Genomic DNA, 142,151 nt, shown 5'->3' with positions numbered 1-142,151 from the left:
CAGATTCTTAGTTTGCTGCGACCGTTGGGGTGATCGGTGTCTTACAAGCATTTTTACCCTGGATGACAACCCCCCAAACGTACGAAAGCTGAGAGGGATGCATTGGTATTGTAAATACTGCTGTACTGTGCTGTATTCCAGAAGGTCACTACTTGTGATAAGTTTACGTGTATTCTTTTTCTATTTACCGTAGCAATTTAAGACAGAAACTTGTCAGCAGCAGATGGAAATGGAAGGACTGAGGCGTCAGGCAGAGCTGTTGCTGCAGAAGGTAACAGAGGAGAGTGACAAGCAGCAGTTCAAGACTTTCTCTCAGAGCTCAAACTAATGTGGGACAGCCTAGAAGAAAAAGTCATCAATAGACAGGTAAATAAACTTGAAGGTGGGGGCTTTCTTCATGACTTAGATTTTTGAGAAAAGCTTCTTAGTGTGTATCATGTTTGCATCAATTTACACATTTATTCCTTTTGGTTTGGAAATTACAGAGCTATAATCCAAAGGGAAATGGTGAGGGACCTGCTTCAGCACCTAGAGGTGCACAAATCTATGGGGCCAGATGGGATCCACCCAAGGGTACTGAAGGAGCTGTCGGAAGTGCTCGCCAGGCCACTTTGCATCATTTATGAGCAGTCCTGGATAACTGGGGAGGTCCCAGCTGACTGGAGGTTGGCAAATGTGACACCCATCCACAAGAAGGGCCGGAAGGAGGATCCGGGGAACTACAGGCCAGTCAGCCTGACCGCGGTGCCTGGGAAGGGCATGGAACAGATCATCCTCGGTGCCATTGCATGGCACATTCGGGAGAACAGGGTGATCAGGCCCAGTCAGCATGGGTTTGTGAAGGGCAGGTCATGCCTGTCAAACCTGATCTCCTATGATAAGGTGACCCACTTAGTGGATGAGGGAAAGGCTGTGGATGTTGTCTACCTGGATTTTTGCAAAGCTTTTGACACCGTTTCCCACAGCATTCTCCTGGAGAAACTGGCTGCTCATGGCCTGGACAGGTGTACTCTTCGCTGGGTAAAAAACTGGCTGGATGGCCGTGCCCAGAGAGTGGTGGTAAACGGAGTTAAATGGAGTTGGTGTCCGGTCACAAGTGGTGTCCCCCAGGGCTCGGTGCTGGGGCCGGTTCTCTTTAATATCTTTATCAATGATCTGGATGAGGGGATCGAATGCACCCTCAGTAAGTTTGCAGATGACACCAAAATGGGTGGGCGTGTTGATCTGCTTGAGGGTAGGTTGGCTCTGCAGAGGGATCTGGACAGGCTGGACCGATGGGCTGAGGCCAATGGTATGAGGTTCAACAAGGCCAAGTGCCAGGTCCTGCACTCGGGTCACACCAACCCCATGCAGCGCTACAGGATTGGGGCGGAGTGCCTCGAAAGTTGCCTGGCAGAAAAGGACCTGGGGGTGTTGGTGGACAGCCGGCTGAATATGGGCCAGCAGTGTGCCCAGGTGGCCAAGAAGGCCAACAGCATCCTGGCCTGTATCAGGAATAGTGTGGTGAGCCGGACTAGGGAAGTGATGGTGCCTCTGTGCTCATCACTGGTGAGGCCCCACCTCGAGTACTGCCTTCAGTTTTGGGCCCCTCACTACAAGAAGGACAGTGAGGTGTTGGAGCGTGTCCAGAGAAGGGCTACAAAGCTGGTGAGGGGTCTGGAGGACAAACCTTATGAGGAACGACTGAGGGAGCTGGGGGTGTTTAGCCTGGAGAAGAGGAGGCTGAGGGGAGACCTTATCACCCTCTACAACTCCCTGAAAGGAGGTTGTAGAGAGATGGGGGCTGACCTCTTCTCCCTGGTGACAAGTGATAGGACGAGAGGAAACGGGTTCAAGTTATGTCAGGGGAGGTTTAGATTGGATATTAGGAAACATTTTTTCACTGAAAGGGTTATTAAACATTGGAACAGGCTGCCCAGGGCGGTGGTGGATTCACCATCCCTGGAGGTGTTTAAAAAAAGTGTAGATGTGGTACTTAGGGACATGGTTTAGAAGTGGTTTTTGTCAGGGTAGGTTAATGGTTGGACTTGATGATCTTAAAGGTCCTTTCCAACCTCAGCGATTCTATGATTCTATATATAATATAATTTGAATTTTACAATTTATTGAGTTGCTTTTGTGGTTTTTAAACCCTTAGCAGTATTTTTTGCCACTTCCTCTGTCAGCAGTGCCATCTTGAATCATTATTATTTCATTTTGATTAGTTGATGATATCTTAAGTAGCGGTTGAAAACATGTTTATATGTGCAAAAGTAATATTAGCTGCTGAACTGAGCACTTTAAAAAAAAAAAAAAAAGACACAACTTAATCCTTAACTGTTTCAGTGCTCTTTCCTTAAATTATCAAGTGAAAGAGAGATTTAAAGATGCAGTGCTTTGAAGTGTATTTTGTTTTCCTACATTGAGTCATTTCACAACAAAGAAAAGGTTTTAAAGATCATGCAGCAAATTGCATTTCTATTGAAATTCTGTTGTAAGTGATAAAAAACTACTGTCGTATCTCCGACGAGAGAACCTTCCAGCTTAACTCTGCTCTGGCTACATGGGGTCTCTGAAGGTTCGGGATTTAAGCCTGGCGTGTGAGGCTTTACAGGGGAATGGCAGCCTCGGCTCTGAGTACGAAGCTGTTGCTTGTCTTGGATGACTGTTTCTCCCTGGGTTTATGATATCAGATGCACGGACGCTGCTCTGGATTGTGGTGACTAATGCTAACATAAGCCAATTCAATGGCGTTGTGAAACCATTTCCTTGTTAATTTTATTTTTACTCTAGCGCAAGCTGGAAGGTGCCTTGTTCGCCTTGGGGCAGTTCCAGTGCGCCCTGGATGAGCTGCTGACGTGGCTGACGCATACAGAAGACTTGCTGAATGAACAGAAACCTCTGGGTGGAGACCCCAGGGCTATTGAAATTGAACTTGCCAAACATGATGTGTGTAATTATGATGAGCGTTAACTGAAATGTTCCTTTGACGTTTATCTGAGTGATGAGTCTTGTAGTAAAACTTAGCACTCCGTAAATAATTCTCTAGAGATTTTCAAGATGCAGAGTATAGCTGAAATGCAGGCTTGGAATAACTAATATTTTTCCTCTTACTCCTCCATATTCTTTCCTTCCTTTGCGTGTGCCATGCAAGTGACATAGGTTTTAGCTAAACAGAGCAACTCACCCTAGTCTCCACTTTTATTCACCTTAATTTGACCCAGGGAACTTAAAAGTTATTGAACCTGCTGCTGTCCCTGAAGCAGTAACCTCCTTGATTAGTTCTGTTTAAGCCAGGTCTCAAAAAATGTATGCGGCCATCACGCATCTTTCGTTCTTGTTTCTTCCTTCTCAGAAAATAGCGATTTGCTGTTTTGAATTCTGCAGAATTTTATCCCAATTGGATCCAACTAACAAGAAGAATGGAATGCTTCTCTGAAAATCTCAGCCAACTTTAGGAAGGTGTCCATGCCCCCATCTTCTTCTCTTGTTACATACAATTTATGTATCTTACAAATACATAACCTCCTAAATCCCCTCCTTTTCTTTCAATCTGCCATTTAATTTTTGGCCTGCAGATGATGTGAGAAGTATTCAGAGTCCCTTTTGGATGTAGAGAGAATTGATTGAAATTGACGGGACACGGATAATTAAGGCATTTTCCTTGTTTGTGGTAATGCAGCTCTGCAGCTGCTGAAGCCTTTTGTGTGGTCGGTTGGAACTTGAGCAGAGAAAATACCTACGTGCCCTGTGCAACTACTGTTAGAAACAGGCCCTCAAAAAAAATAAAGTCACAAATCCAGCGTCCCCTCCATGAACCTTTTATATTCTTATCTAACGGAAGCGGTTTATTCTGAAGAAGCGTCCAGACGTCGTTTGTGGCTTCATCTGCCTTCAGTGCTGAAGGAGTTCAGCAAACACATGAATGAATCTGCCTCCTTTTTGTAAAACGGAGTTCATAGGTTAGGAAGTTCAGACAGGAGTGCATCCTGTGGTAGCCTGGAAAAACGTCCATCTCTGGAATAACTTTGGCAAGAATAGACCTTGTTCCTAGTGAGCCTCATCAGGAAGGACGGGAAAAGATGCATCTGCTTCTGTGAATATCCCTCTTGTTCGCCCTGTTAGGAAAATAAAATAACGAATAGCTTCCAGTGCTTAGCTTAGAAGAACTAAATCAAATGAGACGCGCATTTATCCATTTATGTGGATCCAGTTAGGAAGTGTGTTCAGTGAAGTCGAATGGAAAGTGAATCACCAAGTGAGGAAATTGCTTTTTTCGTTTTTAGATATGCTTACCTGTTGTACTTTATACTTACCCGTCCGTGGAACCTGCTTCCAAAATCAGGTTGTTTACCTTTCAGCTCTCTGGGAGGTCTGCAAAGATTCAATTTAACCTGTGTGGCTTCACTAGTGCAGCCACTACACAAAAAATACTTCAAGCACCACGTGGTCCTTCCTTCCCCAGCGATGGTAAAATAATACAAACAAAAAATCCCACCAGATGCAATCCGATCAGGGTATGGGCTCGTTATCTGGGACAGGAAGGAGTAGTTTGAGGAAGGTCAAGTACCCTTCGTGTGAATGTTTGTTTTGTTTGAACGGAGTGAGACTTAACCCATTTTGTCATGTTTTAACAGGAAAGCGTTCCCCAGCACCAGGCACGTATCTGTCAGCAGCCCAGGCGCAAATGGAAACCCAGAATCCACGGGCAAACCTTCTAGTCAGCAAATGGCAGCAAGTCTGGCTTCTGGCCTTGGAAAGAAGAAGAAAACTGAACGATGCTTTGGGCAGACTTGAAGAGGTCAGAAAAGGAATATATTTACTTTATGCATAATTTTGTTTACCCTGGGTTAAATGGTAAATACTGTCAACGACTTCCACATTTGTTGCATTCTGTTGTATGATGCAGCTAACTGAAAACATTGCGATACACAGGGTCCCACCCGCAGGGAGGAGCAGAGGGGACAGGTGACCCCAGACTGACCAACAGGGTATTCCATCCCATCTGCATCACGCTCAGTATAAAAGCTGAGGGATCAAAGGGGCAAAGGGGGCTCTGGCTCGTTTTTTCTTCAATGGCCGACGTCTGAGGAGGACCCTGTCTGTCCGTCTGCCTTTGATCCCGATCCGAGCACTCCTGACTCTAGTTCCGGAATTCAGCTCCTGTCCATCACCGACTCCAGTCTGGGACTTTCCCGGTGTCTGCTGCTGACGCCATCGTCATCCTGGGGGCTGGATACGGTTTTGTATATATTGTATGCTTTTTTCCTTTAATTTGTATTATTCTATTACTATTTACTATTTTCTTATTTATTATTATTTTCATCAAAGTAGTTTAGTTCTTTTTCTAAACTCGTAAATCTCCTTATCTCTTCCTCTCCTCCCTGAGGAGAGAGTGGGGGGAGGGCCATCTGTCGTTCTGATCGGCCAATCTGGCCAAAACCACGGCACATTTTTACAGAACTATTTTTACAGTCAACGCAGAGTACTACAGCTGTAGCTGAAAACATAAAACAAGTGTTTTTGCTGATCAATGTGCAAGAACATGTCCCATTGAACGGGTGACTATGTCAGTTCTCTTGAGGGAAGCGTCCCATTTATTATCGGCACATTTTTTAGTAAGACTGTGGTTAGGAATAAGATCCGTCCTGTAAGGTAGCAAGTACCTTCCCCTTCACACTGGAGTGCGTGAGTCTGTCGTGGCTGTTTCCTCAGCTGTGCCTGTTAAACGTTTCCGTGTGCTCAGGATGCAGTCATTGGTGCTTGGTTGAGGATTTCTGCTGATTTGCGGGATTGAACTTTGGTGAAAGTTTATCGTGTGGCTGTTGGTTTTCTTTCTGTTTTGAGTAGGGATGCACATCCGCTGTTATTAAAGCCATCGCCCAAGAGATTCTGCATCAGCCAAGTGACGTGTTCCCAGAGCTTCTCTGCGGGGTGCCGCTACTGGGGAGTAATTGCCCAGGCCAGCGATGGGTGGGCTGTTGGAGTTGCTGATGAACTTCTTGGAAAAAGGGACAAATTAGGAAGAGCGGAGCATTCCTGGTGCGTAGAATGGCTAGGTCCCACAGAGCACCCAAAGAGTGGCATAGAGATCAAGAAACATTATTCTGCAAGGATAAACCGTTGAAGGTTGGAGTTTTGCTGGAGCTACAAAAGAAGACCGTGTCCTTTTATTCCATCGCTGACAAAGAAACGCAGCAATTTGTTGCGCTTTGATCATAAATCACGGTGCCATGTAAAAGGGAGTGTGTTGTGTCGCTCCTGGTGTTCCTGTGCGTCGGAGGCGCTCACTTGGCAGGCGCAGCACTGCAGCCAGCGCCGTTCCATGACAGCGCTTGAAATCTGCATCGTGGCTCCCAATGGCAGAAAGCTGCGTCACCATCCCAGGGAAGCCCAGAGCAGAACTCCCGCGCAGAGGCGACAGGAGCCCACAAGCCCACTGCCTGCTGTATTTCCCACTGGGCTCTGAGGGGGGAGAGCGGAACTGGGGGCTGTGATTTGTCAAGGGGATGCCCCCTCTGTCCCTGTGACCGCCGTTCATGGCCCAAAACAAAGGGAAAAAAACCCAACAAAAAATAAGGTCAAGGGCTTTTTATTAGTTAAATAAGAAATCACTTTCTGGAGAGCAGCTGTCCCTGCCCAGCTGCCCGGCTCCTGGGTCTGTCCCGCGGGGGCCTTGGTGCGTGAGGGAGGTGGCAGTCGGACGAGTCGCTCTTGCTCTCCGCTGCCTTGTGCAGCCCGGGCTGGTGCTGTGCTGGCCCTGTCAGGCAGCAGGGGTGGCAGGAGAGAGCAGAGTGAGCTGGGGTGGGGGCAGTGGGGGGGACACGGGTGGGGAAAACCCAGCACCTCGTGGGTGCCCTGCCCTCCCCACTGCCCCTTCACACCCATGGGATCCTCTCCCCAAGCCAGCCCCGGCCGTACCCTCTTTGTCCATGAGCACGGGACTGTCCAGCTGCTCCCTGGACATGCAGCCGTCCTTTGCCAACAGGTCCACCACGTTGCACTGGGAATGAGAGAGCGGGCTGGCTGAGCCACGGGGCCGAACTCGGCATCCCTTGGCAACCCTCCCACAGCCAGCTCTCCCTGGGGAAACTGAGGCACAGATGCCCCCGCCGCCCCCGCAGAGGCTCGGCCTCAGTCGCCCCCGCCGTATCCCTACCTTTGTCATCCCTACCTTGTTGGGGAGCAGGAGCGGCTGGAGGCGCCGGGGGAGCTGGAGGCCCTGGCGGCGCTGCAGCGGGGTGGTGAGAGTGTGGCGGCCCCCGCAGCTCCGCGGCACGGTGGGGTACTTGCCCTCGGCTGGCGGCTGCCTGTGGGACGGGGTACGCGGATGCTCAGTGCCCGGCACCGTGGCAGCCCGTGCTTCAGCCTGCTACGGCAGGGAGGGGGCCAGGGGCTGCTCCCCGGTGGGGTCTGTCCCTCCCGGCTCCCCTCCGCCTGCTGCAGGAGAGCCCCCGGCCGTCCTGCTGGATCTGCTCTTTCCCCACAGCCCCCGGCAGCTGGCCGTGGCAGTGGCAGGTCCCTGCACCCCACGCCAAGGACAGCAGGAGGCAGGAGCTGGGCTGTCCCGGCTGCAGCGCTTGATTTCAGCAACTTGTTCCGGAGAAGGAACCTGACCTCCCTAAGCCCGAGGTCAGGCTGAGACCAGACACAACTCATCGCACGTGGCTTCAGCGCCCTTGAGACAGAGACTTGGGCCAGACGGGCAGCGAGGGGGGGCTGTAAAACCCCCCAGAGGCGGGGTAAGCACAGCTGACCCTCTGCAGCACAGCTCTGCTCCCCTGCCCTGCCCAGGTCCGCCCGGACCCCTGCGCCCCCACCTGGGGAAGAGCTCTCCCTCGCCGGGGCCAGGCCACCCTGCACCCCAGTGGGACAGGGATGGGTCCCCGTGTCCCCTACCTGTGGTCGTGCTGCTGTTGCTGCTCTGCCTTGAGAATGGGACGGGGGTGCTCGGCGAGGCGGGGGGACAGCGGCGGCAGGGATGGGATGGTCACGATGTGCCTGGGGAGGGCAGGAGCCGTAGATGGGCGACGGGGCAGTGCCCTGAAACCCATGGGCTTGTAGCCCACGGCACCCCCTGCTCCCCGGGGAGGGCTCTGCGTCCCCCTGCTGCCAGGCAGGGCCGCGAGGGGGCTGGGCAGGGTCAGGCCCCCCAGGCAGAGGCCCGAACCCCTGTGCCTGGCACGGCGGGGCACTGCCAGCACCCATCGTCCCCCCGTCCCGCCCACAGCGCCAGGTGCTACTCACGGGCCAGGCACCGACATGTCAAGGGGCCGGTCGCAGGACAGGCAGTGGAAATGGGTCAGCAGCGGGCTGGAGTGGGGAGAAAAGGGCTGGGTGAGCTCCTGGGGGGGGACACAGGCAGGCAGCTCGCAGGCAGCAGCGAGGTGTCCCTGAAGCCGCCGCCGTCCCCATTGCACTCACTTCTTAATGCCAGCTGCATCATCAGCCCCTGCCTGTGAGCCCTTCTGGAGCTGCTTGAGGTTGCTCTCCCAGTGCCCCTCCAGCTGCTTCTGCAGAGCCCCCAGCTCCTGGCGGTCCAGCTGTGGACAGGTGCCCCCCCTCAGCCAGCTGCCCCGGGATGGGACATGGTGGTCCCCGGCTGGGACAGCTGGCAGAGGGATCCTCGGAGGGATGCCAAGCCCTGAAGGAGCAGGTTTTGCGTGGCAGAGACGAGACACCCCTCACCTTGGAGGCCACCTCTTCACTAAGCTGTTGCTGGACCTTCTCCTGGCCCGTCTGCCGGCTCAGCACCTCCTCGAGCATCTCAGTCAGCCGCTCCATCCTTGTGTCGAACTCGCTGCGGTTGACTTTGCCAGCCAGGCTGGTTTTGTCTGCTTTCTAGCAAGAGGGAAGGGCAGGAGAGCGGTGGGGAGAGGACGAAGGTAGCCTAGGCAGGGCCAGCTCGTGTTGGGAGGAGAGGGAGAAGTGGCTACGTGGCCCTGCTTGCCCCATCACCCCCATGGGGTTGGTGCCAGCAGCCAAAGGGTCCCGTGGGGAGACAGAGGGACCTGGGGAGGGACGCGCAGCCAGTCTGGAAATCTTCCCTCCCCCCGGCAGGTGCTGCCACCAAGCACCCAAGGGACAAGGGGTGATTGTCACCCTGCCTGGGACCCCCTTGGCTGGTGCTGGGGACCCTCGAGGCCATACCACATCGAGTGCCAGCATCAGGTCATTCTTGTCCGCTTTGCCCTTCACCAGCTTCTCCAGGGACTGGAACAGAGCCTGCCAACACAGAAAGCACCCCATGATGTCACGGCAGCGTCGGAGCTGCCTCCCGGCCAGCTCAGCACCCCCCATCCATCTCCCACCCCCCTTAAAAACCTGCGGGAAAGGGACAAATCCCTGCTGGTGCCCAGGCTCTGCCTGGAGGATGCTCTGACCCCGTGGGGCTTTCAGCCACCCACCTTGGTATCTTGCTGCTGCCGCTGACTGTCACGCAGGAGGTTCCCCACGACGGAGCTGAGCTTTTCGTAGCTGCCTTGCACCTGCACAAGGGTGGCCTGGACGCGCTTCAGCACCTCCTCATCCTGCTGCCGGGAGGAAGATGACAGGGCGGTGCTGTGCAAGGGGGGACTGGCTGCCCCGTGGGGACAGAGCCAGGTTACTTGGCCAGTGGCCAAAGGCTCTCGGTGCCAGCAGGACATTTGCACCGAGGCTTTCATTTCCTTCCGTGCTGCTGACTTGTACAAGGCAATGTGGGGAGCAGCGAGGGGCTCCCCCATGTTACAGCACAGGGGAGTCCCGGCAGCCCCCTCCCAAGCCCCCCATGCCGCCATCTCCCTACCTGGCTCTGCCTCGGCAGCTGCCTCGGCACCTTGCCCACCGCCCGCCGGGACATTAGGGAGTCCACCACCTCCTGGAGCTTCTCGTAGCGCTGCAGGAGCTGCCCCACCTGCGCTCCGGTGTCCCCACAGCAGGCAGGGCATGCTGCCTGCGCCTCTGCCTGCTCCTGCCCTGCGCTCTCCATCGCCTTCAGCTTGTCCTGCTGCAGGAAGGGGAGAAGGGATCGGCTCTGAGATGGAATGGACGCAGCCAACAAGCCAAGGTGCTGTGGAGGCTCGATGGCTGCAGCCGGCCAGGGGCCGTGGCCGGGAACCCTGCCAGGACCCCCCCACCCAGCCGGCGGGCAGTGGGAGCACTCCCCCTAGACCTCACCTTAGCCTGCATCAGCTCGGCCACCTCTGTCACCAGCTGCTTCAGCGTGGCCTCGGTCATGTCCTGGTGTTCTCCCAGCTCCTTCAGCTCACGCTTTATCTTCTGGAATTCCAGCTCCTTCAGCTGCAACACCTCTTGCTTTATCTCCTGCAGTCCCAGCTCCTTCAGCTCCAACACCTCTCGCTTTAACTCCTGCAGTCCCAGCTCCTTCAGCTCCAGCACCTCTTGCTTTAACTCCTGCAGTCCCAGGTCCTTCAGCTCCAGCGCCTCTTGCTTTAACTCCTGCAGTCCCAGCTTCTTCAGCTCCAACAACTTTCGCTTTAAGTCTTCCAGTCCCAGCTCCTTAAGCTCCAACACCTCTTGCTTTGTCTCCTGCAGCATGGACCTGGCCAGCAAGATGGGCGCACAGGCAGGCTTAGCCTCATCGGGGCCACTCAGGGGGGTGTCCCTCGCGCCCCAAACTGGGATGCTCCCAGCCACTGCGCTCCCTTGCAGCCCCATGGGGTAGCAAACCCTCTCCCGTCCTTTTACCCCAGTTTCAGGGCGATCTGGTCGCTGCCATCTACTCTCCAGTCCACTCCAGCCACCCACAACTTTCCAAGGGCATCCTCCAGCTGCCTGATCTGGGAACGGCGGTGGTGGCAGAGTCAGGGCATGGCACCCCATGCTGTCCCTTTGAGCGGGGGGGGGGCCCTTTGGCTGCCCCCTCCCTCTCCAAATCCCCCCTGGCATCCCTGCAGCCCCCTCGGGCACTGCCACCGGCTCACCTTCTCCTTCACTTCCTGCAGCTCGCTGGCGAGGCTCTGCAGGGAGGACACCTGACCCCGGAGGGCGATGCTGTTGTCATCTAGAGGGACATGGTCCAAGGGGACATGCTGTCAGTGAGGGGGTCTCGCCCTTGGGGCCAGCCTCTGAGCACGATGAGCCCCCAGCCCAGGGTGTTCCCACGCTAAACACCCCACACCAGCCCCCTCAGGGTTCTTACCTCCCTCCGGGAAGAGCAGGTGCATCTGCTCACGCTCGGCGTGGTCTGACTTGGTGGCTTCCAGGTGGGCCACCTGCTCCTTTGGGTGGCCAAGCTGCCCAGACTGGCCGAGAGCCTCCACCGTCTCCATGCCAATGCCAGAGGCACTGCTGGAGGCTGAGGACCCCCAGGGCATTGCTGGCTCTTGGAAATGGGACATGCCGGGGGATCCTAGCTGCACCCCTGGGGTGGCGGTGCAGGTGCCAGGGGACCCTGGCTTCTCTCCTGGGGTGGTGGTCTTGATGCCAGGGAATGCTGCCTGCATCCCTGGGGTGGTGGTTTGGGTGCTGGAAGGTCCTGGCTGCACCCCTGGGGTGGTGCTCTGGGCGCCAGGGGACCCTGGCTGCTTTCCTGGGCCGGTGGTCTTGATGCCAGGGAACGCTGGCTGCATGCCCGGGGTGGTGATTTGGGTGCTGGGGGACCCTGGCTGCATCCTGGGGGCTGTGGCGCTGGCATCAGAAATGCTCTTCCCATCTGAAGGAGCGCCTGCCGCCTTCTCAGGGCTCACTGGTGCTCTGTGTGTCCCTGCTTGCGTCTCCTCGGAGCCAGGCTGTGTCCCGGGAGCCCCCTTGCTTGTGCTGGGCACAGGCTGTGGCCCTGGTTCCTCCGTCCCTGGCACGGAGCTTGCCCCGTGCTGGGTGTCCACGTCCGCCTGGGGGGACTCGGTGGGGGAAGAAAGGCTGCCACTGCCCTCCTGGGAAGAGGAGGCCAAGGGGAGCAGGGTTACAGGCAGCCATGCAGCGGCAAGGACAGAGCCCAGGCCCCCCCGCCATGTCCCCACTGCCTGTCTCCAAGGCACCGCCTCCCGGGGCCAAACTCAAGGACACCACGAGAGCCCCAAGGCAAAGGCTGCCCCCCCCGCACAGAGCCCCGGGGCCCACGGCCACAGCCTCCCGCAACCTCCCCAGCCCCCTTAGTGCTTTGCTGGCCTCTGGGCCGGCAGCGTCTGAGCAGTCGAGCCTGGGGAGCGGCAAACCCTCCCTGACTCCCCGGGCCACGGCAGCGAGGCCTTTTGCTCTCCAGCAAGGGCATTCGGTGCTCCAGGCCTGCTGCCCAGACCCGCTTCCCAGCCCAAGGGGCTGCGCTGGTGTTTCAGGAGCAGCAGCCCCCGGCGGGACTTGGAAACCATCTCACGGTGCCAAATGCTGGGATCTGCCCCCTCCTCCTCCCCCTTCTGCTTCGCTGCCCACCAGGCGAGCCACCCCCCAGCACCTCCCAGCCCACCATGCTGCGCACCTCCTCCGGGACTGGGCTGAGGCTCCGCATTTCCTTCAGGCTTTTCTGGGGAAGGAAGGCATCAAGGGCTCAGCCCGGCCACGTAGCTGGCAGGGACGGCCCCCTCGGGGACAGGACCCCCCAGCATCACTGCCCAGCACCCACCACCCATGGACCATGCCCCGGCACAGGAGGGATGGTCCCCCCAGGGGAGCTGGGGACACAGCTACCTCCTGTCTCAGTGCAGGATCCAGGACCCCCCGTGGCCATACTTCACCACGACACTTCTTGTGAGGGGGGCCTGGCAGCTGGCTGGCGGCGTCCTGGAGTTTCCCCTGGAGCAGGGAGAGGACAGGGACACCAGTCTGGCTGTGGGAGCGCATTTCAAAGGAGCATCCCCACATTGCCTTGGGCACAAGAGAGAGGGGCGCTGGGAAGGGCTGTGCCCGGGGGCTGTGGCTGTGTTGCCTGGGGCAGAGCTTTCTCTCCCTCCTTCCCAGCCCCCAGGTGTCTTTTTTGATGGCTCTTTGGTTCCAAAGTGCCTGAGCGTCCCTTTGGGTGATGGCCACAGTTCCTTCTAGCCCCAGCCTGAGCTGCAGGCAGCGGTGCCCGTTTGTACCCTCCCTGGGGCCGTGCTGGCGGGCAGAGGGTGGGGAGGTCTGGGTGGGGGTGGCTGAGCTGCCCTGCTGCCCTCCTTGGGACATCCTTCCCACTCTGCCCTCCTGGTGCCCTTCCTGCTGGGGGACAGGGAGGGCTGATGGCCGCGGGGCAGGGTCTGGGGTGGTGATGGGGAGAGGGGCAGGGAGGGGGCGAGGGCCCAGCTCCCTCTCGGGGCACTGGCGGCAGCTCACCAAGCCGAGTGCCTCCTGCATGGCCCGGAGCTCCTCTTCCAGGTGGGACTGCGCCTCCTTCATTGCGCCCATCTCCTGGAGGAGCTCCTCGGAGAGAGCTGTGGCCTGGCAGAAAGGGGTGGTGGGGGTGAGCCCCAGGAGAGGGTCCCTGGGGACCAGGACCATTGCCGCCGCTGTGGCCTGCCCAGAGCCGGGGGGCAGTGCCAGGCTGGCAGGGCAGCGCGGGCAGCACGTCCCATCCATCACATCTTCAAGAGCTGAGATGGGGCAGCAGCTCCCCAGAGACCCCCACCCCTGCCCCGGGGGGGCCCGTTGCACGGCCTGGCTCAGCAGGGACGCCCCCAGCCCCGCTGCCCCTGCCAGGCTCCCAGTGAGATCCCTGCAGCCCATCCAAAGGGCAAAGAGCCGCTGCAGCCCCCTCGAGCACAGCCTGGCCAGGGCAGCAGCAGCCACTGCTAACCAAGTGGCCACCATCATCTCCAGCTGCGCGGGGAACCCTCCCTGCCGCCATCTCCCGCGGTGTCCCAGCCCTGGCAGGACCTGGCCCGGCACTGCTGACGGTGGCTCTTTCCTTCAGCCCGAGCTTAGTTCTCCCCACAGGGGACGCTCTGGCGATGCATGGTCACCAGTGGCTCAGCACCATGCAGGGTGAGGCCCCTCTCCGGTTCCCACCAGTGCCGGCTTTAGCCCGTGGGCAAGCGGTGGGAGATGAGGCCCATGAGGTGCTGATGGAGCCTCTCAGCTGCCCCAGGAGTGGATGTGGCACTGGCTGAAGGTGAGGAGCGGGGAAGAGAGGGCTGGAGAGGGTGGTGGGGCCGGACCTCCAGGGTGCCGAGCCTCCATCCAAGGGAGCCAAGGGCACCAGGGACTCGCTGGGTATCGGCCCCACCAGGACCGGCTGACGGCAACGTGGGGAAGACCCAGAGCAAGCGGAGCAGCATTTCAGCCCCAGATTTTCCTCCCCAAGACTTCACCCCTTTCCTTCACTGAAGCCCCACGTGCCACCCTCAGCTCAGGCTTATACCAGCCCTTGGTCTAAGGGCAGCACAACGGCGGCTGGACCCCGGAGGATGGGGTGTCGTGCAGGGGAGCAGCCAGGGGATGGGCAAGAGCCTCTACCTTGGAGATGCCGCTCTCGTTGGCTTTGATCTTGTCCTTCATCCAGCCCACGTCGGTGGCCACGGAGGCCAGCGGGGGGCTGCTCGTGCTCTCCTGGAGCAAGTCCTTCCCAGGCAGCCACTGCCCCGGTTCCTGGGGCTGCTGCCCCCTGTCCTGGGCCCTGTCACCCTCCTTCTCCAGCACAGGGGGTGCCTCTGCAGGCTGGTCCCCCTCCCAGAGCAGGGTCAGGCTGTCCCCCTGCTTCTGGGCAGGCAGGTCCCGCAGGCCCAGGTGCCCGAGCATGGCGAGCAGCAGGCTGCGCAGCGCCATGAAGTTGACTGCCCCAGGCTCGGGCGTCCCGATGGCCTCGTCCAGCAGCTGGTACAGGCTGAGCTGTACAAGGCTGCTGCCCTGCCCAAAGCCATGGAGGCACCTGAGGGGGATGGGAACCTTTCTGCCTGAGGGGGGGCCCGGGATGGCTGGAAGGGATGGGAACTTGAAGCCTTCCTCTTCCTCTTCCTCTTCCTCTTCCTCCTCTTCTTCCTCCTCCTCCTCTGCTGGCTCCTCGCAGCAGAGTGGTCGCACCAGCGAGACGGGTGACAAGGGACAAGGCAGCGTCCCCTGTTGCTAGGCGATGCCCCGCCCCCCACAGCCACCTAACAACGGGGACGTTGCATTGTCCATTGTCACCCGTCCCACCGCCGAGTGGACGCCCTCATGGCGAAGGTGGAAGCAGACAAGAACAACCTGATGCTGGGACTCGATGTGGTGGGACCAGCCCCATGGGGGTGATGGGGCGAGCAGGGCCACGTAGACACTTCTCCCTCTCCTCCCAACACGAGAATGTTTCTTCATCTCTGTGCCATGCTGACAGCTGCTCTTTGGGACCTAGACATTCTACACACCAGGAATGCTCCGCTCTTCCTAATTTGTCCCTTTTTCCAAGACGTTCATGAGCAACTCCAACAGCCCACCCATCGCTGGCCTGGGTAATTACTTCCCAGTAGTGGCACGGTGCCATAGCTGCAGCGGCGGTTGCTGTGGCATTTCGTTCGGATTTTACCTGCTGTAAAGTATCTTTAATCAGCCTCCAGGTTGTCAAAACCTTTGTGGCAGTTGCATCCCCTTTTGTTGCAGTCTCAAATAAAGTTTCGCCCGCTTGCTCCCAACTGGATAATTGGAAAGGTGTTGTAGAATCAGCGGGAAGACCCTTGCTTTTTAGCCATGCCAGTAAAAGTTGAAAAGTTCCTTCATTGTATTGAATACCCCTTCTACTTAAAAACTATTCTAATATACATATGATTGCCTTTTTCTCTGAGGACTCTCTCGATCCCATCCTCACACGACCCCGGCTGCTCACCTTTTTCTGGTGATTATTCGTCCGGACTGCAGCTCTCCTATCCTGCTGCCTTTTTTCGTTCAGCCGGGCTGCTCCACCGGTCGTACATTCCTACGATTCAAGTCCCTCGTATGTCCCTCCAATTTCTGTCCCTGTTCGGGCACCATGTGTGGAGCATGGATTCACGGACTCTGGCGGGGTACAGACCAAAGACCTTTATTGCAACAATCTGACAGACTTTACAGCTATACACACTCTCCATGCGATAGTTGTGTCCTGCTGATAGGTTGAAGGTCGACTGCCACGCACTTCTCTACTTCTTCCGATTGGTTTCTGCTGTCTGTTCACGAGGAGCAACAACGTCATTCTCACGTCCTGTTTCTTGCTAGTTCTTACTTGTTTTTCTGTTCTCTCAAGCCCTCTCTCAACGACACAGCTTTATCTCATCAAGGTCGAACAGACCTATGCTGCTCTCTATTCCCACATCTCACCACCCTCATTGTGAAAAATTTCTTCCCTATGTCCAGTCTAAATCTACCCTCTTTCAGTGTAAAGCCATTGCCCCTTGTCCTGTCATTACTGGCCCTGGTAAAATATCTCTCTCTCTTATAATCCTGCCTCACAGATTAAAAGGCCACAGGAAGTTCTCCTGGGTGCTTTTTTGTTTCCAGGCTCAACAACTTCAACTCTCTCAGCTTCTTTTCCATCCCTTCTAGTCTTCAAGCCCTCCAATGATTTTTGGTGATCCCTCCCTTGACCCTCTCTAGCAGGTCCATGTCTTTCTTGTGCTGGGGCCCACAGAACTGGACACAGCATTTCAGATGAAGTCGTATGAGATTGGAGTAGAGAGGGGGAATCCCCTCCCTCCACCTGCTGGCCACACTTCTCTAGATGCAGCCCAGGCTATGATTGGCTTTCTGGGCTGCAAGTGCACGTTGACGGCTCTTGTCCAATGTTTCACACACCAGCATCCCCAAGTCCTTCTCTACAGGGTTGCTCTCAATCCATTCATCAGTCCGTCTGTATTGATACTGGGGATTGCCCCGACCCAGGTGCAGGACCTTGGACGTGGCCTTGTTGCACTTCCAGAGGGTCACACGTGTCCCATTTACCAGTGACCAAAACAGCTGAGAGTTCCTTTCCCAAGGTTTAGGGTCTTGACTACAGTTTTCAGCTGGCATATATCCCTTCAGATCATGAATTCCACCAGGGGCTGAACGCTGCAGCCCAGGCGGCCACCAGTCTTGGCCTCTCTAATAAGTATCTCTCAGTTGGTGACAGGACGAGGGAGCTGGGTTTGGATTTAGGCGTGAGGCATGTGGTGAGGGTTTCAGCTTTGGCGTTAGTGTTCAGGGAAGGGCTACAGATGAGAGCTGCAGGTGAGGGATTAGGGTTAGGGTCCAGGCAAAGGCTTAGGGGGAGCTGCGTCATGCCGAGTCTGAGGGGCAAGAGTGTGGAAGGCACTCAGCGTGTATGGGCCCTGGTGGTGAGCAGAGGGAAAGCTCATGTGGTGATGACCAAAAGCATCCCCATTGCAATGAGCTGGGGATTAGCACTGGGCCCCTTGGCTTGGCAGGGCACATCCAGGGGGCTACAGCACACAGGATGTCTCTGCCTCCTTTCTTTGTCACCCTGAAATCACTGCCTCTGGTTTTCTGCTCTACTCAGCCCCCAGGGAGGCACGCTTCCATTTCCTGAAGCAGCTTCATCACCCACAGCCCTCAGCAGACCCTGATGAACCTCCAAGGCTCTTTATTCCTGCCAGGGCCCTCCACACTGCGTGACTTTCCCCCGGGAGCTCGTTAACGTGAAGGAACTGTAATGAGTTTATTCTTGCATCTCAATTCACCGTATGGTTGCAAGGGGACTTTGAGGAGAGACTGTCTCCAAGGAAGAGTTTTGCTAGAGTTTGCTGGAGAAGAAAAGTTTTGTTTAACAAGCACATAATGTAACATGGGCAGGGACATCGCTAGAGACATGAGTTGGTGACAAGGCTCTGGGATGGAAATTTGGCCAAGAATAAGGCACAGTTTACTTAATCTGCCACACTCTCTCTTTAGCCAACGCACTAACTGTGCGTATATTTAGAATTTCCTATCAATCTCTCCAATGTATTTCTTTTGTGTTGATGGTTTGAGGAAGGTGGAGCTTATTGGAGGCTTGGACTTGGCATATAGTGGAGGAATGCATTGGGTTTCTTTAATTAATTGGTATCATTTTTTCCTTCTGGCTGTTCAAATTGAATAAGAATCCCTTGTCTATTTACAGCCAAGTCTGCGGGGGAATCGGGCAGGAATTGGTGCAAAGGAGCTGTGAACATTCAGCTGCAGACTCAGCGCACAAGTCTGATGTAGGAAAAGAATACAAGTCCCAGGCAGCCCCAAGAGAAACGGTGGGGAGGAGGAGGTGGGGGGGCAAGTTGTCCATACGGAATCACGGTATCACGGAATCTTCAGAGTTGGAAGGGACCTCTAGAGATCATCTAGTCCAACTCCCCTGCTAGAGCAGGGTTGCCTAAAGCACATCCCTCAGGACTGCATCCAGGCGGGTCTTGAAAATCTCCAGAGAAGGGGACTCCACAACCTCCCTGGGCAGCCTGTTCCAGTGCTCTGTCACCCTCACTGTAAAGAAGTTTTTCCGTGTATTTGAACGGAACTTCCTATGTTCTAGCTTGTGCCCATTGCCCCTTGTCCTGTCGCTGGGAACCATTGAAAAGAGCCTGGCTCCGTCCTCCTTAAACCCACCCTTTAGATACTTGTAAACATTAATCAGGTCCCCCCTCAACCTTCTCCTCTCCAGGCTAAAGAGTCCCAGCTCTTTCAGCCTTTCCTTATAAGGGAGGTGCTCCAGTCCCACAATCATCTTGGTTGCCCTTTGCTGGACTCTCTCCAGTAGTTCCCTGTCCCTCTTGAATTGGGGAGCCCAGAACTGGACACAGTACTCCAGTTGTGGCCTCACCAGTGCAGAGTAGAGGGGGAGAATGACCTCCCTCGACCTACTGGCCACAGTCTTCCCTATGCAGCCCAGGATGCCATTGGCCTTCTTGGCGACAAGGGCACACTGCTGGCTCATGGATAATTTGCTGTCTACCAGGACCCCCAGGTCCTTCTCCTCAGAGCTGCTTCCCAGCATGTCCGCCCCTAACCTATACTGGTGTTTGGCATTCTTCCTTCCCAGGTGCAGGACCCTACACTTGCTTTTGTTGAACCTCATTAGGTTCTTCTCTGCCCAGCTCTCCAGCCTGTCCAGGTCACGCTGGATGGCAGCACGGCCCTCTGGAGTGTCGGCCACCCCTCCCAGCTTGGTATCATCAGCAAACTTGCTGAGGATACACTCTGTCCCCTCATCTAGGTCATTAATGAATATATTGAACAAAGTTGGTCCAAGTATTGACCCCTGAGGAACACCACTCGTTACAGGCCTCCACCTGGACTCTGTGCCGCTGATCACAACCCTCTGGGTTCTGTCACTCAGCCAGCTCTCGATCCACCTCACTGTCACCTCGTCTAGCCCATACTTCCTCAGCTTCCTAATGAGGATGTTATGGGAGACAGTGTCAAAAGCCTTGCTAAGGTCAAGGTAGATGGCATCTACGGCTCTCCCCTCATCCAGCCAACCCGTTATAACATCATAGAAAGCTATCAGATTGGTCAGGCATGATTTGCCCTTGGTAAATCCATGCTGACCACTTCCAATAACTTCCTGTTCCTCTATGTGTTTGGAGACGACATCCAGAATGAGTCGCTCCATTACCTTCCCAGGGACAGAGGTGAGACTAACCGGCCTGTAGTTCCCTGGGTCCTCCTTCTTGCCTTTTTGGAAGATTGGAGTGACGTTAGCCTTCCTCCAGTCCTCAGGCACCTCTCCTGTTCCCCATGACTTTTCAAAGATGATGGAGAGTGGTCTAGCGATAACATCTGCCAGCTCTCTCAGCACTCGTGGATGCATCCCGTCAGGGCCCATGGATTTATGAATGTCCAGCTTGGCCAAGTGGTCTCTGACCGGGTCCTCCTCAACTAAGGGAAAATCTTCCTCTCTCCAGACCTTCCCCCTTGCCTCCAGGGTATGGGATGTGTGAGGGACGGCTTTATCAGTGAAGACCGAAGAAAAGAAGGCATTCAGTAGCTCTGCCTTCTCTGTGTCTTCCACCACTAGGGCACCCGTCTCATTCATACAGTGGGGGACCTCGAGGAGATGGCAGTTGCTACCTCTCCGGTCCTCCTTAGGAGACCCTCTGGTTCAGTATCAGTTGGAGAAAGCTGCAAGCATTTCCTCTGGAAAAAGAAAAAGACTAATGAAAAGCCCTTTCCAAATGAAAAATTACCTTTTTATTAAGTGCTTCTTGAAACCTTCCACTTTAAGTAGACTCCTGAGACCTCTCCACTGAGCTGTACCAGGCTAGAAGCCCTGAAGAAAATCATGCAAGAGCTGTGGCTCCTTAGGGCTTTCTGCACTTTAACGAGCCCCATGGGGCATTTGCTGCTGAGCCCAGGAATGCCAGATACTGAGAGGAGCTGGAACAACCTGTGCAGGAATTCAAGTCCGAAGCAAACGCCAAAGTGTCTTGGAGCATTAATTGTCCCCACTGAGGGCCATGACAGACCAAGCCTCCCCATGGATTTGTTCGAGCAGGCAACTGGAGGCTGTGATTACAGGGAGGCAAAGGCACTGTGCAGGTGGAGCTGATGCTGAGTAAAGCCGTGATGTATTTTATCCCGCCAAGCGGCCAGCCCTGGGAAGGGGGATCCTGTCCCTCACACTGGCTCAGGGCTCCTCCCGGGGCAGTGAGGTGTGGGGTAGGCAATGCCGAGTGAAGGACAACGGCACCACACCTCCCGGCCTCCCTGGGGGGTGCGAGGAACCAGTGAGGCCCCAGTTCCATGAGATTAAGGTGTCTCCTTTCAGGCCTTGGTAGCAAAGACAACAGCCACAGCCAAGGGGACAAAGACCTGCAGGCTGTGGACACCCAACCTCTTTCCTCCCCTTGCTCCCACTGGGGCATCTCCTCGCCTTTCCTGACAGCTCTTCTTCCTCCCTGCCTGTTCCTTGGAGCACCCAGCGTTGCGCTGATCCAGGCTCCCTCTGGGTGACCTCAGGAGTCACAGCACTGTCCTTCATGGGACATTTCTTTCTCCTCATGTCCAGTCTCGTTGTGAATGTTGATTTGGGATCCTGCCCAACTTTGAGGTGGCACCAATTTCAGATTTAGTAACATGGGGTTATGTTGTATGATGTTAACAATATTGATCACCTGGCAATTATCAAAATGATTTAACAAAATTTGCTATAATCAACACAGCGACTTATTGAAAGATTCAAACATGGCAAGGTTCGCCTGACACGTACGACAGTTTATACAGTTTAAAGGGGAGTTATATGTAAGACAGGGACTGTTTACCAAGGCCTGCAGTGACAGGATAAAAGGCAACAGTTCTAAACTGAAAAAGAGTAGATTTAGAATAGGCCTAAGAAAGAATTTTTTTATGAAAAGGGTTGTGAGATGATGGAGCAAGTTTTCCAGAGAAGTTGTGGGTGCCCCAAGGTATCGAGGATATCAGGCTATCAAAGCATGCATGAGGATAAGAGGATATGAAGATATCAAAGTGTGGATTTTCCAAGGATATCAAAGTGTAGGTTTTGCAAGGATTTCAAAAGTAGATTTCACGAGGCTTTTGAAGATTGGATTTCAGAGTAGATTTCACAAGGATTTCAGAGATCATCTGCTGACAAATGCAGACGAAGGAAAAGAGTGAGTCATTCACTACGATTGGATTTCTCGAGGTGACCAAGATCATTTGGTACCAGGAATGTACTACTTTTTGCAAAAAGAGAAACATCTTCATTATATAGGTTAACCTCTGTATCTGTTTGTGTGGGTGCAATTTGATTTAAAAAGCTCTCTTGTAAGCCTTGTGTTTGTGTGCGTGTGTGTGATTTGATTTTGGAAGCTCATTAGAATGATGCTGCTTTTGGTCATCAGCAGCTGAGGTTTCCCCCTGGTCATCACGAGGGCAGAAACACGCAAAGTGGCTACACACCCTTCCCCTCTGACCCAGCACTGCCCAGCTCACACTGAGACTTTGCCTGGACCCCAACCCTAATCCCTCACCTGCAGCGCTCATCTGTGGCCCTTCCCTGAACACGAATGCCAAAGCTGAAACCCTCATCAGACGCCTCACGCCTAAACCCAAAGCCAGCTCCCTAATCCTGTCCCTCAACACACTTCCATCTCCAGCCCCTCCCCTAAGTGTTACTCATGTTTCCCAGGATGCAGAAGGAGGGCAGGGATTGTGAAGTTCTGGAGGGAAAGGCCAGGGAGATGATGAGATGTTAGGGGCAGGCAAGAGGAAGATGAAGGCAAAGGTGCCATTGCTGGCGAGTAGATCGTGATGTCATTATTGCTGGAGGAAGCTGCGTGTGAGGAGCAGCGTTGTGAAGTGCTCGACATGCCTGAGAGTTTCATCAAAGAGAGAAGGGAGCATGGGATAGGTGAAGGGAGACGCGTGTGGGAGGGACAGCACTGGGTGAGGTTCCTGCTCTTGAAATGCCTTAACTCTGGCCTAAGCCTAAGCCTCTAGCCCTAACCCAACCCCCTAACCCACAAAGCTGAGCAGGACTCAGATCAATTACAAGAAGCCCTAAGAAGAATCCCAAACCTTCATTTTGAGCCTCACCATGACCCCCACCCCCACCCTGATCATGAAGCAGAAACTCTGACCAGAGTTTTTGGTTCACATGGAAGAAAACTGGTAACAGAAACCCCTAACCCAAAAGCCCTAGCGGCCTCCCTCGGAACCCCTAACCTTCCCTTGCCCTCCAAACCTCTCTCTAAACTGTTTTTCCCCCAGAGGCAGAGTGGATGCAGAGCCTGTGAGGTCCTGGAGCAGTCGCCTGACATTGGAAGACGAAATGTGAGATGATGTGTATCAGATGAGCTTGTAGGTGACAAGGTGGGTGATGGTGGGGAAGCTACTCTTATGCCAGCTGTGCCTCAGAACCTCACAGGTGAGTAAGAGGCAGGTGTCTGTGAAGGTGCCTGAAGTCAATTCTGTCTGAGAACCTCACAGGCCAGAACTGGCAAAATGACTTGGCTGTTGATTGTGAAGTCACAATCTATCTCTGCAAGGAAGAAAGGTCACATGGCTGGGTCAAGCACTGGGATAAGCTTGGCTACAGCCTTGGTCACCAGGCAGGCCAGGCAGGAGGGCAGGGCAGGGACACAAAAGGACTTTCTTTGGGTATTTTGGCCCTCTAGCAATGCTGGAAATCTCCATGGAGATCCCTCCAGTGGTAGTGGTGGGAAGGGATTCCGCTGTCATGGGGAATCTTTGGCCAGATTATCTCCAGCACCTCCAGTTTCTCTTCATGGAGTCAGAGCTTGGGCTTTCTCCTCCTCTTGTTACCTTGGACTTTGCTGGGAAACCCTCTCAGTATTGCTGCAGTCTCCACAGAGTGCCCTTCCTGGAGAGCGAACAGCCGAGCCTGAACTGGGGGCCATCTAGAGCCCTAACGCCCCCCCGGGAGAAGGAGTTAACATTAAGGGGAACAGGCCATTCACCACGAACCACAATAAGGTCACCTGCCTAGAGGATGAAGGGAAGGTGGTGGATGTAGTTTTGCTGGATTTTAGTAAAGGTTTTGACAGTGTCCCTCAAAGTATCCTTCCGGACAAGTTGTCCAACTTGGAGATGAGCAGGTGGAGGGTGCGGTGGGTGAAGAACTGGCTGAACGGTAGGGCTCGACCCATGCGTAGAGCTGCAGAGTAAGAAATCAAGGGCTGCGTGAGCCTCACAGGAGGGCAGGAGATGCTCTCTTCTGGAAGGGTCATTTGTGCTATTGGCGATAGAGCCACGCAAGGCTGCCTCGGTCAGACACGCTCATCCGTTGTTCGTGTCACGTTAAACTGTACCAACATAGACATCTGCAGTGCAGTGACAGGACACAGGCCTTCTAACCTTCCCATGAACCTCCAACCTGAGCTTTCTCTCTGCACCCCCTTTGGAGGTGAATCTGAGCACAGAGCATGAGCCATTGGAGTTTGACCACTCAAGACCGTCTCCACCTTGGAGCTAATACGGGGCACAGCCAAGGTGGAGGCCCAGGGAGGAGGTGTTGCGGAGCAGCCTTTTCTGTTGCTGCAAACTAACCTTGGTAGCTCTCTGCTGCACCCTCTCCAGCAGTTCCCTGTCCTTCTTGATCTGGGAAGTCCAGAACTGGGCACAGTGCTCCAGGTGCGGCCTCACCAAGGCAGAGTAGAGGGGGAGGATGACCTCCCTCCACCTGCTGGCCACACTCTTCTTGATGCACCCCAGGATGCCATTGGCCTTCTTGGCCACAAGTTCCCATTGCTGGCTCATGGTCATCCTGTTGTCCACCAGGACTCCCAGGTCTCTTTCCACCGAGCTGCTCTCCAGCAGGTCAGCCCCCAACCTGTCCTGGTGCACGGGGTTCTTCCTCCCCAGGTACAGAACGCGACAATTGCCCTGTTTGAATGTCATAAGGCTCCACTCCTCACTGGGAGCACAGGGGGAGTCAGGTGGTTGCACTGGGAGCACTGGGACCGTACTGGGAGGACAGGGGGAGTCAGGGGTCATACTGGGAGCACTGGGACAGCACTGGGAGCACTGGGGTAGTCAGGGAGTCATACTGGGAGCACTGGGAGCGCACTGGGAGCACTGGGGTAGTCAGGGAGTCATACTGGGAGCACTGGGAAAGCACTGGGAGCACTGGGGGGAGTCAGGGGGTCATACTGGGAGCACTGGGACAGCACTGGGAGGACTGGTTGGAGTCAGGAGGTCATACTGGGAGCACTGGGAGTGCACTGGGAGTACTGGGGGGAACCAGGGAGTCATACTGGGAGCACTGGAATAGCACTGGGAGCACTGTGGGGAGTCAGGGGGTCATACTGGGAGCACTGGGAGGGAACTGGGAGCACTGGGGGGAGTCAGGAGGGCATACTGGGAGCACTGGGACTGCACTGGGAGCTCTGGGGGGAGTCACGGGTTCATACTGGGAGCACTGGGACCACACTGGGAACGGTCTATGCTGGTCCATACTGGGATCAGTGGTTCATACTGGGGTCACTGGCCCGTACTGGGATGCCTGGTGCGCACTGGCCCGTACTCTATCTCCCATTATCCCCTCGCCGGAAGTGGGTCCGGTTTCCGGCTTGAGTGGTGGTTGCCCCACCGCCTGCTGGCATCATGGCGCAGCTGGGGTTGCCGGGGGAGGAGGCGCAGGTCGGGTGGGACGGGGACACCCTGGGGACACACCTTAAAGCCCTGGTCCTCGTCCTGTCACTGCAGGCCTTGGTACACAGTCTCTCCTCGACTGTCCCATGAGCCTCCTTTTTATGTTGGATCCCTGCAATAAGGTCTCCCTGGAGCCTTCCCTTCTCTGTGCTGAACACCCCCAACTCTCTCAGCTTTTCTCCATGAGAGGTGTTCCAGCTTTCACAGCATGTTTGTGGCCCTCCTCTACACACACGCTAACAGGTCCGTGTCTGTCCTGTGCTTGGCACCCCTGAGCTGGACGCTGTTCTCCAGCTGGGGTCTCACCACAGCAGCGTAGAGGAGGAGAATCCCCTCCCTCCACCTGCTGGCCACGCTTCTTCTCATGCAGCCCAGGATGTGCTTGGCTTTCTGGGCTGCCAGCGCACGTGTCCAGCTCATGGTCAGTTACTCCAGCCCCAGCATCCTCACGCCCTTCTCTGCAGGGCTGCTCTCAATCCCTTCGTCAACACCCTCCATGAGTCTCCTGCACTGCTCACAGCTTCATGGGATGCTCTTCCAGCAGCTGCCAGGGTGACTGGAGTCCCCCAGTAGATCTCAGCCTCTGAGTGTGGTGCTGCCTGGAGGTGAAGTAAGAACGCTTCGTCAAAAGGCTCCTCTTGCTCGGGTGGCCTGTAGCAAACCCCAGCCGTGAGGATTCCAGCTGCACAAGGGTGCTCAGCTCCTCCTCTTTGTTCCCCAGGCTGCGTGCGTTGGTACAGAGGCACTTCAGCTGGGCCACTGACCATGACAACTTCTTTAGAGAAACACACCCCAAATCCTATGAAGCATTTCACAGCCGTTTCCCTGTGGGTTCCGAACACACCAGCAGCCCCTGGCCCTTCTCTCTTCCTAAAAACTCCATCCCTTTCCCGGTCAATCCAGTCTGACATGCAACTGGCCTCTTTTACACCGTGTTCTGCCTCCCCCCTCTTGGTTCCTCCCTGCTCCCCCTTCCGCTGCGTGTCCCTCAGGGCTTTGCACAGTTCTATTCATTCCCGCATCCCTCCCAGACCAGGCTCCCTCTGACTCACAACGTTCTCATTTCAAACGGCCACTTGATCTTCCTGGAGGTGCCACCTGGACTTTCTTGATGGCCCACCAATTCCTGTGACTGGCAAAAGTTCTTTCTTGCCATGGACTCCATGGTTCTTTTCTCAAGTTTGTGGCTCAGTGCACTCTGCTTCTGCTTTCCCCTTTTTTCTCCCCGTTTCCCCATTAACAAGGTCCCCGCGCAGATGACCTTGCTGGAATAAACACTCCCCCTCTCACACGCCTCCATCCCTCAGCGTGACTGACCACCTTTGGTTCCCATCGCTGCCTCCCTGAGCCTTTGCCCTCAGGTTTGGGGCCCTGCACCTCCTTCTTGATGGCCACTCGGCCTGGCAGCTGCCCCGCCCACCAGCCTCCGGCGGAAGTCCCGCCCCCTCTCCTCTACCAGGCCTCTGCTCTCTTCTGATTGGCTGCCAGCACCGGCCACCCCGGCTGGGTAGACCCGGAAGTGCATGGGACCTGGAAGGCCCTTCCCTACACGCACGGGGGCCGCCATTGTGGTTTGTCCGCCATTTTATGCCGAGATGCCGCCATTCCCTGGCAGGGAGCTGCCATTTGGTTAAAGATCACACAGCTCCGTGATTGGCTAACAGCCATTTCCTGACACCGTCACACCCGCGTGTTCTCAGGCAGCCCCTGGGATGGGCCGCCTGCCTCGTTTGGATATAAAAATAGAATATTTATAGACAATATAATCATATATTGTATATATCTATGAAAGGAAGTGTATAATTCTAGTCATGAATTTAGGTTTTTTAATAATACACACATTATTTTTATATATATACTTATGTATATATGTATAGATTTCTACATAGGTAAACATTAATAAACATATAGAAATTAAATTAATAATCTTTGTTTCTAAAGTTTGCATAACTATAAATTTGAATTGGAGCTATAATTTTGAATTGAATAAATCCTTCTTCAATAAGATTTAGTGTAGTGAAGAATTAGAGTTTAAATGTGAACGGAAGCAGAAGGCAAAGGCCGGGTGGGGGTCCCCCACTTTACCAGGCTGCAGAACAAGCCCTGACAGGGTGGGCTGGGGGGAATTCAAGAGGGCGGAGGGGTGCCCGAAAGGTGGTGGGGCACGGACACGCTGGAACATGCCCAGGGGCTACGGCCCCCTTCTAGGAGGGGTGAGCAAGTGACGGAGAGGGGGGTCAGTACTGGCTTGGGTCCCCCCAAAAGACGAGCACGCAGCAAATAGGTTGGTATGTGCTTGTGAGGAGCTGCTGCCTGAGTAGCCAACAGGCCAAGAGGAGGCTTCTGGTCTGTGTAGGAGCTTGTGAGGAGTCGTATCTCAGAGGTGAGCAGACAGCAAGCAGGGGGAGATGTGGGGGTCAGGTCTCTGGTGCCTGAGTAGCTGATAGAGCAGGAGCAAGGCCAGGGCTCCTGTAGGGGCTGGTGAGGTCACTGGTGCTGGTGTAGCTGATAGGAGACACGTGGCTCGGGCTTGTCCTTGTGATGTCTCTCTTGGCTGAATAGCTGATAAGGCAGGCCCAGGTGCACAGCTCGTGTAGGTGCCTGTGAGGTCACTGCAGCCTGAGTCCCTCACTGGCAAGTACGTGGCAAACGGGCAGATACGCACTTGTGAGGTCCCGCTGAGCTGACAGGCCATGAGCTGACCCACGGCTCGTGTAGGTTTGGTGAGATCCTTCATGTCCGGACACCTGACGGGCCAGGAGCAGGCCCACGCCCTGTGTCTGTGCTTATGAGGTCGCTCACGCCTGAGTAGCCAGTGGGCCAGGAACAGGCCTAGGGATTGTGTAGGTGCCTGGAGGTCACTGGTGCCTGCACAGACGACAGGCCAGGAGCTGTCATCTGGCTTGTGGATGTCTCTGCGATGTCACTGGTGCCTGAGGAGCCCAGGAGAAACATGTCTTGTGTTGGGTGTTTTGAGGTCCCCGGTGCCTGAGAAGCGGGCAGGCCAGGACTAAGCCCCCATCTTGTGTAGGTGTTTGCAAGGTCACCTGTGACCGCTCAGCTGACAGGCCAGGAAGAGGCCCATGGGTTGTGTAGGAGCTGGTGAAGTCACTGCTGCCCGCGTACCTGGTAGGGCAGGAGCAGGAACATGGGTGGTGTAGGGTGTTGTGGTGTCGCAGGTGCCCAAGTAGATGACAGGTTGGGAGCCAAGCAGTAGTTTATGTAGGTGTTTGTGAGGTCATTGGTGTCTGAATACCTGATAGGCCAGGAGCAGGAACGTGGCTTGTGAATGTCGCTCTTGTGATTTCAGCGCTGCCTGTGTAGCTTTTGGGCAAGGAGCAGGCATATGGCTTGTGTGGCTGCTTCTGATGCCATTACAATAATACTTGGACCCCACCCCAATATGGCTTTTTGGAAGAACCATCGTCATCAGAAGCCTGTACACAACACACACACACGTGTGACAGCGGGACTCCTGAGCACGCAGCAGCAGCAGCAGGAGGGTGTGAGGTCATGGTCACTGTAACCCCTGAGCACACGGTGGTGGCAGCAGGAGGGACGTGAGGTCACTGTCGGTACCACTCATGAGCACACGGCAGCAGAAGTAGGAGAGTGTGAGGTCACCATCAGTATAACCAATGAACACACAGCTTTGGCAGTAGGAAGGGTGTGAGGTCACGTCACTGATGTCACCCCGTGCCCGTGGGGCTCGGTGCAGAGCGGCCGTGTGCATGACAGGGACATGACAGTGGATGGGAGCTGCCCGTCCCCGTGTCTGTGAGGCCGAAGGAGCAGCCCCTGCGGCCCTGTCTGGAGCAGTCGGGGTGCGGGTGGCTCGGGGGCACCCCAGGGATGTTCCTGGGCACGGCGCCAGGAGGAAACCACAGACTTCCTGCCCGGGCGCTGCGAGGGGAGCGGGGGGAGCGCGGCGAGGCCACGTGGGCTGTGGTTTGTGCACCTGCAGGCTCCAGCTCCCGCTCCGCCCGCGGGGAATAACGGCCCCTGGGTGACACACTGAGAGTCAGGGACACGTCTGAGCCTCTGGGCTGTCTGTCTGCTGCCAGGGCAGGGACATGATCCAGCTCCGGCTCCTGCGAGGGACTCACTGTGGGGGTCTGCAGGGATGGACGGACAAGCCAACACTCCTGGGATGGAGCCCTTGCCCTGGATGAAGACCTCTCCCAGCTGCTGCTCCCAGCACAGTGAGGTCCGTAGCAGGGGCAGGGGCTGTTTCCTCCCCATCCTGACACAGACCCTGGTGCAGTCCCCGCTCCATGGTCACCACAGCTTGGGGGCAGCTGGACACTTGCCTCATGGCTTCTTGGATGAGCCCAGCGCAGGAGATGCTCAGTGCTTCCAGGCCCACAGCAGGGTGCAAGGGGTGACCGACCCAATTCCCCTGCACACCCAGCTTGTCCCATGATGATCCGCCACCACAGCGACCATGACACCGGCAGCGGGACATATATGTCCCTCATATATGGTCATGAACGGCGCTGGAGAAGTTCATTGGCGGGCTGGGCTGTGTCGGAGGGGAGATAGCTCCCGATAACGTCTAAAAAGGTGCTGCTGCTTCGATTGGCTCCTTCCGCAGCTGGGTCGGCATCTGCAGAGATATATCACCCTCCCATCATCGACGTCCCCCTGAGTCCCCAGGAGCTGTGACAGGGAGTGGGGAAGAGCAGGGCTGTGCCAGCAGGGCAGGAGGCTCAGGATGGGAATGGAGGGACTCCTGTCCCCTCGGGTGCTGTGGCTGCTCCTCTGGGTGCAGCTCTGCAGAGGTAAGTGCCGGCTCCCTTTTCCCACAGCCCAGGGCCATCGGGTACCAGTGGGGTCATCAAGAGCCCTTTGGGAAGAGGGTTTCTTTCCAAGTGTGGCTGAGATAAGGGTCAGAAGGAGCTCAGGTCTATGGACCCTGTGCCTTTGCCTGTGTCCATCTGGGTGGGAGGGGGTGTCTCCATGATGCTGTTAAGGGGTGCTGGGCTGGGGAGGAGCAGGTGCCCTGCGCACGGCCTGGCGATACAGGTTTTGGGTGGGCATGGGCAGGGGCCCTTTGAGGTGGGAGGAGGTGCTGAGGGCTGTGGGACAGAAAATGGCCGGGCAGGTCTGGAGTTAGCACCCCCAGCCTGCACAGCCCATGGGGAGTGGGGGGACACACACACATCCCCAGGGAGAGCTTGGAGGGGAGAGGGCTCCCATCCTGGTGCCTGTGACAGGCAGGGGGGACCCCAGACCTGCACTCTGGGACTCGGCGCTCTCCTGACCAGTCCCATCTCGGTGGTTGAAGGGGCTGCGGAGGTGAGGCTGGAGAATGGCGGTGGACGCTGTGCTGGGAGAGTGGAGGTGAAACACCAGGGCCAGTGGGGGACCGTGTGTGATGACTCCTGGGACACGAATGATGCTGCAGTGGTTTGTAAGCAGCTGGGCTGTGGGTCTGCTCATGAAGCTCCTAAGTACGGACATTTTGGGCCAGGATCTGGCTGCATTTGGATGGATGATGTTGAGTGTCACGGCACAGAGTCGGCCCTGTCTGACTGTAGACACAATGGATGGGGTCAAAGCGACTGTAATCATGGTGAGGATGCTGGAGTGACATGCTCAGGTAAGGAGCCAATCTCTTCCCCACCTTTGGGACTGGGACAGGAGAAGGGACCTGGCTGTGCCCTCAGGGAGCAATGAACGGCTGCCAGGGCAGGGTCCTGTGTTGCTGGTCACGCTGCCAAGCTGGGACTGTCATTGCCGGTGTCCCTGGTCCCTGAGGAAAGACCAGTGGGCTTCACCCACCACTGGGCCCCAAGATGGTTCATCCCACCCTCAGTTGGTGCCTGGGGCTGGGAGATGAATCCCCCTTTCTTTCTGAATCCCCCATCTTTCTTGTCCAATTCAGCCAGCACCTGTCTGGCAGTGCTGAGGGCTAGGTTCCCCTGTGCCAGAGGCACCGAGAGCTGCTCACGTGGCCACCCACAGCCCCAGAGAAGGGTGCAGAGTGGCCAGTGGCTTTTGGGTTGTGCCTCCTGGCAGACACAAGTCCCTCAACCAAAGCAAAGGGGTCGCTCCAAGGGAAAAAGCCCTGTCCTTGGGCAGAGGAGCAGGGTGTCCCTGGTATATCTGTGCCATCAGCACCCATTGGGAGCTGCTGGGAGGGTCGTGGGGCTCTTTGCCTGTGGCCACCTTGCAGGCCAGGTGGGACATGGGTATGTAACTGCCAGAGGGCTGTGGGAACTCACAGGGTTCTTTGGTTACTCCAGGATTTGTCCGGCTGGTTGGAGGGGACAATCCCTGCTCAGGACGAGTGGAGATCCATGATAGGAACAAGTGGAAAACTGTCTGTGACTCCGCCTTTGGTCCCAAAGCTGCCAACGTGGTCTGCAGAGAGTTGCAGTGTGGCACAGCCCTGTCTGTCCCCGGGGCAGTTCACTTTGGAGAAGGGGCTGGTCCCATGTGGGACAGAGAGCTGCAGTGTGTGGGGAATGAATCCCTTCTCAGCTCCTGCCCCACGGGGTCCCCCAGCGAGCAGCCCTGCACCCACGCGAATGCTGCCGGTGTCACCTGCACACGTAAGGACTCAGGGCAGGGTGTTAGCACCGGGGGTGTGCCGATGATGGGGGAGCAGGGATGGGACTGTGCTGTGATGGATGTGAGGACAGAAGGGGTGATCACAGAACCATAGAATGGTTTGGGTTGGAAGGGACCTTTCAATGTCATCTAGTCCAACTTGCCTGCAACCAGCAGGGACCTCTTCAACTAGATCAGGTTGCTCAGAGCCCCATTAGACCTGACCTTGAATGTTTGTCTGCAGCCCTAAAATGGTGCAGAAGGAGGAGAAAGGCAGGGTGTCCGTTTGCCCTCTACTCCACCACCCAAGGGAGAAAAGCACAAGTCTGCCCTGTCTCATCCTTCTCTGTCCCGAGTTCACAGGGTTCAGGCTGGTGAACGGCAGCATGGCGTGTGAGGGGAGGGTGGAGGTCCATGTGCAGGGTACCTGGGGCACCCTCTGTGCCTCCCGCTGGGACCTCTTGGACGCCCACGTTCTCTGCCGTCACCTCAACTGCGGGTTTGCTGAGTCCATTCCTAAAGGAGAGCATTTTGGGAGAGGAAGCGGCCCTGTCTGGAGAGACTCCTTCCACTGTGACGGGACTGAAGCCCACCTGGGAGAGTGCCCAGTGACTGCCCTGGGGGCCTCGCCGTGCTCCCATGAGAACGACGCTGCTGTCATATGCTCAGGTGAGTGCAGGAAAACACTCGGTTACTCTGTTTTCCTCTTAAATGCTCCCAAAGCAGGGGACCCTGTGGCAGTGCAAGGCTCTGGCTCAGAAGGTCCCCACAGAGGGCTGGCGGCAGGCAGGCGAGCTCCAAGGCCCTCCTGCAAGGGTGCCAGAGCCTGGAGACATGCTGCAGGCTGCCGGGCTCCCTGATGCCGCCAAGGGCTGGGGCATGGCTGCTCTCCCCAGGCCCAGCTCGCTTCGCATCCCTGCGGCTGGTGGGTGGAGGAAGCCCGTGCGACGGGCGAGTGGAGATCTTCCAGCACGGGACGTGGGGCAGAGTCCTGGATGAGCAGTGGGACGTGCAGGAGGCCAGCGTGGTGTGCCGGCAGCTGCAGTGCGGAGAGGCAGAGGCAGCCTACAACCCCCCGAAGGCTCAGAGAGGGACGGGTCCCGTGGGGCTGCGCGGGGTGCGGTGTGCAGGGCACGAGGCCAACCTGACCCTCTGCAACACCTCCCTGCCTGAGAGTGCGCTGGAAGCAGGGATTGCCGAGGACATGGGGGTGGTTTGCTGGGGTGAGTGGTGCTGCACGGCCCCCCCAGGCTCTGGGCTGGGTGGGCAGCCAGCCCTTGACGGCAGCCGGGGTTTCCTCCTGCTACAGGGAGCCGTCAGGTGCGGCTGGTGAACGGGCCTGGGCGCTGCGCGGGGAGAGTGGAGATCTACTACCAGGGCAGCTGGGGGAGCGTCTGCGATGACGGCTGGGACCTGTCTGATGCTGCCGTTGTTTGCCGCCAGCTGGGCTGCAGAGGGGCGCTGGAGGCGGTTGGCTCCGCTCGCTTCGGGGAAGGCTCCGCTCAGATCTGGCTGGAGAGCGTGAACTGCTCCGGGGCCGAAGCTGCTGTCTGGGACTGCCCGGCAGGGTCCTGGGGGCAGCACGACTGCGGGCACAAAGAGGACGCAGGAGTCGTCTGCTCAGGTGTGTGCCGGGAGCTGTGGTGGGAGCCCAGTGCCCAGGCAGGCCGGGACGAGGGGAGAGCCGGACACGGCCGAGGCTGTTCCTGGCCAGCTCTGAGCCCCTGACAAAGGCCATCGTGGGGACACCCATGCACAGGTGCCCTCAGTCCCACCGGGGGTCCCTGGGGAGCTCTGCTGTCCCTGACGGGCAGCAGGGAGGGCAGGGGTGTCTGTCCATCAGGGACATTTCTCTGTCCGTGGGTGCAAGGGGGACTTGCTGGACGTGCCTTTGCCTGTCTGAGGGCCTGGCGGGTGCAGGGGTGTCCCTGCTCCCCCAGCCCCAGCCCAGCCTGTTCCCCCTCGCTGCCTTTCCTCCCAGAGTTCATGGCCCTGAGGCTGGAGAACGGCACCAACTGCTCCGGGCGCCTGCAGGTTTTCTACAATGGGACGTGGGGGAGCGTTTGCTCCAACTCCATGACTCCTGAAACTGTGTCGCTGGCATGCAAGGAGCTGGGCTGCGGGGACAGAGGGTCCCTGGAAACACAACGGCCCTACGGCAGGCTGTCTGGCACGGCCTGGCTGGATCGTGTGGAGTGTGGGGAGAGAAACAGCTCCTTCTGGCAGTGTCCCTCCGCTCCCTGGCACCCGCAGTCATGCGATGACCTGCGAGAGGAGACCCACATCACCTGCAAGGGTAATTCTGAGCTAGCCGGGCACCAGCATCCCCTGCGTTCCTGCTCCTGGCTGGGCATGGTCAAATTCCTGGGCCTGCAGGGGCCTTTCGTTTCCAAGCCAGACGCTGCTGCTGCTGGTACCAAAAATGGGACTTCCTCTCCCGGAGCCCCACACATTCACCAGCGGTTGCCAGCCGGGCTCCCAGCTTCGCCTGGTTGAGGCAGAGGTTTCTCGAGGCAAGGTCCCAGAAGGGAACAGCCAGGGCTCTGAGGAGTGTCCCTTCCATGGACACCCTCCTGCTGCTCTGTGACCCAGGGTCCCTTTGGGGCTGAGCAGTCAGGGTCCCCCACGTTGCCGAGTGTGTGTCCCCCGAAGGACCAGGGTTCAGCTGCTGCCATGGGTGGGTGGCACGAGCTGAGCTGAGCCCCGCTCTCTGCTGCACGGCCTCCTGCAGCAGCCCCTTCACCACAGCGTTTCCCTCTGCAGGGAGTCAGGCAGAAACGCCCCCGGCCCCAATGGCTGCGTGCCCCAGCACCCCGAGCTGCACAGGTAGCTGCTCCTCTGCATGCCCCTCTCGCCTGGCAGGGCTCTGCCTGCTGTCCCGCGGCCCTGGGAGCTCTCTGCCTTCTCCAGACAGGGAGAAGATTCGTGCCGTGGGAGGGGAGAAGGGGTGCTCCGGCCGAGTGGAGGTGTGGCACCGCGGCTCCTGGGGGACGGTGTGTGACGACTCTTGGGACATGCGGGATGCCGAGGTGGCATGCAGGCAGCTGGGCTGTGGCCCTGCGGTGTCTGCCCTGGCCGAGGCTGCATTTGGGGAGGGGAGCGGCCCCATCTGGCTGGAGCAGGTGGAGTGCCGGGGGACAGAGCCATCTCTGCAGGACTGCTGGGCCCGGCCTGGGGACAGCGGTGCCTGCCGCCATAAGGAGGACGCGGCCGTGATCTGCTCAGGTGAGCGGCAGGGCTGGGACACCTCACAGGGAGCCCTGCGCTCCTTCCTGGCCATGCTCACCAGTCGTGCAGGAGGGGCGATTTGGGTGGGATGTGGCAGGGATGTCTGCACATGCACACGTGCGCACACACACACACACACGGTGTGTCAGAGAGGAGGCTCCCTGGTACCTGCACCCCCACCCTCTCAGCCCAGCTCTCCTTCTCCTCCTCTGCAGATGCACCCAGGACGGCAGCACCAACCCCTCCAGCAGGTAACCCGTCCTCCCCACCAGCACTGGGTCTTCTTGGGGCCAGGCTGTGACCCACAGCCGGGGGGAAGGGGCTCCTTGCTGGGCTGTGAAACTCCCAGGAGGAGGCACCGGGGTAGCGGTGGGGCGGGAGGCTGGGGAGGGCTGTCATTCACCCAGCCAGGTGGGAGCTTCCCCATCCCTCATCCCCTGAAACCCGGTATGTAATGGGGGTCAGGACTGGGGTGTGCCGGCCCCTCACCTCTCCCAGGCCTGGTGCTGCCCTTTCTGTGTTCCTGCCATGCAGATCCCACGCAGGGCCGTCTGACCGGCAGCGGGAGAGTCTCATTGCCCGTCATCATGTGCATCATCCTGGGAGCCCTTCTCTGCCTACTCCTGGCCCTCCTGGCCGGGCAAGTGCGAAGCTCCAGGGCTGGGCGCAGAGGTGGGTCCCTTCCCAGGGGAAGATGCCTGCTGGCAAGGCCAGGGGTGCCGTGGGGTGTCAGTGAGTGGGAGAGGCAGAGCTGGGGGGACAAGAGTGTGTGCTCTCTGCGGGATCCCATCCCCTCTCTGACCATCCCTGGGCCAGCCCTGCCTCTGTCCACAGGCTCTGAGAGAGCTCAGGAGCCCTTCCCTGAGGCTGTGTACGAGGAGATCGGTTCCAGCCCAGCATGGCAGAAGCAGGCAAGGTTCAGCGGCTCAGGTTGGTGTGCGTCCCTCGTTGAGGACACATCTACAGTGCTCTTTCCCCTGGCTGCCACCCAGGGTTGAGCCCTGCAGCCCCCTAACCCATGGTTCGTGGGGTTGTGGGGCTGTTGGATCTGTGTGGGGAGCACCCATGTCCTGGGCCCAGGAGAGAAGCTTTCTCCCCACCTGCTCTGCGCGTCCCATTTGGGGACAGCCCCTCTCTGCCTGCCCCTGCACCCTGGGGGACACCTGAGGGGTGAGGGAAGGGGCTGTCCCAGGGCAGCTCTGGCAGGCCCTTGGAGATGGGCTTTGTCCCAGGGCAGCAGGGTGAGTCCTGAGCCCTCGTCCCCGTGCAGCCGTGGCTCTGTGGGTCCCACGTCCCCAGCAGCACTGAGCACAAGCTGGGTCAGCACAGCGCACTCCCCTGACGCCCGCTGGGCCTCTCTCCAGGCTCCTATTCAGAGGGGTCCCTGAGCAAGCTGCAGCCCTACCCCGGGGACAGCGAGGAGGAGGATGGTCCGGGGTCAGCACCAGGTAATGGGGGGCAGGAAGGGGTGGATCTCCCCTCCCTGCAGACATGTGATGGACAGCAGTGTCACTGAGCGTCACCGTCAGAGCTCGGAGGACATGTGGTATCTCCTGTGGGGCTGCAAACACCAATGTCGGAGCCTCATCCCCTGCGCATCCTCCCATCCTCTGCTCTGCAGAACGCATCTTCTCACTGTCACCAGCTCTCCTCTCCTTTCAGACGTCCCTGTCCTGCCTGGAGGTGACTCAGCTGATGGCTATGATGATGCCAGGGAGGTTTCTGACCCTGGGGAGGATCCTTCCCCTTGGCAGGAAGACTGGGAAATGCCCAGGGTGGCAGAGGAAGGATCTGGACCCACGGATACCCCTGGAGGTGAGAGGGAAAGAAAGTGCTGCTGGTTCCTGGGGTGGCATCCCTGGTGATGGATGAATCACTGTCACACTGAGAGCCCAATGTGCTGGGGTGGGGGAACCTGCCCCAGGAGTTTTTCTTTGGGGGCACCATGGGTGGGAGAGGGAGCTGAACGTCTCAGGACTGGTGAGGAGAAGGGAGGAAGGTGATGTACAGCCCAGGAGAGGCACCCCATGGGGTGAACATGCAATGGCCTTCCTTGCTGTGGTCCCCGGAGCTGAGGGGGATGGCTGGTCCCTGTCCCCAGAGAGCACGGGCTATGACGATGCTGAAGAGGTGTCTGTGGCACATCCCCCTGAGGACACAGAGGCTGTGACACCGGAGCTCAGTGCACAACGGTCCCTGAGCCCCGGGCCAGGAGAGCCCATCCCTGCAGTGCAGCTGGGGGCAGCCAGGAGGGAGGAGAGGTCTGTGCAGCTGGGAGAGCCGTGAGCACCAGGGAACCCTCTCCCTTTTCCCACGGGCAGCAGAATCTGCCAGGGGTTTCCTCGATTTTGAGTCCCCTGTTTTTACACACAGGCCCCCATATTGGTTCTTATTAAAAGCCTTTGAGCCAGAGCTGTGCTTGCCTGCCCAGGTGCTTTAGTGTCTCCCCGAGGGTGGCTGGAGGAAACCAGAGCCCAAAGACATGGCGGTGGGGAAGGGGCATGTCTCAGGTGGGTGTGTGGTGCAGGGCAGTGAGCTGAGCTCAGGTCCAGCACAGCTCCAAAGAGGCAGCGCACACAGCCCTCCTCACCCCACAGCCAGACCCTGGCTGGGCAGGGCAGGCCCACAGTGCCTGCAGAGGACCAGAGGCTCCAGCTCCAGCCTTTCCATCATTTATCAACAATCTTGGTCAACAGGGGAGGTACCAGATGACTGGAGGGTGGCTAATGTGACGCCCATCTACAAGAAGGGTCAGAAGGAGGATCTGGGGAACTACAGGCCTGTCAGCCTGACCTCGGTACCAGGAAAGATCATGGAGAGGATCACCTTGAGTGAGCTCTCACGGCAAGCGCAGGGCAGCCAAGGGATCAGGGCCAGCCAGCAGGGGTTTAGGAAGAGGAGGTCCTGCTTAACAAACCTGATCTCTTTCTATGACCATGTGACCCTCCTTCTGGATGCGGGGAAGGCTGTGGACGTTGTCTATCTGGAGTTTGGCAAGGCCTTTGACACCGTCCCCCACAGCATTCTCCTGGAGAAGCTGGTGAATCATGGCATAGACAAGTGTACTCTTCGTTGGGTAAGAACCTGTCTGGATGGCCGTGCCCAGAGAGTTGTGATTAATGGGGTGAAATCCTCTTGGCGGCCGGTCACCAGTGGTGTCCCTCAGGGCTCAGTTTTGGGGGCAGTTTTGTTTAATATCTTTATCAATGATGTGGATGAGGGGATTGAGTGCACCCTCAGTAAGTTTGCAGATGACACCAAACTAGGTGGGAGAGTTGATCTGCTTGAGGGTAGGAAAGCTCTCCAGAGGGACCTGGACAGGCTGGATTGACGGGCCAAGGCCAACTGTATGAGGTTTAATAAGGCCAAGTGCCGGGTCCTGCATTTCGGTCACAACAACCCCAAGCAACGCTACAGGCTTGGGGCAGAGTGGCTGGAAAGCTGCCCATCAGAAAAGGACCTGGGGGTGCTGGTGGACGGCCAGCTTCACATGAGCCAGCAGTGTGCCCAGGTGGCCAAGAAGGCCAACAGCATTCTGGCTTGTATCAGGAATGGCGTGGCCAGCAGGAGCAGGGAAGTGATGGTGCCTCTGTACTGGGCACTGGTGAGGCCTCACCTCGAGTACTGTGTTCAGTTCTGGAGGGACATTGAGGTGCTGGAGCATGTCCAGAGGAGAGCTACCAGGCTGGTGAGGGGTCTGGAGACCAGGGCATATGAGGAGAGGCTGAGGGAGCTGGGCATGTTTAGCTTGGAGAAGAGGAGGCTGAGGGGAAACCTCATTGCCCTCTACAACTCCCTGAAAGGAGGCTGGAGAGAGATGGGTGTTGGCCTCTTCTCCCAGGTGAATAATGACAGGACCAGAGGAAATGGTTGGAAGTTGCGGCAGGGGACGTTTAGGTTAGATATTAGGAAGAATGACTTTACTGAAAGAGTGGTCAGGCACTGGAACAGCCTGCCCAGGGAGGGGGTTGAGTCACCATCCCTAGAGGTATTTAAGGAACGTCTAGATTTGGCACTTCAGAGCATTCTCTGAATGACAGAGATTTCAGGTTGTTGGGGTTTTTTGTGGTTTTTTTTGTTTTTTGTGTGTGTGTGTGTGTGTTTGGACTCGATAATCTCAAAGGTCCTTTCCAACCATGAAGATTCTCTTATTCTATGATTCTATGATTCCCTGAGGCTGGGCATTCAGGGAAGAAGCCCCTTGGAGATGCTGGGGATGGAAGCCAGGATCTCCCACATGCAAAGTGGGCGCTCTGCCACTGAGCTACACCCTCTAGAGCCTTCCCAGCAGGAGACACTCTCCTCCCATGAGGGGTCTGTGACAGGCACAGCCCCGTTGTCCCCTGGGTGCCCAGGGACCCTCTGCAGCAAACAGCACTTGATCCATCCTGAGATGGGGGAAGTGCGGACTGCCTCTCCCCTGGGGCCTGATCCTGGCACAGGGCTGCACTGCAGAGCACTGCCCCTCCAGCGTCTCTGAAGAGCGATGGGGCAGAAGGAGGCTCTGGCTGCAGGTGCTGCTCCCACGCTCTGGCCCCCTCCAGGGCCAACGGAGAGGAGAAAACTCCTGAGCCTCCTCTGCCCCCCAGGGCAAGGGCAACCCCCCTGTGTGCCACATCTGTGCGCAGCGGCACAGGAGGAGAAGTACAACAGGGTGAGGGACATGCCCTCCCTGGGGTGAGGTGCCCCCAGGCTCTGATGGCACCCCAGGGTGTGCGATGGGGCAACATGGGGGCAGAAAGCTCACACGCCCTCATCCATGTAGCGGGCCTCCTCCTGCACCCCTCTGCCCCGCAGCATTCCTGGAGGTGGGGTGAAGGGCAGGTGTCCATCTCCATGGGGCTGATGCCCAGAGAGGAGCATATTGGTGTGTTACCAGTCATTGGAGCAGGGGGGCAAAGGGGGACAAGAAATTATGCTCAGGACAGCGTGTGACTAAACAATACCGATGGCCATGCACTCCGGTGGGTGATCCTCAGCGTGGCTTTGTCAGCTGTCCTGGGCACATCAGAGGTCTCACTGCAACACCCCCCCAGGGGAAGGATGCTGCCATTCAGGCCACAGCTCCAGGGAGTGCCTCTCCCTGGGACTATGGGTCCAGTGGCCTCTGCTCTGGGAACTCAAGACAAGGTGCAGGAGGCGCCTGAGGAGGGGAACAGACTCTGCACCCTTAAGCATGACAAAGAGGAGAGGAATTGGGTCGTGCAGAGACCCCGCAGAGGACACATCCCGATCCTGTGGAGCAGGGAAGGGGGCACAGCTGGAGACCACCCCAAAGCAGCCCTGAGTGGAGAGTCCTGCCCAGGGGGAGGCTGGGGACTTGTGGGGCTGGAGGAAGGCTCCTTCTAAGCCGCAGATGTGCAGGTCCAGGGCAGGGACAGTGCTCTGGCAAGAGGTGAAGGAGCAAGCAGGGCTGGGGCAGGCTGGAAGGCGGCAGACGGGCTCTGCAAAAAGCAGAGGGAGAAAAATCACTGCTGAAGCTCAGGGCTGAACCAGGCACCTTTAGATCTTCAGTCTAACGCTCTCCCAGCTGAGCTCCTTCAGCCCTGCCCCAGCAGCCCTTGTCCCTGGGCCACCCCTGCCGGGCCCCAGGCTGACACAGAGGAGGAGTGCTCCTCAGGGAGGTTCCCAGGGAAAAGCTGTGCCCAGCCCTGGACAGAGGGGACCGGGCCCCTCCCTGCCTCAAGGCCAGGTGGGCTCCAGCTTTGGTGGAGGCCACGTTACGCTGGGCGTGCCAAGATGTGTGTGGGCCTCCTACAAAGGGGACAGGAGTGAAGGTAAGTGGGCAGGCCAGGCATGTGCAACTGCAAAGGCTGAGGGCCAAAGAAGCATAGGACCGATGGAAGACCTTATCACCTGGAAAGCCTCCTCCCACACCTTTTTTCCCTTGCTGAACTTTGCTGCTTCCTTCCCAGCTCCTCTCCCTCCTTCCCCCTGAGCAGTGCAGGGCGATGGGGAATGGGGGTCCTGGGCAGCCCATAACAGTTCCTCTCTGCTGCCCCTTCCTTCTACCACTTTTCCCATGGGGTCCCTCTTACAGGCTACAGTCTTTCGAGATAAACCTGCTACAGCATGGGCTCTCCTCAAGCTGAAATTCTTTCAGGAAATGTCCAGCCTGTCCAGTGTTGGGTTCTCCACCAAGTGCAGGGATTACCTCCTCCGCTGTGCTCCTCTCCTTAGGCTGCAGGGAAATACCTGCTCTACTGTGGTATTCTCCACAGGCTGCAGGAGACCATCTGCTCTGGCACCCGGAGCACCTCCTCTCCCTCCTTCTTCACTCACCCTGGCGTTTTCAGGGCTGTTTCTCACACTGTTTTTCCCTCACTCCTCTCCTACTCAAGCATTTGTGTCCTTTCTTAAATACACTCTCACAGAGGTTCCACCATCCTCGTTGACGGGCTCAGTTTTGGCCAGCGGTGGGTTTCTTTTGGAGCTGTCTAGAACCAGCTCTGTCTGGCACGGAAGCAGCCCCTGGTCTCTTCTCACAGAGGCCCATGCCTTCAGCCCCACGACTACCAAACCCTGGAGACAGACACCAATTCCACAAGCCCTGGCTCTGCACCACAAACACTCTGGTGTGAGTCCTCACCCCGCATCTGCACACGGTACAAGCCGTACTCCGAGGATTTTTCCTCCTGGGCACTTTCCAGCCCAGCCCAGCTCCCTCCAAGCTCTGCCACCTCCCCTGCCCTCTCTCCATCCCAGCCCAGTCTGCGCTGGCCCAACAGCAGAGCCTGCCCCAGGGTGCTGCAGAGCTCTGGGCACTCACTCCACAGCCACAGCCCCTCTGAAGGGCACTGTAGCTGCTGGGGGGCAGAGGAGGGTCAGCCCCAGAGAGGGGGGGCATTTGGGCACAAGGCAAAGGCAGTCAGTGGGCCCCTGTGTCCTCCTCCCCAGGATGTTCTGAGGGGTCTGCAGCCCCTCTGTGCCATCCCCTCTCCCCAGCCCAGTACAAGAGCCCTGGCCCTGGGGACCCTCAGGCAGCTCCTGCCGCCCCAGTGACAGAGTGGCACTGGGACAGCCTGCCCCAGGCTGCTGCAGCCAGAAAGGTCTTCTCATCTCCCGTTTATTCAGCCCTGCTGCTGATGGGTCTCAGGAAAAGAAGTGTTAGCTGGTTCATGTATTTTATTTAAACACACAGAGAGACTGACTCTTCATTTACACAAATGCTTTGTGTCACAGATGAGATGTGAAAAGTTAAGGAGGAGGGGAGGAATAGTGAATGCTTGTCACACCAGATGCTGTGAATCCTTTGCAGAGGAAGGTACACAGTCTATGGCTGCTGAAAAATGTCAAATCAGTTTCCTCAGGGCATCCTTGATCTCCTGGTTCCTCATGCTGTAGATGAGGGGGTTCACTGCTGGAGGCACCACCGAGTACAGAAATGACACCACTAGATTCAGGAATGAAGAGGAGACAGAGGGGGGCTTCAGGTAGGAAAACACCCCAGTGGTGATAAAGAGGGAAACCACAGCCAGGTGAGGGAGGCACGTGGAAAAGGCTTTCTGTCTTCCCTGCTGTGAGGGCATCCTCAGCACAGCCCTGAAGATCAACACATAGGACACCACAATGAAAACAAAACACGCAAAGGCAAAAAAGGTACTAAAAGAAAGAAGCCCAACTTCCCTGAGGTAGTCTGAGTCTGAGCAGGAGAGCTTGAGGATCTGGGGGATTTCACAGAAGAACTGGTCCACAGCATTTCCTTGGCAGAGAGATGTTGAAAATGTATTGGCAGTGTGCAGCAGAGCAGTAAGAAAGCCACTGCCCCAGGCAGCTGCTGCCATGTGGACACAAGCTCTGCTGCCCAGGAGGGACCCATAGTGCAGGGGTTTGCAGATGGCAACGTAGCGGTCGTAGGCCATGACTGTGAGAAGATAAAACTCTGCTGTCATCAAGGTGACAAACAGGAAGACCTGTGCAACACATCCCGAGAAGGAGATGGCCCTGGTGTCCCAGAGGGAGTTGGCCATGGCTTTGGGCAGAGTGGTGGAGATGGCACCCAGGTCGAGGAGGGCGAGGTTGAGGAGGAAGAAGTACATGGGGGTGTGGAGGCGGTGGTCACAGGCTACGGCAGTGATGATGAGGCCATTGCCCAGGAGGGCAGCCAGGTAGATGCCCAGGAAGAGCCAGAAGTGCAAGAGCTGCAGCTCCCGCGTGTCTGCGAATGCCAGGAGGAGGAAGTGGGTGATGGAGCTGCCGTTGGACATCGCATCCCTTTGTTCCCGAGGTACTGCCAAAGGAGGAAAGCCCACTCACAAGTCAGGACAGCTCTGAGCAAATCTCTTCCCATCGCCTGCCCTTCCAAACCCCAGCTGCGGAAACACACTTTGCCCGTGTCCTTTGTTCCGGGAGCTTTCTGCATTGCCCTTGTTGGAGCTCTCATTGTTGCTGGCCAAGTGTGCCGTGAGGAGCAGAGCTCTGCTTGTGGGCTCCCAAGGAGTCATCCCTGCTCCACAGCCGCGGGGATTGGGGAAAGGGGTTACAGCTTCTGCCATTCACTAGTTACCTCATCTGTGATCCACTCGTAACACACAGGAGCTGCTCAGCATATTCCTGCAGGAAAACCTCAAGGAGACTCCTGGTTGTCCTCAAACTGCAGTGACATGAGCAGAGCCAGCTCACTCCTCAGCCTTGTTGTGGGGGGAAAGACCACGCAGCTCTTGACTCACTGCCCCCCAACTCCCTGCAGAGGGACAGGGAGAAGAGGGAGAAAAAGGAATAAAAATCTCATGGGTTGAGATACAGACAGTTTGATAGACCAGTAACGGGAAAGAAACTAACAATCATTTTAAAAGAATATAGGAAACCAGGAGTGATGCAGTACAATTCCTTACCCCCCGATGCCCATCCCGAGCAGCGAACACGGATTCCTGCTGCCCGGCCAACCCCCATTTCTGTACTGAGCAAGACCAGCCCAAGGCATTTTATTGACCTCTCTGGTGGTTTTGGTGTTGAGCTCATGAAGCTCAGACACAGGGGAAGCTGATGAAACCTCTCCAGAAGTCAACGTCAGATGCAAACTCCAAAGTTTCTTGGAGCGTTAATGGGTCCCACTGAGGGACATTAGTGCCAAATGCTCCTGGGGGCTCGTTCGAGGGAAAACTGGAGGCAGTGAGGGCAGGTAGGCAAAGGCAATGGAGAGGTGTCTCTGATGCTGGCTAATGCTGAATGTGTGAGAGGAAGGCAAAGGGCCAAGCCCTGGCCTCCAGCCCCTGGGAAGGGAGATCCTGCCCCACACGCACAGCTCAGGGCTCTTCCTGGGGCATTGTGATGGGAGGACGTGCAATGCCAAGGGCAGAAAGACAGAATGACGGCTCCCGGGTGGGGAAGAGGAGGCGCTAAGGCCCTAGTGCTGTAAGGATGACGTGTCTTCTGGTAGCCTTGGTGGCACAGACAACAGCCACAGCCAGGAGGAGAAAGACATAAGCAGTGTTGGGGGCTTTCAGCCTTGCCAACTCCCTTGATCATCTCCACCACAGGCGGTGCTATGGTGTCCCACATCTGCTCCTCTTCCCCTGCAGGCTGCAGACATCCCCCCTGCTTCCCCATCTTGCTCTCCCCTCAGCATCTCACTGCCTTTACTCATCTCTGTCCATCGTCCTTGGCTGGTCCTGAAACACAACACCTTGGGCTGATCCCGACTCCCTCTGGGTGATCTGTTGCTGCACAGCACTGCCCTTGCAGTGGCATTTCTTTCTCCTGGTGTCCAGTCTCCACCTCCCAAGCTGCCCTTTCTTGCATTTTTTCTTTCTCCTGCTGTTTTCCGCCAAAGAAAAGATCCATTGTCTCTGAAACAACCTTTCAACCAGTTTCAGGCCATTCCAATAGTGCCCAGAGCCTCCCTGCCACTGGGCCAGAGAAGCCCAGGTCCCTCAGACTCTCCACCAAGCACACGTGCACTGGGCCCTAGAGCCCATCGTGGCAGACCTCCTCTGGACACTCTCCAGGTCCTCTCCACTTCTCCAAAATGGGGAGCCGCACACTGGGACACAGCTGTGTGCGTTGGGCCACAGCAGTGCTGAGTCAAAGGGGAAGGTGACTCAAGTTGCCTGGGGGGCACACGCTCCTCCTCCTGCAGCCCCGTAGGCAGCCGGCCTTGTTCATAGTGAGCGTGCACCACTGGCTCATGAGGCGTCCCTCAGGGTGCCCAGCCCCGTCTCCGCAGGGTCACTGCTCAGCACATCAGGTCCCAGCCTGTCCTGCTGCATTGGGGCTATTCTTCCCCGGGATGCAGATCTGGACACTTCTCCTTCAAAGACTTCAAGATGTTTCTGTTGGCCAAATCCCAGCGTTTCTCCAGCTGCCCCTGGATTCAAGCTCCATTTGGTCAGCTGTTAATGTTTGTGTGCAGATGGTCACCCTGATGCTTGTTCCCCAGGGCTCGGTATTGGGGCCAGTTCACTTTAAGATCTTTATCAATGATCTGGACGAGGGGATCGAGTGCACCCTCAGTAATTTCGCAGATGACACCAAGTTGGGTGGGAGTGTCGATCTGCTTGAGGGTAGGAACACATTGCAGAGGGATCTGGAGAAGCTGGATTGATGGGCCAAGACCAATGGTGTGAGGTTCAACAAGGCCAAGTACCGGGTCCTGCACTTGGGTCACACCAACCCCATGCAGCGTTACAAGCCTGGGGAGGAGTGGCTGGAGAGCTGCCCTGCAGGAAAGGACCTGGGGGTGTTGGTTGACTGCCGGCTGAATATGAGCCAGCAGTGTGCCCAGGTGGCCAAGGCGGCCAACAGCATCCTGGCCTGTATCAGGAACAGTGTGGTGAGCAGGAGTAGGGAAGTGATTGTCCCCCTGTACTCGGCACTGGTGAGGCCCCACCTGGAGTACTGTGTCCAGTTTTGGGCCCCTCACCACAAAAAAAGACATTGAGGTGCTGGAGCAGGTCCAGAGAAGGGCAAAGGAGGTGGTGAGGGATTTCGAGGATAAATTTTATGAGGAGTGGCTGAGGGATCTGGGATTGTTTAGCCTGGAGAAATGGAGGCTGAGGATATTTGGAAAAATTTTTTACACTGAAGCGGTTATTAAGCATTGGAATAGGCTGCCCAGAAAGTGGTTGACGCACGACCTCTGGAGCTATTTAAAAAATGGGCAGACATAGTGCTTAGAGCTATTATTTAGTGATGGTTTTTGTCAGAGTTAGGTTGATGGCTGGACTAGGTGATCTGAAAGGTCCCTCCTGTTGCGTGAAAAGGGGCAAAGCGGTTTTGGCAGAAGATAAACCCCCTTGCGTTCTAACACTCCTCACCGAGGTGGGGGACCAGGTGCGGCTGGGTTTAAATTCGGAGTGATGCCCAATCCAGCACTATCAATCCAATCGCGTTTAATATGTATTAAACTGTTATGATTTGGATACACTGATAGTGGACTGCACCTTCAGTCTAGTCGTGCTCCTGAACTAGCACGGCCACTCTTGAGTGTTTGGTCGCGTTCAGTGAGAAACCAAAACGACCAGCTACTGAGACAGTGCTGTTTATTTAAACAACAGGTATATAGGATTGCCGGTGATAAATACACTGTCTGCAAAGCATGTGCAAATAACGATATTGTTAAATATACAAAAGGCACAATGAAGTTATATACAATACAGCTTGGCTATAAATGTAGGAGAGAGATTCTCTACAGAGATTTCTAAGTTCCCCGAGGAAACACTCGGTATGATCTAAGTCTTACCCAAAGGCGTCCCTATGGCGGGGAAGAAAGGCTCAGCCAGTCGACTGGTCCCGGAAGTTAGTGATGGAATTCTCCTGACTTGTTCGCGATGGTGTCTTCCCCGATATCCCCCCTCTCTCGGGCTATTTTTATAGTATTTATTTTATCTTCAAAGTGGAGTTTGAGTGACTTTAGTCATAAATACTTCATGATTGGTGTACTCAAGGAGGAGTGGTTGCACCTTGGGGGCGGGTAGCCTCTGGGATGGAGGTGTGTTTTGGTACATTGTAATGAGCAAAGTTCGCACAAAGGACAAAATTTCATCAAAATTTGATGAAACGTTGGCTCAGGTAGTGAGTAGGCCACTTATCTGTTTCGTAGTAAGCAAGTAGGCAGGTTGTCTGTTCCGTAGTACTATCTCGTTCCCATATCTGCTATTCGTCACAAGGCAAGGCCACGGAACAATAATATAAGACGGGCAGACATAGTGCTTAGAGATATGGTGTAGTGATGGCTTTTGTCAGAGGTAGGTTGATGGTTGGACTAGGTGATCTGAAAGGTCCCTCCCAAGCAAGACAATTCTATGATTCTATTAACGTTTCGTTCCCTTTTCCACTCTTCTTCCACTCTCAAGTTCTTCTCTTGGATCATCCTCATCTCCTCCCATACAAAGAGCCAACTCTTTTTGACCGTTTCCTTGTTGGCCATTCCCTTGGTGTTTCTGAGATGGTGACAGTGGCACTTTCCACCTTCCTCATGACATCCATGACACTAGTAACCCCTTTTCTTACCTCTGCTGTCCTACAGCTACTCAAGGTGTCTTGTTAGAGGAACCACGACTCAGCATGAGCCATCTGCACATGCAATTTAAATGCTGATGTTCTGGAGCTTCAGTGCACAGGGACCTTGAGACACCTGGGGACGTGGCCAACAGAAACCTCCTCAATTTTTTCTAGGAGAAAGGGCAAAGTAGGAGAGGACCAGGTGAGGAGTGAGTCTGAGGAGAGGGGCCTGGGCACTTTGAGGGATGCCATATGAGCCTCTGGTAAAGGCTGAGCACCATTAAGGCCAGTTGCATATGGGGTGGTGTTAGTAGGACTGTGGCCATCCAAAGAAGGGGAGTTATTGTCCCCCTCAACTCAGCACTGGTGTGGCCACATCTGCCCTCATAGTATCCCAGAATGGTTTGGGTTTGAAGGGACCTTGAAAGGTCATCTAGTCCAATCCCTGTTTTTTAGGGACATCTGTGATCAGGATGCTGAAAGCCCCGCCCTACCTGACCCTGAACACCGCCAACGATGGGGAATCCACAACTTTTCTGGGCAACATTTTCCAGTGTCTCACCACCCTCATTAGTGAAAAATTTGTTCCCTTATGTCCAGTCTAAATCTGCCCTCTTTCAGTGTAAAGCCATTGCCCCTTGTCCTGTCATTACTGGCCCTGGTAAAATATATCTCTCTCTCTCTCTACAAGCCTCCCTCATACACTGAAAGGATATAAGAAGGTCTCCTTGGAACTTTTTTGTTTCCAGGCTCAACAACATCAACTCTCTCAGTTTCTCTTCCTAGGAGAGGTCTTCCAGCCCTCCAATGATTGTTGGTGATCCATCTCTAGACCCGTTCTAACAGCTTTAGGCGTGAGGCATGCGGTGAGGGTTTCAGCTTTGGCGTTGATGTTCAGGGAAGGGCTACAGATGAGAGCTGCAGGTGAGGGATTAGGGTTAGGGTCCAGGCAAAGGCTTAGGGGGAGCTGCGTCGTGCCGAGTCTGAGGGGCAAGAGTGTGGAAGGCACTCAGCGTGTATGGGCCCTGGTGGTGAGCAGAGGGAAAGCTCATGTGGTGATGACCAAAAACATCCCCATTGCAATGAGCTGGGGATTAGCACTGGGCCCCTTGGCTTGGCAGGGCACATCCAGGGGGCTACAGCACACAGGATGTCTCTGCCTCCTTTCTTTGTCACCCTGAAATCACTGCCTCTGGTTTTCTGCTCTACTCAGCCCCCAGGGAGGCACGCTTCCATTTCCTGAAGCAGCTTCGTCACCCACAGCCCTCAGCAGACCCTGCTGAACCTCCAAGGCTCTTTATTCCTGCCAGGGCCCTCCACACTGCGTGACTTTCCCCTGGGAGCTTGTTAACGTGAAGGAACTGTAATGAGTTTATTCTTGCATCTCAATTCACCGTATGGTTGCAAGGGGACTTTGAGGAGAGACTGTCTCCAAGGAAGAGTTTTGCTAGAGTTTGCTGGAGAAGAAAAGTTTTGTTTAACAAGCACATAATGTAACATGGGCAGGGACATCGCTAGAGACATGAGTTGGTGACAAGGCTCTGGGATGGAAATTTGGCCAAGAATAAGGCAAAGTTTACTTAATCTGCCACACTGTCTCTTTAGCCAACTCACTAACTGTGTGTATATTTAGAATTTCCTATCAATCTCTCCAACGTATTTCTTTTATGTTGATGGTTTGAGGAAGGTGGAGCTTATTGGAGGCTTGGACTTGGCATATAGTGGAGGAAAGCATTGGGTTTCTTTAATTAATTGGTATCATTTTGTCCTTCTGGCTGTTCAAATTGAATAAGAATCCCTTGTCTATTTACAGCCAAGTCTGCGGGGGAATCGGGCAGGAATTGGTGCAAAGGAGCTGTGAACATTCAGCTGCAGACTCAGCGCACAAGTCTGATATAGGAAAAGAATGCAAGTCCCAGGCAGCCCCAAGAGAAACGGTGGGGAGGAGGAGGTGGGGGGGAAACGTTGTCCATACAGTGGGGGACCTCGAGGAGATGGCAGTTGCTACCTCTCCGGTCCTCCTCAGGAGACCCTCTGGTTCAGTATCAGTTGGAGAAAGCTGCAAGCATTTCCTCTGGAAAAAGAAAAAGACTAATGAAAAGCCCTTTCCAAATGAAAAATTACCTTTTTATTAAGTGCTTCTTGAAACCTTCCACTTTAAGTAGACTCCTGAGACCTCTCCACTGAGCTGTGCCAGGTTAGAAGCCCTGAAGAAAATCATGGCAGAGCTGTGGCTCCTTAGGGCTTTCTGCACTGTAACGAGCCTGTCCTGGTTCTGGTGGGGATAGGGTTAACTTTTCCTGGTATTCCATGCCATGTGAGCCACGCCCACCCTGAGCTGCCGGGGGAGGGGGCAGGAAGTTGCTGCTTAAAAGCCGGCTGGGGCAGCCCGGGTCCGGCAGGCGAGCGGCGAGCGGCGGGGGAGCGGCAGTTCCGTAATCGCGTTTGTATATTCCCCTATCCGTGTTGTTGTTGTTGTTGTTGTTGTTGTTGTTGTTGTTGTTGTTGTTGTTGTTGTTGTTTGCCTGTTCCCTTTGCTGTTCTATTAAACTGCCTTTGTCTCAACCCAAGAGTCTTGCCTTTTCTTACGATTCTTCCTGTGTTTGGAAGGCACGAGCGAGCGGCACGTGGTTCTTTGTTGCCGTCTGAGGCTAAACCACGACAGTCCTTTTTGGCGCCCAACGTGGGGCTCGAAGGGTTGAGATAACGACAGAATCCAACTAGGACGTGGAAAAAACGGTTTTGGTTTTTTTTTTTTATGCATTTATTTTATTAGGTAAATAGTCACTGGTCATCATGTTGCTTGGTTTGTTCTCATGGCTGTGTTACATAAATTCCTATATGGCTTATGTACTCCCTGCGATGCTGTTTACCATGTCTGGAACAGGGATGAGGATTATCATTCTGCTGTCCTGTGCGATATCTGTTTATGATATGATAACATCACTGTTCAGACGGCTATTTTGGGGTGTTTATGTGGTTTTGCTGTCCTGTCCGTACATTGGACACCGTCTCTCAGAATTTGTTAATAATTTCCCCAGCCCTTTTGCCTCCCTTTTCCCCTTCGGGTCAGGTATGACAGCTTTTGAGAATTTTGAATATCCTTGGGATACTCAAACTAGCGTGTTCCTAGTGCTATGTCTCCTAAATACGTTCCAGGTCTTGTTTAGGGTTAAGCGACTATTTAAGACTACCACCCGGAGATCTGCTCCGAGGCTGGATAGTCAGGGGTGGCATGGCATGTGGGAGAGCATGGGCAGGTACCTAGAGAACTACTCACCTCCAATGGTCTGGGACTTCACCCCTGAACAATTACAGGACCCTGATAAAGTGGTAGAATATTTGAAGGGAAAATGCTGTGGCTATTCTAGAGAGGCACAACTCACCGCGCTGTGCTGGGCCCTGGCCAGTATCTACCAGGCACTGCTCAGAACTATGCAGCACCCTCAAGGGGAAGAGATGGAAACCAGACCTGCAGCCCCTGCGGCTGCTGCAGCCCCTGCGGCGGCCCCTGCTGCGGCCCCTGCGGCGGCCCCTGCGGCTGCTGCAATCCTTGCGACAGACACTGCGGCTACTGCAATCCTTGCGACAGACACTGCGGCTACTGCAACCCCCGTGATAGCCACTGCCACTGAACCAGGGAACCAACCCATGCCAGTATCAGTTGCCCCCATACAGAAGAAGAAGTACACAAAGAAATCAGTTCGCTTAGTAAGAGATGATGATGAACCAGGGCCATCACGAGAGCAGGAGGAAGAGGCAGAACCAGAGATAATTACTCGATCCCTATCCTTGAGTGAGCTGCGGGATATGCGAAAAGATTTTAGCCGACTTTCAGGCGAGCACATTGTCACCTGGCTGCTCCGGTGCTGGGATAACGGGGCCAGTAGCCTGGAATTAGAGGGCAGGGAGGCCAGGCAGCTGGGATCCCTGTCTAGGGAAGGCGGCATTGACAAGGCGATCGGGAAAAAGACCCAAGCCCTCAGCCTCTGGAAACGACTCCTGTTAGGCGTGAGGGAGAGGTACCCCTTCAGCGAGGATGTTGTATGTCAGCCAAGCAAGTGGACTACCATGGAAAGAGGTATCCAGTACCTGAGAGAATTAGCCGTGCGGGAGATGATTTATTATGACTTGGACAATGCAGACTTACCCACAGACCCTGATGAGGTGCGATGCACAAGGCCCATGTGGCGGAAGTTTGTACGGAGCGCACCATCGTCATATGCCAACTCCCTGGCAGTAATGGAATGGAAAGGTGAAGAGGGACCAACGGTGGATGAGGTAGCTGGCCGGCTCCGGCGATACGAAGAAAGTCTCTCTTCCCCCCTTGTCTCAGCTGTGGAGAAACTGTCGCGGAAGGTCCAGCAACTTGAAGAGAATATGTCCTACTCCCCACCTGCACGGGCCAGCATCTCAGCTATTAGAAGCAGGCATTTCCCCACTCAAGAGAGAGAGTACAGAGGGTACACACCACGAGGCACCCTGTGGTTCTACCTGCAGGACCACGGAGAGGACATGAGGAAGTGGGACGGACAACCTACTTCGATCCTGCGGACACGGGTACAGGAGTTGCAAGGAAGGACAACCACAAAAGGGGATCCCTCCAGGAAAAGTGCCGCCCCAGTTTCCAGTGGGCCGTTCCCCAGACAAAGCAGAAGGCCTGATCTTGCTTCTGATCCTCTTGAAGGAACTTCCAAGTCATTTATGCAAGAAGTGAGTAATGGATACTATGACCAGTATTAGGGGGGCCCTGCCTCCGGCCAGGTGGAGGAAAGGGACAACCGGGTTTATTGGACGGTGTGGATTCGATGGCCTGGCACATCAGACCCACAGGAGTATAAGGCTCTAGTGGACACGGGTGCGCAGTGTACTTTAATACCATCAAGCTATAGAGGGGCAGAACCCATTTGTATTTCTGGGGTGACAGGGGGATCCCAAGAGTTGACTGTACTGGAGGCAGAAGTGAGCCTAACTGGGAATGAGTGGCAAAAGCATCCCATTGTGACTGGCCCAGAGGCTCCATGCATCCTTGGTATAGATTACCTCAGGAGAGGGTATTTTAAGGACCCAAAAGGGTACCGCTGGGCCTTTGGCATAGCTGCTTTGGAGACAGAGGAAGTTAAACAGTTGTCTGCCTTGCCTGGTCTCTCGGAGGATTCTTCTGTTGTGGGGTTGTTGAGGGTCAAAGAACAACAGGTGCCGATTGCTACCACAACGGTGCATCGGTGGCAGTATCGCACTAACCGAGACTCTCTGATTCCCATCCATGAGCTGATTCGTCAACTAGAGGTTCAAGGAGTGATCAGCAAGACTCGCTCACCCTTTAACAGTCCCATATGGCCGGTGCGAAAATCTAATGGAGAGTGGAGGCTAACTGTAGACTATCGTGGTCTGAATGAAGTCACGCCACCGCTGAGTGCTGCTGTGCCGGACATGCTAGAACTCCAGTACGAACTGGAGTCCAAGGCAGCCAAGTGGTATGCCACGATTGATATAGCGAATGCATTCTTCTCAATCCCTTTGGCAGCAGAGTGCAGGCCACAGTTTGCTTTCACTTGGAGGGGCATCCAATACACCTGGAATCGACTGCCCCAGGGGTGGAAACACAGCCCCACCATTTGCCATGGACTGATCCAGACTGCACTGGAACAGGGTGAAGCTCCAGAACATCTGCAGTACATTGATGACATCATTGTATGGGGAAACACAGCAGAAGAAGTTTTTGAGAAAGGGAGTAAAATAGTCCAAATCCTTCTGAACGCTGGTTTTGCTATAAAGCAAAGTAAGGTCAAGGGACCTGCGCAGGAGATCCAGTTTTTAGGAATAAAATGGCAAGATGGACGCCGTCAGATTCCAATGGATGTGATCAACAAAATAGCAGCTATGTCTCCACCAACTAGTAAAAAGGAAACACAGGCTTTCTTAGGTATTGTGGGTTTTTGGAGAATGCATATCCCAGATTACAGTCAAATTGTAAGCCCTCTGTATCAAGTAACCCGGAAGAAGAATGATTTTAAATGGGGTCCTGAGCAACGACAAGCTTTTGAACAAATCAAACAGGAAATAGTCCATGCAGTGGCCCTGGGGCCAGTCCGGGCAGGACAAGATGTTAAAAATGTGCTCTACACCGCAGCCGGGGAGAACGGCCCTACCTGGAGCCTCTGGCAGAAAGCACCAGGGGAGACTCGAGGTCGACCCCTAGGGTTTTGGAGTCGTGGATACAGAGGATCCGAAGCCCGCTACACTCCAACAGAAAAAGAGATATTGGCAGCATATGAAGGGGTTCGAGCTGCTTCGGAAGTAGTTGGTACAGAAGCACAGCTCCTCTTAGCACCTCGACTGCCGGTGCTGGGTTGGATGTTCAAAGAAAGGGTCCCCACCACACATCATGCAACCGATGCTACGTGGAGTAAGTGGATTGCACTGATCACGCAGCGAACTCGAATGGGAAACCCCAGTCGCCCAGGAATTCTGGAAGTGATCATGGACTGGCCAGAAGGCAAGGATTTCGGAATGTCACCAGAGGAGGAGGTGACGCGTGCAGAAGAGGCCCCACCATATAATAAACTGCCAGAAGATGAGAAGAAATATGCCCTGTTCACTGATGGGTCCTGCCGTATTGTGGGAAAGCATCGAAAGTGGAAGGCTGCTGTGTGGAGTCCTACACGACGGGTTGCAGAAGCCAGTGAGGGACAGGGTGAATCGAGCCAGTTTGCAGAGGTGAAGGCTATTCAGCTGGCTTTGGACATTGCCGAGCGAGAAAAATGGCCAGTACTTTATCTCTACACTGACTCATGGATGGTGGCAAATGCTCTGTGGGGGTGGTTACAGCAGCGGAAGCAGGGCAACTGGCAGCGCAGAGGCAAACCCATCTGGGCTGCTGACCTATGGCAAGATATTGCTGCCCGGATAGAGAATCTGGTTGTGAAAGTACGCCACGTAGATGCCCACGTACCAAAGAATCTGGCCACGGAGGAACATCAGAACAACCAGCAGGTGGATCGGGCCGCTAGGATTGAAGTGGCTCAGGTGGATCTGGACTGGCAACATAAGGGTGAACTATTCATAGCTCGGTGGGCCCATGACTCCTCAGGCCATCAAGGGAGAGATGCGACATATAGATGGGCTCGTGACCGAGGGGTGGACTTGACCATGGACACTATTGCACAGGTCATCCATGAATGTGAGACATGCGCTGCGATCAAACAAGCCAAGCGTTTGAAGCCTCTTTGGTATGGAGGGCGATGGCTGAAATACAAATACGGGGAGGCCTGGCAGATTGATTATATCACGCTGCCACAAACTCGTCAAGGCAAGCGCTATGTGCTCACAGTGGTGAAAGCAACCACTGGATGGCTGGAAACATACCCTGTGCCCCATGCCACTGCCCGGAACACTATCCTGGGCCTTGAAAAGCAAGTCCTGTGGCGACATGGTACCCCAGAGAGAATTGAGTCGGACAATGGGACTCATTTCCAAAACAGCCTCGTAGACACCTGGGCCAAAGAGCATGGTATCGAGTGGGTGTATCACATCCCCTATCACGCACCAGCCTCTGGGAAGATAGAACGATACAATGGACTGTTAAAAACTACACTGAGAGCAATGGGTGGTGGGACTTTCAAACACTGGGATACGCATTTAGCAAAAGCTACCTGGCTAGTTAACACCAGGGGATCTAACAATCGGGCTGGCCCTGCCCAATCAAAATTTCCACGTACTGTAGAAGGGGATAAAGTCCCCGTAGTGCACATGAAGAATATGCTAGGGAAGACAGTCTGGGTTAGTCCTGCCTCAGGCAAAGGCAAACCCATCCGTGGGATTGCTTTTGCCCAAGGACCTGGGTGCACTTGGTGGGTGATGCGGAAGGATGGGGAAGTCCGATGTGTACCTCATGGAGATCTGATTTTGGGCGAGAATAGCCAATGAATCAGATTGTGTGCTGTTAATTGCTAAGTAACACTGTCACTGTATGTCCTCATTGCTATAATTGCTATCAGTTGTACTACAAGTAAGGCATAGGGATGATGGGATAAGAACTGATCTCAGCAGCCGGCGCCCAGGAGTTTCCTCAAGATCTACATCTTCAGCCTACAGACTGCGTGCATGAGCCACACCAGGTGCACCAGTCACAAGCTCCGAAAAAATACAACATGCAACAGACCAGCACCACCCAGCATCTCACCTGCCCTGAGAGACTGTTCTAACAGATGGAGCCCAAAGCCGTGGATTAAAAGAACTCAACGGACACTTTGGAGGGATGACCCATAAACTAAGGGTATTATATGTGTGTGTATATATATATATATATAACAGGGGAAAGTGGTGGCAATTCATTGGAACCTGCTGGGCATGGCATAGATGGTATGGAATAAGGGGTGGATAATGTCCTGGTTCTGGTGGGGATAGGGTTAACTTTTCCTGGTATTCCATGCCATGTGAGCCACGCCCACCCTGAGCTGCCGGGGGAGGGGGCAGGAAGTTGCTGCTTAAAAGCCGGCTGGGGCAGCCCGGGTCCGGCAGGCGAGCGCCAGCGGCGGGGGAGCGGCGGTTCCGTAATCGCGTTTGTATATTCCCCTATCCGTGTTGTTGTTGTTGTTGTTTGCCTGTTCCCTTTGCTGTTCTATTAAACTGCCTTTGTCTCAACCCAAGAGTCTTGCCTTTTCTTACGATTCTTCCTGTGTTTGGAAGGCACGAGCGAGCGGCACGTGGTTCTTTGTTGCCGTCTGAGGCTAAACCACGACAGAGCCCCATGGGGCATTTGCTGCTGAGCCCAGGAATGCCAGATACTGAGAGGAGCTGGAACAACCTGTGCAGGAATTCAAGTCCGAAGCAAACGCCAAAGTGTCTTGGAGCATTAATTGTCCCCACTGAGGGCCATGACAGACCAAGCCTCCCCATGGATTTGTTCGAGCAGGCAACTGGAGGCTGTGATTACAGGGAGGCAAAGGCACTGTGCAGGTGGAGCTGATGCTGAGTAAAGCCGTGATGTATTTTATCCCGCCAAGCGGCCAGCCCCGGGAAGGGGGATCCTGTCCCTCACACTGGCTCAGGGCTCCTCCCGGGGCAGTGAGGTGTGGGGTAGGCAATGCCGAGTGAAGGACAACGGCACCACACCTCCCGGCCTCCCTGGGGGGTGCAAGGAAGCAGTGAGGCCCCGGTTCCATGAGATTAAGGTGTCTCCTTTCAGGCCTTGGTAGCAAAGACAACAGCCACAGCCAAGGGGACAAAGACCTGCAGGCTGTGGACACCCAACCTCTTTCCTCCCCTTGCTCCCACTGGGGCATCTCCTCGCCTTTCCTGACAGCTCTTCTTCCTCCCTGCCTGTTCCTTGGAGCACCCAGCATTGCGCTGATCCAGGCTCCCTCTGGGTGACCTCAGGAGTCACAGCACTGTCCTTCATGGGACATTTCTTTCTCCTCATGTCCAGTCTCGTTGTGAATGTGGATTTGGGATCCTGCCCAACTTTGAGGTGGCACCAATTTCAGATTTAGTAACACGGGGTTATGTTGTATGATGTTAACAATATTGATCACCTGGCAATTATCAAAATGATTTAACAAAATTTGCTATAACCACCACAGCGACTTATTGAAAGATTCAAACATGGCAAGGTTCGCCTGACACGTACGACAGTTTATACAGTTTAAAGGGGAGTTATATGTAAGACAGGGACTGTTTACCAAGGCCTGCAGTGACAGCATAAAAGGCAACAGTTCTAAACTGAAAAAGAGTAGATTTAGAATAGGCCTAAGGAAGAATTTTTTTATGAAAAGGGTTGTGAGATGATGGAACAAGTTTTCCAGGGAAGTTGTAGGTGCCCCAAGGTATCGAGGATATCAGGCTATCAAAGCATGCATGAGGATAAGAGGATATGAAGATATCAAAGTGTGGATTTTCCAAGGATATCAAAGTGTAGGTTTTGCAAGGATTTCAAAAGTAGATTTCACGAGGCTTTTGAAGATTGGATTTCAGAGTAGATTTCACAAGGATTTCAGAGATCATCTGCTGACAAATGCAGACGAAGGAAAAGAGTGAGTCATTCACTACGATTGGATTTCTCGAGGTGACCAAGATCATTTGGTACCAGGAATGTACTACTTTTTGCAAAAAGAGAAACATCTTCATTATATAGGTTAACCTCTGTATCTGTTTGTGTGGGTGCAATTTGATTTAAAAAGCTCTCTTGTAAGCCTTGTGTTTGTGTGCGTGTGTGTGATTTGATTTTGGAAGCTCATTAGAATGATGCTGCTTTTGGTCATCAGCAGCTGAGGTTTCCCCCTGGTCATCACGAGGGCAGAAACACGCAAAGTGGCTACACACCCTTCCCCTCTGACCCAGCACTGCCCACCTCACACTGAGACTTTGCCTGGACCCCAACCCTAATCCCTCACCTGCAGCGCTCATCTGTGGCCCTTCCTTGAACACGAATGCCAAAGCTGAAACCCTCATCAGACGCCTCACGCCTAAACCCAAAGCCAGCTCCCTAATCCTGTCCCTCAACACACTTCCATCTCCAGCCCCTCCCCTAAGTGTTACTCATGTTTCCCAGGATGCAGAAGGAGGGCAGGGATTGTGAAGTTCTGGAGGGAAAGGCCAGGGAGATGATGAGATGTTAGGGGCAGGCAAGAGGAAGATGAAGGCAAAGGTGCCATTGCTGGCGAGTAGATCGTGATGCCATTATTGCTGGAGGAAGCTGCGTGTGAGGAGCAGCGTTGTGAAGTGCTCGACATGCCTGAGAGTTTCATCAAAGAGAGAAGGGAGCATGGGATAGGTGAAGGGAGAAGCGTGTGGGAGGGACAGCACTTGGTGAGGTTCCTGCTCTTGAAATGCCTTAACTCTGGCCTAACCCTAAGCCTCTAGCCCTAACCCAACCCCCTAACCCACAAAGCTGAGCAGGACTCAGATCAATTACAAGAAGCCCTAAGAAGAATCCCAAACCTTCATTTTGAGCCTCACCATGACCCCCACCCCCACCCTGATCATGAAGCAGAAACTCTGACCAGAGTTTTTGGTTCGCATGGAAGAAAACTGGTAACAGAAACCCCTAACCCAAAAGCCCTAGCGGCCTCCCTCAGAACCCCTAACCTTCCCTTGCCCTCCAAACCTCTCTCTAAGCTGTTTTTCCCCCAGAGGCAGAGTGAATGCAGAGCCTGTGAGGTCCTGGAGCAGTCGCCTGACATTGGAAGACGAAATGTGAGATGACGTGTATCAGATCAGCTTGTGGGTGACAAGGTGGGTGATGGTGGGGAAGCTACTCTTATGTCAGCTGTGCCTCAGAACCTCACAGGTGAGTAAGAGGCAGGTGTCTGTGAAGGTGCCTGAAGTCAATTCTGTCTGAGAACCTCAGAGGCCAGAACTGGGAAAATGACTTGGCTGTTGATTGTGAAGTCACAATCTATCTCTGCAAGGAAGAAAGGTCCCATGGCTGGGTCAAGCACTGGGATAAGCTTGGCTACAGCCTTGGTCACCAGGCAGGCCAGGCAGGAGGGCAGGGCAGGGACACAAAAGGACTTTCTTTGGGTATTTTGGCCCTCTAGCAATGCTGGAAATCTCCCTGGAGATCCCTCCAGTGGTAGTGGTGGGAAGGGATTCCGCTGTCATGGGGAATCTTTGGCCAGATTATCTCCAGCACCTCCAGTTTCTCTTCATGGAGTCAGAGCTTGGGCTTTCTCCTCCTCTTGTTACCTTGGACTTTGCTGGGAAACCCTCTCAGTATTGCTGCAGTCTCCACAGAGTGCCCTTCCTGGAGAGTGAACAGCCGAGCCTGAACTGGGGGCCATCTAGAGCCCTAACGCCCCCCTGGGAGAAGGAGTTAACATTAAGGGGAACAGGCCATTCACCACGAACCACAATAAGGTCACCTGCCTAGTGGATGAAGGGAAGGTGGTGGATGTAGTTTTGCTGGATTTTAGTAAAGGTTTTGACAGTGTCCCTCAAAGTATCCTTCCGGACAAGTTGTCCAACTTGGAGATGAGCAGGTGGAGGGTGCGGTGGGTGAAGAACTGCTGAACGGTAGGGCTCGACCCATGCGTAGAGTTGCAGAGTAAGAAATCAAGGGCTGCGTGAGCCTCACAGGAGGGCAGGAGATGCTCTCTTCTGGAAGGGTCATTTGTGCTATTGGCGATAGAGCCACGCAAGGCTGCCTCGGTCAGACACTCATCCGTTGTTCGTGTCACGTTAAACTGTACAAACATAGACATCTGCAGTGCAGTGACAGGACACAGGCCTTCTAACCTTCCCATGAACCTCCAACCTGAGCTTTCTCTCTGCACCCCCTTTGGAGGTGAACCTGAGGACAGAGCACGAGCCATTGGACTTTGACCACTCAAGACCGTCTCCACCTTGGAGCTAATACGGGGCACAGCCAAGGTGGAGGCCCAGGGAGGAGGTGTTGCGGAGCAGCCTTTTCTGTTGCTGCAAACTAACCTTGGTAGCTCTCTGCTGCACCCTCTCCAGCAGTTCCCTGTCCTTCTTGATCTGGGAAGCCCAGAACTGGACACAGTGCTCCAGGTGCGGCCTCAGCAGTGCAGAGTAGAGGGGAAGGATGACCTCCCTCCACCTGCTAGTCACACTCTTCTTGATGCACCCCAGGATGCTATTGGCCTTTTTGGCCACAAGGTCCCATTGCTGGCTCATGGTCATCCTGTTGTCCACCAGGACTCCCAGGTCTCTTTCCACAGAGCTGCTCTCCAGCAGGTCAGCCCCCAACCTGTCCTGGTGCACGGGGTTATTCCTCCCCAGGTGCAGCACCCTACATTTGCCATGGTTGAATTTCATGAGGCTCCTCTCTGCCCAACTCTCCAGCCTGCCTAGGTCTCTCTGGATCGTGGCACAGCCTTCTGGTGTGTCAGCCACCCCCCCCAGGTTTGTGTCATCAGCAAACTTGCTGAGGGTGCACTTTGTCCCTTCATCCAGGTCGCTGATGAAGATATTGAAGAGGACTGGACCCAGCACTGACCCCTGGGGAGCACCACTCCTCACTGATTTCCAACTAGACTCTGTGCCCCTAATCACAACCCTCCGAGCTCTGTCTTTCAACCAGTTTTCAATCCACCCCACTGTCTACTCATCTAACCCACATTTCCTAAGCTTCCCTCTGAGGATGCTGTGGGAGACGGTGTCGAAAGCCTCGCTGAAGTCAAGGTAGACACCATCCACTGCCCTCCTCTCATCTATCCATCCAGTCACGCCATCATAGAAGGCTATCGGGTTAGTCACGCAGGATTTCCCCTTGGTGAATCCGTGTTGACTACTGCCCATAGCATTCTTTTCCTCCACATGCCTTGAGATGATGCCCACAACGAGCTGTTCCATCATCTTTCCAGGGATGGAGGTGAAGCTGACCGGCCTGTAGTTCCCCGGCTCCTCCTGCTTGCCTTTTTTGAAGACTGGAGGATCGTTGGCTTTCCTCCAGTCCTCAGGCACCTCGCCTGTTCTCCAGGACCTTTCAAAGATAATGGAGAGCAGCCCAGCAATGACGTCTACCAGCTCGCTCAGCACTCTCGCGTGCATCCCATCGGGGCCCATGGACTTGTGAATATCTGATTGATCTAATTGATCCCTCACTCGATCCTCCTCAACCCAAGGGAAGTCTTCTTCTTTCCCTGTTACTTCCACCAATGCCTGGGACTCCTGAGGGCTGAGCCGAGCAGTAAAGACCAAAGCAAAGAAGGCATTCAGTAACTCTGCCTTCTCCGCATCTGCTGTCCCCATGGCTCCTGTCTCATTCAACAGTGGGCCCACAACTTCTCTGCTCTTCCTTTTGCTTCCAATATACTCGTAGAAGCCCTTCCTGTTGAGCTTGACATCCCTGGCCAGGTTTAATTCCAAGGTGGCCTTGGCTTTCCTTGTTTCATCCCTGCACGCTCTGGCAGCATTTCTGTAATCCTCCCAAGGGGTCAGTCCCTTCTTCCACGTATTGTAGACTTCCTTCTTCCACTTGAGCTTTTTCAGAAGCTCCCTGCTCAACCATGCAGGTCTCCTGTGTCCCTTGGCCGATTTCTTTCTCTTCGGGATGCACCGATCCTGAGCTTGGAGGAAGTGGTCTTTGAATACCAACCAGCTCTCTTGAGCCCCTTTGCCTTCCAGAGCCCCAGCCCACGGGATCTCTCCAAGCAGTTTCTTGAAGAGGTCAAAGTTAGCCCTCCTGAAATCCAAGGTTGTAATTTTACTTCTTGTTGTTTTGTGCGTAGTACCCATGATCCTGAACTCCATCATTTCATGATCACTACAGCCTAGGGTGCCCCCAACCTTAATGTCCCCCACCAGTCCCTCTGTGTTTGTCAGTACCAGGTCCAGGAGTGCTCCTCTCCTTGTTGGCTCCTGCACCACCTGTGTCAAGAAGTTGTCATCAAGTGAGATGACAACTAGTGAGAGCCCGATGCATTCCAAATGCTCTCTCCCATGGAGTGCAACTCCACCACCACGCCTCGCTGGCCTGTCTTTCCGGGAAAGGACGTAGCCACCCATGACAGCATTCCAGTAACGCAAGCTGTCCCACCACGTCTCAGCGACTGCAATGAGATCGTGGCCCTGCGACCACGCACAGACCTCCAGCTCTTCCTGCTCATTGCCACGCCGCGTGCACTGGTGTATCACCATTTCAGAGAGGGAGTCGTGTGTGTAGTTGTGACCCTTGAGATGTGCTGTGCCTTCTGGCTACCAGAAATACTGGCACACTGGCCCACGAGTGCTGAGCAACTGCCCCCAACCTGTCCTGGTGCACGGGGTTATTCCTCCCCAGGTGCAGAACCCGACAATTGCCCTGTTTGAATGTCATAAGGTTCCACTCCTCACTGGGAGCACAGGGGGAGTCAGGGGGTTGCTCTGGGAGCACTGGGACCGTACTGGGAGGACTGGGGGGAGTCAGGGAGTCATACTGGGAGCACAGGAACAGCACTGGGAGCACTGGGGGGAGTCAGTGGTCATACTGGGAGCACTGGGACAGCACTGGGAGCACTGGGGGGAGTCAGGGGGTCATACTGGGAGCACTGGGACCACAGTGGGAGCACTGGGGTTAGTCAGGGAGTCATACTGGGAGCACTGGGACCACACTGGGAGCACTGGGGGGAGTCAGGGGGTCATACTGCGAGCACTGGGACCCCACTGGGAGCACTGGGGGGAGTCAGGGGGTCCTAGTGGGAGCACTGGGACCGCACTGGGAGCACTGGGGGGAGTCAGGGGGTCATACTGGGAGCACTGGGATTGCACTGGGAGCACTGGGGGGAGTCAGGGGGTTGCACTGGGAGCACTAGGACCACACTGGGAGCACTGGGGGGAGTCAGGGAGTGATACTGGGAGCACTGGGAGGGCACTGGGACCACTTGGGGGAACGAGGGAGTCATACTGGGAGCACTGGGACACCACTGGGAGCACTGGTTGGAGTCAGGAGGTCATAGTGGGAGCACTGGGAGTGCACTGAGAGTACTGGGGGGAACCAGGGAGTCATACTGTGAGCATTGGGACCGCACTGGGAGCACTGGGGAGAGTCAGGGAGTCATACTGGGAGCACTGGGACCGCAGTCGGAGCACTGGTGGGAGTCAGGGGGTCATACTGGGAGCACTGGGACCGCAGTGGGAGCTCTGCGGGGAATCATGGAGTCATACTGGGAGCACTGGGACAGCACTGGGAGCACTGGGGGGAGTCAGGGAGTCATACTGGGAGCACTGGGACCGCACTCGGAGCACTGGTGGGAGTCAGGGGGTCATACTGGGAGCACTGGGACCGCACTGGGAGCTCTGCGGGGAATCATGGAGTCATACTGGGAGCACTGGGACCGCACTGGGAGCACTGGGGGGAGTCAGGGAGTCATACTGCGAGCACTGGGAGGGCACTGGGAGCACTGGGGGGAATCAGGGAGTCATACTGGGAGCACTGGGACCGCACTGGGAGCACTGGGGGGAGTCAGGGAGTCATACTGGGAGCACTGGGACCACATGGGGAGCACAGGGGGAATCAGGGGGTTGCACTGGGAGCACTGGTGTGAGTCAGGGGGTCATACTGGGAGCACTGGGACTGCATTGGGCGCACTGGGGGGAATCAGGGAGTCATACTGGGAGCACTGGGACCGCACTGGGAGCACTGGGGGGAGTCAGGGAGTCATCCTGGGAGCACGGGGACCGCACTGGGAGCACTGGGGGGAATCAGGGAGTCGTACTGGGAACACTGGGACCGCACTGGGAGTACTGGGGGGAACCAGGGAGTCATACTGGGAGCACTGGGACAGCACTGGGAGCACCGGTGGGAGTCAGGGGGTCATACTGGGAGCACTGGGACCGCACTGGGAGCACTGGTGGGAGTCAGGGGGTCATACTGGGAGCACTGGGACCGCACTGGGAGCACTGGGGGGAGTCAGGGGGTCATACTGGGAGCACTGGGACAGTACTGGGAGCACTGGTGGGAGTCAGGGAGTCATACTTGGAGCACTGGGACGACACTGGGAGCACTGGGGGGAACCACGGAGTCATACTGGGAGCACTGGGAGCACTGGGGGGAGTCAGGGAGACATACTGGGAGCACTGGGACCATGCTGGGAGCTCTAGGGGGAATCAGGGGTTCATACTGGGAGCACTGGGAGGACACTGGGAGCACTGGTTGAACTCAGGGGGTCGTACTGGGAGCACTGGGACCGCACTGGGAGCACAGGGGTGCGTCAGGGGTTCATACTGGGAGCACTGGGATAGCACTGGGAGCACTGGGGGGAATCAGGGAGTCATACTGGGAGCACTGGAATTAAAATGGGAGCAGTGGGGGGAATCAGGGGATCATACTGCGAGCACTGGGAGGGCACTGGGAGCTCTGCGGGGAATCAGGGAGTCATACTGGGAGCACTGGGACCGCACTGGGAGCAGTGGGGGAATCAGGAAGTCATACTGGGACCACTGGGACCGCACTGGGAGCACTGGGGGGAGTCAGGGAGTCATACTGGGAGCACTGGGACCGCACTGGGAGTACTGGGGGGAGTCAGGGGGTCATACTGGGAGCACTGGGACCGCACTAGAAGCACTGGGGGGAGTCAGGGAGTGATACTGGGAGCACTGGGACTAAACTGGGAGCACTGCGAGGAGTCACGGGTTCATACTGGGAGCACTGGGAGCGCACTGGGAACGGGCCATGCTGGTCCATACTGGGATCACTGGTCCATACTGGGGTCACTGGCCCGTACTGGGATGGTTGGTGCGCACTGGCCCGTACTCCATCTCCCATCATCCCCTGCGCCGGAAGTGGGTCCGGTTTCCGGCTTGAGTGGTCGTTGCCCCACCGCCCGCTGGAATCATGGCGGAGATGGGCTTGCCGGGGGAGGAGGCGCAGGTCGGGTGGGACGGGGACACCCTGGGGACACACCTTAAAGCCCTGGTCCTCGTCCTCTCACTGCAGGCCTTGGTACACAGTCTCTCCTCGACTGTCCCATGAGCCTCCTTTTTGTGTTGGATCCCTGCAATAAGGTCTCCCTGGAGCCTTCCCTTCTCCGTGCTGAACACCCCCAACTCTCTCAGCTTTTCTCCGTGAGAGGTGTTCCAGCTTTCACAGCATGTTTGTGGCCCTCCTCTACACGCACGCTAACAGGTCCGTATCTGTCTTGTGCTTGGCACCCCTGAGCTGGACGCTGTTCTCCAGCTGGGGTCTCACCACAGCAGCGTAGAGGAGGAGAATCCCCTCCCTCCACCTGCTGGCCACGCTTCTTCTCATGCAGCCCAGGATGCGCTTGGCTTTCTGGGCTGCCAGCGCACGTGTCCAGCTCATGTTCAGTTACTCCAGCCCCAGCATCCTCACGCCCTTCTCTGCAGGGCTGCCCTCAATCCCTTCGTCAACACCCTCCATGAGTCTCCTGCACTGCTCACAGCTTCATGGGATGCTCTTCCAGCAGCTGCCAGGGTGACTGGAGTCCCCCAGTAGATCTCAGCCTCTGAGTGTGGTGCTGCCTGGAGGTGAAGTAAGAACGCTTCGTCAAAAGGCTCCTCTTGCTCGGGTGGCCTGTAGCAAACCCCAGCCGTGAGGATTCCAGCTGCACAAGGGTGCTCAGCTCCTCCTCTTTGTTCCCCAGGCTGCGTGCGTTGGTACAGAGGCACTTCAGCTGGGCCACCGACCATGGCAACTTCTTTAGAGGAACACAGCCCCTGGGATTGGCTGCCTGCCTCCTTTGGCCCAGAAGTGCTTGGGTATAAAACTATAAGATTGGTAGGCAATATATACACCTAGAGGAATGTATCTATGAAAGGAAGTGTATAATTCTATTAATGAATTTATTTATTCATTTATAAATAGATACACTACTTATATATATATATCTATATATGTATATACATTTTGATCTAGGTCAATGTTCATACAGCTATAGAAATTAAATTAATAATTTTGAATTGAAAATTTTGAATGTTTCTAAATTTGAATTGTTTTTAATTGGATAAATCCTTCTTCAATAAGATTTAGTGTAGTGAAGAATTAGAGTTTAAATGTGAACGGAAGCAGAAGGAAAAGGCCGGGTGGGGGTCCCCCACTTTACCAGGCTGCAGAACAAGCCCTGACAGGGTGGGCTGGGGGGAATTCAAGAGGGCGGAGGGGTGCCCGAAAGGTGGTGGGGCACGGACACGCTGGAACATGCCCAGGGGCTACGGCCCCCTTCTAGGAGGGGTGAGCAAGTGACGGAGAGGGGGGTCAGTACTGGCTTGGGTCCCCCCAAAAGACGAGCAGGCAGCAAATAGGTTGGTCTGTGCTTGTGAGGAGCTGCTGCCTGAGTAGCCAACAGGCCAAGAGGAGGCTTCTGGTCTGTGTAGGAGCTTGTGAGGAGTCGTATCTCAGAGGTGAGCAGACAGCAAGCAGGGGGAGATGTGGGGGTCAGGTCTCTGGTGCCTGAGTAGCTGATACAGCAGGAGCAAGGCCAGGGCTCCTGTAGGGGCTGGTGAGGTCCCTGGTGCTGGTGTAGCTGATAGGAGACACGTGGCTCGGGCTTGTCCTTGTGATGTCTCTCTTGGCTGAGTAGCTGATAAGGCAGGCCCAGGTGCACAGCTCGTGTAGGTGCCTGGAGGTCACTGGTGCCTGCACAGACGAGAGGCCAGGAGCTGTCACCTGGCTTGTGGATGTCTCTGCGATGTCACTGGTGCCTGAGGAGCCCAGGAGAAACATGTCTTGTGTTGGGTGTTTTGAGGTCTGTCGTGGTTTAGCCTCAGATGGCAACAAAGAACCACGTGCCGCTCGCTCGCGCCTTCCTAATACAGGAAGAATCGGAAGAAAAGGCAAGACTCTTGGGTTGAGACAAAGGCAGTTTAACAGAACAGCAAAGGGAACAGGCAAACAACAACAATAACACGGATAGGGGAATATACGAACACGATTACGGGACCGCCGCTCCCCGCCGCTCACCAACCGGACCCAGGACGCCCCAGCCCACTCCAAGCAGAGATGTCCTGCCCCCTCCCCGGCAGCTCAGGGTGGGCATGGCTCACATGGCATGGAATACCTGTGTCCTGGGGAGAATTAACCGTGTCAGTTCTTATCCCATCATCCCTGTGCCTTACTTGTAGTACAACTGATAGCAATTATAGCAATGAGGACATACAGTGACAGTGTTACTTAGCAATTAACAGCACACAATCTGATTCATTGGCTATTCTCGCCCAAAATCAGATCCCCATGAGGTACACATCGGACTTCCCCATCCTTCCGCATCACCCACCAAGTGCACCCAGGTCCTTGGGCAAAAGCAATCCCACGGATGGGTTTGCCTTTGCCTGAGGCAGGACTAACCCAGACTGTCTTCCCTAGCATATTCTTCATGTGCACTACGGGGACTTTATCCCCTTCTACAGTACGTGGAAGTGTTGATTGGGCAGGGCCAGCCCGATTGTTAGATCCCCTGGTGTTAACTAGCCAGGTAGCTTTTGCTAAATGTGTATCCCAGTGTTTTAAAGCCCCACCACCCATTGCTCTCAGTGTAGTTTTTAACAGCCCATTGTATCGTTCCATCTTCCCAGGGGCTGGTGCGTGACAGGGGATGTGATACACCCACTCGATACCATGCTCTTTGGCCCAGGTGTCTATGAGGCTGTTTCGGAAATGAGTCCCGTTGTCTGACTCAATTCTCTCTGGGGTACCATGTCGCCACAGGACTTGCTTTTCAAGGCCCAGGATAGTGTTCCGGGCAGTGGCATGGGGCACAGGGTATGTTTCCAGCCATCCAGTGGTTGCTTTCACCACTGTGAGCACATGGCGCTTGCCTTGACGGGTTTGTGGCAGTGTGATATAATCAATCTGCCAGGCCTCCCCAGATTTGTATTTCAGCCATCGCCCTCCATTCCAAAGAGGCTTCAAATGCTTGGCTTGCTTGATTGCAGCGCATGTCTCACATTCATGGATGACCTGTGCAATAGTGTCCACGGTCAAGTCCACCCCTCGGTCACGAGCCCATCTATATGTCACATGTCTTCCTTGATGGCCTGAGGAGTCATGGGCCCACCGAGCTATGAATAGTTCACCCCTATGTTGCCAGTCCAGATCCAGCTGAGCCACTTCAATCCTAGCAGCCCGATCCACCTGCTGCTTGTTCTGATGTTCCTCCGTGGTCCCATTCTTCGGTACGTGGGCATCTACGTGGCGTACTTTCACAACCAGATTCTCTATCCGGGCAGCAATATTTTGCCATAGGTCAGCAGCCCAGATGGGTTTGCCTCTGCACTGCCAGTTGCCCTGCTTCCGCTGCTGTAGCCACCCCCAGAGAGCATTTGCCACCATCCATGAGTCAGTGTAGAGATAAAGTACTGGCCATTTTTCTCGCTCGGCAATGTCCAAAGCCAGCTGAATGGCTTTCACCTCTGCAAACTGGCTCGACTCACCTTGTCCTTCACTGGCCTCTGCAACTTGTCGTGTAGGACTCCACACAGCAGCCTTCCACTTTCCATGCTTTCCCACAATCTGGCAGGACCCATCAGTGAACAGGGCATCTTTCTTCCCATTTTCTGGCAGTTTATTATATGGTGGGGCCTCTTCCGCACGCGTCACCTCCTCCCCTGGTGACATTCCGAAATCCTTACCTTCTGGCCAGTCCATGATCACTTCCAGAATTCCTGGGTGACTGGGGTTTCCCATTCAAGTTCGCTGTGTGACCAGTGCAATCCACTTACTCCATGTGGCATCAGTTGCATGATGTGTGGTGGGGACCCTTTCTTTGAACATCCAGCCCAGCACCGGCAGTCGAGGTGCTGGGAGGAGCTGTGCTTTTGCAAAAGAAAAACAAATCTTTTTCCCCATCAGGGCAGACAAACATTGCAGCAGGTTGCCCAGAGGGGCAGTACTGCCTTCATCCTTTAATATTTTTAATTCCTTTCTGGATAAATTCCTTAGCAACCTGGCCTGCTCCCATGGCTCATCCTGTTGTGCGCAGCAGCTACAAGCAGAGACCTCCTGAGGTGCCTAAATGCTGAATAATGCTGATTTCTTCCCCTCTCTCTCTCCCCTTGATGATGGTGGGGGAAGCGCTTGGGTTCCCTGTGACCATGGAAGTGAATGAGATGCCAGTACAGTCAGATCAACGGCCGCTTCCTTGTCCTGCTGCAGGCAGTGTTGCTCAGATGCAGGGCTGCCCCACAGGCACCCCCTAACAGCCCTCATCCTATCCATTGCTTCACCTTTCGCTCCCTTTTCCACTCTTTTCCCCCTCTCGAGTTCTTCTCTTGGACCATCCTCATCCCCTCCAATACAAACAGCCAAGTCCTTTCACTGCTTCCTTTCTTTGTCCTTCCCATGGTGTTTCTGAGATGGTGACAGTGACACTTTCCACCTTTGACATGACTTGATTACACCAGGAACCCCTTTTCTTACCTCTGCTGTCCTACAGCTACTCAAGTTGGGAGAGGAACCAGGACTCAGGATGAACCATAAATAATGAACCTTAAATACTGACGTGCTGAAGCTTCAGTGCACAGGGACCTTGAGACACCTGGGGACGTGGCCAACAGAAGCTTCTTCAAGTTTTTCAAGGAGAAGGGGCAAAGTGGGACAGGACCAGGTGAGGAGTGAGTCTGAGGAGAGGGGCCTGGGCATTTTGAGGGATGCCATATGAGCCTCTGGTAAAGGCTCAGCACCATTAAGGCCAGCTGCATATGGGGTGGTGTTAGAAGGACCGAGGCCACCCAGACAAGGGCAGTTATCGTCCCCCTTGACTCAGCACTGGTGTGGCCACATCTGCTCTCATAGTTTCCCAGAATGGTTTGAGTTTGAAGGGACCTTGAAAGATCATCTAGTCCAACCCCTTCTTTTCAGGGAAGTCTTCCACAAGATCAGGATGCTCAAAGCTCTGTCCAACCTGTCCTTTGTCACTTCCAGTGATGGGACACCCACAGCTTCTTGGAGCAACCTTTTCCAGTGTCTCACCTCCCTCACTGTGAAACATTTCTTCCTTATATCCAATACAAATCTTCCCTCATTCAGTTTAAAACCATTGCCCCTTGTCCTGGCATTACTGATCCTGGTAAAATGTCAATCTCCCTTCCTTTTAAGCCTTCTTTAGGTATGGAAAGGCCACAGGAAGATTTCCTCTGAGCTTTTTGTTTCCAGGCTGAATAACCCCAACTCTCAGCCTTTCTTCATAGGTGATTTTTGGTGATCCTTCTCTTGACCCTCTTCTACAGGTCTTTCTTGTGCTGCAGAAGAACTGGACGTCGTCTTGCAGGTGAAGTAGCATAGGATCACCGTAGAGAGGGAGAATCCCCTTCCTTTACGCTTCTTTTGATGCCGCCCAGGGTATGATTGGATTTTCAAGCACACGTTGCCAGCTCATGTCCATTTGCTCACACACCAGTATCCCCAAGTCCTTCTTCACAGGGCTGCTCTCAATCCATTCATCCCCCAGTCCATCTTGATACTGGGGATTGCCCCGACCCAGGTGCAGAACTTTGCACTTGGCCTTGATGAAATTCCAGAGGTTCACATGTGTCCCGTTTACCAGTTACTAAAAATCCTGAAGGTTTCCTTCCCAAGGTTTAGATTCTTGGCTATACTTTTCACCTGGCATATATCCTTTCAGGTCATGAATTCCACCAGGGCATGAACACTGCAGCCCAGGTTGCCACCAATCGTGGTCTTGCCATAAGTTGCTTTGAGTAGGTGAGCAACAGGTCTCATAATGCTTCTTTCTCTGGTCTTTCTTTTCTTTCACATGACCTGTGTGGAGAGGCCGAGGGTCATGGACCTCTCTAGCCTGGTGATGTCAGTTCATGACAGTAAAAGAGTAGTCTGAAAGTAGCAGTTTCAGGTGGTTTCAAGGTGATTTCAGAGATGACAGAGCTTTCCTTGGCATTGGGAAACCACCTGAGAAAGGAAAACCATCACAAAGTGCAGCTTGGGAAGTCGAGATTGACCATAAGGAGAAGGAAATGTCCCTTGAAGGGCAGTGCTGTGGTAGAAAGTGTCACCCTGAGGAGCCTGGATGTGTGACTGAAACATGGCTGATAACTCACTGAAGGTTTAGCTGCTTCTCCACTGGGCTTTGCACAGCATCAAGGCCGCCTTCCTGTTTCTCAGTTTGCCTTGGACTGCCGTGTGCCGTTAGGGACCAAGCAGACCAAAGGGAGAAGTCATGCCCTATAATGCCATGCTCAGTAATGAAGTTGGGAGGTAGTCTTTGCAAGGTTGCTGTTGCTCAAAGATTGGCTGGGCATTGGGCTGCTTGTGGGAGGTGGTGACTGATTGCCTTTGCATCATTGTGTTAGGTTTTTCTTTTCTTCTTCCCTCTTCTTCCTTCATTTATTAAACTCTTTATCTCAACCCACGAGTTTGTCTTGCTTTGGCTCTCAGGATTCTCTCCTGTGTCCTTGTGTGCTGGGGCTGGAGTGAGCGAGTGGCTGGTGTGTGCTTAGTTGCTGTCCAGGGTCACCCACCACAACCCTCTTGAACAATAAAGTCTGTGGCTGAAGCTCTTGTCACTCAGACAAGATCAGTCTGCTGATCACCTTACACCTGTAGTGATGGTAACAGGAGCAGCCAGGGGGTGGGCTTGTGAGGGGCAATGGGATTATCAGTACATCACCTCCTGCACCCATCAGGTGGAAAGGTTCTTCAGCATCTTCCCACCATGCTTTCTCCTGGGCTAGAGAAGAGGAGCTCAGTGATAGAGGGTGAGTCCCCTGCAGGGGCAGAAACTGGCACTGGCCCTTCCTGCGTTTCCTGAGGTTCTTGCCGACACATGCTCTCCTCCTCCTTGAACCCCTTCCCTGGTCACAAAGGACTGGAGAGCTTTTCAGTGAAGACTCAGGCAAAGAAGCCTTTGAGTCCCTCAGCCGCACCTGTGTCTGCTCTTATGAAATCCCCCTCCCCATTCTGCAGCCGCCCTGCATTTTCCATGTTCAGCCTTGGTCTCTCATGAGTGACCAAAGCTCCTCTTCTTGCTCTTCACTCTTCTTACAGCCACCAACTCCAGGCGAGCTTTGCTGTTCCCTAAAGCATACCTCCACAACAAAGGCAATTTATAAATTCCTTCTGTGTAACCTGTCCTTGCTGTCACCTCTGAGCAGCTGCTTCATGGTCCCTCTCAATGACCTGTCCCTACCCCAGGAGCCCAATGCACGGCCCCACAGCCCTGCTGTGAAGGCACACCACACAGTAGTGTGCATTCAGGGGTGGGTAAAAGCCCCCCAGCACCATCACCTGGGCAGTCGTCTTTGTCCCACCTCGCCATGAGCATCATATTTTGGAAGCTCACCCAGCACCCGACCCCTCCCGAGTGCCAGCCATGTCCCACATGGGGCTGTGCAGACAGCCCTGCTCCAGGTCTGGGCCAGGAGAGAGCCCGGGCAGGGCTGGACGTTCCCCTGATCCAGGTACTGAGCCCAGCAGGAGGATGAAGATGGCGTCGCAGTCGCACTCACCCGTAAACCTGGGGTGAGCAACCAGTGCTGGAAACGGTCGGTGAGACAGACCGGTGGGTAAGAAAGGCTGTCCATGCCACCAGGGGCACAGACCAGCCTCCTCTCTCCTGCACCTGCCTGGCTTTAATGCTTTCCACAAGCCCTGGCTCTGCACCACAAACACTCTGGTGTGAGTCCTCACCCCGCATGGGCACACGGTACAAGCCGTACTCCGAGGATTTTCCCTCCTGGGCACTTTCCAGCCCAGCCCAGCTCCCTCCAAGCTCTGCCACCTCCCCTGCCCTCTCTCCATCCCAGCCCAGTCTGCGCTGGCCCAACAGCAGAGCCTGCCCCAGGGTGCTGCAGAGCTCTGGGCACTCACTCCACAGCCACAGCCCCTCTGAAGGGCACCGCAGCTGCTGGGGGGCAGAGGAGGGTCAGCCCCAGAGAGGGGGGGCATTTGGGCACAAGGCAAAGGCAGTCAGTGGGCCCCTGTGTCCTCCTCCCCAGGATGTTCTGAGGGGTCTGCAGCCCCTCTGTGCCATCCCCTCTCCCCAGCCCAGTACAAGAGCCCTGGCCCTGGGGACCCTCAGGCAGCTCCTGCCGCCCCAGTGACAGAGTGGCACTGGGACAGCCTGCCCCAGGCTGCTGCAGCCAGAAAGGTCTTCTCATCTCCCGTTTATTCAGCCCTGCTGCTGATGGGTCTCAGAAAAAGAAGTGTTAGCCGGTTTGTGTATTTTATTTGAACACACAGAGAGACTGACTCTTCATTTACACAACTTTTTTCTGTCATGCAAGAAAGGTGGATACTTAATGAGGAGGGGATGAATAAGGAAAGCTTGACTTGTCACACCAGGTGCTGGGAATCCTTTGCAGAGGAAGGTACACAGTCTATGGCTGCTGAAAAATGTTCAATCAGTTTCCTCAGGGCATCCTTGATCTCCTGGTTCCTCATGCTGTAGATGAGGGGGTTCACTGCTGGAGGCACCACCGAGTACAGAAATGACACCACTAGATTCAGGAATGAAGAGGAGACGGATGGGGGCTTCAGGTTGGAAAACACCCCAGTGGTGATAAACAGGGAAACCACAGCCAGGTGAGGGAGGCACGTGGAAAAGGCTTTGTGCTGTCCCTGCTGTGAGGGGACCCTCATCACAGCCCTGAAGATCAACACATAGGACACCACAATGAAAACAAAGCACAAAAAAGCAAGAAAGATACTAAAAGAAAGAAGGCCAATTTCTCTGAGGTAGTCTGATTGTGAGCAGGAGAGCTTGAGGATCTGGGGGATTTCACAGAAGAACTGGTCTAGGCCATTGCCTTGGCAGAGAGGTATTGAAAATGTATTAGCTGTGTGCAGCAGACCACGGAGAAAGCCACTGCCCCAGGCAGCTGCTGCCATGTGGATACTAGCTCTGCTGCCCAGGAGGGACCCATAGTGCAGGGGTTTGCAGATGGCAACATACCGGTCGTAGGCCATGACTGTCAGAAGATAAAACTCTGCTGTCATCAAGGTGACAAACAGGAAGACCTGTGCAACACATCCCGAGAAGGAGATGGCCCTGGTGTCCCAGAAGGAGTTGGCCATGGCTTTGGGCAGAGTGGTGGAGATGGCACCCAGGTCGAGGAGGGCGAGGTTGAGGAGGAAGAAGTACATGGGGGTGTGGAGGCGGTGGTCACAGGCTACGGCAGTGATGATGAGGCCATTGCCCAGGAGGGCAGCCAGGTAGATGCCCAGGAAGAGCCAGAAGTGCAAGAGCTGCAGCTCCCGCGTGTCTGCGAATGCCAGGAGGAGGAAGTGGGTGATGGAGCTGCCGTTGGACATCGCATCCCTTTGTTCCCGAGGTACTGCCAAAGGAGGAAAGCACACTCACAAGTCAGGACAGCTCTGAGCAAATCTCTTCCCATCGCCTGCCCTTCCAAACCCAAGCCCCGGAAACACCCTTTGCCTGTGTCCTTTTTTGCGGGAGCTTTCTGCATTGCCCTTGTTGGAGCTCTCATTGTTGCTGGCCAAGTGTGCCGTGAGGAGCAGAGCTCTGCTTGTGGGCTCCCAAGGAGTCATCCCTGCTCCACAGCAGCGGGGATTGGGGAAAGGGGTTACAGCTTCTGCCATTCACTAGTTACCTCATCTGTAATCCACTTGTAACGCAGAGGAGCTGCTCAGCATATTCCTGCAGGAAAACCTCAAGGAAACTCCTGGTTGTCCTCAAACTGCAGTGACGTGAGCAGAGCCAGCTCACTCCTCAGCCTTGTTGTGGGGGGAAAGACCACGCAGCTCTTCACTCACTCCCCCCACACTCACTGCAGAGGGATAGGTAGAAGAGGGAGAAAAAGGAATAAACATCTCATGGGTTGAGATACAGACAGTTTGATAGACTAGTAACGGGAAAGAAACTAACAATCATTGTAAAAGAATATAGGAAACCAGGAGTGATGCAGTACAATTGCTTACCCCCCGATGCCCATCCCGAGCAGCAAACACGGATTCCTGCCGCCCGGCCAACCCCCATTTCTGTACTGAGCAGGACCAGCCCAAGGCATTTTATTGACCTCTCTGGTGGTTTTGGTGTTGAGCCCATGAAGCTCAGACACAGGGGAGGCTGATGAAACCTCTCCAGAAGTCAACGTCAGATGTAATTTTGAAAGTTTCTTGGAGCGTTAATGGGTCCCACTGAGGGCCATTACTGCCAAAGGCTCCTGGGGGCTCGTTCGAGGGAAAACTGGAGGCAGTGAGGGCAGGTACGCAAAGGCAATGGAGAGGTGTCTCTGACGCTGGCTAATGCTGAATGCGTGAGAGGAAGGCAAAGGGCCAAGCCCTGGCCTCCAGCCCCTGGGAAGGGAGATCCTGCCCCACAAGCACAGCTCAGGGCTCTTCCTGGGGCATTGTGATGGGAGGACGTGCAATGCCAAGGGCAGAAAGACAGAATGACGGCTCCCGGGTGGGGAAGAGGAGGCGCTAAGGCCCTAGTGCTGTAAGGATGAGGTGTCTTCTGGTAGCCTTGGTGGCACCGACAACAGCCACAGCCAAGAGGAGAAAGACATAAGCAGTGTTGGGGGCTTTCAGCCTTGCCAACTCCCTTGATCGTCTCCACCACAGGCTGTGGCTGGAGAGCTGCCCTGCAGAAAATTACCTGGGGGTGTTGGTCAACTGCCGGCTGAATATGAGCCAGCAGTGTGCCCAGGTGGCCAAGAAGGCCAACAGCATCCTGGCCTGTATCAGGAACAGTGTGGTGAGCAGGAGTAGGGAAGTGACTGTCCCCCTGGACTCAGCACTGGTCAGGCCCCACATGGAGTACTGTGTCCAGTTTTGGGCCCCTCACCACAAAAAAAGACATTGAGGTGCTGGAGCGGGTCCAGGGAAGGGCAAAGGAGCTGGTGAGGGATTTGGAGGATAAATCTTATGAGGAGTGGCTGAGGGAGCTGGGATTGTTTAGCCTGGAGAAATGGAGGCTGAGGATATTTGGAAAAAATTTTACACTGAAGCAGTTAATAAGCATTGGAACAGGCTGCCCAGAAAGTGGTTGAGGCACCACCTCTGGAGGTATTTAAAAAACGGGCAGACATAGTGCTTAGAGCTATGGTTTAGTGATGGTTTTTGTCAGAGTTAGGTTGGTGGCTGGACTAGGTGATCTGAAAGGTCCCTCCTGTTGCGTGAAAAGGGGCCAAGCGGTTTTGGCAGAAGATAAACCCCCTTGCGTTCTAACACTCCTCACCGAGGTGGGGGACCAGGTGCGGCTGGGTTTAAATTCGGAGTGATGCCCAATCCAGCACTATCAGTCCAATCGCGTTTAATATGTATTAAACTGTTTCGGTTTGGACACACTGATAGTGGGCTGCACATTCAGTCTAGTCATGCTCCTGAACCAGCACAGCCACTCTCCAGTCTTTGGTCGCATTCAGTGAGAAAGCGAAACGACCAGCTACTGAAACAGCGCAGTTTAGTTAAACAACAGGTATATAGGATTGACGGTGATAAATACACTGTCTGCAAAGCATGTGCAAATAACGATATTGTTAAATATACAAAAGGCACATGAAGTTATATACAATACAGCCTGGCTATAAATGTAGGAGAGAGATTATCTAGAGAGATTTCTAAGTTTCCCGAGGAAGCACTCGGTATGATCTAAGTCTTACCCAAAGGCGTCCCTATGGCGGGGAAGAAAGGCTCAGCCAATCGACTGGTCCCGGAAGTTAGTGATGGAATTCTCCTGACTTGTTCGCAATGGTGTCTTCCCCGATATCCCCCCTCTCTCGGGCTATTTTTATAGTATTTATTTTATCTTCAAAGTGGAGTTTGAGTGACTTTAGTCATAAATTCTTTTATTATGATTGGTGTACTCAAGGAGGAGTGGTCGCACCTTGGGGGCGGGTAGCCTCTGGGATGGAGGTGTGTTTTGGTACGTTGTAATGAGCAAAGTTCGCACAAAGGACAAAATTTCATCAAAATTTGATGAAATGTTGGCTCAGGTAGCGAGTAGGCCAATCGTCTGTTTCGTAGTAAGCAAGTAGGCATCTTATCTGTTCCGTAGTACTATCTCGTTCCCATATCTGCTATTCGTCACAAGGCAAGGCCACGGAACAATAATATAAGACGGGCAGACATAGTGCTTAGAGATATGGTGTAGTGATGGCTTTTGTCAGAGGTAGGTTGATGGTTGGACTAGGTGATCTGAAAGGTCCCTCCCAACCAAGGCAATTCTATGATTCTATTAACGTTTCGTTCCCTTTTCCACTCTTCTTTCACTCTCAAGTTCTTCTCTTGGATCATCCTCATCTCCTCCCATACAAAGAGCCAACTCTTTTTCACCGTTTCCTTGTTGGCCCTTCCCTTGGTGTTTCTGAGATGGTGACAGTGGCACTTCCCACCTTCATCATGACGTCCATGAGACTAGTAACCCCTTTTCTTACCTCTGCTGTCCTACAGCTACTCAAGTTGTCTTAGAGGAACCATGACACATAAAATTTAAATGCTGATGTTCTGGACTTCGGTTCACAGGGACTTTGAGACACCTGGGGATGTGGCCAACAGAAACCTCCTCAAGCTTTTCAAGAAGGGGCAAAGTGGGACAGGACCAGGTGAGGAGTGAGTCTGAGGAGAGGGGCCTGGGCATTTTGAGGGATGCCATATGAGCCTCTGGTAAAGGCTCAGTACCATTAAGGCCAGCTGCATATGGGGTGGTGTTAGAAGGACCGTGGCCACCCAGACAAGGGCAGTTATTGTCCCCCTTGACTCAGCACTGGTGTGGCCACATCTGCCCTCATAGTATCCCAGAATGGTTTGGGTTTGAAGGGACCTTGAAAGATCATCTAGTCCAATCCCTGTTTTTTAGGGACATCTGCGACTCGATCAGGATGCTCAAAGCCCCGCCCTACCTGACCTGAACACCTCCAATGATGGGGAATCCACAACTTCTCTGGGCAACCTTTTCCAGTGTCTCACCACCCTCATTGTGAAAAATTTCTTCCCTATGTCCAGTCTCAATCAACCCTCTTTCAGTGTAAAGCCATTGCCCCTTGTCCTGTCGTTACTGGCCCTGCAAAAATATCTCTCTCTCTCTCTGTTATAAGCCTCCCTCATGCATTGAAAGGCTGAAAGAAAGTCTCCTTGGAACTTTTTTGTTTCCATGTTCAACAACTTCAACTCTTTCAGTTTCTCTTCCTCGGAGAGATCTTCCGTCCCTCCAATGATTCTTGGTGATCCATCTCTTGACCCGCTCTAACAGATTTGGATGTGAGGCATGTGGTGAGGGTTTTAGCTTTGGTGTTAGTGTTCGGGGAAGGGCTACAGATGAGAGCTGCAGGTGAGGGATTAGGGTTAGGGTCCAGGCAAAGGCTTAGGGGGAGCTGCGTCGTGCCGAGTCTGAGGGGCAAGAGTGTGGAAGGCACTCAGCGTGTATGGGCCCTGGTGGTGAGCAGAGGGAAAGCTCATGTGGTGATGACCAAAAGCATCCCCATTGCAATGAGCTGGGGATTAGCACTGGGCCCCTTGGCTTGGCAGGGCACATCCAGGGGGCTACAGCACACAGGATGTCTCTGCCTCCTTTCTTTGTCACCCTGAAATCACTGCCTCTGGTTTTCTGCTCCAATCAGCCCCCAGGGAGGCATGCTTCCATTTCCTGAAGCAGCTTCATCACCCACAGCCCTCAGCAGACCCTGCTGAACCTCCAAGGCTCTTTATTCCTGCCAGGGCCCTCCACACTGCGTGACTTTCCCCTGGGAGCTCGTTAACGTGAAGGAACTGTAATGAGTTTATTCTTGCATCTCAATTCACCGTATGGTTGCAAGGGGACTCTGAGGAGAGACTGTCTCCAAGGAAGAGTTTTGCTAGAGTTTGCTGGAGAAGAAAAGTTTTGTTTAACAAGCACATAATGTCACATGGGCAGGGACATCGCTAGAGACATGAGTTGGTGACAAGGCTCTGGGATGGAAAGTTGGCCAAGAATAAGGCAAAGTTTACTTAATCTGCCACACTCTCTCTTTAGCCAACGCACTAACTGTGCGTATATTTAGAATTTCCTATCAATCTCTCCAACATATTTCTTTTATGTTGATGGTTTGAGGAAGGTGGACCTTATTGGAGGCTTGGACTTGGCATATAGTGGAGGAAAGCACTGGGTTTCTTTAATTAATTGTTATCATTTTGTCCTTCTGGCTGTTCAAATTGAATAAGAATCCCTTGTCTATTTACAGCCAAGTCTGCGGGGGAATCGGGCAGGAATTGGTGCAAAGGAGCTGTGAACATGCAGCTGCAGACTCAGCGCACAAGTCTGATGTAGGAAAGGAATGCAAGTCCCAGGCAGCCCCAAGAGAAACGGTGGGGAGGAGGAGGTGGGGGGGCAAGTTGTCTGTACAGTGGGGGACCTCGAGGAGATGGCAGTTGCTACCTCTCCGGTCCTCCTTAGGAGACCCTCTGGTTCAGTATCAGTTGGAGAAAGCTGCAAGCATTTCCTCTGGAAAAAGAAAAAGACTAATGAAAAGCCCTTTCCAAATGAAAAATTACCTTTTTATTAAGTGCTTCTTGAAACCTTCCACTTTAAGTAGACTCCTGAGACCTCTCCACTGAGCTGTACCAGGCTAGAAGCCCTGAAGAAAATCATGGCAGAGCTGTGGCTCCTTAGGGCTTTCTGCACTTTAACGAGCCCCATGGGGCATTTGCTGCTGAGCCCAGGAATGCCAGATACTGAGAGGAGCTTGAACAACCTGTGCAGGAATTCAAGTCCGAAGCAAACGCCAAAGTGTCTTGGAGCATTAATTGTCCCCACTGAGGGCCATGACAGACCAAGCCTCCCCATGGATTTGTTCGAGCAGGCAACTGGAGGCTGTGATTACAGGGAGGCAAAGGCACTGTGCAGGTGGAGCTGATGCTGAGTAAAGCCGTGATGTATTTTATCCCGCCAAGCGGCCAGCCCTGGGAAGGGGGATCCTGTCCCTCACACTGGCTCAGGGCTCCTCCCGGGGCAGTGAGGTGTGGGGTAGGCAATGCCGAGTGAAGGACAACGGCACCACAGCTCCCGGCCTCCCTGGGGGGTGCGAGGAAGCGGTGAGGCCCCGGTTCCATGAGATTAAGGTGTCTCCTTTCAGGCCTTGGTAGCAAAGACAACAGCCACAGCCAAGGGGACAAAGACCTGCAGGCTGTGGACACCCAACCTCTTTCCTCCCCTTGCTCCCACTGGGGCATCTCCTCGCCTTTCCTGACAGCTCTTCTTCTTCCCTGCCTTGTCCTTGGAGCACCCAGCGTTGCGCTGATCCAGGCTCCCTCTGGGTGACCTCAGCAGTCACAGCACTGTCCTTCATGGGACATTTCTTTCTCCTCATGTCCAGTTTCATTGTGAATGTTGATTTGGGATCCTGCCCAACTTTGACGTGACAGCAATTTCAGGTTTATTAACACAGGGTTAAGTTGTATGATGTTAACATTAATCACCTGGCAATTATCAAAATGATTTAACAAAATTTGCTATAACCACCACAGCGACTTATTTAAGCATTCAAAAATGGCAAGGTTCACCTGAGACATACGATAGTTTATACAGTTTAAAGGGGAGTTATATGTAAGACAGGGACTGTTTACCAAGGCCTGCAGTGACAGGATAAAAGGCAACAGTTCTAAACAGAAAAAGAGTAGATTTAGAATAGGCCCAAGGAAGAATTTTTTTATGAAAAGGGTTGTGAGATGGTGGAACAAGTTTTCCAGAGAAGTTGTGGGTGCCCCAAGGTATCGAGGATATCAGGCTATCAAAGCATGCATGAGGATAAGAGGATATGAAGATATCAAAGTGTGGATTTTCCAAGGATATCAAAGTGTAAGTTTTGCGAGGATTTCAAAAGTAGATTTCACGAGGCTTTTGAAGATTGGATTTCAGAGTAGATTTCACAAGGATTTCAGAGATCATCTGCTGACAAATGCAGACGAAGGAAAAGAGTGAGTCATTCACTACGATTGGATTTCTCGAGGTGACCAAGATCATTTGGTACCAGGAATGTACTACTTTTTGCAAAAAGAGAAACATCTTCATTATATAGGTTAACCTCTGTATCTGTTTGTGTGGGTGCAATTCAATTTAAAAAGCTCTCTTGTAAGCCTTGTGTTTGTGTGCGCGTGTGTGATTGGATTTTGGAAGCTCATTAGAATGATGGTGCTTTTGGTCATCAGCAGCTGAGGTTTCCCCCTGGTCATCACGAGGGCAGAAACACGCAAAGTGGCTACACACCCTTCCCCTCTGACCCAGCACTGCCCAGCTCACACTGAGACTTTGCCTGGACCCCAACCCTAATCCCTCACCTGCAGCTCTCATCTGTGGCCCTTCCCTGAACATGAATGCCAAAGCTGAAACCCTCATCAGATGCCTCACGCCTAAACCCAAAGCCAGCTCCCTAATCCTCTCCCTCAACCCCCTTTCACCTCCAACCCCTCCCCTAAGTGTTACTCATGTTTCCCAGGATGCAGAAGGAGGGCAGGGATTGTGAAGTTCTGGAGGGAAAGGCCAGGGAGATGATGAGATGTTAGGGGCAGGCAAGAGGAAGATGAAGGCAAAGGTGCCATTGCTGGCAAGATCGTGATGTCATTATTGCTGGAGGAAGCTGCGTGTGAGGAGCAGCGTTGTGAAGTGCTCGACATGCCTGAGAGTTTCATCAAAGAGAGAAGGGAGCATGGGATAGGTGAAGGGAGAAGCGTGTGGGAGGGACAGCACTTGGTGAGGTTCCTGCTCTTGAAATGCCTTAACTCTGGCCTAACCCTAAGCCTCTAGCCCTAACCCAACCCCCTAACCCACAAAGCTGAGCAGGACTCAGATCAATTACAAGAAGCCCTAAGAAGAATCCCAAACCTTCATTTTGAGCCTCACCATGACCCCCACCCCCACCCTGATCATGAAGCAGAAACTCTGACCAGAGTTTTTGGTTCACATGGAAGAAAACTGGTAACAGAAACCCCTAACCCAAAAGCCCTAGCGGCCTCCCTCGGAACCCCTAACCTTCCCTTGCCCTCCAAACCTCTCTCTAAGCTGTTTTTCCCCCAGAGGCAGAGTGAATGCAGAGCCTGTGAGGTCCTGGAGCAGTCGCCTGACATTGGAAGACGAAATGTGAGATGACGTGTATCAGATCAGCTTGTAGGTGACAAGGTGGGTGATGGTGGGGAAGCTACTCTTATGCCAGCTGTGCCTCAGAACCTCACAGGTGAGTAAGAGGCAGGTGTCTGTGAAGGTGCCTGAAGTCAATTCTGTCTGAGAACCTCACAGGCCAGAAGTAGGAAAATGGCTTGGCTGCTGATTGTGGTTTGGCACGCGGTTGGACTAGATGATCTCGGAAGGACCCTTCCAACCCCTTCCATTCTGTCATCTGTCTCTGCAGGTGATAGGCAAGAGAAGTCTCATGGCTGGGTCAAGCACTGGGATAAGCTTGGCCTCAGCCTCGGTGACCAGGCAGGCCAGCCAGGAGGGCAGGGCATGGGCACAAAAGGACTTTCTTTGGGTATTTTGGCCCTCTAGCAATGCGGGAAATCTCCATCGAGATCCCTCCAGTGGTAGTGGTGGGAAGGGATTCCGCTGTCATGGGGAATCTTTGGCCAGATTATCTCCAGCACCTCCAGTTTCTCTTCATGGAGTCAGAGCTTGGGCTTTCTCCTCCTCTTCTTATCTTGGACTTTGCTGGGAAACTCTCTCAGTATTGCTGCAGTCTCCGCAGAGTGCCCTTCCTGGAGAGCGAACAGCCGAGCCTGAACTGGGGGCCATCTAGAGCCCTAACGCCCGCCTGGGAGAAGGAGTTAACATTAAGGGGAACAGGCCATTCACCACGAACCACAATAAGGTCACTTGCCTAGTGGATGAAGGGAAGGTGGTGGATGTAGTTTTGCTGGATTTTAGTAAAGGTTTTGACAGTGTCCCTCAAAGTATCCTTCCGGACAAGTTGCCCAACTTGGAGATGAGCAGGTGGAGGGTGCGGTGGGTGAAGAACTGGCTGAACGGTAGGGCTCGACCCATGCGTAGAGCTGCAGAGTAAGAAATCAAGGGCTGCGTGAGCCTCACAGGAGGGCAGGAGATGCTCTCTTCTGGAAGGGTCATTTGTGCTATTGGCGATAGAGCCACGCAAGGCTGCCTCCGTCAGACACACTCATCCGTTGTTCGTGTCACGTTAAACTGTACCAACATAGACATCTGCAATGCAGTGACAGGACACAGGCCTTCTAACCTTCCCATGAACCTCCAACCTGAGCTTTCTCTCTGCACCCCCTTTGGAGGTGAACCTGAGGACAGAGCATGAGCCATTGGACTTTGACCACTCAAGACCGTCTCCACCTTGGAGCTAATACGGGGCACAGCCAAGGTGGAGGCCCAGGGAGGAGGTGTTGCGGAGCAGCCTTTTCTGTTGCTGCAAACTAACCTTGGTAGCTCTCTGCTGCACCCTTTCCAGCAGTTCCCTGTCCTTCTTGAACCGGGGATCCCAGAACTGGACACAGTGCTCCAGGTGCGGCCTCACCAAGGCAGAGTAGAGGGGGAGGATGACCTCCCTCCACCTGCTGGCCACACTCTTCTTGATGCACCCCAGGATGCCATTGGCCTTCTTGGCCACAAGGTCCCATTGCTGGCTCATGGTCATCCTGTTGTCCACCAGGACTCCCAGGTCTCTTTCCACCGAGCTGCTCTCCAGCAGGTCAGCCCCCAACCTGTCCTGGTGCACGGGGTTAGTCCTCCCCAGGTGCAGCACCCTACATTTCCTGTGGTTGAATTTCATGAGGCTCCTCTCTGCCCAACTCTCCAGCCTGCCCAGGTCTCTCTGGATGGCGGCACAGCCTTCTGGTGTGTCAACCACCCCCCCAAGCTTTGTGTCATCAGCAAACTTGCTGAGGGTGCACTTTGTCCCTTCATCCAGGTCGCTGATGAAGATATTGAAGAGGACTGGACCCAGCACTGACCCCTGGGGAACACCACTCCTCACGGACCTCCAACTAGACTCTGTGCCCCTAATCACCACCCTCTGAGCTCTGTCTTTCAACCAGTTTTCAATCCACCTTACTGTCCACTCATCTAACCCACATTACCTAAGCTTCCCTATGAGGATGCTGTGGGAGACGGTGTCGAAAGCCTCGCTGAAGTCAAGGTAGACACCATCCACTGCCCTCCTCTCATCTATCCATCCAGTCACGCCATCACAGAAGGCTATCGGGTTAGTCGCACAGGATTTCCCCTTGGTGAATCCGTGTTGACTACTGCCCATAGCATTCTTTTCCTCCACATGCCTTGAGATGACGCCCACAACGAGCTGTTCCATCATCTTTCCAGGGATGGAGGTGAGGCTGACCAGCCTGTAGTTCCCTGGCTCCTCCTGCTTGCCTTTTTTGAAGACTGGAGGATCGTTGGCTTTCCTCCAGTCATCAGGCACCTCGCCTGTTCTCCAGGACCTTTCAAAGATGATGGAGAGCGGCCCAGCAATGACATCCACCAGCTCCCTCAGCACTCTCGCGTGCATCCCATCGGGGCCCATGGACTTGTGAATATCTGATTGATCTAATTGATCCCTCACTCGATCCTCCTCAACCCAAGGGAAGTCTTCTTCTTTCCCTGTTACTTCCACCAATGCCTGGGACTCCTGAGGGCTGGGCCGAGCAGTAAAGACCGAAGCAAAGAAGGCATTCAGTAACTCCACCTTCTCCGCATCCGCTGTCCCCATGGCTCCTGTCTCATTCAACACTGGGCCCACAAATTCTCTGCTCTTCCTTTTGCTTCCAATATACCCGTAGAAGCCCTTCCTGTTGAGCTTGACATCCCTGGCCAGGTTTAATTCCAAGGCGGCCTTGGCTTTCCTTGTTTCACCCCTGCACGCTCTGGCAGCATTCCTGTAAGCCTCCCAAGGGGTCAGTCCCTTCTTCCACGTATTGTAGACTGCCTTCTTCCACTTGAGCTTTTTCAGAAGCTCCCTGCTCAACCATGCAGGTCTCCTGTGTCCCTTGGCCGATTTCTTTCTCTTCGGGATGCACCGATCCTGAGCTTGGAGGAAGTGGTCTTTGAAGACCAACCAGCTCTCTTGAGCCCCTTTGCCTTCCAGAGCCCCAGCCCACGGGATCTCTCCAAGCAGTTTGGGTAGCCATGATCCTGAACTCCATCATTTCATGATCACTACAACCTAGGGTGCCTCCAACCTTAATGTCCCCCACCAGTCCCTCTGTGTTTGTCAGTACCAGGTCCAGGAGTGCTCCTCTCCTTGTTGGCTCCTGCACCACCTGTGTCAAGAAGTTGTCATCAATGCACTGGAGGAGCCTCCTGGACTGTGCGTGCCTGGCTGCGTGGTCTGCCCAGCAGATATCGGGGTGATCGAAGTCCCCCATGAGAAACAAGGCCTGCGATTGCGAGGCTACCTTCAGCTGTCTGTAGAAAGTCTCATCAGCTTCCCCATCCTGATCAGGTGGCCTGTGATAAACACCCACAACTGTGTCCCTCATGTTGGCCTGCCCCTTAATCCTCACCCATAAGCTCTCGACCCTCTCGTCATCTGCCCCTAGTGAGAGCCCGATGCATTCCAAATGCTCTCTCCCATGGAGTGCAACTCCACCACCACGCCTCGCTGGCCTGTCTTTCCGGGAAAGGACGTAGCCACCCATGACAGCATTCCAGTCACGCGAGCTGTCCCACCACGTCTCAGTGACTGCAATGAGATCGTGGCCCTGCGACCGCGCACAGATCTCCAGCTCTTCCTGCTCATTCCCCACGCCGCGTGCACTGGTGTCTCAGCATTTCAGAGAGGGAGTCGTGTGTGTAGTTGTGACCCTTGAGATGTGCTGTGCCTCCCGGCTACCAGAAATACTGGCACACTGGCCCATGAGCGCTGAGCAACTGCGCCCTGGCAGCTCCCCAGCAAGCCCAAGACCGTCCCCAGCCCCCTTCAAATCCAGTTCAAAGCCTCTCACTGAGCGCTGAGAACTCAGAGAGTTACCAGGGATTCAGGGAGTCATACTGGGAGCACTGGGACCACACTTGGAGCACTGGGGGGAAGCAGGGAGTCATACTGGGAGCACTGGGATAGCACTGGGAGCACTGGGGGGAGGTAGGGAATCATACTGGGAGCACTGGGACTAAACTGGGAGCACTGGGGGGAAGTATGGAGTCATACTGGGAGAACAGGGACGGCACTGGGAGGACTGGGGGGAGTCAGGGATTCATACTGGGAACACTGGGAGCGCAATGGGAGCACTGGGGGGAGTCAGGGAGTCATACTGGGAGTACTGGAACCGCACTGGGAGGACTGGGCGGACTCAGGGAGTCATAATGGGAGCACTGGGACAGCACTGGGAGCACTGGGGGGAGTCAGGGTGTTATACTGGGAGCACTGGGACCGCACTGGGAGCACTGGGTGCAGTCAGGGAGTTATACTGGGAGCACTGGGACCGCACTGGGAGCACTGGGGGCAACCAGGGAGTCATACTGGGAGCACTGGGAATGCACTGGGAGCACTGGGAGATTCAGGGAGTCATACTGGGAGCACTGGGAGCGAACTGGGAGCACTGGGGGCAGTGAGGAAGTCATACTGGGAGCACTGGGACAGCACTGGGAGCACTGGGGGGAGTCAGGGAGTGATACTGGGAGCACTGGGACAGCACTGGGAGCACTGGGGGGAACCAGGGAGTCATACTGGGAGCACTGGGAGGGCACTGGGAGCACTGGTTCGAGTCAGGGAGTCATATTGGGAGCACTTGGAGCACACTGGGAGCACTGGTTGGAGTCAAGGAGTCATACTGGGAGCACTGGGACTGCACTGGGAGCACTGGGGGGAGTCAGGGAGTCATACTGGGAGCACTGGGACCGCACTGGAAGCACTGGCGGCAGTGAGGAAGTCATACTGGGAGCACTGGGATAGCACTGGGAGCACTGGGGGAGTCAGGGAGTCATACTGGGAGCTCTGGGACCGCACTGGGTGCACTGGGAGCATTCAGGGAGTCATACTGGGAGCACTGGGATAGCACTGAGAGCACTGGGGGGAGGTAGGGAGTCATACTGGGAGCACTGGGACCGCACTGGGAGCACTGGGGGGAAGTACGGAGTCATACTGGGAGAACAGGGACAGCACTGGGAGGACTGGGGGGAGTCAGGGATTCATACTGGGAACACTGGGAGCGCAATGGGAGCACTGGGGGGAGTCAGGAGGGCATACTGAGAGCACTGGGCCTGCACTGGGAGCACTGGGGGGAGTCAGGGGGTCTTACTGGGAGCACTGGGAGGGAACTGGGAGCACTGGGAGGAACCAGGGAGTAATACTGGGAGCACTGGGACCGCACTGGGAGCACTGGTTGGAGTCAGGGAGTCATATTGGGAGCACTTGGAGCGCACTGGGAGCACTGGTTGGAGTCAAGGAGTCATACTGGGAGCACTGGGACCGCACTGGGAGTACTGGGGGGAGTCAGGGAGTCATACTGGGAGCACTGGGACCGCACTGGGAGCACTGGGGGGAGTCAGGGAGTGATACTGGGAGCACTGGGACAGCACTGGGAGCACTGGGGGGAAGCAGGGAGTCATACTGGGAGCCCTGGGATAGCACTGAGAGCACTGGGGGGAGGTAGGGAGTCATACTGGGAGCACTGGGAGCGCACTGGGAGCACTGGGGGGAGTCAGGGGGTCATACTGGGACCACTGGGACTGCACTGGGAGCACTGGGGGAGTCAGGAAGTCATACTGGGAGCACTGGGTCCGCAATGGGAGCACTGGGGGGGGTCAGCGTGTTATACTGGGAGCACTGGGACCGCACTGGGAGCACTGGGTGCAGTCAGGGAGTTATATTGGGAGCACTGGTACCGCACTGGCAGTACTGGGGGGAACCAGGGAGTCATACTGGGAGCACTGGGACTGCGCTGGGAGCACTAGGGAGAGTGAGGGAATCATACTGTGAGCACTGGGACCACACTGGGACCGCACTGGGAGCACTGGGGAGAGTCAGGAGGTCATACTGGGAGCACTGGGACCGCACTGGGAGCACAGGGGGGAGTCAGGGAGTCAGACTGGGAGCACTGGGACCGCACTGAGTACACTGGGGGGACTCAGGGAGTCAGACTGGGAGCACTGGGACCGCACTGGGAGCACTGGGTGCAGTCAGAGGTTCATACTGGGAGCACTGTGACCGCACTGGTAGCACTTGGGGGAGTCAAGGGGTCATACTGGGAGCACTGGGACCTGACTGGGAGCACTGGGGGGACTCAGAGGGTCATACTGGGAGCACTGGGACCGCAATGGGAGCACTGGGGGGAGTCAGGGCGTCATACTGGGAGCAGTGGGACCACAGTGGGAGTACTGGGGGGAATCAGGGAGCCATACTGGGAGCACTGGGACTGCACTGGGAGCACTGGTGGGAGTGAGGGAGTCATACTGGGAGCACTGGGACTGCGCTGGGAGCACTAGGGAGAGTGAGGGAATCATACTGGGAGCACTGGGACCGCACTGGGACCGCACTGGGAGCACTGGGGGGAGTTAGGGGATCATACTGGGAGCACTGGGACAGCACTGGGAGCACTGGGGGGAGTCAGGGGGTCATACTGGGAGCACTGGGACCGCACTGGGAGCACTGGGGGGAGTCAGGGGGTCATACTGGAAGCATTGGGACCGCACTGGGAGCACTGGGGGGAGTCAGGGGTTCTTACAGGGATCACTGGTACCGTACTGGGAGCACTGAGCTGAGTCAGGAGGTCATACTGGGAGCACTGGGATCGCACTGGGAGCACTGGGCGGTGTCAGGAGGTCATACTGGGAGCACTGGGACCGCACTGGGAGCACTGGGGGGAGTCAGGGGGTCTTACAGGGATCACTGGTACCGTACTGGGAGCACTGAGCTGAGTCAGGAGGTCATACTGGGAGCACTGGGATCGCACTGGGAGCACTGGGCGGTGTCAGGAGGTCATACTGGGAGCACTGGGACCGCACTGGGAGCACTGGGGGGAGTCAGGGGGTCATACTGGGAGCACTGGGACTGCACTGGGAGCACCCGGGGGAACCAGGGAGTCATACTGGAAGCAGTGAGACAGCACTGGGAGCAACTGGGTGGAAGCAGGGAGTCATACTGGGAGCTCTGGGAGCGCACTGGGAGCACTGGCGTCCGTCAGGAACTTTTACTGGGAGCACTGGGACCGCCCTGGGAGCACTGGGGGGAGTCAGCGGGTCATATTGGGAGCACTGGGAGTGCACTGGGAGCACTGGGGGGAGTCAGGGGTTCATACTGGGAGCAGTGCGACCGCACTGGCCGCACTGGCGGGAACCTGAGAGTCATACTGGGAGCACTGGGACCGCACTGGTGTGATAAAGGATTTAATCGCAAAGAGGATTCCAATTAGAATTTATAATTTATTAAAGGAACAAAGGCAAGCAAACAGCGCTGGGTGTGCCGGGGGTCTCTGCCCAACCAAGACACACACCTTACAGACCCCATTTTTGGTTTCTTTCTCCTATACTAATACATATTCATAACTGCCTCTAAAATGGTTGGCCCTTGCCAAAAATGGGTGTATCCCCCCCCTTACAGGTCACTATGCAGATAACAACAGGACCGGTTTAAGTTGGTATTCTAGAATGTTCGCCAGGTGGCTCCTGCAAAACACTGACACAACAGACACACCGTCTCGTCTGCGATAGACACACCGTCTCGTCTGCGGCCATACAGACAGAACAGTCAAAGGTCACACTTCACCCTGTGGCCCTAACGCTGTTCCACACTGACACGAATCAGTTCAGCACATTTCACAAGAGGTGTTCCAGCTTTCACAGCATTTTTGTGACCCTCCTCTACACGCACGCTAACAGGTCCGTGTCTGTCTTGTGCTTGGCACCCCTGAGCTGGACGCTGTTCTGCAGCTGGGGTCTCACCACAGCAGCGTAGAGGAGGAGAATCCCCTCCCTCCACCTGCTGGCCACGCTTCTTCTCATGCAGCCCAGGATGCGCTTGGCTTTCTGGGCTGCCAGCGCACGTGTCCAGCTCATGTTCAGTTACTCCAGCCCCAGCATCCTCACGCCCTTCTCTGCAGGGCTGCTCTCAATCCCTTCGTCAACACCCTCCATGAGTCTCCTGCACTGCTCACAGCTTCATGGGATGCTCTTCCAGCAGCTGCCAGGGTGACTGGAGTCCCCCAGTAGATCTCAGCCTCTGAGTGTGGTGCTTCCTGGAGGTGAAGTAAGAACGCTTCGTCAAAAGGCTCCTCTTGCTCGGGTGGCCTGTAGCAAACCCCAGCCGTGAGGATTCCAGCTGCACAAGGGTGCTCAGCTCCTCCTCTTTGTTCCCCAGGCTGCGTGCGTTGGTACAGAGGCACTTCAGCTGGGCCACCGACCATGGCAACTTCTTTAGAGGAACACAGCCCCTGGGATTGGCTGCCTGCCTCCTTTGGCCCAGAAGTGCTTGGATATAAAACTATAAGATTGGTAGGCAATATATACACCTAGAGGAATGTATCTATGAAAGGAAGTGTATAATTCTATTAATGAATTTATTTATTCATTTATAAGTAGATACACTACTTATATATACATATCTATATATGTATATACATTTTGATCTAGGTCAACATTCATACAGCTATAGAAATTAAATTAATAATTCTGAATTGAAAATTTTGAATATTTGTAAATTTGAATTGTCATTTTGAATTGGATAAATCCTTCTTCAGTAAGATTTAGTGTAGTGAAGATTTAGAGTTTAAATGTGAACGGAAGCAGAAGGAAAAGGCCGGGTGGGGGTCCCCCACTTTACCAGGCTGCAGAACAAGCCCTGACAGGGTGGGCTGGGGGGAATTCAAGAGGGCGGAGGGGTGCCCGAAAGGTGGTGGGGCACGGACACGCTGGAACATGCCCAGGGGCTACGGCCCCCTTCTAGGAGGGGTGAGCAAGTGACGGAGAGGGGGGTCAGTACTGGCTTGGGTCCCCCCAAAAGACGAGCACGCAGCAAATAGGTTGGTCTGTGCTTGTGAGGAGCTGCTGCCTGAGTAGCCAACAGGCCAAGAGGAGGCTTCTGGTCTGTGCAGGAGCTTGTGAGGAGTCGTATCTCAGAGGTGTCACTCTGACATTTCATCAGAGAACGGTGATAGATGTTTAGAAATTACTGCTAGAGAACATTGGGAAAACCCTTTCCGAGAAGGGGAAAAGGGTACTAGGCTAAGAGTTAGCAAAGCTCATGGACAGAGCTTTAAGCCGAAAGTTAAGGGGGAAGGGGATGAAACCAGGCCTGCTGGTAATGAACCTGAGTGTCAAGGGCCAAAGATGGGGGTGAAATCAGTAGCCCAGGTTAAGTGCATCTACACTAATGCACGTAGCATGGGCAACAAACAGGATGATCTAGAAGCCATTGTGCGGCAGGACAACTACGACATAGTCGCCATCACGGAAACGTGGTGGGATGATGGTCATGACTGGAATGCTGCAATGAGTGGCTATAAGCTCTTCAGAAGGAATAGGCAAGGAAGGAGGGGGGTGGGGTGTGGCTCTGTACATTAGGGAGCTGTTTGACTCTATAGAGATAGACTCCAGTGATGAAGAAGTTGAGTGTTTATGGGTAAGGGTGAAAGGGAAGGCTAACAAAGGTGATTTTGTGCTGAGAGTCTGCTGTAGACCACCCAACCAGGATGAGCAGGTTGATGAGGTATTCTATAAGCGGCTGGCTGCAGTCTCGCAAACGCCAGCCCTTGTTCTAGTTGGGGACTTCAACTTACCAGGCATCTGCTGGAAATATAACACAGCAGAGAGCAGGCAGGCTAGGAGGTTCCTCGAGTGTATGGAGGATAACTTCCTGACACAAATGGTTGGTGAGCCTACCAGGGGAAGTGCCTTGCTAGACCTGCTGTTCACAAACAAAGAAGGGCTAGTGGGGGACGTGGAGGTCGGAGGCCGTCTTGGGCTTAGTGACCATAAAATGGTTAAGTTTTCCATCCATAGTGAGGTAAGGAAGGGGGTTAACAAAACCTCCATCTTGGACTTCCGGTGGGCAGACTTTAGCCTGTTCAGAACCCTGGTTGGGAGAGTCCCGTGGGAGGTAGTCCTGAGAGACAAAGGAGCCCAGGAAGGCTGGACGCTCTTCAAGAGGGAAATCCTAAAGGCCCAGGAGCAGGCTGTCCCCATGAGGCACACAATTAAAGGGCGGGGAAAATGGCCGGCCTGGATGGACAAAGAGCTCTTGATGGGACTTAAGGAAAAAAGGAAGGTTTACCACCTTTGGAAGAGGGGACAGGCAACTCAGGAGGAGTACAGAGATCGTGTTAGGTCATACAGAGAAAAAATCAGGAAGGCAAAAGCCCAGCTGGAACTCAACCTGGCAATTAACATAAGGGACAACAAAAAAAGTTTCTAGAAATACATCAACAAAAAGAGAGTGACAGAGAATGTCCATCCCTTACTGGATGCGGGGGGAAACCTTGCAACCAAGGACGAGGAGAAGGCTGAGATACTTAATGCCTTCTTTGCCTCTGTCTTTAATAGTCAGACCAGCTATCCCCAGGGTGTTCAGCTTCTTGGGCTGGAAGATAAGAATGGAGAACAGAACAACTCCCCTGTAATCCAGGAGGAAGTAGTTAATGATTTGCTTATGCACCTGGACACGCATAAGTCTAAGGGCCGGACGGGATTCACCCAAAGGTTCTCAGGGAGCTGGCAGGAAAGCTCACCAAGCCTCTCTCCATTATCTATCAACAATCCTGGTCAACAGGAGAGGTGCCAGATGACTGGAGGGTGGCCAATGTGACGCCCATCTACAAGAAGGGCCGGAAGGAGGATCCCGGAAACTACAGGCCTGTCAGCCTGACCTCGGTACCGGGAAAGATCATGGAGAGGATCATCCTGAGTGAGCTCTCAAGGCAAGTGCAGGGCAGCCAAGGGATCAGGGCCAGCCAGCATGGGTTTATGAAGGGGAGGTCCTGCCTGACCAACTTGATCTCTTTCTATGACCATGTGACCCACTTTCTTGATGAGGGGAAGGCTGTGGATGTTGTCTACCTGGACTTTGGTAAGGCCTTCGACACCGTCCCCCACGGCATTATCCTGGAGAAACTGGAGAATCATGGCATAGACAAGTGTACTCTCCGCTGGATAAAAAACTGGCTGGATGGCCGTGCCCAGCGAGTTGTGATTAATGGAGCAAAATCTGGTTGGCGGCCGGTCATCAGTGGTGTCCCCCAGGGCTCAGTTTTGGGGCCAGTCTTGTTCAACATCTTTATTGATGATCTAGACAAGGGGATTGAATGCACCCTCAGTAAGTTTGCAGATGACACCAAACTAGGTGGGAGTGTTGATCTGCTTGAGGGTAGGAAGGCTTTACAGAGGGATCTAGACAGGTTGGATCAATGGGCCAAGGCCAACGGGATGAGGTTTAATAAGGCCAAGTGTCGGGTCCTGCATTTTGGTCACAACAACCCCGGGCAACGCTACAGGCTTGGGGCTGAGTGGCTCGAAAGCTGCCCGGCAGAAAAGGACCTGGGAGTGTTAGTGGACAGCCGGCTTCACATGAGCCAGCAGTGTGCCCAGGTGGCCAAGAAGGCCAATGGCATCCTGGCTTGTATCAGGAATAGCGTGGCCAGCAGGAGTAGGGAAGTCATCGTGCCTCTGTACTCGGCACTGGTGAGGCCTCACCTCGAGTGCTGTGTTCAGTTTTGGGCCCCTCACTACAGGAAAGACATTGAAGTGCTGGAGCGTGTCCAGAGGAGAGCCACCAAGCTGGTGAGGGGTCTGGAGAACAAGTCCTATGAAGAGAGGCTGAGGGAGCTGGGCATGTTTAGCTTGGAGAAGAGGAGGCTGAGGGGAGACCTCATTGCCCTCTACAACTACCTGAAAGGAAACTGTAGAGAGGCAGGGGTTGGCCTCTTCTCCCAAGGGAATAACGACAGGACCAGAGGAAATGGTATGAAGCTGCGGCAAGGGAGATTTAGATTAGATATTAGGAAGAATTTCTTTACTGAAAGAGTGGTCAGGCACTGGAACAACCTGCCCAGGGAGGTGGTGGAGTCACCATCCCTGGAGGTATTTAAGAAACGTGTAGACATGGCTCTTCAGGGCATGCTCTAGTGCCCAAGATTATTGTTTGTGGTGGGGTGTTGTCTGTGGGGTTGTGGGTGAGTAGTAGTGGGTGTGGAGTTTAGTAGGTGGGTGCTTTTTTTTTTTTTTTTTTTTTTTCTGTGGTTGGACTCGATGATCTCAGAGGTCCCTTCCAAACACTAAGATTCTGTGATTCTGTGATTCTGTGAGCAGACAGCAAGCAGGGGGAGATGTGGGGGTCAGGTCTCTGGTGCCTGAGTAGCTGATAGATACAGGAGCAAGGCCAGGGCTCCTGTAGGGGCTGGTGAGGTCACTGGTGCTGGTGTAGCTGATAGGAGACACATGGCTCGGGCTTGTCCTTGTGATGTCACTCTTGGCTGAGGAGCTGATAAGGCAGGCCCAGGTGCACAGCTCGTGGAGGTGCCTGTGAGGTCACTGGTGCCTGCGCAGACGACAGGCCAGGAGCTGTCACCTGGCTTGTGGATGTCTCTGCGATGTCACTGCTGCCTGAGGAGCCCAGGAGAAACATGTCTTGTGCTGGGTGTTTTGAGGTCCCAGGTGCCTGAGAAGCTGGCAGGCCAGGACTAAGCCCCCATCTTGTGTAGGTGTTTGCAAGGTCACCTGTGACCGCTGAGCTGACAGGCCAGGAAGAGGCCCATGGGTTGTGTAGGAGCTGGTGAAGTCACTGCTGCCCGCGTACCTGGTAGGGCAGGAGCAGGAACATGGGTGGTGTAGGGTGTTGTGGTGTCAAGGGTGCCCGAGTAGATGACAGGTTGGGAGCCAAGCAGTAGTTTATGTAGGTGTTTGTGAGGTCATTGGTGTCTGAATACCTGATAGGCCAGGAGCAGGAACGTGGCTTGTGAATGTCGCTCTTGTGATTTCACCGCTGCCTGTGTAGCTTTTGGGCAAGGAGCAGGCATATGGCTTGTGTGGCCGCTTCTGATGCCATTACAATAATACTTGGACCCCACCCCAATATGTCTTTTTGGAAGAACCATCGTCATCAGAAGCCTGTACGCAACATGCACGTGCATGTGTGACAGCGGGACTCCTGAGCACGCAGCAGCAGCAGCAGGAGGGTGTGAGGTCATGGTCACTGTAACCCCTGAGCACACGGTGGTGGCAGCAGGAGGGACGTGAGGTCACTGTCGGTACCACTCACGAGCACACGGCAGCAGAAGTAGGAGAATGTGAGGTCACCGTCAGTATAACCCACGAACACACAGCTTTGGCAGTAGGAAGGACGTGAGGTCACGTCACCGATGTCACCCCGTGCCCGTGGGGCTTGGTGCAGAGCGGCCGTGTGCATGACAGGGGCATGACGGGGGACGGGAGCTGCCCGTCCCCGTGTCTGCGAGGCCGAAGGAGCAGCCCCTGCGGCCCTGGCTGGAGCAGTCGGGGTGGGGGTGGCTCGGGGGCACCCCAGGGATGTGCCTGGGCACGGCGCCAGGAGGAAACCACAGACTTCCTGCCCGGGCGCTGCGGGGGGAGCGGGGGGAGCGCGGCGAGGCCACGTGGGCTGTGGTTTGTGCACCTGCAGGCTCCAGCTCCCGCTCCGCCCGCGGGGAATAACGGCCCCTGGGTGACACACTGAGAGTCAGGGACACGTTTGAGCCTCCGGGCTGTCTGTCTGCTGCCAGGGCAGGGACATGATCCAGCTCCGGCTCCTGCGAGGGACTCACTGTGGGGGTCTGCAGGGAGGCACGGACAAGCCAACACTCCCGGGACGGAGCCCTTGCCCTGGATGAAGACCTCTCCCAGCTGCTGCTCCCAGCACAGTGAGGTCCGTGGCAGGGGCAGGGGCTGTTTCCTCCCCATCCTGACACAGACCCTGGTGCAGTCCCCGCTCCATGGTCACCGCAGCTTGGGGGCAGCTGGACACTTGCCTCATGGCTTCTTGGATGAGCCCGGCGCAGGAGATGCTCAGTGCTTCCAGGCCCACAGCAGGGTGCAAGGGGTGACTAACCAAATTCCCCTGCACACCCAGCTTGTCCCATGATGATCCGCCACCACAGCGACCATGACGCCGGCAGCGGGACATATATGTCCCTCATATATGGTCATGAACGGCGCTGGAGAAGTTCATTGGCGGGCTGGGCTGTGTCGGAGGGGAGATAGCTCCCGATAACGTCTAAAAAGGTGCTGCTGCTTCGATTGGCTCCTTCCGCAGCTGGGTCGGCATCTGCAGAGATATATCACCCTCCCATCATCGACGTCCCCGTGAGTCCCCAGGGGCTGTGACAGGGAGTGGGGAAGAGCAGGGCTGTGCCAGCAGGGCAGGAGGCTCAGGATGGGAATGGAGGGACTCCTGTCCCCTCGGGTGCTGTGGCTGCTCCTCTGGGTGCAGCTCTGCAGAGGTAAGTGCTGGCTCCCTTTTCCCACAGCCCAGGGCCATCGGGTACCAGTGGGGTCATCAAGAGCCCTTTGGGAAGAGGGTTTCTTTCCAAGTGCCGCTGAGATGAGGGTCAGAAGGAGCTCAAGTCCATGGACCCTGTGCCTTTGCCTGTGTCCACCTGGCTGGGAGAGGGTGTCTCCACTTCCAGAGCTCCAGTATTTCGGGCAGCCTCTGCCTGGCTGCATTTAAAGACAACCCATCCTGGGGTACCCTTTTGGGATGACTTGTTCCCCAGTACTGTGCCCCGGAGGCTGGCTGTGGCTCCAGGCTTCAGGGGAGCCCTGACACCGTGAAGGCAGTTTGTGCCCCACAGAGAGAGGGGGACTGGACTGTCTGCACCCACAGGTGGTAGAGAAGTTCCCTTCTCAGGGGCCGCCACCAAGCACAGGGGCTGGGCTCCCACCAGGGCCCAGGAGGGGACATGAGTTGGGGGGATCCTTGGGATCATGTTGGTGTTCTCCGAGGACACAGAAAGGCCTAGGGGAGTGTGAGCTTGGGTGGTGCCAGGGCAGGTGGTCGGCGGGGAAGGTGTGGGGCTGGGGGCATGGGGCTGTTATGGGGTGTTGGGCTGGGGAGGAGCGGGTTCCCTGTGCAGGGCCTGGGGGCACAATGAGTGGGTGGTCATGGGAGGGGGCCATGGGAGTGGGAGGAGGTTCCCAGGGCTGTGTTATGGTGAATAGCCCATCCCAGAAGGGCCGGAGTACTGCACCCCTAGCCTTCACAGGCTGTGGGGAGAGCAGGGACCCCCACACTGGCCAAGGGACAGCCTGGAGGGGTGAGGACTCCCACCCTCCCACCGTGGTGCTTCTGACTCAGCCTGGGCAGGGGGGGCCTTCTAGACCTGCACTCGGGCTCGGTGCTCTCCTGAGCGGTCCCATGTCGATGTTTGAAGGGGCTGCAGAGGTGAGGCTGGAGGATGGCGGCGGACGCTGTGCTGGGAGAGTGGAGGTGAAACACCAGGGCCAGTGGGGGACTGTGTGTGGCATCAGCTGGGACACGAATGATGCTGCAGTGGTTTGTAAGCAGCTGCGCTGTGGGTCTGCTGTTAAAGCTCATGCTGTAGCACACTTTGGGCCAGGATCTGGCCCCATTTGGATGGCTGGTGTTGAGTGTCATGGCACCGAGTCAGCCCTGTCTGATTGCACAAACAGAGAAGATTTTCGACAATACTGTGACCACAGTCTGGATGCTGGAGTGACGTGTTCAGGTACGGTGCCAGCCTGTTCCCCACCTTTGTGACCAGGACGGGGGAAGGGACCTGGCTGTGCCCTCAAGGAAACAAGGAGTTACACAAGGAGAAGGGCCTGGTGTGGCTGGTCACACTGCTGAGCTGGGACTGTCATGGCTGGTTTCCCTGGTCCCTGAGGAAAAAACAGTGGGAACCCGCCACTGCCTGACCCCTGATGTGTCTCAGCCCACCCTCCGTCAGTGCCTGGGGCTGGGAGATGGTGCCCTCGTGCAAAAGGAACTTAGAGCAGCTCATGTGGCCACCCACAACCCTGGGCCCAAGGAGGTCAGGGACTTTTGGGTTGTGTCCCCTGGCAGACATGAGTCCCCCAAAGCAGAGGGGCTGCTCAGAGGGCAGGGGCCCTGGGCTTGGGCAGAAGAGCTGGGTGGCTCATGGCGACCTCATTCCCCTTCCAGAGTCACCCCATGAGAGCGAGCCCACAGGGAAACACCCCTGTGCAGGCAGCGCTGACCTGCTGCCCAGCCTCTCCTGCCTACCCCAGCCCCTGCCTGCCCTGTGCCAAGGGCACTTGCCAGCACTTTCTGGCTCTCCTTGCCCTGGGAGCTCGTGTCAGCCCAGGGCTGCTCCTCTGCCCCCTCTCCTGCCCTCTACCCAGCTGGGGGCCAGGGATGTGCACCCCTGGCAGTGTTCTCTGGCCCTGGCTGAGGACCCTCCCCAGGCAGGTGCTGGAGCTGGGGGCTGGTGGAGACAGCGACTGGAGGTACAGCTGCACCACATCTGCTCCCTCTGACATGTCCCATCTAACAGCAGTGCCCCAATGGGCTCCATTTCTGGTGGCTCCAAGGGGTTCCTCAGCCTGGCTCTCAGCTTGGTGGGGCAGAGCAGGCTGCAGCAGCCAGCAGAACCTCAGCCCATCTCCTTGGGCTGAAGCGCTGCAGTGCCTGGGGCCAGTGCCAGGTAGCCCAGGGTCTCCAGGAGGGCAGCAGTTTTTCTAAGCACTTCCTGTGGCTGTGGGTTTGGGAGAAAAGCCAGCCCACGAGTGCTGTGATGATGTTGGGGGAGCAGCAGGGGGTCCATGGTGTGTTTGTGCCATCAGCACCCATTGGGAGCTGCTGGGAGGGCCTGTGGCCACCTTGCAGGCCAGGTGGGACATGGGTATGTAACTGCCAGAGGGCTGTGGGAACTCACAGGGTTCTTTGGTTACTCCAGGATTTGTCCGGCTGGTTGGAGGGGACAACCCCTGCTCAGGACGAGTGGAGATCTGTGATAGGAACGAGTGGAAAACTGTCTGTGACTCCGACTTTGGTCCCAAAGCTGCCGACGTGGTCTGCAGAGAGTTGCAGTGTGGCACAGCCCTGTCTGTCCCCGGGGCAGCTCACTTTGGAGAAGGGGCTGGTCCCATGTGGGACAGAGAGCTGCAGTGTGTGGGGAATGAATCCCTTCTCAGCTCCTGCCCCACGGGGTCCCCCAGGGAGCAGCCCTGCACCCACACGAATGCTGCCGGTGTCACCTGCACACGTAAGGACTCAGGGCAGGGTGTTACCACCGGGGGTGTGCCGATGATGGGGGAGCAGGGACGGGACTGTGCTGTGCTGGGTGTGAGGACAGAAGGGGTGATCACAGAACCATAGGATGGTCTGGGTTGGAAGGGACCTTTCAATGTCATCTAGTCCAACTTGCCTGCAACCAGCAGGGACCTCTTCAACTAGATCAGGTTGCTCAGAGCCCCGATAGACCTGACCTTGAATGTTTGCCTGCAGCCCTAAAATGGTGCAGAAGGAGGAGAAAGGCAGGATGTCCATTTGCCCTCTACTCCACCACCCAAGGGAGAAAAGCACAAGTCTGCCCTGTCTCATCCTTCTCTGTCCAGAGTTCACAGGGTTCAGACTGGTGAACGGCAGCACGGCATGTGAGGGGAGGGTGGAGGTCCATGTGCAGGGGACCTGGGGCACCCTCTGTGCCTCCCGCTGGGACCTCTTGGACGCCCACATTCTCTGCCGTCACCTCAACTGCGGGTTTGCTGAGTCCATTCCTAAAGGAGGGCATTTTGGGAGAGGAACCGGCCCTGTCTGGAGAGACTCCTTCCACTGTGACGGGACTGAAGCCCACCTGGGAGAGTGCCCAGTGACTGCCCTGGGGGCCTTGCCGTGCTCCCATGAGAACGACGCTGCTGTCATATGCTCAGGTGAGTGCAGGAAAACACTCGGTTACTCTGTTTTCCTCTTAAATGCTCCCAAAGCAGGGGACCCTGTGGCAGTGCAAGGCTCTGGCTCAGAAGGTCCCCACAGAGGGCTGGCGGCAGGCAGGCGAGCTCCAAGGCCTTCCTGCAAGGGTGCCAGAGCCTGGAGATGTACTGCAGGCTGCCGGGCTCCCCGATGCCGCCAAGGGCTGGGGCATGGCTGCTCTCCCCAGGCCCAGCTCGCTTCGCATCCCTGCGGCTGGTGGGTGGAGGAAGCTCGTGCAACGGGCGAGTGGAGATCTTCCAGCATGGGACGTGGGGCAGAGTCCTGGATGAGCAGTGGGAGGTGCAGGAGGCCAGCGTGGTGTGCCGGCAGCTGCAGTGTGGAGAGGCAGAGGCAGCTTACAACCCCCCGAAGGCTCAGAGAGGGACGGGTCCCGTGGGGCTGCGCGGGGTGCGGTGTGCAGGGCACGAGGCCAACCTGACCCTCTGCAACACCTCCCTGCCTGAGAGTGCGCTGGAAGCAGGGATTGCCGAGGACGTGGGGGTCGTTTGCTGGGGTGAGTGGCGCTGCACGGCCCCCCCAGGCTCTGGGCTGGGTGGGCAGCCAGCCCTTGACGGCAGCTGGGGTTTCCTCCTGCTACAGGGAGCCGTCAGGTGCGGCTGGTGAACGGGCCTGGGCGCTGCGCGGGGAGAGTGGAGATCTACTACCAGGGCAGCTGGGGGAGCGTCTGCGATGACGGCTGGGACCTGTCTGATGCTGCCGTCGTTTGCCGCCAGCTGGGCTGCGGAGGGGCGCTGGAGGCGGTTGGCTCCGCTCGGTTCGGGGAAGGCTCCGCTCAGATCTGGCTGGAGAGCGTGAACTGCTCCGGGGCCGAAGCTGCTCTCTGGGACTGCCCGGCAGGGTCCTGGGGGCAGCACGACTGCGGGCACAAAGAGGACGCAGGAGTCGTCTGCTCAGGTGTGTGCCGGGAGCTGTGGTGGGAGCCCAGTGCCCAGGCAGGCCGGGACGAGGGGAGAGCCGGCAACGGCCGAGGCTGTTCCTGGCCAGCTCTGAGCCCCTGACAAAAGCCACCGTGGGGACACCCATGCACAGGTGCCCTCAGTCCCACCGGGGGTCCCTGGGGAGCTCTGCTGTCCCTGACGGGCAGCAGGGAGGGCAGGGGTGTCTGTCCATCAGGGACATTTCTCTGTCCGTGGGTGCAAGGGGGACTGGGGGACTTGCTGGACGTGCCTTTGCCTGTCTGAGGGCCTGGCGGGTGCAGGGGTGTCCCTGCTCCCCCAGCCCCAGCCCAGCCTGTTCCCCCTCGCTGCCTTTCCTCCCAGAGTTCATGGCCCTGAGGCTGGAGAACGGCACCAACTGCTCCAGGCGCCTGCAGGTTTTCTACAATGGGACGTGGGGGAGCATTTGCTCCAACTCCGTGACTCCTGAAACTGTGTCGCTGGCATGCAAGGAGCTGGGCTGCGGGGACAGAGGGTCCCTGGAAACACAACGGCCCTACGGCAGGCTGTCTGGCACGGCCTGGCTGGATCGTGTGGAGTGTGGGGAGAGAAACAGCTCCTTCTGGCAGTGTCCCTCCGCTCCCTGGCACCCGCAGTCATGCGACGACCTGCGAGAGGAGACCCACATCACCTGCAAGGGTAATTCTGAGCTAGCCGGGCACCAGCATCCCCTGCGTTCCTGCTCCTGGCTGGGCATGGACAAATTCCTGGGCCTGCGGGGGCCTTTCGTTTCCAAGGCAGACGCTGCTGCTGCTGGTACCAAAAATGGGACTTCCTCTCCTGGAGCCCCACACATTCACCAGCGGGTGCCAGCCGGGCTCCCAGCTTCGCCTGGTTGAGGCAGAGGTTTCTCGAGGCAAGGTCCCAGAAGGGAACAGCCAGGGCTCCGAGGAGTGTCCCTTCCATGGACACCCTCCTGCTGCTCTGTGACCCAGGGTCCCTTTGGGGCTGAGCAGTCAGGGTCCCCCACGTTGCCGAGTGTGTGTCCCCCGAAGGACCGGGGTTCAGCTGCTGCCATGGGTGGGTGGCACGAGCTGAGCTGAGCCCCGCTCTCTGCTGCACGCCCCCCTGCAGCAGCCCCTTCACCACAGCGTTTCCCTCTGCAGGGAGTCAGCCAGAAACGCCCCCGGCCCCAATGGCTGCGTGCCCCAGCACCCCGAGCTGCACAGGTAGCTGCTCCTCTGCATGCCCCTCTCGCCTGGCAGGGCTCTGCCTGCTGTCCCGCGGCCCTGGGAGCTCTCTGCCTTCTCCAGACAGGGAGAAGATTCGTGCCGTGGGAGGGGAGAAGGGGTGCTCCGGCTGAGTGGAGGTGTGGCACCGCGGCTCCTGGGGGACGGTGTGTGATGACTCTTGGGACATGCGGGATGCCGAGGTGGCATGCAGTGGCCCTGTGGTGTCTGCCCTGGCCGAGGCTGCATTTGGGGAGGGGAGCGGCCCCATCTGGCTGGAGCAGGTGGAGTGCTGGGGGACAGAGCCATCTCTGCAGGACTGCTGGGCCCGGCCTGGGGACAGCGGTGCCTGCCGCCATAAGGAGGACGCGGCCGTGAACTGCTCAGGTGAGCGGCAGGGCTGGGACACCTCACAGGGAGCCCTTTTCCCCATTGGCTGCCATCATGGCTCCAGAGCTCCTGAGAGCAAGGCCATCCCTGCAGAGCAGGAGAGCCTTTTGCCGAGTGGGCAGCAGCTTCTGTGGGGCTGGGTGTCCTCCAGCTTCTGCCCGCAGGGCCCTGCAGCCCCCAGGGGCATCTCCCGGGCTGCCGGCTCTGTCCCTGCTCTGGGCCCTGCGCTCCTTCCTGGCCATGCTCACCAGTCGTGCAGGAGGGGCGATTTGGGTGGGATGTGGCAGGGATGTCTGCACATGCACACGTGCGCGCACACACACACACACACGGTGTGTCAGAGAGGAGGCTCCCTGGTACCTGCACCCCCACCCTCTCAGCCCAGCTCTCCTTCTCCTCCTCTGCAGATGCACCCAGGACGGCAGCACCAACCCCTCCAGCAGGTAACCCGTCCTCCCCACCAGCGCTGGGTCTTCTTGGGGCCAGGCTGTGACCCACAGCCGGGGGGAAGGGGCTCCTTGCTGGGCTGTGAAACTCCCAGGAGGAGGCAGCGGGGTAGCGGTGGGGCGGGAGGCTGGGGAGGGCTGTCATTCACCCAGCCAGGTGGGAGCTTCCCCATCCCTCATCCCCTGAAACCCGGTATGTAATGGGGGTCAGGACTGGGGTGTGCCGGCCCCGCACCTCTCCCAGGCCTGGTGCTGCCCTTTCTGTGTTCCTGCCATGCAGATCCCACGTGGGGCCGTCTGACCGGCAGCGGGAGAGTCTCATTGCCCGTCATCATGTGCATCATCCTGGGAGCCCTTCTCTGCCTGCTCCTGGCCCTCCTGGCCGGGCAAGTGCGAAGCGCCAGGGCTGGGCGCAGAGGTGGGTCCCTTCCCAGGGGAAGATGCCTGCTGGCAAGGCCAGGGGTGCCGTGGGCTGTCAGTGAGTGGGAGAGGCAGAGCTGGGGGGACAAGAGTGTGTGCTCTCTGCGGGATCCCATCCCCTCTCTGACCATCCCTGGGCCAGCCCTGCCTCTGTCCACAGGCTCTGAGAGAGCTCAGGAGCCCTTCCCTGAGGCCGTGTACGAGGAGATCGGTTCCAGCCCAGCATGGCAGAAGCAGGCAAGGTTCAGCGGCTCAGGTTGGTGTGCGTCCCTCGTTGAGGACACATCTACAGTGCTCTTTCCCCTGACTGCCACGCAGGGTTGACCCCTGCAGCCCCCTAACCCATGGTTCGTGCGGTTGTGGGGCTGTTGGATCTGTGTGGGGAGCACCCATGTCCTGGGCCCAGGAGAGAAGCTTTCTCCCCACCTGCTCTGCGCGTCCCATTTGGGGACAGCCCCTCTCTGCCTGCCCCTGCACCCTGGGGGACACCTGAGGGGTGAGGGAAGGGGCTGTCCCAGGGCAGCTCTGGCAGGCCCTTGGAGATGGGCTTTGTCCCAGGGCAGCAGGGTGAGTCCTGAGCCCTCGTCCCCGTGCAGCCGTGGCTCTGTGGGTCCCACGTCCCCAGCAGCACTGAGCACAAGCTGGGTCAGCAGAGCGCACTCCCCTGACACCCAGTGGGCCTCTCTCCAGGCTCCTATTCAGAGGGGTCCCTGAGCAAGCTGCAGCCCTACCCCGGGGACAGCGAGGAGGAGGATGGTCCATGGCCAGCACCAGGTAATGGGGGGCAGGAAGGGGTGGATGTCTCCTCCCTGCAGACATGTGATGGACAGCAGTGTCACTGAGCGTCACCGTCAGAGCTCGGAGGACATGTGGTATCTCCTGTGGGGCTGCAAACACCAATGTCGGAGCCTCATCCCCTGCGCATCCTCCCATCCTCTGCTCTGCAGAACGCATCTTCTCACTGTCACCATCTCTCCTCTCCTTTCAGACGTCCCTGTCCTGCCTGGAGGTGACTCAGCTGATGGCTATGATGATGCCAGGGAGGTTTCTGACCCTGGGGAGGATCCTTCCCCTTGGCAGGAAGACTGGGAAATGCCCAGGGTGGCAGAGGAAGGATCTGGACCCACGGATACCCCTGGAGGTGAGAGGGAAAGAAAGTGCTGCTGGTTCCTGGGGTGGCATCCCTGGTGATGGATGATTCGATGCCACACTGAGAGCCCAATGTGCTGGGGTGGGGGAACCTGCCCCAGGAGTTTTTCTTTGGGGGCACCATGGGTGGGAGAGGGAGCTGAACGTCTCAGGACTGGTGAGGAGAAGGGAGGAAGGTGATGTACAGCCCAGGAGAGGCACCCCATGGGGTGAACATGCAATGGCCTTCCTTGCTGTGGTCCCCGGAGCTGAGGGGGATGGCTGGTCCCTGTCCCCAGAGAGCACGGGCTATGACGATGCCGAAGAGGTGTCTGTGGCACATCCCCCTGAGGACACAGAGGCTGCGACACCGGAGCTCAGTGCACAACAGTCCCTGAGCCCCGGGCCAGGAGAGCAGTGCAGCTGGGGGCAGCCAGGAGGGAGGAGAGGTCTGTGCAGCTGGGAGAGCCGTGAGCACCAGGGAACCCTCTCCCTTTTCCCACGGGCAGCAGAATCTGCCAGGGGTTTCCTCGATTTTGAGTCCCCTGTTTTTACACACAGGCCCCCATATTGGTTCTTATTAAAAGCCTTTGAGCCAGAGCTGTGCTTGCCTGCCCAGGTGCTTTAGTGTCTCCCCGAGGGTGGCTGGAGGAAACCAGAGCCCAAAGACATGGCGGTGGGGAAGGGGCATGTCTCAGGTGGGTGTGTGGTGCAGGGCAGTGAGCTGAGCTCAGGTCCAGCACAGCTCCAAAGAGGCAGCGCACACAGCCCTCCTCACCCCACAGCCAGACCCTGGCTGGGCAGGGCAGGCCCACAGTGCCTGCAGAGGACCAGAGGCTCCAGCTCCAGCCTTTCCATCATTTATCAACAATCTTGGTCAACAGGGGAGGTACCAGATGACTGGAGGGTGGCTAATGTGACGCCCATCTACAAGAAGGGTCAGAAGGAGGATCTGGGGAACTACAGGCCTGTCAGCCTGACCTCGGTACCAGGAAAGATCATGGAGAGGATCACCTTGCGTGAGCTCTCACGGCAAGCGCAGGGCAGCCAAGGGATCAGGGCCAGCCAGCAGGGGTTTAGGAAGAGGAGGTCCTGCTTAACAAACCTGATCTCTTTCTATGACCATGTGACCCTCCTTCTGGATGCGGGGAAGGCTGTGGACGTTGTCTATCTGGAGTTTGGCAAGGCCTTTGACACCGTCCCCCACAGCATTCTCCTGGAGAAGCTGGTGAATCATGGCATAGACAAGTGTACTCTTCATTGGGTAAGAACCTGTCTGGATGGCCGTGCCCAGAGAGTTGTGATTAATGGGGTGAAATCCTCTTGGCGGCCGGTCACCAGTGGTGTCCCTCGGGGCTCAGTTTTGGGGGCAGTTTTGTTTAATATCTTTATCAATGATGTGGATGAGGGGATTGAGTGCACCCTCAGTAAGTTTGCAGATGACACCAAACTACGTGGGAGAGTTGATCTGCTTGAGGGTAGGAAAGCTCTCCAGAGGGACCTGGACAGGCTGGATTGACGGGCCAAGGCCAACTGTGTGAGGTTTAATAAGGCCAAGTGCCGGGTCCTGCATTTCGGTCACAACAACCCCAAGCAACGCTACAGGCTTGGGGCAGAGTGGCTGGAAAGCTGCCCATCAGAAAAGGACCTGGGGTGCTGGTGGACGGCCAGCTTCACATGAGCCAGCAGTGTGCCCAGGTGGCCAAGAAGGCCAACAGCATTCTGGCTTGTATCAGGAATGGCGTGGCCAGCAGGAGCAGGGAAGTGATGGTGCCTCTGTACTGGGCACTGGTGAGGCCTCACCTCGAGTGCTGTGTTCAGTTCTGGAGGGACATTGAGGTGCTGGAGCATGTCCAGAGGAGAGCTACCAGGCTGGTGAGGGGTCTGGAGACCAGGGCATATGAGGAGAGGCTGAGGGAGCTGGGCATGTTTAGCTTGGAGAAGAGGAGGCTGAGGGGAAACCTCATTGCCCTCTACAACTCCCTGAAAGGAGGCTGGAGAGAGATGGGTGTTGGCCTCTTCTCCCAGGGGAATAATGACAGGACCAGAGGAAATGGTTGGAAGTTGCGGCAGGGGACGTTTAGGTTAGATATTAGGAAGAATGACTTTACTGAAAGAGTGGTCAGGCACTGGAACAGCCTGCCCAGGGAGGGGGTTGAGTCACCATCCCTAGAGGTATTTAAGGAACGTCTAGATTTGGCACTTCAGAGCATTCTCTGAATGACAGAGATTTCAGGTTGTTGGGGTTTTTTGTGGTTTTTTTTGTTTTTTGTGTGTGTGTGTGTGTGTTTGGACTCGATAATCTCAAAGGTCCTTTCCAACCATGAAGATTCTCTTATTCTATGATTCTATGATTCCCTGAGGCTGGGCATTCAGGGAAGAAGCCCCTTGGAGATGCTGGGGATGGAAGCCAGGATCTCCCACATGCAAAGTGGGCGCTCTGCCACTGAGGTACACCCTCTAGAGCCTTCCCAGCAGGAGACACTCTCCTCCCATGAGGGGTCTGTGACAGGCACAGCCCCGTTGTCCCCTGGGTGCCCAGGGACCCTCTGCAGCAAACAGCACTTGATCCATCCTGAGATGGGGGAAGTGCGGACTGCCTCTCCCCTGGGGCCTGATCCTGGCACAGGGCTGCACTGCAGAGCACTGCCCCTCCAGCGTCTCTGAAGAGCGATGGGGCAGAAGGAGGCTCTGGCTGCAGGTGCTGCTCCCACGCTCTGGCCCCCTCCAGGGCCAATGGAGAGGAGAACACTCCTGAGCCTCCTCTGCCCCCCAGGGCAAGGGCAACCCCCCTGTGTGCCACATCTGTGCGCAGCGGCACAGGAGGAGAAGTACAACAGGGTGAGGGACATGCCCTCCCTGGGGTGAGGTGCCCCCAGGCTCTGATGGCACCCCAGGGTGTGCGATGAGGCAACATGGGGGCAGAAAGCTCACACGCTTTCATCAATGTAGCGGGCCTCCTCCTGCACCCCTCTGCCCCGCAGCATCCCTGGAGGTGGGGTGAAGGGCAGGTGTCCATCTCCATGGGGCTGATGCCCAGAGAGGAGCATATTGGTGTGTTACCAGTCATTGGAGCAGGGGGGCAAAGGGGGCCAAGAAATTATGCTCAGGACAGCGTGTGACTAAACAATACCGATGGCCATGCACTCCGGTGGGTGATCCTCAGCGTGGCTTTGTCAGCTGTCCTGGGCACATCAGAGGTCTCACTGCAACACCCCCCCGGGGGAAGGATGCTGCCATTCAGGCCGCAGCTCCAGGGAGTGCCTCTCCCTGGGACTATGGGTCCAGTGGCCTCTGCTCTGGGAACTCAAGACAAGGTGCAGGAGGCGCCTGAGGAGGGGAACAGACTCTGCACCCTTGAGCATGACAAAGAGGAGAGGAATTGGGTCGTGCAGAGACCCCGCAGAGGACACATCCCGATCCTGTGGAGCAGGGAAGGGGGCACAGCTGGAGACCACCCCAAAGCAGCCCTGAGTGGAGAGTCCTGCCCAGGGGGAGGCTGGGGACTTGTGGGGCTGGAGGAAGGCTCCTTCTAAGCCGCAGATGTGCAGGTCCAGGGCAGGGACAGTGCTCTGGCAAGAGGTGAAGGAGCAAGCAGGGCTGGGGCAGGCTGGAAGGCGGCAGATGGTCTCTGCAAAAAGCAGAGGGAGAAAAATCACTGCTGAAGCTCAGGGCTGAACCAGGCACCTTTAGATCTTCAGTCTAACGCTCTCCCAGCTGAGCTCCTTCAGCCCTGCCCCAGCAGCCCTTGTCCCTGGGCCACCCCTGCCGGGCCCCAGGCTGACACAGAGGAGGAGTGCTCCTCAGGGAGGTTCCCAGGGAAAAGCTGTGCCCAGCCCAGGACAGAGGGGACCGGGCCCCTCCCTGCCTCCAAGGCCAGGTGGGCTCCAGCTTTGGTGGAGGCCACGTTACGCTGGGCGTGCCAAGATGTGTGTGGGCCTCCTACAAAGGGGACAGGAGTGAAGGTAAGTGGGCAGGCCAGGCATGTGCAGCTGCAAAGGCTGAGGGTCAAAGAAGCATAGGACCGATGGAAGACCTTATCACCTGGAAAGCCTCCTCCCGCACATTTTTTCCCTTGCTGAACTTTGCTGCTTCCTTCCCAGCTCCTCTCCCTCCTTCCCCCTGAGCAGTGCAGGGCGATGGGGAATGGGGGTCCTGGGCAGCCCATAACAGTTCCTCTCTGCTGCCCCTTCCTTCTACCACTTTTCCCATGGGGTCCCTCTTACAGGCTACAGTCTTTCGAGATAAACCTGCTACAGCATGGGCTCTCCTCAAGCTGAAATTCTTTCAGGAAATGTCCAGCCTCTCCAGTGTTGGGTCCTCCACCAAGTGCAGGGATTACCTCCTCCGCTGTGCTCCTCTCCTTAGGCTGCAGGGAAATACCTGCTCTACTGTGGTATTCTCCACAGGCTGCAGGAGACCATCTGCTCTGGCACCCGGAGCACCTCCTCTCCCTCCTCCTTCACTCACCCTGGTGTTTTCAGGGCTGTTTCTCACACTGTTTTTCCCTCACTCCTCTCCTACTCGAGCACTTGTGTCCTTTCTTAAATACACTCTCACAGAGGTTCCACCATCCTCGTTGACGGGCTTAGTTTTGGCCAGCGGTGGGTTTCTTTTGGAGCCGTCTAGAACCAGCTCTGTCTGGCACGGAAGCAGCCCCTGGTCTCTTCTCACAGAGGCCCATGCCTTCAGCCCCACGACTACCAAACCCTGGAGACAGACACCAATTCCACAAGCCCTGGCCCTGCACCACAAACACTCTGGTGTGAGTCCTCCCCCCGCATGGTCACACGGTACAAGCTGCACTCCGACGATTTTCCCTCCTGGGCACTTTCCAGCCCAGCCCAGCTCCCTCCAAGCTCTGCCACCTCCCCTGCCCTCTCTCCATCCCAGCCCAGTCTGCGCTGGCCCAACAGCAGAGCCTGCCCCAGGGTGCTGCAGAGCTCTGGGCACTCACTCCACAGCCACAGCCCCCCTGAAGGGCACCGCAGCTGCTGGGGGGCAGAGGAGGGTCAGCCCCAGAGACGGGGGGCATTTGGGCACAAGGCAAAGGCAGTCAGTGGGCCCCTGTGTCCTCCTCCCCAGGATGTTCTGAGGGGTCTGCAGCCCCTCTGTGCCATCCCCTCTCCCCAGCCCAGTACAAGAGCCCTGGCCCTGGGGACCCTCAGGCAGCTCCTGCCGCCCCAGTGACAGAGTGGCACTGGGACAGCCTGCCCCAGGCTGCTGCAGCCAGAAAGGTCTTCTCATCTCCCGTTTATTCAGCCCTGCTGCTGATGGGTCTCAGGAAAAGAAGTGTTAGCTGGTTCATGTATTTTATTTAAACACACAGAGAGACTGACTCTTCATTTACACAAATGCTTTGTGTCACAGATGAGATGTGAAAAGTTAAGGAGGAGGGGAGGAATAGTGAATGCTTGTCACACCAGATGCTGTGAATCCTTTGCAGAGGAAGGCACACAGTCTATGGCTGCTGAAAAATGTCAAATCAGTTTCCTCAGGGCATCCTTGATCTCCTGGTTCCTCATGCTGTAGATGAGGGGGTTCACTGCTGGAGGCACCACCGAGTACAGAAATGACACCACTAGATTCAGGAATGAAGAGGAGACAGAGGGGGGCTTCAGGTAGGAAAACACCCCAGTGGTGATAAAGAGGGAAACCACAGCCAGGTGAGGGAGGCACGTGGAAAAGGCTTTCTGTCTTCCCTGCTGTGAGGGCATCCTCAGCACAGCCCTGAAGATCAACACATAGGACACCACAATGAAAACAAAACACGCAAAGGCAAAAAAGGTACTAAAAGACAGAAGCCCAACTTCCCTGAGGTAGTCTGAGTCTGAGCAGGAGAGCTTGAGGATCTGGGGGATTTCACAGAAGAACTGGTCCACAGCATTTCCTTGGCAGAGAGATATTGAAAATGTATTGGCAGTGTGCAGCAGAGCAGTAAGAAAGCCACTGCCCCAGGCAGCTGCTGCCATGTGGACACAAGCTCTGCTGCCCAGGAGGGACCCATAGTGCAGGGGTTTGCAGATGGCAACGTAGCGGTCATAGGCCATGACTGTGAGAAGATAAAACTCTGCTGTCATCAAGGTGACAAACAGGAAGACCTGTGCAACACATCCCGAGAAGGAGATGGCCCTGGTGTCCCAGAGGGAGTTGGCCATGGCTTTGGGCAGAGTGGTGGAGATGCAGCCCAGGTCGAGGAGGGCGAGGTTGAGGAGGAAGAAGTACATGGGGGTGTGGAGGCGGTGGTCACAGGCTACGGCAGTGATGATGAGGCCATTGCCCAGGAGGGCAGCCAGGTAGATGCCCAGGAAGAGCCAGAAGTGCAAGAGCTGCAGCTCCCGCGTGTCTGCGAATGCCAGGAGGAGGAAGTGGGTGATGGAGCTGCCGTTGGACATCGCATCCCTTTGTTCCCGAGGTACTGCCAAAGGAGGAAAGCACACTCACAAGTCAGGACAGCTCTGAGCAAATCTCTTCCCATCGCCTGCCCTTCCAAACCCAAGCCCCGGAAACACAATTTGCCTGTGTCCTTTTTTCCAGGAACTTTCTGCATTGCCCTTGTTGGAGCTCTCATTGTTGCTGGCCAAGTGTGCCGTGAGGAGCAGAGCTCTGCTTGTGGGCTCCCAAGGAGTCATCCCTGCTCCACAGCAGCGGGGATTGGGGAAAGGGGTTACAGCTTCTGCCATTCACTAGTTACCTCATCTGTAATCCACTTGTAACGCAGAGGAGCTGCTCAGCATATTCCTGCAGGAAAACCTCAAGGAAGCTCCTGGTTGTCCTCAAACTGCAGTGACATGAGCAGAGCCAGCTCACTCCTCAGCCTTGTCGGGGGGGGAAAGACCACGCAGCTCTTCACTCAGTCCCCCCACACTCACTGCAGAGGGATAGGGATAAGAGGGAGAAAAAGGAATAAAAATCTCATGGGTTGAGATACAGACAGTTTGATAGACCAGTAACGGGAAAGAAACTAACAATCATTGTAAAAGAATATAGGAAACCAGGAGTGATGCAGTACAATTGCTTACCCCCCGATGCCCATCCCGAGCAGCAGACACGGATTCCTGCCGCCCGGCCAACCCCCATTTCTGTACTGAGCAGGACCAGCCCGAGGCATTTTATTGACCTCTCTGGTGGTTTTGGTGCTGAGCCCATGAAGCTCAGACACAGGGGAAGCTGATGAAACCTCTCCAGAAGTCAACGTCAGATGCAAACTCCAAAGTTTCTTGGAGTGTTAATGGGTCTCACTGAGGGCCATTACTGCCAAAGGCTCCTGGGGGCTCGTTCGAGGGAAAACTGGAGGCAGTGAGGGCAGGTAGGCAAAGGCAATGGAGAGGTGTCTCTGACGCTGGCTAATGCTGAATGTGTGAGAGGAAGGCAAAGGGCCAAGCCCTGGCCTCCAGCCCCTGGGAAGGGAGATCCTGCCCCACAAGCACAGCTCAGGGCTCTTGCTGGGGCATTGTGATGGGAGGACGTGCAATGCCAAGGGCAGAAAGGCAGAATGACGGCTCCCGGGTGGGGAAGAGGAGGCGCTAAGGCCCTAGTGCTGTAAGGATAAGGTGTCTTCTGGTAGCCTTGGTGGCACAGACAACAGCCACAGCCAAGAGGAGAAAGACATAAGCACTGTTGGGGGCTTTCAGCCTTGCCAACTCCCTTGATCATCTCCACCACAGGCGGTGCTATGGTGTCCCACATCTGCTCCTCTTCCCCTGCAGGCTGCAGACATCCCCCCTGCTTCCCCATCTTGCTCTCCCCTCAGCATCTCACTGCCTTTACTCATCTCTCTCCATCGTCCTTGGCTGGTCCTGAAACACAACACCTTGGGCTGATCCCGACTCCCTCTGGGTGATCTGTTGCAGCACAGCGCTGCCCTTGCAGTGGCATTTCTTTCTCCTGGTGTCCAGTCTCCACCTCCCAAGCTGCCCTTTCTTGCATTTTTTCTTTCTCCTGCTGTTTTCCGCCAAAGAAAAGATCCATTGTCTCTGAAACAACCTTTCAACCAGTTTCAGGCCATTCCAATAGTGCCCAGAGCCTCCCTGCCACTGGGCCAGAGAAGCCCAGGTCCCTCAGCCTCTCCACCAAGCACACGTGCACTGGGCCCTAAAGGCCATCGTGGCAGACCTCCTCTGGACACTCTCCAGGTCCTCTCCACTTCTCCAAAATGGGGAGCCGCACACTGGGACACAGCTGTGTGCGTTGGGCCACAGCAGTGCTGAGTCAAAGGGGAAGGTGACTCAAGTTGCCTGGGGGGCACACGCTCCTCCTCCTGCAGCCCCGTAGGCAGCCGGCCTTGTTCATAGTGAGCGTGCACCACTGGCTCATGAGGCGTCCCTCAGGGTGCCCAGCCCCGTCTCCGCAGGGTCACTGCTCAGCACATCAGGTCCCAGCCTGTCCTGCTGCATTGGGGTTATTCTTCCCCGGGATGCAGATCTGGACACTTCTCCTTCAAAGACTTCAAGATGTTTCTGTTGGCCAAATCCCAGCGTTTCTCCAGCTGTCCCTGGACTCAGGCTCCATTTGGTCAGCTGTTAATGTTTGTGTGCAGATGGTCACCCTGATGCTTGTTCCCCAGGGCTCGGTATTGGGGCCAGTTCAGTTTAAGATCTTTATCAATGATCTGAACGAGGGGATCGAGTGCACCCTCAGTAAGTTTGCAGATGACACCAAGTTGTGTGGGAGTGTCGATCTGCTTAAGGGTAGGAACACATTGCAGAGGGATCTGGTGAAGCTGGATTGATGGGCCAAGACCAATGGTGTGAGGTTCAACAAGGCCAAGTACCGGGTCCTGCACTTGGGTCACACCAACCCCATGCAGCGTTACAAGCCTGGGGAGGAGTGGCTGGAGAGCTGCCCTGCAGGAAAGGACCTGGGGGTGTTGGTTGACTGCCGGCTGAATATGAGCCAGCAGTGTGCCCAGGTGGCCAAGGCGGCCAACAGCATCCTGGCCTGTATCAGGAACAGTGTGGTGAGCAGGAGTAGGGAAGTGATTGTCCCCCTGTACTCGGCACTGGTGAGGCCCCACCTGGAGTACTGTGTCCAGTTTTGGGCCCCTCACCACAAAAAAAGACATTGAGGTGCTGGAGCAGGTCCAGAGAAGGGCAAAGGAGGTGGTGAGGGATTTCGAGGATAAATTTTATGAGGAGTGGCTGAGGGAGCTGGGATTGTTTAGCCTGGAGAAATGGAGGCTGAGGATACTTGGAAAAATTTTTTACACTGAAGCGGTTATTAAGCATTGGAACAGGCTGCCCAGAAAATGGTTGACGCACGACCTCTGGAGCTATTTAAAAAATGGGCAGACATAGTGCTTAGAGCTATTATTTAGTGATGGTTTTTGTCAGAGTTAGGTTGATGGCTGGACTAGGTGATCTGAAAGGTCCCTCCTGTTGCGTGAAAAGGGGCAAAGCGGTTTTGGCAGAAGATAAACCCCCTTGCGTTCTAACACTCCTCACCGAGGTGGGGGACCAGGTGCGGCTGGGTTTAAATTCGGAGTGATGCCCAATCCAGCACTATCAATCCAATCGCGTTTAATATGTATTAAAATGTTACAATTTGGATACACTGATAGTGGACTGCACCTTCAGTCTAGTCGTGCTCCTGAACTAGCACGGCCACTCTTGAGTGTTTGGTCGCGTTCAGTGAGAAAGCGAAACGACCAGCTACTGAAACAGCGCAGTTTAGTTAAACAACAGGTATATAGGATTGACGGTGATAAATACACTGTCTGCAAAGCATGTGCAAATAACGATATTGTTAAATATACAAAAGGCACAATGAAGTTATATACAATACAGCTTGGCTATAAATGTAGGAGAGAGATTCTCTAGAGAGATTTCTAAGTTCCCCGAGGAAACACTCGGTATGATCTAAGTCTTACCCACAGGCGTCCCTATGGTGGGGAAGAAAGGCTCAGCCAGTCGACTGGTCCCGGAAGTTAGTGATGGAATTCTCCTGACTTGTTCGCGATGGTGTCTTCCCCGATATCCCCCGTCTCTCGGGCTATTTTTATAGTATTTATTTTATCTTCAAAGTGGAGTTTGAGTGACTTTAGTCATAAATACTTCATGATTGGTGTACTCAAGGAGGAGTGGTTGCACCTTGGGGGCGGGTAGCCTCTGGGATGGAGGTGTGTTTCGGTACGTTGTAATGAGCAAAGTTCGCACAAAGGACAAAATTTCATCAAAATTTGATGAAACGTTGGCTCAGGTAGTGAGTAGGCCACTTATCTGTTTCGTAGTAAGCAAGTAGGCAGGTTGTCTGTTCCGTAGTACTATCTCGTTCCCATATCTGCTATTCGTCACAAGGCAAGGCCACAGAACAATAATATAAGACGGGCAGACATAGTGCTTAGAGATATGGTGTAGTGATGGCTTTTGTCAGAGGTAGGTTGATGGTTGGACTAGGTGATCTGAAAGGTCCCTCCCAAGCAAGACAATTCTATGATTCTATTCAGCTTTCATGCCCTTTTCCACTCTTCTTCCACTCTCAAGTTCTTCTCTTGGATCATCCTCATCTCCTCCCATACAAAGAGCCAACTCTTTTTGACCGTTTCCTTGTTGGCCATTCCCTTGGTGTTTCTGAGATGGTGACAGTGGCACTTTCCACCTTCCTCATGACATCCATGACACTAGTAACCCCTTTTCTTACCTCTGCTGTCCTACAGCTACTCAAGGTGTCTTGTTAGAGGAACCACGACTCAGCATGAGCCATCTGCACATGCAATTTAAATGCTGATGTTCTGGAGCTTCAGTGCACAGGGACCTTGAGACACCTGGGGACGTGGCCAACAGAAACCTCCTCAATTTTTTCTAGGAGAAAGGGCAAAGTAGGAGAGGACCAGGTGAGGAGTGAGTCTGAGGAGAGGGGCCTGGGCACTTTGAGGGATGCCATATGAGCCTCTGGTAAAGGCTCAGCACCATTAAGGCCAGTTGCATATGGGGTGGTGCTAGTAGGACTGTGGCCATCCAAAGAAGGGGAGTTATTGTCCCCCTCAACTCAGCACTGGTGTGGCCACATCTGCCCTCATAGTATCCCAGAATGGTTTTGGTTTGAAGGGACCTTGAAAGGTCATCTAGTCCAATCCCTGTTTTTTAGGGACATCTGTGATCAGGATGCTGAAAGCCCCGCCCTACCTGACCCTGAACACCGCCAACGATGGGGAATCCACAACTTTTCTGGGCAACATTTTCCAGTGTCTCACCACCCTCATTAGTGAAAAATTTCTTCCCTTATGTCCAGTCTAAATCTGCCCTCTTTCAGTGTAAAGCCATTGCCCCTTGTCCTGTCATTACTGGCCCTGGTAAAATCTCTCTCTCTCTCTCTCTCTTATAAGCCTCCCTCATGCATTGAAAGGCTGAAAGAAAGTCTCCTTGGAGCTTTTTTGTTTCCAGGCTCAACAACTTCAACTCTCTCAGCTTTTCTTCCTAGGAGAGGTCTTCCGGCCCTCCAATGATTGTTGGTGATCCATCTCTTGACCCGCTCTAACAGCTTTAGGCGTGAGGCATGTGGTGAGGGTTTCAGCTTTGGCGTTAGTGTTCAGGGAAGGGCTACAGATGAGAGCTGCAGGTGAGGGATTAGGGTTAGGGTCCAGGCAAAGGCTTAGGGGGAGCTGCGTCGTGCCGAGTCTGAGGGGCAAGAGTGTGGAAGGCACTCAGCGTGTATGGGCCCTGGTGGTGAGCAGAGGGAAAGCTCATGTGGTGATGACCAAAAGCATCCCCATTGCAATGAGCTGGGGATTAGCACTGGGCCCCTTGGCTTGGCAGGGCACATCCAGGGGGCTACAGCACACAGGATGTCTCTCCCTCCTTTCTTTGTCACCCTGAAATCACTGCCTCTGGTTCTCTGCTCTACTCAGCCCCCAGGGAGGCACGCTTCCATTTCCTGAAGCAGCTTCATCACCCACAGCCCTCAGCAGACCCTGCTGAACCTCCAAGGCTCTTTATTCCTGCCAGGGCCCTCCACACTGCGTGACTTTCCCCTGGGAGCTTGTAAACGTGAAGGAACTGTAATGAGTTTATTCTTGCATCTCAATTCACCGTATGGTTGCAAGGGGACTTTGAGGAGAGACTGTCTCCAAGGAAGAGTTTTGCTAGAGTTTGCTGGAGAAGAAAAGTTTTGTTTAACAAGCACATAATGTAACATGGGCAGGGACATCACTAGAGACATGAGTTGGTGACAAGGCTCTGGGATGGAAATTTGGCCAAGAATAAGGCACAGTTTACTTAATCTGCCACACTGTCTCTTTAGCCAACTCACTAACTGTGCGTATATTTAGAATTTCCTATCAATCTCTCCAACATATTTCTTTTATGTTGATGGATTGAGGAAGGTGGAGCTTATTGGAGGCTTGGACTTGGCATATAGTGGAGGAATGCATTGGGTTTCTTTAATTAATTGGTATCATTTTGTCCTTCTGGCTGTTCAAATTGAATAAGAATCCCTTGTCTATTTACAGCCAAGTCTGCGGGGGAATCGGGCAGGAATTGGTGCAAAGGAGCTGTGAACATTCAGCTGCAGACTCAGCGCACAAGTCTGATGTAGGAAAAGAATGCAAGTCCCAGGCAGCCCCAAGAGAAACGGTGGGGAGGAGGAGGCGGGGCGGCAAGTTGTCCATACAGTGGGGGAACTCGAGGAGATGGCAGTTGCTACCTCTCCGGTCCTCCTTAGGAGACCCTCTGGTTCAGTATCAGTTGGAGAAAGCTGCAAGCATTTCCTCTGGAAAAAGAAAAAGACTAATGAAAAGCCCTTTCCAAATGAAAAATTACCTCTTTATTAAGTGCTTCTTGAAACCTTCCACTTTAAGTAGACTCCTGAGACCTCTCCACTGAGCTGTACCAGGCTAGAAGCCCTGAAGAAAATCATGGCAGAGCTGTGGCTCCTTAGGGCTTTCTGCACTTTAACGAGCCCCATGGGGCATTTGCTGCTGAGCCCAGGAATGCCAGATACTGAGAGGAGCTTGAACAACCTGTGCAGGAATTCAAGTCCGAAGCAAACGCCAAAGTGTCTTGGAGCATTAATTGTCCCCACTGAGGGCCATGACAGACCAAGCCTCCCCATGGATTTGTTCGAGCAGGCAACTGGAGGCTGTGATTACAGGGAGGTCAAGGCACTGTGCAGGTGGAGCTGATGCTGAGTAAAGCCGTGATGTATTTTATCCCGCCAAGCGGCCAGCCCTGGGAAGGGGGATCCTGTCCCTCACACTGGCTCAGGGCTCCTCCCGGGGCAGTGAGGTGTAGGGTAGGCAATGCCGAGTGAAGGACAACGGCACCACACCTCCCGGCCTCCCTGGGGGGTGCGAGGAAGCAGTGAGGCCCCGGTTCCATGAGATTAAGGTGTCTCCTTTCAGGCCTTGGTAGCAAAGACAACAGCCACAGCCAAGGGGACAAAGACCTGCAGGCTGTGGACACCCAACCTCTTTCCTCCCCTTGCTCCCACTGGGGCATCTCCTCGCCTTTCCTGACAGCTCTTCTTCCTCCCTGCCTGTTCCTTGTGTGAAGTGTGCTGAACTGATTCGTGTCAGTGTGGAACAGCGTTAGGGCCACAGGGTGAAGTGTGACCTTTGATTGTTTTGTCTGTATGGCCGCAGACGAGACGGTGTGTCTATCGCAGACGAGACGGTGTGTCTGTCGTGTCTGTGTTTTGCAGGAGCCACCTGGCGAACATTCTAGAATACCAACTTAAACCGGTCCCGTTGTTATCTGCATAGTGACCTGTAAGGGGGGGGATACACCCATTTTTGGCAAGGGCCAACCACTTTAGAGGCAGTTATGAATATGTATTAGAATAGGAGATATAAACCAAAAATGGGGTCTGTAAGGTGTGTGTCTTGGTTGGGCAGAGACCCCCGGCACACCCAGCGCTGTTTACTTGCCTTTGTTCCTTTAATAAATTATAAATTCTAATTGGAATCCTGTTTGCGATTAAATTATTTATCACACTTGGAACACCCAGCGTTGCGCTGATCCAGGCTCCCTCTGGGTGACCTCAGGAGTCACGGCACTGTTCTTCATGGGACATTTCTTTCTCCTCATGTCCAGTCTCGTTGTGAATGTTGATTTGGGATCCTGCCCAACTTTGAGGTGGCACCAATTTCAGATTTAATAACACGGGGTTATGTTGCATGATGTTAACAATATTGATCATCTGGCAATTATCAAAATGATTTAACAAAATTTGCTATAACCACCACAGCGACTTATTGAAAGATTCAAACATGGCAAGGGTCGCCTGACACGTACGACAGTTTATACAGTTTAAAGGGGAGTTATGTGTAAGACAGGGACTGTTTACCAAGGCCTGTAGTGACAGAACAGGAGACAACAGTTCTAAACTGAAAAAGAGTTGATTTAGAATAGGCCTAAGGAAGAATTTTTTTATGAAAAGGCTTGTGAGATGATGGAACAAGTTTTCCAGAGAAGTTGTAGGTGCCCCAAGGTATCGAGGATATCAGGCTATCAAAGCATGCATGAGGATAAGAGGATATGAAGATATCAAAGTGTGGATTTTCCAAGGATATCAAAGTGTAGGTTTTGCGAGGATTTCAAAAGTAGATTTCACGAGGCTTTTGAAGATTGGATTTCAGAGTAGATTTCACAAGGATTTCAGAGATCATCTGCTGACAAATACAGACGAAGGAAAAGAGTGAGTCATTCACTACTATTGGATTTCTCGAGGTGACCAGGATTGTTTGGTACCAGGAATGTACTACTTTTTGCAAAAAGAGAAACATCTTCATTATATAGGTTAACCTCTGTATCTGTTTGTGTGGGTGCAATTCAATTTAAAAAGCTCTCTTGTAAGCCTTGTGTTTGTGTGCGTGTGTGTGATTTGATTTTTGGAAGCTCATTAGAATGATGATGCCTTTGGTCATCAGCAGCTGAGGTTTCCCCCTGGTCATCACGAGGGCAGAAACACGCAAAGTGGCTACACACCCTTCCCCTCTGACCCAGCACTGCCCAGCTCACACTGAGACTTTGCCTGGACCCCAACCCTAATCCCTCACCTGCAGCGCTCATCTGTGGCCTTTCCCTGAACACGAATGCCAAAGCTGAAACCCTCATCAGATGCCTCACGCCTAAACCCAAAGCCAGCTCCCTAATCCTGTCCCTCAACACACTTCCATCTCCAGCCCCTCCCCTAAGTGTTACTCATGTTTCCCAGTATGCAGAAGGAGGGCAGGGATTGTGAAGTTCTGGAGGGAAAGGCCAGGGAGATGATGAGATGTTAGGGGCAGGCAAGAGGAAGATGAAGGCAAAGGTGCCATTGCTGGCGAGTAGATCGTGATGCCATTATTGCTGGAGGAAGCTGCGTGTGAGGAGCAGCGTTGTGAAGTGCTCGACATGCCTGAGAGTTTCATCAAAGAGAGAAGGGAGCATGGGATAGGTGAAGGGAGAAGTGTGTGGGAGGGACAGCACTTGGTGAGGTTCCTGCTCTTGAAATGCCTTAACTCTGGCCTAAGCCTAAGCCTCTAACCCTAACCCAACCCCTTAACCCACAAAGCTGAGCAGGACTCAGATCAATTACAAGAAGCCCTAAGAAGAATCCCAAACCTTCATTTTGAGCCTCACCATGACCCCCAGCCCCACCCTGATCATGAAGCAGAAACTCTGACCAGAGTTTTTGGTTCACATGGAAGAAAACTGGTAACAGAAACCCCTAAACAAAAGCCCTAGCGGCCTCCCTCGGAACCCCTAACCTTCCCTTGCCCTCCAAACCTCTCTCTAAGCTGTTTTTCCCCCAGAGGCAGAGTGAATGCAGAGCCTGTGAGGTCCTGGAGCAGTCGCCTGACATTGGAAGACGAAATGTGAGATGACGTGTATCAGATCAGCTTGTGGGTGACAAGGTGGGTGATGGTGGGGAAGCTACTCTTATGTCAGCTGTGCCTCAGAACCTCACAGGTGAGTAAGAGGCAGGTGTCTGTGAAGGTGCCTGAAGTCAATTCTGTCTGAGAACCTCACAGGCCAGAACTGGGAAAATGGCTTGGCTGCTGATTGTGGTTTGGCACGGGGTTGGATTAGATGATCTCGGAAGGACCCTTCCAACCCCTTCCATTCTGTCATCTGTCTCTGCTGGTGATAGGCAAGAGAAGTCTCATGGCTGGGTCAAGCACTGGGATAAGCTTGGCTACAGCCTTGGTCACCAGGCAGGCCAGGCAGGAGGGCAGGGCAGGGACACAAAAGGACTTTCTTTGGGTATTTTGGCCCTCTAGCAATGCTGGAAATCTCCCTGGAGATCCCTCCAGTGGTAGTGGTGGGAAGGGATTCCGCTGTCATGGGGAATCTTTGGCCAGATTATCTCCAGCACCTCCAGTTTCTCTTCATGGAGTCAGAGCTTGGGCTTTCTCCTCCTCTTGTTATCTTGGACTTTGCTGGGAAACCCTCTCAGTATTGCTGCAGTCTCCACAGAGTGCCCTTCCTGGAGAGTGAACAGCCGAGCCTGAACTGGGGGCCATCTAGAGCCCTAACGCCCACCTGGGAGAGGGAGTTAACATTAAGGGGAACAGGCCATTCACCACGAACCACAATAAGGTCACCTGCCTAGTGGATGAAGGGAAGGTGGTGGATGTAGTTTTGCTGGATTTTAGTAAAGGTTTTGATAGTGTCCCTCAAAGTATCCTTCCGGACAAGTTGCCCAACTTGGAGATGAGCAGGTGGAGGGTGCGGTGGGTGAAGAACTGGCTGAACGGTAGGGCTCAACCCATGCGTAGAGCTGCAGAGTAAGAAATCAAGGGCTGCATGAGCCTCACAGGAGGGCAGGAGGTGCTCTCTTCTGGAAGGGTCATTTGTGCTATTGGCGATAGAGGCAAGGCTGCCTTGGTCAGACACACTCATCTGTTGTTCATGTCACGTTAAACTGTACCAACATAGACATCTGCAGTGCAGTGACAGGACACAGGCCTTCTAACCTTCCCATGAACCTCCAACCTGAGCTTTCTCTCTGCACCCCCTTTGGAGGTGAACCTGAGCACAGAGCATGAGCCATTGGAGTTTGACCACTCAAGACCATCTCCACCCTGGAGCTAATACGGGGCACAGCCAAGGTGGAGGCCCAGGGAGGAGGTGTTGCGGAGCAGCCTTTTCTGTTGCTGCAAACTAACCTTGGTAGCTCTCTGCTGCACCCTCTCCAGCAGTTCCCTGTCCTTCTTGATCTGGGAAGCCCAGAACTGGACACAGTGCTCCAGGTGCGGCCTCACCAAGGCAGAGTAGAGGGGGAGGATGACCTCCCTCCACCTGCTGGCCACACTCTTCTTGATGCACCCCAGGATGCCATTGGCCTTCTTGGCCACAAGGTCCCATTGCTGGCTCATGGTCATCCTGTTGTCCACCAGGACTCCCAGGTCTCTTTCCACAGAGCTGCTCTCCAGCAGGTCAGCCCCCAACCTGTCCTGGTGCACGGGGTTAGTCCTCCCCAGGTGCAGCACCCGACACTTGCCCTGGTTGAATTTCATGAGGCTCCTCTCTGCCCAACTCTCCAGCCTGTCCAGGTCTCTCTGGATGGTGGCACAGCCTTCTGGTGTGTCAGCCACCCCCCCCAGCTTTGTGTCATCAGCAAACTTGCTGAGGGTGCACTTTGTCCCTTCATCCAGGTCGCTGATGAAGATATTGAAGAGGACTGGAGCCAGCACTGATCCCTGGGGAGCACCACTCCTCACTGACCTCCAACTAGACTCTGTGCCCCTAATCACAACCCTCCGAGCTCTGTCTTTCAACCAGTTTTCAATCCACCTGACTGTCCATCCGTCAAGCCCGCTCTTCCTAAGCTTCCCTCTGAGGATGCTGTGGGAGACGGTGTCGAAAGCCTCGCTGAAGTCAAGGTAGACACCATCCACTGCCCTCCCCTCATCTATCCATCCAGTCACGCCATCATAGAAGGCTATCGGGTTAGTCACACAGGATTTCCCCTTGGTGAATCCGTGTTGACTACTGCCCATAGCATTCTTTTCCTCCACATGCCTTGAGATAACGCCCACAACGAGCTGTTCCATCATCTTTCCAGGGATGGAGGTGAGGCTGACCGGCCTGTAGTTCCACGGCTCCTCCTGCTTGCCTTTTTTGTAGACTGGAGGATCGTTGGCTTTCCTCCAGTCCTCAGGCACCTCGCCTGTTCTCCAGGACATTTCAAAGATTATGGAGAGCGGCCCAGCTATGACATCCACCAGCCCCCTCAGCACTCTCGGGTGCATCCCATCGGGGCCCATGGACTTGTGAATATCTGATTGATCTAATTGATCCCTCACTCAATCCTCCTCAACCCAAGGGAAAACTTTTTCTTTCCCTGTTACTTCCACCAATGCCTGGGACTCCTGAGGGCTGGGCCGAGCAGTAAAGACGGAAGCAAAGAAGGCATTCAGTAACTCCGCCTTCTCCGCATCAGTTTTTTCAGAAGCTCCCTGCTCAACCATGCAGGTCTCCTGTGTCCCTTGGCAGATTTCTTGCTCTTCGGGATGCACCAATCCTGAGCTTGGAGGAAGTGGTCTTTGAATACCAACCAGCTCTCTTGAGCCCCTTTGCCTTCCAGAGCCCCAGCCCACGGGATCTCTCCAAGCAGTTTGGGTACCCATGATCCTGAACTCCATCATTTCATGATCACTACAACCTAGGGTGCCCCCAACCTTAATGTCCCCCACCAGTCCCTCTGTGTTTGTCAGTACCAGGTCCAGGAGTGCTCCTCTCCTTGTTGGCTCCTGCACCACCTGTGTCAAGAAGTTGTCATCAATGCACTGGAGGAGCCTCCTGGACTGTGCGTGCCTGGCTGCGTGGTCTGCCCAGCAGATATCGGGGTGATCGAAGTCCCCCATGAGAAACAAGGCCTGCGATTGCGAGGCTACCTTCAGCTGTCTGTAGAAAACCTCATCAGCTTCCCCATCCTGATCAGGTGGCCTGTGATAAACACCCACAACAGTGTCCCTCATGTTGGCCTGCCCCTTAATCCTCACCCATAAGCTCTCGACCCTCTCGTCATCCGCCCCTAGTGAGAGCCCGATGCATTCCAAATGCTCTCTCCCATGGAGTGCAACTCCACCACCACGCCTCGCTGGCCTGTCTTTCCGGGAAAGGACGTAGCCACCCATGACAGCATTCCAGTCACGCGAGCTGTCCCACCACGTCTCAGTGACTGCAATGAGATCGTGGCCCTGCGACCGCGCACAGATCTCCAGCTCTTCCTGCTCATTCCCCACGCCGCGTGCACTGGTGTCTCAGCATTTCAGAGAGGGAGTCGTGTGTGTAGTTGTGACCCTTGAGATGTGCTGTGCCTTCTGGCTCCCAGAAATACTGGCACACTGGCCCACGAGCGCTGAGCAACTGCGCCCTGGCAGCTCCCCAGCAAGCCCAGGACCGTCCCCACCCCCCCTCAAATCCAGTTCAAAGCCTCTCAATGAGCCCTGAGAACTCAGGGAGTTACCAGGGATTCAGGGGGTCATACTGGGAGCACTGGGACCGCACTGGGAGCACTGTGGGGAGTCAGAGGGTCATACTGGGAGCACTGGGACCGCACTGGGAGCACTGTGGGGAGTAAGGGGGTCATACTGGTAGCACTGGGACATGATTGGGAGCACTGGGGGGAGTCATGGAGTCATACTGGGAGCACTGGGACCGCACTGGGAGCACTGGGGGGAGTGTGGATGTCATAGTGGGAGCACTGGGACCTCACTGGGAGCACTGGGGGGAGTCAGGGAGTCATACTGGGAGATATAGGATCGCAGTGGGAGAATTGGGGGGAGTCAGGGGGTCATACTGGGAGCACTGGGACCGCACTGGGAGCACTGGGGGGAGTCAGGGAGTCATACTGGGAGCACTGGGACCGCACTGGGAGCACTGGGGGGAATCAGGGAGTCATACTGGGAGCACTGGGACCGCACTGGGAGCACTGGGGGGAGTCAGGGAGTCATACTGGGAGCACTGGGACCGCACTGGGAGCACTGGGGGGAGTCAGGGAGTTATACTGGGAGCACTGGGACCGCACTGGGAGCACTAGGGGGACTCCGGAACTTATAATGGGAGCACTGGGACAGCACTGGAAGTACTGGGGGGAGTCAGGGGGTCATAGTGGGAGCAATGGGACAGCACTGGGAGCACTGGGGGAGTCAGGGTGTCATACTGGGAGCACTGGGACCGCACTGGGAGCACTGGGGGGAGTCAGGGGGTCATACTGGGAGCACTGGGACCGCACTGGGAGCACTGGGGGGAGTCAGGGAGTTATACTGGGAGCACTGGGACCGCACTGGGAGCACTAGGGGGACTCCGGAACTTATAATGGGAGCACTGGGACCTCACTGGGAGCACTGGGGGGAGTCAGGGGGTCATAGTGGGAGCAATGGGACAGCACTGGGAGCACTGGGGGAGTCAGGGTGTCATACTGGGAGCACTGGGACCGCAATGGGAGCACTGGGGGGAGTCAGGGGGTCATACTGGGAGCACTGGGACAGCACTGGGAGTACTGGGGGGAGTCAGGGAGTCGTACTGGCAGCACTGGGACCGCACTGGGAGCACCTGGGAGCATCAGGGGGTCATACTGGGAGCACTGGGACAGCACTGGGAGCACTGGGGGGAGTCAGGGAGTCGTACTGGGAGCACTGGGACCGTACTGGAAACACTGGGGGTAGTCAGGGAGTCATAATGGGAGCACTGGGACTGCACTGGGAGCACTGGGGGGAGTCAGAGGGTCGTACTGAGAGCACTGGGACTGCACTGGGAGCACTGGGGGGAGTCATGGGGTCATACTGGGAGCACTGGGACCGCACTGGGAGCACTCGGGTGGAGGCAGGGAGACATACTGGGAGCACTGGGACCGCACTGGGAGTACTGGGGGGCCTCCGGTACTTATAATGGGAGCACTGGGACTGCACTGGGAGTACTGGGGGAGTCAGGGGGTCATAGTGGGAGCACTGGGACCGAACTGGGAGCACTGGGGGGAATCAGGGAGTCATACTGGGAGCACTGGGACTGCACTGGGAGTACTGGGGGAGTCAGGGGGTCATAGTGGGAGCACTGGGACCGAACTGGGAGCACTGGGGGGAATCAGGGAGTCATACTGGGAGCACTGGGACTGCACTGGGAGTACTGGGGGAGTCAGGGGGTCATAGAGGAAGCACTGAGACAGCACTGGGAGCACTGGGGGAGTCAGGGTGTCATACTGGGAGCACTGGGACCGCACTGGGAGCTCTGGGGGGAGTGAGGGAGTCATACTGGAATCACTGGGATAGCCCTGGGAGCACTGGTCGGAGACAGAGGGTCATACTGGGAGCACTGGGACCGCACTGGGAGCTCTAGTGGGAATCAGGGAGTCATACTGGGAGCACTGGGACCGCACTGGGCTCACTAGGGGTAGTCAGGGGGTAATACTGGGAGCACTGGGACCGCACTGGGAGCACTGGGGGCACTCCGGAACTTATACTGGGAGCACTGGGACAGCACTGGGAGTACTGGGGGGAGTCAGGGTGTCATACTGGGAGCACTGGGACCGCACTGGGAGCACTGGGGAGACTCCGGAACTTATACTGGGAGCACTGGGACAGCACTGGGAGTACTGGGGGGAGTCAGGGGGTCATACTGGGAGCAATGGGACAGCACTGGGAGCACTGGGGGGAGTCAGGGAGTCATACTGGGAGCACTGGGACCTCACTGGGAGCACTGGGGGGAGTCACGGGGTCATACTGGGAGCACTGGGACAGCACTGAGAACACCAGGGGGAATCAGGGAGTCATACTGGGAGCACTGGGACCGCACTGGGAGCACTGGGGGGAGTCAGGGAGTCATACTGGGAGCACTGGGACCGCACTGGGAGCACTGGGGGGAGACAGGGGGTCATACTGGGAGCACTGGGACCGCACTGGGAGCACTGGGGGGAGTCAGGGGGTCATACTGGTAGCACTGGGACATGATTGGGAGCACTGGGGGGAGTCAGGGAGTCATACTGGGAGCACTGGGACCGCACTGGGAGCACTGGGGGGAGTGTGGGTGTCATAGTGGGAGCACTGGGACCTCACTGGGAGCACTGGGGGGAGTCAGGGAGTCATACTGGGAGATATAGGATCGCAGTGGGAGAATTGGGGGGAGTCAGGGAGTCATACTGGGAGCACTGGGACCGCACTGGGAGCACTGGGGGGAGTCAGGGAGTCATACTGGGAGCACTGGGACCGCACTGGGAGCACTGGGGGGAATCAGGGAGTCATACTGGGAGCACTGGGACCGCACTGGGAGCACTGGGGGGAGTCAGGGAGTCATACTGGGAGCACTGGGACCGCACTGGGAGCACTGGGGGGAGTCAGGGAGTTATACTGGGAGCACTGGGACCGCACTGGGAGCACTAGGGGGACTCCGGAACTTATAATGGGAGCACTGGGACAGCACTGGGAGTACTGGGGGGAGTCAGGGGGTCATAGTGGGAGCAATGGGACAGCACTGGGAGCACTGGGGGAGTCAGGGTGTCATACTGGGAGCACTGGGACCGCACTGGGAGCACTGGGGGGAGTCAGGGGGTCATACTGGGAGCACTGGGACCTGACTTGGGGCACTGGGGGGAGTCAGGGAGTCATACTGGGAGCACTGGGACCGCACTGGGAGCACTGGGGGGTGTCAGGGAGTCATAATGGGAGCACTGGGACCGCACTGGGACCACTGGGGGGAATCAGGGAGTCCTACTGGGAGCACTGGGACAGCACTGGGGGCACTGGGGGCAGTCAGGGAGTCATACTGGGAGCACTGGGATCGCACTGGGAGCACTGGGGGGAGTCATGGAGTCATACTGGGAGCACTGGGACCGCACTGGGAACACTGTGGGGAGTCAGGGAATCATACTGGGAGCACTGGGACCACTCTGGGAGCACTGGTGGGAGTCAGAGAATCATACTGGGAGCACTGGGACTGCACTGGGAGCACTGGGGAGAGTCAGGGAGTCATACTGGGACAACTGGGAACACACTGGGAGCACTGGGGGGAGTCAGGGAGTTATACTGGGAGCACTGGGACCGCACTGGGAGCACTAGGGGGACTCCGGAACTTATAATGGGAGCACTGGGACAGCACTGGGAGTACTGGGGGGAGCCAGGGGGTCATAGTGGGAGCAATGGGACAGCACTGGGAGCACTGGGGGAGTCAGGGTGTCATACTGGGAGCACTGGGACTGCACTGGGAGCACTGGGGGGAGTCAGGGGGTCATACTGGGAGCACTGGGACCGCACTGGGAGCACTGGGGGGAGTCAGGGAGTTATACTGGGAGAACTGGGACCGCACTGGGAGCACTAGGGGGACTCCGGAACTTATAATGGGAGCACTGGGACCTCACTGGGAGCACTGGGGGGAGTCAGGGGGTCATAGTGGGAGCAATGGGACAGCACTGGGAGCACTGGGGGAGTCAGGGTGTCATACTGGGAGCACTGGGACCGCACTGGGAGCACTGGGGGGAGTCAGGGGGTCATACTGGGAGCACTGGGACAGCACTGGGAGTACTGGGGGGAGTCAGGGAGTCGTACTGGCAGCACTGGGACCGCACTGGGAGCACCTGGGAGCATCAGGGGGTCATACTGGGAGCACTGGGACAGCACTGGGAGCACTGGGGGGAGTCAGGGAGTCGTACTGGGAGCACTGGGACCGCACTGGGAGCACTGGGGGGAGTCAGGGAGTCATAATGGGAGCACTGGGACTGCACTGGGAGCACTGGGGGGAGTCAGAGGGTCGTACTGAGAGCACTGGGACTGCACTGGGAGCACTGGGGGGAGTCAGGGGGTCACTGGGAGCACTGGGACCGCACTGGGAGTAGTGGGGGAGTCAGGGGGTCATAGAGGAAGCACTGAGACAGCACTGGGAGCACTGGGGGAGTCAGGGTGTCATACTGGGAGCACTGGGACCGCACTGGGAGCTCTGGGGGGAGTGAGGGAGTCATACTGGAATCACTGGGATAGCCCTGGGAGCACTGGTCGGAGACAGAGGGTCATACTGGGAGCACTGGGACCGCACTGGGAGCTCTAGTGGGAATCAGGGAGTCATACTGGGAGCACTGGGACCGCATTGGGCTCACTAGGGGTAGTCAGGGGGTAATACTGGGAGCACTGGGACCGCACTGGGAGCACTGGGGGCACTCCGGAACTTATACTGGGAGCACTGGGACAGCACTGGGAGTACTGGGGGGAGTCAGGGTGTCATACTGGGAGCACTGGGACCGCACTGGGAGCACTGGGGAGACTCCGGAACTTATACTGGGAGCACTGGGACAGCACTGGGAGTACTGGGGGGAGTCAGGGGGTCATACTGGGAGCAATGGGACAGCACTGGGAGCACTGGGGGGAGTCAGGGAGTCATACTGGGAGCACTGGGACCTCACTGGGAGCACTGGGGGGAGTCACGGGGTCATACTGGGAGCACTGGGACAGCACTGAGAACACCAGGGGGAATCAGGGAGTCATACTGGGAGCACTGGGACCGCACTGGGAGCACTGGGGGGAGTCAGGGAGTCATACTGGGAGCACTGGGACCGCACTGGGAGCACTGGGGGGAGACAGGGGGTCATACTGGGAGCACTGGGACCGCACTGGGAGCACTGTGGGGAGTCAGGGGGTCATACTGGTAGCACTGGGACATGATTGGGAGCACTGGGGGGAGTCAGGGAGTCATACTGGGAGCACTGGGACCGCACTGGGAGCACTGGGGGGAGTGTGGGTGTCATAGTGGGAGCACTGGGACCGCACTGGGAGCACTGGGGGGAGTCAGGGGGTCATACTGGGAGATATAGGATCGCAGTGGGAGAATTGGGGGGAGTCAGGGAGTCATACTGGGAGCACTGGGACCGCACTGGGAGCACTGGGGGGAGTCAGGGTGTCATACTGGGAGCACTGGGACCGCACTGGGAGCACTGGGGGGAATCAGGGAGTCATACTGGGAGCACTGGGACCGCACTGGGAGCACTGGGGGGAGTCAGGGAGTCATACTGGGAGCACTGGGACCGCACTGGGAGCACTGGGGGGAGTCAGGGAGTTATACTGGGAGCACTGGGACCGCACTGGGAGCACTAGGGGGACTCCGGAACTTATAATGGGAGCACTGGGACAGCACTGGGAGTACTGGGGGGAGTCAGGGGGTCATAGTGGGAGCAATGGGACAGCACTGGGAGCACTGGGGGAGTCAGGGTGTCATACTGGGAGCACTGAGACCGCACTGGGAGCACTGGGGGGAGTCAGGGGGTCATACTGGGAGCACTGGGACCTGACTTGGGGCACTGGTGGGAGTCAGGGAGTCATACTGGGAGCACTGGGACCGCACTGGGAGCACTGGGGGGTGTCAGGGAGTCATAATGGGAGCACTGGGACCGCACTGGGAGCACTGGGGGGAATCAGGGAGTCCTACTGGGAGCACTGGGACAGCACTGGGGGCACTGGGGGCAGTCAGGGAGTCATACTGGGAGCACTGGGATCGCACTGGGAGCACTGGGGGGAGTCATGGAGTCATACTGGGAGCACTGGGACCGCACTGGGAGCACTGTGGGGAGTCAGGGAATCATACTGGGAGCACTGGGACTACTCTGGGAGCACTGGGGGGAGTCAGAGAATCATACTGGGAGCACTGGGACTGCACTGGGAGCAATGGGGAGAGTCAGGGAGTCATACTGGGACAAGTGGGAACACACTGGGAGCACTGGGGGGAGTCAGGGGGCCATACTGGGACCACTGCGACCACAGTGGGAGCACTGGGGGGGGTCAGGGGGTCATACTGGGAGCACTGGGACCGCACTGGGAGCACTGGGGGGAGACAGGGGGTCATACTGGGAGCACTGGGACCGCACTGGGAGCACTGTGGGGAGTCAGGGGGTCATACTGGTAGCACTGGGACATGATTGGGAGCACTGGGGGGAGTCAGGGAGTCATACTGGGAGCACTGGGACCGCACTGGGAGCACTGGGGGGAGTGTGGGTGTCATAGTGGGAGCACTGGGACCGCACTGGGAGCACTGGGGGGAGTCAGGGTGTCATACTGGGAGCACTGGGACCGCACTGGGAGCACTGGGGGGAATCAGGGAGTCATACTGGGAGCACTGGGACCGCACTGGGAGCACTGTGGGGAGTCAGGGAGTCATACTGGGAGCACTGGGACCGCACTGGGAGTACTGGGGGGAGTCAGGGAGTTATACTGGGAGCACTGGGACCGCACTGGGAGCACTAGGGGGACTCCGGAACTTATAGTGGGAGCACTGGGACAGCACTGGGAGTACTGGGGGGAGTCAGGGGGTCATAGTGGGAGCAATGGGACAGCACTGGGAGCACTGGGGGAGTCAGGGTGTCATACTGGGAGCACTGGGACCGCACTGGGAGCACTGGGGGGAGTCAGGGGGTCATACTGGGAGCACTGGGACCTGACTTGGGGCACTGGTGGGAGTCAGGGAGTCATACTGGGAGCACTGGGACCGCACTGAGAGCACTGGGGGGTGTCAGGGAGTCATACTGGGAGCACTGGGACTGCACTGGGAGCACTGGGGAGAGTCAGGGAGTCATACTGGGACAACTGGGAACACACTGGGAGCACTGGGGGGAGTCAGGGAGTCATACTGGGAGCACTGCGACCACAGTGGGAGCACTGGGGGGGGTCAGGGGGTCATACTGGGAGCACTGGGACCGCACTGGGAGCACTGGGGGGAGTCAGGGGGTCATACTGGCACCACTGGGACTGCACTGGGAGCAGTGGGGGGAGTCAGGGAGTCATACTGGGAGCACTGGGACCGCACTGGGAGCACTGGGGGGAGTCAGGGAGTCATACTGGGAGCACTGGGAGCGCACTGGGAGCACTGGGGTGAATCAGGGAGTCCTACTGGGAGCACTGGGACCGCACTGGGGGCACCGGGGAGAGTCAGGGAGTCATACTGGGACCACTGGGACCACACTGGGAGCACTGGGGGGAGTCAGGGAGTCATACTGGGAGCACTGGGACTGCAGTGGGAGCATTGGGGGGACTGTGGAATTATACTGGGAGAACTGGGACAGCACTGGGAGCACTGGGGGGAGTTACCAGGTCATACTGGGAGCACTGGGAGAGCACTGGGAGCAGTGGGGGGAGTCAGGGAGTCATACTGGGAGCACTGGGACCGCACTGGGAGCACTGGGGGGAGTGTTGGTGTCATAGTGGGAGCACTGGGACAGCACTGGGAGTACTGGGGGGAGTCAGGGTGTCATACTGGGAGCACTGGGACCGCACTGGGAGTACTAGGGGGACTCCGGAACTTATAATGGGAGCACTGGGACAGAACAGGGAGTACTGGGGGGAGTCAGGGGGTCATAGTGGGAGCACTGGGACAGCACTGGGAGCACTGGGGGAGTCAGGGTGTCATACTGGGAGCACTGGGACCGAACTGGGAGCACTGGGGGGAATCAGGAGGTCATACTGGGATCAATGGGACCGCACTGGGAGTACTGGGGGAGTCAGGGGGTCATAGAGGAAGCACTGGGACAGCACTGGGAGCACTGGGGGAGTCAGGGTGTCATACTGGGAGCACTGGGACCGCACTGGGAGCTCTGGGGGGAGTGAGGGAGTCATACTGGAATCACTGGGATAGCCCTGGGAGCACTGGTCGGAGACAGAGGGTCATACTGGGAGCACTGGGACCGCACTGGGAGCTCTAGTGGGAATCAGGGAGTCATACTGGGAGCACTGGGACCGCACTGGGCTCACTAGGGGTAGTCAGGGGGTAATACTGGGAGCACTGGGACCGCACTGGGAGCACTTGGGGGACTCCGGAACTTATACTGGGAGCACTGGGACCGCACTGGGAGCACTGGGGGGAGTCAGGGTGTCATACTGGGAGCACTGGGACCGCACTGGGAGCACTGGGGGGAATCAGGGAGTCCTACTGGGAGCACTGGGACCGCACTGGGAGCACTGGGGCGAGTCAGGGAGTCATACTGGGAGCACTGGGACCGCACTGGGAGTACTGGGGGGAGTCAGGGGGTCATAGTGGGAGCAATGGGACATCACTGGGAGCACTGGGGGAGTCAGGGTGTCATACTGGGAGCACTGGGACCGCACTGGGAGCACTGGGGGGAGTCAGGGGGTCATACTGGGAGCACTGGGACCTGACTTGGGGCACTGGTGGGAGTCAGGGTGTAATACTGGGAGCACTGGGACCGCAATGGGAGCACTGGGGGGAGTCAGGGAGTCATACTGGGAGCACTGGGACCGCACTGGGAGCACTGGGGGGAATCAGGGAGTCCTACTGGGAGCACTGGGACCGCACTGGGGGCACTGGGGGCAGTCAGGGAGTCATACTGGGAGCACTGGGATCGCACTGGGAGCAATTGGGGGAGTCAGGGTGTCATACTGGGAGCACTGGGAGCGCACTGGGAGCACTGGGGGGAATCAGGGAGTCCTACTGGGAGCACTGGGACCGCACTGGGAGCACTGGGGTGAGTCAGGGTGTTATACTGGGAGCACTGGGACCGCACTGGGAGCACTGTGGGGAGTCAGGGAGTTATACTGGGAGCACTGGGACTGCAGTGGGAGCACTGGGGGGAGTGAGGGAGTCATACTGGGAGCACTGGGTCAGCAGTGGGAGCATTGGGGGGACTGCGAAATTATAGTGGGAGCACTGGGAAAGTACTGGGAGCACTGGGGGGAGTTACCAGGTCATCCTGGGAGCACTGGGACCGCACTGGGAGCACTGGGGGGAGTCACGGGGTCATACTGGGAGCACTGGGACAGCACTTGGAGTACTGGGGGGAGTCAGGGGGTCATAGTGGGAGCACTGGGACCGCACTGGGAGCACTGGGGGGAGTCAGGGGGTCATACTGGGAGCACTGGGACCGCACTGGGAGCACTGGGGGGAGTCAGGGAGTCATACTGGGAGCACTGGGACCGTACTGGGAGCACTGGGGGGAATCAGGGAGTCCTACTGGGAGCACTGGGACCGCTCTGGGAGCACTGGGGGGAGTCAGAGAATCATACTGGGAGCACTGGGACTGCACTGGGAGCACTGGGGAGAGTCAGGGAGTCATACTGGGACAACTGGGAACACACTGGGAGCACTGGGGGGAATTAGGGAGTCATACTGGGATCACTGGGACCTCACTGGGAGCACTGGGGGGGGTAAGGGGGTCATACTGGGAGCACTGGGACCGCACTGGGAGCACTGGGGGGAGTCAGGGGGTCATACTCGGACCACTGGGACAGCACTGGGAGCAGTGGGGGGAGTCAGGGAGTCATACTGGGAGCACTGGGACCGCACTGGGAGCACTGGGGGGAGTCAGGGAGTCATACTGGGAGCACTGGGACCGCACTGGGAGCACTGGGGGGAATCAGGGAGTCCTACTGGGAGCACTGGGACCGCACTGGGGGAATCGGGGAGAGTCAGGGAGTCATACTGGGAGCACTGGGACCGCACTGGGAGCACTGGGGGGAGCCAGGGGGTCTTACTGGGAGCACTGTGACCGCACTTGGAGCACTGGGGGGAGCCAGGGAGTCATACTGGGAGCACTGGGACCGCACTGGGAGCACTGGGGTGAGTCAGGGAGTCATACTGGGAGCACTGGGACCGCACTGGGAGCACTGGGGGGAGTCAGGGAGTCATAATGGGAGCACTGGGACCGCCATGGGAGCACTGGGGGGGGTCAGGGTGTCATACTGGGAGCACTGGGACCGCACTGGTAGCACTGGGTGGAGTCAGGGAGTCATACTGCGAGCACTGGGACAGCAGTAGGAGCACGGGGGGGGACTCCGGAACGTATACTGGGAGCACTGGGACAGCACTGGGAGCACTGGGGGGAGTGAGGGAGTCATACTGGGAGCACTGGGACCGCACAGGTATCACTGGGGGGAGTCAGGGGCTCATACTGGGAGCACTAGGACAGCACTGGGAGCACTGGGGAGAGTCAGGGTGTCACACTGGGAGCATTGGGACCGCACTGGGAGCACCAGGGGGAATCACGGAGTCATACTGGGACCACTGGGAGAGTAGTGGGAACACTGGGGGGACTCCGGAACTTACACTGGGAGCACTGGGACAGCACTGAGAGAACTTGGGGGAATAAGGGAGTCATACTGGGAGCACTGGGACCGCACTGGCAGCACTGTGGTAAGTCAGGGAGTCATACTGGGAGCACTGGTACCGCACTGGGAGCACTGGGCAGAGACAGAGGGTCATACTGGGAGCACTGGGACCGCAGTGGGAGCTCTAGTGGGCATCAGGGAGTCCTACTGGGAGCACTGGGACCGCACTGGGCTCACTAGGGGTAGTCAGGGGGTCATACTGGGAACACTGGGACAACACTGGGAGCACTGGGGGGACTCCGGAACTTATACTGGAGCACTGGGACAGCACTGGGAGTACTGGGAGGAGTCAGGGAGTCATTCTGGGGGCACTGGGACCGTACGGGAGGCACTGGGGAGACTCCGGAACTTATACTGGGAGCACTGGGACTGCAGTGGGAGAACTGGGGGGAGTCAGGGTGTCATACTGGGAGCAAAGGGACAGCACTGGGAGCACTGGGGGGAGTCAGGGAGTCATACTGGGAGCACTGGGACCGCACTGGGAGCACTGGGGGGAGTCAGGGAGTCATACTGGGAGCACTGGGACCGCACTGGGAGCACTGGGGGAGTCAGGGAGTCATACTGGGAGCACTGGGACCACAGTGGGAGCACTGGGGTGAGTCAGGAAGTCATACTGGCAGAACTGGTACAGAACTCAGAGCACTGGGGGGAGTCAGGGGGTCGTACTGGGAGCACTGGGACTGCACTGGGAGCACTGGGGGGAGTCATGGGGTCATACTGGGAGCACTGGGACCACACTGGGAGCACTGGGGGGAGTCAGGGTGTCATACGGGGAGCACTGGGACCGCACTGGGAGCACTGGGGGGAGTCAGGGAGTCATACTGGGAGCACTGGAACAGCACTGGGAGCACTGGGGGGAGTCAGGGAGTCATACTGGGAGCACTGGGACCGCACTGGGAGCAGTGGGGGGAGTCAGGGAGTCACACTGGGAGTACTGGGACCGCACTGGGAGCACTGGGGGGAGTCAGGGAGTCATACTGGGAGCACGGGGACCGCACTGGGAGCACGGGGGTGAGTCAGGGGTTCATACTGGGAGCACTGGGACCGCACTGGGAGCATTGAGGGGAGTCAGGGGCACATACTGGGAGCACTGGGACCGTACTGGGAGCACTGGGGGGAATCAGGGAGTCATACTGGGAGCACTGGGACTGCACTGGGAGCACTGGGGGGAGTCATGGAGTCATACTGGGAGCCCTGGGAGCGCACTGGGAGCACTGGGGGGAGTCAGGGAGTCATACTGGAAGCACTGGGACCGCACTGGGAGCACTGGGGGGCCTCCGGAACTTATGCTGGGAGCACTGGGACTGCCCTGGGAGCACTGGGGGGAGTCAGGGAGTAATACTGGGAGCACTGGGACCGCACTGGGAGCACTGTGGGTGTCAGGGAGTCATACTGGGAGCACTGGGACCGCACTGGGAGCACTGGGATCTGATTGGGAGCACTGGGGGGAGTGAGGGAGTCATACTGGGAGCACTGGGACCGCACTGGGAGCACTGGGGGGAGTCAGGGAGTCATACTGGAAGCACTGGGACCGCACTGGGAGCAGTGGGGGGAGTCAGGGAGTCACACTGGGAGCACTGGGACCGCAGTGGGAACACTGGGGGGACTCCGGAACTTATACTGGGAGCACTGGGACCGCACTGGGAGCAACAGGGAGCATCAGGTGGTCATACTGGGAGCACTGGGACTGCACTGGGAGCACTGGGGGAGTCAGGGAGTCATACTGGGAGCACTGGGACTGCACTGGGAGCACTGGGGGGAGTCAGGAAGTCATGCTGGGAGCACTGGGACTGCACTGGGAGCACTGGGGGGAGTCAGGGGGTCATACTGGGAGCACTGGGACAGCACTGGAAGCACTGGGGGGAGTCAGGAACACCCCGCCGCCCTCTCCCTACCTTCTCTCCCTCCCTGACCTCCTCCTCCCGGCCCCAGCCGTGCTCCAGGGCCTGGCCCTGGGCCAGGGCAGCCCCGGGGAGGCGGCCATGGTTCCCGCGGGGTCAGAGGGCAGGAGGGGGCGCCCCGGGGCACGCTGGGAGTTGTGGACCCGGCACAGGGCTGCCGGCGGCCATCTTGTGTCGGCTGAGGGGAGGCTGGCACAGGCCGACAGGACAGATCTGCAGAGCCGGGAGCTGCGGTGAGTCCTGGGCCCTTGGGCTCCTGTCAGCCCTCTTCTGCCTCCCTGTTCCTCCCTGCCCTTCCCCTTTCCCCCTGGGTCCTGTTTTTCGCCTCCCTGTACCTCCCTTCCTCTCTCCTGCTGTGCTCGGCTCCCTGTCGCCCTTTCTCTTTTCTCCAAGTCCCTCTCTCTCTCTGTCATCCTTCCTCTCCCTCTACTTTCCCCGTCGCCCTTCTTTCCTGCTCCCTGGGCCTCTTGGTTTCTCTCTCTCTCTTCTGCACAGAGGCCCCAGGCTGAGTGTGCAGCTCGCACTGTGCAGTGAGGTCAAACCCATGTGGCTACTGGACAGACCTCTCTCCCCCTGCTGAGCACAGAGTAACTAGGTTTGGGGTGTTTTTATCTGCCTCAATTAAGCAACTCCAGTTAGATAGGACGAACCCTGGCTTCAGAGTTTTACTCTGTGACCAGTTAATGAAGATATGCCACTATTATGTACTGGTAAACAGTGGGTTCACTCATTTGTCTTCCTGTTATGTCCACAATGAACAAACAGGCTCTATTAAGAGTAGCTATATAACATGAGCTTGACAAACTAGCTTGATCAGTCACTGTGAGCCAAATCATGCTTGCTTTACTTCCAGGATTGTCCCCCCGATCATTCTGCTTGCATGAGAGGCCCTTCAGATGAGCTTCTATTTTTGCATTTTCCCTGAGCTATGCTATTAGCTGGGATTTGTTTGTTAAGTAGAAGATTAATGTCAGGCAATTTTAACACGTAATCTGATCTGGAATACTTGTTTACTGGAGTTGTTTACCCAATGGTAGATTGTGGACAAGAACAAATGATTTTATTGTTGTATTCAAAAAAAAAAGGTTCTGAATGTGAATGGAAAACCGTTTTCTGTATTCACTTACCTTTCTGTTCTGATGTATTTACTGATGCCTGTCTTTATTCCCAGTCATGGAATTCATAGAGTCGGTTCTGTGTGAGTAGCACGCAGTCAGTTTGGTTTGAACTAAGCTGTGGGCAGAGCACTAGCGTAAGGTTTGGACCCAGAAATGTGCACTCTTGTGGGCCTTGTGTCAAATCATCTATTTGTGCACAGAAATAAACCACACAAAATCATTTTCTAAAAAACTTCCGGCTGCTCTTAGTTTCACCTTTGCCTCTTCTCCACTAATCAACATTATTTTTCTTGCTACAAGGTGTACAAGGAGTTACATTCTGGGTAAGAGCTAGAGTCAGGGGGATTTGTGTTTTCATTGCTGTTTTGCCCTCAGAGGGCTGCTGAGAGTCATGGTCACTGTCATGTCAATCTTCTCAAGCTCTCCTCTTCTGGGGAGGAGCAAGTAAGCGAGCCAGTATCAGGATGTCTTTTTAAGGGAAGAAACTTAGTTGAAGACAAGAGGATGTATTTACACTGAGACTGACACAGGCCCTTTTCTGTGCCTTCATTAACTTAAACAAAGTCTGAGCTGAGCGGAACAGAGCATGTGCCTCTCATGTTCCTGCACAGGGGCTATAGGGTAGAAACGCGTGGAGTTCACAGCACCGGGAGGGACAGTGCCTGACAAGAGAGTGGGTTTTTCCTGAAAAGGGAGGAATGAGCTGAGAAAATAAATAAAAGTGGAGGGAAGGATGGGGCTACTCCCACAAGAAACCTTTCCCTTTTGTCAGATCTACGGGTGCAAGTCAACAAAACCCAAATCCTTCGGCAAGTTCGAAGACACCTTGTGACCTTTCACTTCCACAAGTTTTATGCACAGTTTTGACTTCCTTAGGGGGTGGATGATGAGAGGGAGTAGGCAGCTGAGATCAAATTTAATTTACTTATTAATTACTTGCTAAACTTTGTGTCAATTAAGAAGTAGCGCTGTTGTGAAGACAGAGGGGTCTTGTGGCCAGAGAGGAGACTGCTAAACTAGGTTGATAGTCTCTCCTAATCGGTCTTCCTTGTCCTTTTCTCCTTTTCACTGGTTCCTTTGACTCTTCCTTGTGCTACTTCTCTCTTCTTAAAGCAAGGATAATTTGAATTCATATTCTAGCAATGCCAGTACCTCTTTCTGTGATGTTCTTCAATGGAAGGGTTTGAGGCAAGTGACAAATATCACCATGAAAAGTATATATGCAGTGGTGTTATGCACATGCCTGGAATATTGTTGCCATTTCTGTCCTGATAGGTACTAGATATGGGGAGTGTCTGTTGCCAAGATCATATGCATAGTTAGCATCTGATATTTTGCCTGTAATCAATCATCCGTCCTACGAGGGTATTGCCTGGACCTTTCCAGTGCGTCTCTAATTGTGGTGTTTAAAGCCTGGGTAGCTCTCTGTTTTGTAATGTAGATATTGAGAGAGGGGAAGAACCACGAAGGGCAGTCTTGCAAGTGGCACATACGTCTGTTGGCTAGAGATGTTAAATATGTTTATTTTAAAGTACCTTTTTCCAAGAGAATTTCAAATGCCATTTTTCAGTTGTTTTTTTTTCCTAATTTCTCTGCCACTTCTTTCTGTCCTTTACCACCCTACCAGTTTCATGACAAGATAGTTTCGACTCTTGAGAGTCTGAAAGGCACAGCTGAACGTCTGAGGCAGCCACCTTTGATCTCAGCAGAGGTTGAGAAGATTAAAGAGCAAATCAGTGAATATAAGAACGTGTCAGTGGATCTGGAAAAACTTCAGCCGGTGTAGGAGACGCTTAAACAGAGAGGGAAGGAAATGATTGCTCGCTCAGAAGGAGCCGATAAGGATATATCTGCTAAAGGTAATAGATGGAGGAAAGTTTCATGAGGTGGAAATGCAGCAAGCTGCAGCATATAAAAATCTTCATTTCTGATGACCACTGATCTGGGGATTGTGTTCTCCTGGAGAAGCTGGAGAAGATGTATAAAAGCAAAGTATTTGTTTAAAATAATTCATCGTGGATATGACCTTTCTTTTATTTTTTAAGGTTGTGGTGGTTGTTTCCACTTAAGGTTATGAGTTGTCCTGTAAAGAAACAATTTTACAGTCTAAATTTTAAAAGATACCCATATGTTTCTGCTGTAGAACTGTAGAGAGATTTTTGGCTAAGAATTGTTTGCCAAGGTAGTAATCTAGTTCCTCTGTTGTTTAGTTGTTCAAGATAAACTAGACCAAATGGTCCTCATTTGGGAAGACATCCAGACCTTGACTGAGAAGAGGGAGGCCAAATTGTTCGATGTAATGAAACTAGCCGCAAAGTTGTGGTGTAGTCACGTGGCTCTTGCAGCTACTATTAAAGATACTGAGGAGCTCATTGGAGAACTGGAGGGACCTGGAGTTGACCCATCTGTAGTCAAGCAACAGCAAGAAGATGCTGAGGTCAGTAGAAAGTATTTTGTTAACTTAAAAGTATGTTATTTACGGTATGCGGAGAAAAGAGAGACTTACTATGAAATAACCACAGGAGGCTATGTTTTTAGAGACCAAGAGGGATAATTGTGTAGGAATTTACTATAGTGATATCTCGAGAGTCTGTGGTAAATAACATGTACCAGTTCTGAATTGCAATGAGCATGCAACAGGTGCCTGTCCTTATATTTGCATATCTGCTTATAAACACGTATATAAAAAGCACGTCACTGAGACTTTTGAAAGTGATACATACTTGAGATTCCCTGAGTAATAGGTAACATCTAAATGAAAGGTGTACGCATGTATCGTGCTCTATGTATTATGCTCTAAGCCTGTTCATGCTCTATTCATGCTGATAGTTAAAGATTTGAGGGTTGACTGACAACCTCTGAAAAAGAAAACACTCTGATTAAAGAAATCTAATTGAAAACTTCCTGTTTATTTTTTTTCATCTCATGCAAAGTGACATCATAAGCCATTGTTCTAATTTAGACTGGTGTCAGTTGATTTCACTCTGACCCTGCAAAGGGATGCTTGTGTTTTAAGCGTCAGATTGTAAGTCCAAGGGACTTTAAAGAAACCACAGGCCGAATCCTGCCATGTCCTATCTTGAAAACAAGCTGTACATAGATTATTAAAGTTAGTGTGAGCGGCATTGATTTTTTTCTCTTTGTAGGCTGCTAAAGACGAAATTGATGGACTGCAAGAGGAACTAGCAACAGTTCTGAGCCTTGGCTCTGACCTTGGAGCTGCTTGTGGAGAGCCTGACAAACCTATTGTCCACAAGAGCATAGATGAGGTATGGGAAATGCAGGTGCTTGAATCTGCTACGCCAGGTGCTTGTTCAGCTGAACTTGGTATATCCTCCCTGCCCCCAACAAATTTTGCAAATAGACATTTTGCGGCAAATGTAAGATACCCCTGAAGCTTTTATGATAACGTAAGGTTTGCTTTTCAAGTAAATGGATCTTGGCTCATATTAATTTAGAATGTATAGACAATTTTATTGTATTGATTTATGGGTTAAAAGTTCTGTAAAAGACAGAAAGGTTTTTTGTGGAAATAGTCACTGATGAATGCAATAGATGGCTACTTTTTGCAATAGGAATGCTGGAATAAATTTGAAACGTATCTGGTTTATGCCAAGTGCGACATCTTGACTGAGACAATGCTGCTTGGATGACTACAGAGTACTGTCAATTTCTCCACTATTCAGCAGTGTGTTTCTTTTAAGCTACCTTTTTGATAAGGATGCAATTCCAAATGATTTAATAATACTATTTCCCATATTGACTGTAATCCGTAGGTTAATAAAACTATTCAATAATCAGTATTGAATTTTACAGCTTTTGCCATCCAGAACGTCGAGTGCATTCTGAAGGAAAGTAACTATGCAGTGATAAGGAGAACAAGAGTTTTAACATGGAATTAATGTGAACTATTCATGCTTAGTTTATTGGTGTTATTGATGAGTGAATAATGAGTGAACGCACATTATACAGCAGCAGTAACATTCGTTTGTCCATTGGAGTGAATTTCACCTATTTGCAGCTGAATTCTGCCTGGGATGCCTTAAGCAAAACAAGGAAAGACCGGGCAGATAAGCTTGTTGAAGCTCTGCAGGCAGCTGTTCCATACCAAGAAGGACTGCAGGTAAGATGGTGTGATACACCTAACCCAATCTTGAGTCAATAGGATTTAACGTGGTTGTAGTAAAAAATGTTATGTGATTGGGAAGGTGACATGTGTCACTGATTATAGCAACTGTTTTCTTCAGTAGGCAGATATTTTTTCTCGGGGTTGGTTGGGTTGGAGGTTTTTCTTCCATTGAAGACTAAATCTGTTCTTTTCTGCATGTAGTTGTTCATATACTCCTCTATGTATAGATTCGAAATTGATGTGCCCTTTATTGGTAAGACACAAGTTTAGAGTAATCCTGCTCACATTTCCTGGTGGCAGTCAGTACGTAACATAATAGGCGAGTTGAAGGTGTGACATGTTTACATGATCTGAAAGGAACAGAATACAGGTCCGTATACTCACCTGCAGCTGTTTTCTTTGAATGGAGGACAGTGAAAGAACTTCAATTTTATTCCACCTTTTTTATAAGTCAGATATTTCAGTTTGACTATTTTAAGCCCAAAATATTAACATAATGTTACTGGACCATTACAGGAATTCTTAGCGTAATCACACTAAGAATATAGACATACTGGACCATCATACTAATTCTTAGCGTAATTTATCCAATCACAATACTTTGGAAGATGATTCACTTTCAAAATCGGTAGGTAAACTTTCCAGCTTTTTTTTAAGATATCTTTTCTCTATATGCGCTGTATTTTATTTCATTTTTTTGCCTATTCTTTGCAATTTTGGCTGAGTGGCAGGCCTCATGTCTTTTGTCAGTGAACGGCTGGAAGATGGAAACAGTAGAAGGGTTTTCATGGTCAGATTTTGCAAAGCTGTCTTTTTGCCCAGTGGAATTACTGTCTGTCTTGGTTCATTGTATCTTTAAAAACAGAGTTTCACCTGACACTGAGGGCAGTTACTTGTGTGTTCGGTGCAGATCAAGCAGCAGAACACATCTTAATAATAATGCAATATCTTGTTTTCCGGTGCAACCTGGCTATGTTTTTTTCTCCAAGGTCTCTTATTTTCATACTGCCCAGAGGTTGACTTGTAGGGTTACATTAGGAACATTGCCGTTGCTTTAAGAGCTTTGTATTTCCTGGGGCTGCACGTTGTGCATCCTACAAGCTTGGTACTTTGTACAAGAACTGTATTTAACTGCCGCCTTACGCTCATTTCAATAGACAGTATTAAAATTATTTTGGGCAGATTGTTAGCTACAGCTGCCTCACCCTGTTGAGCGT

The 142,151-nt window shown here is 55.3% G+C and overlaps 1 protein-coding gene across 1 annotated transcript; it reads left to right on the top strand.

Annotated features, from left to right (window-relative positions):
* The first annotated feature begins 30,460 nt into the window (after positions 1-30,460).
* LOC128903468 (deleted in malignant brain tumors 1 protein-like) lies at positions 30,461-102,429 on the top strand. Its single transcript, XM_054187479.1, is given in 14 exon segments — positions 30,461-30,490; positions 31,827-32,139; positions 32,373-32,693; positions 32,780-33,094; positions 33,452-33,766; positions 34,381-34,695; positions 98,252-98,640; positions 98,915-99,227; positions 99,455-99,781; positions 99,868-100,182; positions 100,548-100,862; positions 101,330-101,392; positions 101,477-101,779; positions 102,386-102,429. Coding segments are annotated over 14 exon segments (3,678 nt in total).
* Positions 102,430-142,151: the final 39,722 nt, after the last annotated feature.

The sequence above is a fragment of the Rissa tridactyla genome, unplaced genomic scaffold (assembly GCF_028500815.1).
Source record: "Rissa tridactyla isolate bRisTri1 unplaced genomic scaffold, bRisTri1.patW.cur.20221130 scaffold_37, whole genome shotgun sequence".
Taxonomy (NCBI): domain Eukaryota; kingdom Metazoa; phylum Chordata; class Aves; order Charadriiformes; family Laridae; genus Rissa; species Rissa tridactyla.
Note: the sequence above shows the minus strand (reverse complement) of the source record. Positions and strands in the feature narration are given on the sequence as shown.